Consider the following 124,606-nt stretch of genomic DNA (forward strand, 5'->3'; position numbering starts at 1 on the left):
GAGGATGTTTCTTAGAAATTTCTTAAAGGTAGCTGGTACCTGTTATTTGCTGAAAATAACAGTCTACTGTCTGCACGGAGTCTGAACAGAGATCAGACATCGCACACGTAAAACACAGATGCAGGTCCCATCCCTATGTTTACACACTGATGAGTTATGTTAAAACATTGAATAAAGGTTGCACACTACTAAATCCCACATCCTCCAATCTGCAAACCAGACCTCACCAATCTGCCGATCTGAGTTGGTACCAGGCCTGTGAGAGTGCATGCACCAAGGTTCTCTGATGATGCACTAGAGGCCTTGGTGCAAGAGATGGACAGAAGGAGGGACATCCTATATCCGCAGGGTTCGGGGGGGGGCGGGTGCAAGAGGCCCTCCAGATATATATCCAAAAGGCAGTGGGAGGCAGCGGGGGACGAAGTCAATGCCAGGCCCACAGCATCATGAACATGGATGCAGTGCAGGAAGAAGTTCAATGCTTTGACATGAGTGGTCAAGGTGAGTGAGGTCAACTGTCAAGTGGTGTCTCCCACCAACTGCACCACGCACTACACCCCCCATCACCCACATACCAATAAACTCTTTCCATCAGCACTCAACTCTTCCAATCAGATGCTTCCTCTCACCCTTACACATTGCCACTGTTGCAAGCCACCCACCCACAACTCACAGGCCACACACACTGGCAGCTATTCAACCATGATAGGCACATCACCCAGACACACGTCGCGCTTTCTTGCAGGAGAATGTGGTGCATATCAGCAAGTGGCAGTGGCATTTAGTCCCTCGAGCCTGTTCCACCATTCAATGTGATCATGGTGGACCTGTGACCTAACTCCATAGACCCACCTTAGCCCCATATCCCTTAATACCCTTGGCTCACGGAAATCTATCAATCTCAGGTTTAACATTCACAAGTGAGCTAGCATCAACTGCCGTCTGTAGAAGAGTGTTCCAAACGTCTCCCACCCTTTGCGTGCAAAAGCATTTCTGAACTTCACTCCTGTACGTCCTGGCTCTAAATGTTAGGCTATGTCCCCGTGTCCCAGTATTGAAGTCCAGGAGACCTCCAAAAACAGTTACAAATGTCTCCGCAGCCAGAAGCAATAATCCAGCCACTAACCTGTAAATCCTGCATGGTCCCTTTAAATAGCGCTGGTGGGGGGCCCTCCAGGTGCTCCTGGACATGTTCAGATGGTCGGGGTTAAGACTGTGCGTTGAGTTGAGCGTTAAGCCCCAAAATGGTGTCTATCACTTTAAATCAGTGTCGCACACTGATTAAAGCCATTTTCTCCCGACTTTACATGATTCCAGCGTTAACTCCTTTACAAAGATGGCATCCAACGCATGTCACATGAGTGGTAAAGTCCACACTCTCGACCCACACCCCCCTGGGGAGAGCAGTGAGTGGTAAAGTCCACACTCTCCCCCCACACACCCCCCCTGCGGAGAGCAGTGAGTGGTAAAGTCCACACTCTCAACCCACACACCCCCCTGGGGAGAGCAGTGAGTGGTAAAGTCCACACTCTCCCCCCACACACCCCTGGGGAGAGCAGTGAGTGGTAAAGTCCACACTCTCGACCCACACACACCCCTGGGGAGAGCAGTGAGTGGTAAAGTCCACACTCTCTCCCCACACACCCCTGGGGAGAGCAGTGAGTGGTAAAGTCCACACTCTCTCCCCACACACCCCTGGGGAGAGCAGTCAGTGGTAAAGTCCACACTCTCCCCCCACACACCCCTGGGGAGAGCAGTGAGTGGTAAAGTCCACACTCTCGACACACACACACCCCTGGGGAGAGCAGTGAGTGGTAAAGTCCACACTCTCTCCCCACACACCCCCCCCTGGGGAGAGCAGTGAGTGGTAAAGTCCACACTCCCTCCCCACACACCCCCCTGGGGAGAGCAGTGAGTGGTAAAGTCCACACTCTCTCCCCACACACCCCCCTGGGGAGAGCAGTGAGTGGTAAAGTCCACACTCTCCCCCCACACACACCCCTGGGGAGAGCAGTGAGTGGTAAAGTCCACACTCTCTCCCCACACACACCCCTGGGGAGAGCAGTGAGTGGTAAAGTCCACACTCTCTCCCCACACACACCCCTGGGGAGAGCAGTGAGTGGTAAAGTCCACACTCTCCCCCCACACACACCCCTGGGGAGAGCAGTGAATGGTAAAGTCCACACTCTCTCCCCACACACCCCCCTGGGGAGAGCAGTGAGTGGTAAAGTCCACACTCTTTCCCCACACCCCCCCCCTGGGGAGAGCAGTGAGTGGTAAAGTCCACACTCTCCCCCCACACACCCCCCCTGGGGAGAGCAGTGAGTGGTAAAGTCCACACTCTCCCCCCACACACCCCCCCTGGGGAGAGCAGTGAGTGGTAAAGTCCACACTCTCCCCCCACACACACCCCTGTGGAGAGCAGTGAGTGGTAAAGTCCACACTCTCCCCACACACCCCCCTGTGGAGAGCAGTGAGTGGTAAAGTCCACACTCTCCCCACACACACCCCTGGGGAGAGCAGTGAGTGGTAAAGTCCACACTCTTCCCCCCCCCCCCCCCCACACACCCCTGGGGAGAGCAGTGAGTGGTAAAGTCCATACTCTTTCCCCACACACACCCCTGGGGAGAGCAGTGAGTGGTAAAGTCCACACTCTCCCCCCACACACACCCCTGGGGAGAGCAGTGAGTGGTAAAGTCCACACTCTCCCCCCACACACCCCTGGGGAGAGCAGTGAGTGGTAAAGTCCACACTCTCCCCACACACCCCCCTGGGGAGAGCAGTGAGTGGTAAAGTCCACACTCTCCCCCCACACACCCCCCTGGAGTGAAATACATTGATGTTATCGAAAGCTGACCGACCAGGGGAGACCTCACAGTGTTGGAGACGGAAAGTATTGGTTGAACTCGTGCTTTATGAGATCAAGCACAAAGCTGGCCTGATTTGAATGATTCACTTGTGTTTATTAAATAATTATCATGTGCCTGTTGCAGGCAGTAACTGTTCAGGGTCAGCCAATGGGGAATAGTCTTGTTTCAGCAATAACCCATTGAAATTGCATTCCAGCCTCCATATGAATGATAATCCGTTTTGCGTTAGCTGTTCAATATAACTCTTCGCATTGATACTGCAAAAATAATAATGAAATGTCCATACATCATTATACTAAACTCTAGTGGAAGTTATGCAAATATTATGCAAACCATTTTAAAATTAACATATGATTCGAAATTAGCTTATGAAATCGATGTGAAATCTCCAGCAAAAAGCGAACCTGCAAACAAATTCTCTTTAATTCAAACATTAATGGGCCGGATTTTGCTGTGAGCAGCGAGCGAATGGCACCAGGTGTAGGTTAGACTTGCCCATAGACCCTCTCTGGGGTTTTACACAGCAAGTTACTGGGAATGGAACATCAAACGATGTGACCCCCCTCAGCAGGGCATCTGGAACCTGTGTGTACAGGGCGAGAAACTGGATATCTCCGTAATCAATCAGATTGAAGAATTGGTAATGAGAGCACAGAGACTGAACCAGGAAGTGTCAGAATGGTGAATTCAATGTCAAATCAGGTCCAGTAAGAGAAATAAAGAGAGGGAAGAAAAGATTGGATTAAGAGACAGAAAGAAAAGAGACAGAAAGAAAACCTAAAAATTTTTTAATTATTTCTTTTATCTCCAACATGAATTAAAAGCTGAGGGAATGAGAGTGTTCACTTCGAACAGTCAGTTTTCAGTGCCTGAGAGGTTTTTTTAGCAGTAATTAAGACTTAACATATTCTTAAAAGGGGACAAGCCCGAACTTTTTTTGTGACGAGTTTGGTCCGTATCTATGACATCAGGACAGTAACTTCACACCGTTCAATGTATTTCAATGGGGAGCCAATCGGTGAGGTGCCCTCGTCACACAGCTTACGGAGGGGGCAGCACATCACAGACAGCAACTTCTGGATTTCCCCATTTAACTGAGCCTGTGGGCTCGCCGGGAGTTACTGTTCAATTTACACATGAATAACGGTGAGCACTGTTCGTCTCATCCTTACTTAGAATCAGAGAATCGTAGAAAGGTTACAGACAGAAGGAGGCCATTTGGCGCATCAAATGCGCGCCATTTCTCTGCGCGAACAATCCAGCGAGTCTCACTCCCCCGCCCTATCCCCGTAGCACTGCATTTTTTTTTTGTTTCAAATACTTATCCAGTTCCCTTTTGAAGGCCATGATTGAATCTGCCTCCACCACCCCCACGGGCAGTGCATTCCAGATCCTAATCAATCGCTGTGTAAAAAAGATTTTCCTCATGTCACCTTTAATTTTTTGCCAATCACCTTAAATCTATGTCCCCTGGTCCTTGAACCTTCTGCCAATGGGAACAGTTTGTCTCTATCTACTTTTTCTAGACCCTTCATGATTTTGAATACCTCTATCAAATCTCCTTAAAACCGTCTTTATTCAAAAGGAGAACAACCCCAGCTTCTCCAGTCTATCCACGTAACTAAAGTCCCTCATGCCTGGAATCATTCTCGTAAATCTCTTCTCTCTAAGGCCTTCACATTTTTCCTAAAGTGCAGTGCCCGGAACTGGACACAATACTCCAGTTGTGGCCGAACCAGTGTTTTATAAAGGTTCATCATGACTTTCTTGCTTTTGTACTCTATGCCTCTATTTATAAAACCCAGGATCCCATATGCTTTTTTAATCACTTTCTCATCCTGCCCTGCCACCTTTAACATAAGAACATAGGAACAGAATAGGCCATTCGGCCCCTCGTGCCTGCTCCACCATTTGATAAGATCATGGCTGATCTGTGATCTAACTCCTGCCTTTGGCCCATTTCCCTTAATACCTTTGGTTGCCAAAAAGCTATCTAGCTCAGATTTAAATTTAGCAATTGAGCTAGTATCAATTGCCGTTTGCTGAAGAGAGTTCCAAACTTCTACAACCCTTTGTGTGTAGAAATGTTTTCTAATCTTGCTCCTGAAAGGTCTGCCTCTAATTTTTAGATTGTGCCCCCTACTCCTAGAATCCCCAACCAGCGGAAATAGTTTCTCTCTATCCACTCTATCCGTTCCCCTTAATATCTTATAAACTTCGATCAGATCACCCCTTAACCTTCGAGACTCCAGAGAATACAACCCCAATTTGTGTAATCTCTCCTCGTAACTTAACCCTTGAAGTCTGGGTATCATTCTAGTAAACTTACACTGCACTCCCTCCAAGGCCAATATGTCCTTCCGAAGGTGCGGTGCCCAGAACTGCTCACAGTACTCCAGGTGCGGTCCAACAATTTGTGCACATATACCCCCAGATCTCACTGTTCCTGTACCCCTTTTGCAGTTGTGCCCTCCACTTTATATTGCCCATATATTTACACCACAAAATCCAGTCCATTGCTTCAGCTCGATGAAAAAGTTCTGGCATTACAATACATTTTCCAAGGGACACATGTACAATTCTTGGGCAGTAGTGACCAGGGTCACTGCCAAAACCAGCTTACCGCTCGTTCTCTCCCGTTCTTCGAAAGCTGAATCTGTTTCAGCAACTGGAACCTCTGCTCCATCAGCAAGGTCGGCCCAGACGAGAAGGCTGAAATATCATTGTCAAGCTGGGAATTTAGAAAAAAAAGGGGCAATTCCCCAAAGAGTAAATGTCGAACCTCCTGTGTGACGGCCTTAGTGTCTTAAATATACTGATGGGGAAGGAAATTATGAGGAGAGGTTGCATAAACTTTGTTTGTATTCCCTTGAGTTTCGAAGGTTGACAGGTGATCTAATCTGATGATTGCAGGATTTGATAGGGTAGATAGAGAGAAACTATTTCCTCTGGTGGGGGGAGTCCAGAACAAGGGGGCATAATCTTAAAATGAGAGCCAGGCCGTTCAGGGGTGATGTCAGGAAGCACTTCTTTACACAAATGAGTATGGAAATCAGGAACTCTTTCTCCCAAAAAGGCTGTGGATGCTGGGGATAATTTGGAAACTTCAAGATCAATCGAGTTTTGTGGGGTAAGGATATCAACAGATATGGAGCAAATGCGGGTAAATGGAGTTAAGATACTGATCAGCCACAATCTAGTTGAATGGAGGAACAGGCTCAAGGGGCTGAATGGTCTACTCCTGCTTAACATAAGAATGTAAGAAATAGGAGCAAGGGTAGGCCTTATGGCCCCTCGAGCCCGCTCTACCATTCAATAAGATCATGGCTGATCCTCATCCTCAACTCCACTTTCCTGCCCGATTCCCATATCCCTTGATTTCTCCAGAGTCCAAAAATCTATCGATCTCAGCCTTGAATATATTCAATGACTCAACATCCACAGCCCTCCTGGGGTAGAGAATTCCAAAGGTTGACAACCCTCTCAGTGAAGAATTTCCTCCTCGTCTCAGTCTTAAATGGCCAACCCCTTATCTTGAGACTATGCCCCCTAATTCTAGACTCTCAACATCTACCCTGTCAAGCCCTCTCGGAATCTTATATGTTTCATAGTGATCAACTCTCATTCTTCTAAACTCCAGCGAGTATAAGCCCATTCTATACAACTTCTCCTCACAGGACATCGTTCTCATCCCAGGAATCAATCGAGTGAACTTTCATTGCACTGCCTCCAAGGCACATATAGCCTTCCTTAGATAAGGAGACTAAAACTATACACAGCAATCCTGGCAAGGTCTCACCAAAGCCCTATACAATTGTATAAAGATTTTCTTACTCTTGTACTCCAACATGGCACGTGGGAACAACACCACCTGCACGTTCCCCTCCAAGTCACACAGCATCCCGACTTGGAAATATATTGCCGTTCCTTCATCGTCACTGGGTCAAAATCCTGGAACTCCCTTCCTAACAGCACTGTGGGAGAACCTTCACCACACGGACTGCAGCGGTTCAAAAAGGCGGCTCACCACCACCTTCTCAAGGGCAATTATGGATGGGCAATAAATGCTGGCCTTGCCAGCTATGCCCACATCCTATGAACGAATAAAGAAAAACCATACAATAAAGGCCAACATAACATTTGACTTCCTAATTGCTTACTATACCTGCCTGCTAACTTTCTGTGTTTCGTGCACAAGGACACCCAAATCCCACTGAACACCAACATTTCTTAGTCTCTCACCTTTTAAAAAATATCCTGTTTTTCTATTCTTCCTACCAAAGTGAAGAATCTTACTTTTCCCCACATTATACTCCATCTGCCACCTTCTTGCCCACTTGCTTACCCTGTCTATATCCCTTTTTAGACTTTTTGGGTTCGATTTTAAACGTAACTTGTGGGTGTGTTGATGGCGGGGGGTCTGCAAAAATTGCAGAAATGCAGAGCAGGTTCAGAAGCCGACTCCAACCCGCCGACTTCCGAGTTCCCCACAGATGCACCTGTCTGCACTCGGGCGTCCCGAATCTGGAAGTCCCGCTGGTAATTAAAGCCGGTTGTAATGATAGTTAAACAACCAAATGTGCCTCTCTGAGGTACTTATGGCACTTTACTTGTGATATATTAGGTAGTTAGTGCTATTTTTAAACTTACCTAGGCGGTTTTCCCATTGCTTCTCGTTCACACCTGGTGAAACCAGTGCCGGATCAGGCAAAAAGAAACAAAATAAATTAAAGAACAAACCACTGCACAAAGTTAAAACACAAAATCAACCTAACTTCTCACCTTGCTCCGATGTCCGAAGTCTCCCTCTCTGATCTCCCCATCTTTCGCCCACTTCCCCCTGATCTCCCCTGCTTTACCCCCCCCATGTACACCCGATCTCAACCCCCGATATTCCACTCTCCTCCCCGTCTTCCGCTCTCCCCCATCTTCCCCTCCCTCGATCTTCCCCTCTCTCCCCCGATCTTCCCCTCTCTCCCCCGATCTTCCCCTCTCCCCCGATCTTCCCCTCTCTCTCCCCCGATCTTCCCCTCTCTCTCCCCCGATCTTCCCCTCTCTCCCCCGATCTTCCCATCCTCCCAATCTTCCCCTCTCTCCCCCGATCTTCCCCTCTCTCTCCCCCGATCTTCCCCTCTCTCTCCCCCGATCTTCCCCTCTCTCTCCCCCGATCTTCCCCTCTCTCCCCCGATCTTCCCCTCTCTCTCCCCCGATCTTCCCCTCTCTCCCCCGATCTTCCCCTCTCTCTCCCCCGATCTTCCCCTCTCCCCCGATCTTCCCCTCTCTCTCCCCCGATCTTCCCCTCTCTCTCCCCCGATCTTCCCCTCTCTCTCCCCCGATCTTCCCCTCTCTCCCCCGATCTTCCCCTCTCTCCCCCGATCTTCCCCTCTCTCCCCCGATCTTCCCCTCTCTCCCCCGATCTTCCCCTCTCTCTCCCCCGATCTTCCTCTCTCTCCCCCGATCTTCCCCTCTCTCTCCCGATCTTCCCCTCTCTCTCCCCCGATCTTCCCCTCTCTCTCCCCCGATCTTCCCCTCTCCCCCGATCTTCCCCTCTCTCTCCCCCGATCTTCCCCTCTCTCTCCCCCGATCTTCCCCTCTCTCTCCCCCGATCTTCCCCTCTCTCCCTCGATCTTCCCCTCTCTCTCCCCCGATCTTCCCCTCTCTCTCCCCCGATCTTCCCCTCTCTCTCCCCCGATCTTCCCCTCTCTCCCCCGATCTTCCTCTCTCTCCCCCGATCTTCCCCTCTCTCCCCCGATCTTCCCCTCTCCCCCGATCTTCCCCTCTCTCCCCCGATCTTCCCCTCTCTCTCCCCCGATCTTCCCCTCTCTCCCCCGATCTTCCCCTCTCTCCCCCGATCTTCCCCTCTCCCCCGATCTTCCCCTCTCTCCCCCGATCTTCCCCTCTCTCCCCCGATCTTCCCCTCTCTCCCCCGATCTTCCTCTCTCTCCCCCGATCTTCCCCCTCTCCCCCGATCTTCCTCTCTCTCCCCCGATCTTCCCCTCTCTCCCCCGATCTTCCCCTCTCTCCCCCGATCTTCCCCTCTCCCCCGATCTTCCCCTCTCTCCCCCGATCTTCCCATCCTCCCAATCTTCTTCTCTCTACCCCGATCTTCCCCTCTCTCCTCCCGATCTTCTTCTCTCTCCCCTGATCTTCCCCTCTCTCCCCGATCTTCCCCTCTCCTCACCCCCAATTTTCCCCTCTCCCCCGATCTTCTCCTCTCGCCCCACCGATCTTCCACTCTCCACGCCCCCCCGATCTTCCCCTCTCTCCCCCACCCCCAATCTTCCACTCTCCACGCCCCCCCGATCTTCCCCACTCTCCCCACCCCCCATCTTCCATTCCACCGCAGGCTGATGTCTCGCTCTCTCTCTTTCTCTCACACTCCCCACCCACCCCCCCTCGCATTGCAGCTCCTGTCGGCAGCCAGCCTGTCAATCAGGGGCTGCCCAGCGCGAAACCTGGAAAGAACTTTAATCACCACCAATTACATTGCAATCACATCGGAAACGGTAAGTTTTGTTTATTCGGGTTCACCACACGGACCTCACTACCTCCCCCACCCCCCGCCAACCTGTCAACATTTCAAAATTAACCCCTTTATGTCCTCCTTCCAGCTTACTTTGACAGTTCTGAATTAAAGGGCCACCCACGCTACAATCAATGCAATCAACAAACAATCAGAAACTTCCCCATCCGCCCAGCTGGAACGAAAATACTTACAGAAGGCTTAAAAATACCAGCCTGACACTACTTTTTAAAGTGCAGAGACTTATAATGACGGCAAAACAACAAACAATTAATTTTTTTAAATGTGGGATGCTTGATTATTCCTATTTTCATATTTTTTCAACATTAAAGAAATTTATTAAAAAATACAAATTTTATTCTTATTAACTTTTAATTTCTGCATGTTTCAGTACATTACAAATAATTTCCTTGTCTTTTTATAATATGGTATGTTATTATGTTATTATTTTATTTAGACTAACGTAGAGAATGCCACTTTAAATGAATGAGGATCACTTGCCTGATTGTGGGCGGGGCTTCCATTCCCACAGTCTTTGCATCTGCACATGGTCTGAACTGATCACAGAGCGCTCATGGCCTGTGTTGTTCATGGAGCGCTCATGGCCTGTGTTGTTCATGGAGCGCTCATGGCCTGTGTTGTTCATGGAGCGCTCATGGCCTGTGTTGTTCATGGAGCGCTCATGGCCTGTGTTGTTCATGGAGCGCTCATGGCCTGTGTTGTTCATGGAGCGCTCATGGCCTGTGTTGTTCATGGAGCGCTCATGGCCTGTGTTGTTCATGGAGCGCTCATGGCCTGTGTTGTTCATGGAGCGCTCATGGTCTGAACTGATCACGGAGCGCTCATGGCCTGTGTTGTTCATGGAGCGCTCATGGTCTGAACTGATCACAGAGCGCACATGGTCTGCACTGATCACAGAGCGCTCATGGTCTGCACTGATCACAGAGCGCTCATGGTCTGAACTGATCACAGAGCGCTCATGGCCTGTGTTGTTCATGGAGCGCTCATGGCCTGTGTTGTTCATGGAGCGCTCATGGCCTGTGTTGTTCATGGAGCGCTCATGGCCTGTGTTGTTCATGGAGCGCACATGGTCTGCACTGATCACGGAGCGCTCATGGCCTGCACTGATCACGGAGCGCTCATGGTCTGTGCTGATCACAGAGCGCTCATGGTCTGCACTGATCACGGAGCACACTACTGGAGAAGATTTCAAAATGGAGCAAGTGGACGTGGTGGGCCACGCAGTGAGTACACAGAAAGCTGACACACCAGGGGAGGCCTCACTGTGTTGGGCATGGACTAAATTGCACTGAAGCGTTTACAAAGCAGAAATCTGACAGACCAGGGGAGTGAAATACATGTGGGTTTGTAAACACAGACTGGACTCTTCACACAGTCCGATGTTAGGAGAATCGTTCACATATCAGTGACTCCCTGGCCTCACAAGCTGCCAAGTGAGCCACTGTACTGCCCATGGGTTGCTCCTGCTCCTCCTCCTCCTCCGCCTCCTCCTTCTCCTCCTCCTCAATGTGGGTGGCAGATGCGGATGCGGTCTCCTCAAGCGGCACCCCTCCCAAGTTGTGCAAGGCGCAACACACGACTATAATGCATCCCACTCTGTCTGATGCGTATTGAAGCGCTCCCCCAGAATGATCAAGGCACCTAAATCGCATCTTGAGCAGCCCTATAACATGCTCAATTGTAGACCTGGTAGCGATGTGGCTGTCGTTATATCGACACTGTTGCTCGGTGATGGGGTTCCTCAGAGGTGTCGTGAGCCACATGTGTAGGAGGTATCCCTTGTCCCCGAGGAGCCAGCCCTTGCGGTTGTTCGGTGCGTGGAAGAGGGGCGGGATGTTGGACTCCTGGAGGATGAAGGAATCGTCACAGCTGCCAGGGAATCTGGTGCACAAATGAAAGAATCTCTTGCGGTGGTCATAAACGAGCTGAGTGTTGATGGAGTGATAGCCCTTCCTGTTGATGAACAGTCCTGGCTCATGTGGAGGTGCTCGTATTGCTATATGGGTGCAATCGATTACACCCTGCACCCATGGGAAGCCAGCCACAGAGTGGAATCCCACTGCCCTCTCCGTCTGGTTGAGGTCGTCCATGGGGAAGTTGACGTAGTGCGAGGTCCTGCGAAACAAGCCGTCGGTGACCTGCCTTATGCACTTGTGTGCAGACGACTGAGAGACCCTGGCGATGTGCCTGGTGGCACCCTGGAATGATCGGGAATAGAAGAAGTTGAGGGTAATTATGACTTTGACAGCGACAGGAAAGGAGATGCTGCTTGCCAGCGAGGAGCAGCTCGGCATGAAGGAGGCTGCAGATGTCTGCGACTACCTGGTGATTGACTCAGCCTCTTCCTGCACTGCTCCTCAGAGAGGTCCAGGAAGCTGAGCCTCGGTCTGTAGACCCTGTGGCGATGGTAGTGCCTCCTGCGACATCGCTCTCTCTGTTGTTGCCCTCCCTGCTCTTGTGCAGGTGCCTGTGGTGCAGTACTGTGTGTGGAGCTCCACGGGGCGGAGGTGGATGTCGTGCCTGGCGAGGTTGGTGATGTTGCTCGGCCTCGGATGAAGTGATGAATGCAGCCATGGCACCCCCATCCTGACGGTATGAGTTTGAGGGGGTCCGCAAAGTAGGTAAATATGTTTGCACAGCAGAGTTTTGGGTGAAAAGTAAGAATTTTGAGTGAAAACACAAAGATCTTGCAGCCAAAACTTTGTCTGAAGTGACAGAGTGTCCTGCTGCAATAAATGACGTTTTCTCCCCATGTGTCAAATTATCTTTTGCATCTCCCACTGGCTGCTGGCTGAAACACGTCTGCTCCAACAGGGAGTGTTTCCCACAGCACGGGAGGCAAGCTGAGGATCCTTTTAAATTGCACCCCTGCCAAAATGCCTGGTCAATCAAGTAGTTCAACTACCTCAACTATCAGAGAAACTTTGCAAATTATCATTCCGCCGGCTTTAATTGCGGTTGGGACTCCCGCAATCGGGAGCTGCGCGTGGACCTGGACACGTCACTGGGGAACCCGGGAGTCAGCAGGTTGGAGCAGGGCTCTGAACCCGCTCGGGACTTTTGCGATTTTCGGAGCCCCCCCACATTCCCAAAGCACCCGGCTCCGTCATCCGAAAATCTGCCCTATAGACAGAGAGACCGAGAGACAGACAGAGTGAGAGAGAGACAGAGAGTGTTACAGACAGTGAGTGAGAGAGAGCTAGAGAGAGAAAGTGACAGACAGAAAATGAGAGAGAGACAGTGAGAGAAAGACAGAGAGAGAGAAAGACAGAGACAGAGAGAGAGACAGAGACAGAGAGTGTGATAGACAGAGAGTGAGAGAGAGCTAGAGAGAGAAAGTGACAGACAGAAAATGAGAGAGAGACAGAGAGAGAAAGTGACAGAGCATGAGAGAGAGACAGTGAGAGAGAGAGAGAGAGACAGAGAGAGAGAGACAGAGAGAGACAGAGACAGAGGGCTCGAATTTAGCAGGCCTGCGGGTTCCCAGCGGGTGGTCCTCCGGGAGCGTCGAAAACGCGAACGGCGAAATTAGTGGGTTGCCCACGCGATCGTAGGAGGCAATCCACTAATAGGATCCAATTACCTGCTCCTCCGGGGTCCACGGCGCTGGCCTGCGCGTCGATCGGGCTGCGCATGCGCAGTACGATCTGTCAGCTGGAGGCTCTCTAGTTAAAGGGGCAGTCCTCCACTGACAGATGCTGCAACCAATGGGACAAATTGCAGCATGGAGCAGCCCAGGGGGAAGGCTGCTCCCAGTTTAAAGATGCCTCACCCCAGGTATCATCAGATGGGGTGAGGAGGAGGGGGAGGACAAAGATGTTCCCCTCGGCTGGCGGGAGGAAGCGGCCTGCCTCTGCCACCAAGAAGGCCTGGCTCGAGGTGGCAGAGGGGGTCACCTGCGCCACCAACATATGGCAAACCTGCATACAGTGCAGGAGGCGCTGCAATGACCGCAGTAGGTCAGTCGCAGTGAGAACACGAAGTCTTTCCCCTACACTCCGTCTGCCACAACACTGCCCCCACCCCAAATCTCCTTCGGCACCGCCAACACTATTCTGTCACATCACCCTTCATGCCCACTCACACCCCATCCTCATCTTACCTCCACCTACTCACCTCGCCAGTACTCATCCTGCCACTAACACGCGACCCAATCCTCATACAATCTCATGGCTCCATCCCATACTCACCCTCTCGTGCATCTCCCTCACGGCCAGCCTCACTCAACCTGCCACCACCTGTGCTGCAGCCACAGGGCATGCATCACATATGTGCAGTAGGCAGGGTAAGGCAAACGTCTCGTCAGCATGAAGGGGGTGCACAAGGGTGTCTGAGGGTTTGTCATGGGTGTTACCCATATTGAATTTCAGAGCCACAAACAGCACACGTTATATTGACACCACCACTGCCATGTCTCCGCGAATCCTGTCCATTGTGTCCAATAATGCCCGCTCCTGGGTATCACTATGAGGACCCACCACTGATGCCACCCATCGTGTTACTGCAGAGTAGGTGCAGGTGTATTTGCAGGGCTCGTCCGCGCAGACGACTGAGAGACATCGGCGGTGTAGCCGGCTGCACCCTGGAAGGATGCGGAGGAGAAGGTGTGGAGGACAGTGGTGACTTTGCCAGCGACAGGTAAGCAGTTGCTGCTGGGGCCAGGCAGGAGCAGCTCGGCATGAAAGAGGCTGCAGATCTCCACGACTACATGTCGAGCGAATCTGCGCCTCCGTGTGCACTGCTGCTCGGAGAGGTCCGGGGAGCTGCGCCTCGGTCTGTGGACCCTGTGGCGAGGGTAGTGCCCTCTGCGACGCGTCTCTCTCTGCGGTAGCCCTCCCTCCTGCTGTGCAGGTGGGCGTGCAACCACACCGTGTTGGGGGGATCCACGTCTCTGCGGCGGACGGCGTGGACTGCGAGGCTGCTGGGGCTGGTCATGCTCTTCGTCCTCCGAGGGTGTCCACACACCACCCAACTGGCAGGTGTTGGTCTGAGGGGTTGTGCAGGGTAGGTGTGTGGTTCCTCGGACTGGGGCTGCGGTTTCGTGTCGGTCTGTCCTGTGGCTTGGCGGGGGTTGGTGGAGGGCAGGGGTTGCCCTATGTGACGCGGTGGCCTCCTGCGTGGGTGAGGGCGCTCCCCCGTGGAGCGCACCTTGGCACCTGCCACAGGCTGCTGGCTGCAACACGCCTGGTTTGAAGGGTCCTGTTTCCCCCAGTGTGGGAAACTGACTGCTTTGAACCTAAAATCCCACACTTCCTCTTTTGACAGCTGCTTCAGCTCATTAACTGACCACAACGAGCAAGTTAAGTACTCTCAAGTGGAACCCCGCTGGCTTTAATTGCCTGCGGGATTCCCACCAGCGGGGCTTTCGCGCGCAGCCCCGCACGTCAGCGCGGTACCCGGAAGTGGCCGGGATTTCGTCCGAATCCGGTCACGTGATCGGAGATCGGGATTTTCGGGCCCCCCCCCCCCCCCCCCCCCCCCCCGGAAACCCGCAGATAACCCGACCCTAAAATCGAGCCCCGAGAGTGTGATGGACAGAGAGGGCTCGATTTCAGGAGCGTGTTTCCGGCGGGTTCCCAGCGGGGCGGCCCCGAAAATCCCGATATCCAGTCACGTGACCGGATCGCGACAAAATCCTGGCGTGCGGGGCTGCGTGCGCAAGCAATTAAAGCAAGCGGGGTTCCACTTGAGAGTACTTACCTTGCTCGTTGTGGTCAGTTAATGAGCTGAAGCAGCTGTCAAAAGAGGAAGTGTGGGATTTTAGGTTCAAAGCACTGAGTTTCCCACACTGGGGGAAACAGTCTCGCTCCAACCAGGCGTGTTGCAGCCAGCAGCCTGTGGCAGGTGCCAAGGTGCGCTCCACGGGGGAGAGCCCTCACCCACGCAGGAGGCCACCGCGTCACATAGGGCAACCCCTGCCCCCCACCACCCCCCGGCCAAGCCAGAGGACAGACCGACACGAAACCGCAGCCCCAGTCCGAGGAACCACACACCTACCCTGCACAACCCCTCAGACCAACACCTGCCAGATGGGTGGTGTGTGGACACCCTCGGAGGACGAAGAGCATGACCAGCCCCAGCAGCCTCGCAGTCCACGCCGTCCGCCGCAGAGACGTGGAGCCCCCCAACACGGGGTTGTTGCACGCCCACCTGCACAGCAGGAGGGAGGGCTACCGCAGAGAGAGACGCATCGCAGAGGGCACTACCCTCGCCACAGGGTCCACAGACCGAGGCGCAGCTCCCCGGACCTCTCCGAGCAGCAGTGCACACGGAGGCGCAGATTCGCTCGACATGTAGTCGTGGAGATCTGCAGCCTCTTTCATGCCGAGCTGCTCCTGGCTGGCCCCAGCACCATCTGCTTACCTGTCGCTGCCAAAGTCACCACTGTCCTCCACACCTTCTCCTCCGCATCCTTCCAGGGTGCAGCCGGCTACACCGCCGATGTCTCTCAGTCGTCTGCGCGGAAGAGCCCTGCAAGTACACCTGCACCTACTCTGCAGTAACACGATGGGTGGCATCAGTGGTGGGTACTCATAGTGATACCCAGGAGCGGGCATTATTGGTCACAACAGACAGTATTCGCGGAGACATGGCAGTGGTGGTGCCAATATAATGTGTGCTGTTTGTTGCTCTGAAATTCAATATAGGCACCACCCATGGCAAACCCTCCGACACCCTTGTGCACCCCCTTCATGCTCACGAAACATTTGCCTTACGCTGCCTACTGCACATATGTGATGCATGCCCTGTGGCTGCAGCACAGGTGGTGGCAGGTTGAGTGAGGCTGGCCGTGAGGGAGATGCACGAGAGGGTGAGTATGGGATAGAGCCATGAGACTATATGAGGATTGGGTCACGTTTTAGTGGCAGGATGAGTACTGGCGAGGTGAGTAGGTGGAGGTAAGATGAGGATGGGGTTTGAGTGGGTATGAGGGGTGATGTGACAGAGTAGTGTTGGCGGTGCTGAAGGAGATGTGGGGTTGGGCCAGTGTTATGGCAGATGGAGTGTAGGGGAAAGACTTTGTGTTCTCACTGTGGCTGACCTACTGCGGTCATTGGAGCGCCTCCTGCACTGTATGCAGGTGGGTGATATGTTGGTTGCGCAGGTGACCCCCTCTGCCACCTCGAGCCAGGCCTTTTTGGTGGCAGAGGCAGGCCGCTTCCTCCCGCCCGCCGGGTGGAAGATCTCTGTCCTCCCCCTCCTCCTCACCCCATCTGATGATACCTGGGGTGAGGCATCATTAAACTGGGAGCAGCCTTCCCCCTGGGCTGCTCCATGCTGTAATTTGTTCCATTGGTTGCAGCATCTGTCAGTGGAGGACTGCCCCTTTATCTAGAGAGCCTGCAGCTGACAGATCGTACTGCGCATGCGCAGCCAGCCCGACACGCAGACCAGCAGCGTGGACCCCGGAGGAGCAGGTAATTGGTTCCTGGGGCCTGATTTTAGCAGGCCTGCGGGTTTCCGGCGGGTTGGGTTTCGGGTGCGTGGCCTCCGCGCCCGGTGAAATTAGTGGGTTGCCCGCGCGATCGTAGCAGGCAATCCACTAATTGGAATCAATTATCTGCTCCTCCGGGGTCCGCGGCGCTGGTCTGCGCGTCGGGCGGGCTGCGCATGCGCAGTACGATCTGTCAGCTGGAGGCTCTCTAGTTAAAGGGGCAGTCCTCCACTGACAGATGCTGCAACCAATGGAACAAATTACAGCATGGAGCAGCCCAGGGGGAAGGCTGCTCGCAGTTTAAAGATGCCTCACCCCAGGTATCATCAGATGGGGTGAGGAGGAGGGGGAGGACAGAGATCTTCCATCCGGCGGGCGGGAGGAAGCGGCCTGCCTCTGCCACCAAGAAGGCCTGGCTCGAGGTGGCAGAGGGGGTCACCTGCACCACCAACATATCGCCCACCTGCACACAGTGCAGGAGGCGCTCCAATGACCGTAGTAGGTCAGCCAAAGTGAGAACACGTAGTCTTTCCCCTACACTCTGTCTGCCACATCACTGCCCCCACCACACATCTCCTTCTGCACTGCCAACACTACTCTGTCACATCACTCCTCACACCCACTCAAACCTCATCCTCATCTTACCTGCACTTACTCACCTCGCCAGTACTCATCCCGCCACTACCACTCAACCCAATCCTCATACAATCTCATGGCTCTATCTCATACTCACCCTCTCGTGCATCTCCCTCACGCCCAGCCTCACTCAACCTGCCACCACCTGTGCTGCAGCCACAGGGCATGCATCGCATATGTGCAGTAGGCAGCGTAAGGCAAACGTGTCGTGAGCATGAAGGGGATGCACAAGGGTGTCTGAGGGTTTGTCATGGGTGTTACCTATATTTAATTTCAGAGCAACAAACATCACATATTATATTGGCACCACTACTGCCATGTCTTCGCGAATACTGTCTGTTGTGTCCAATAATGCCCGCTCCTGGGTATCACTATGAGGACCCACCACTGATGCCACCCATCGTGTTACTGCAGAGTAGGTGCAGGTGTATTTGCAGGGCTCTTCCGCGTAGACGACTGAGAGACATCGGCGGTGTAGCCGGCTGCACCCTGGAAGGATGCGGAGGAGAAGGTGTGGAGGGCAGTGGTGACTTTGGCAGCGACAGGTAAGCAGATGGTGCTGGGGCCAGCCAGGAGCAGCTCGGCATGAAAGAGCCTGCAGATCTCCACGACTACATGTCGAGCGAATCTGCGCCTCCGTGTGCACTGCTGCTCGGAGAGGTCCGGGGAGCTGCGCCTCGGTCTGTGGACCCTGTGGCGAGGGTAGTGCCCTCTGCGATGCGTCTCTCTCTGAGGTTGCCCTCCCTCCTGCTGTACAGGTGGATGTGTCACAGCACTGTGTTGTGGAGCTCCACGTGTCAGAGGTGGACGGCGTGGATGGCGAGGCTGGTGATGCTGTTCGCCCTCCGAGGGGGTCATGACTGCAGCTACGACGGCCCCCATCCGCAATATGTACATCTGAGGGTGTCCGCAAGGTAGGTACATGTCTCCGGACCCCGGGGTAAGTGTGCAGGTTGGTGATTTTGACCGTCAGGAGTGGGGTGGTGGAGGCCACACTTTGTCCCAAGTGACAGAGCGGCCTCCTGCAATGGGTGAGGGTCTCCCCCCGCCCCACCTGTCAAATGGACCTTTGCAGCTGCCACAGGCTGACGGCTGCAACAAGTCCAGTTCAACGGGGACTGTTTCCCCCAGTGTGTGAAACAGCCCCATGTTTCTCCAAAATCACACACAGTCCCTTAATCAGGTCAGTTAATGACCTGAACAAGCAAAATAAATAAGCTCAAGTGGCATCCCGCTGGCTTTAATTGCCTGCGGCATTCCCACCAGCGGGGGCCAGGCACGCACCACCGCACGTCATCGGGGAACCCGGAAGTGGGCGGGATCGTGGCGCGATCCGGTCACGTGCCTGGATATCGGGATTTTCGGGGCCCTCCCGCTGGAAACCCGCAGGAAACCCGACGGTAAAATCGAGCCCACAGTGTCATAAACCCTTAACATTTTAACCAACTCCTAAAATACCGTCTGTAAAATGAGAACGGATTCAACACATGCAAATCACAAGGAACTTTTTAAACTTTGGACTGTCACTCGGTAACCATGTTAGGATTTCCTTCAGTCTGAAAAAGAATCTTTTCGGTTGATTAATGGCGTTTGTAACAATTTTCATCTTTTTACAGAGTTTAATGAGTTTTGTGTAATTAATACTGTTTTGTAAAAGTTAATTCGCTGAAGAGGAATCGAAAGCTGCGCTGAAAGCCTTTGTCGACCGCAAATACGGTCTCTTCTGAGTTGATCCCATAATAACTTGCAAGCAACAGTTTCTGGAGTGCAGTGATTATCCTGATCACTTAACATGCGAAATAGTACCCAGTTCGAAGCTGAGGCGGGAACACTTTCTTGTGGAATCTTGTGCTATGGGGAATGCTAACTGAAGAATTGGGTTTCGTTTTCATGGCAGTTGGATCTTTTCTCTTAAAACAGCAATTATGATGTTAATTGAAACATACTTGTGACAGCCTCAATTTCAGCGGGGTCACATTGCCGGGAATTCAAAGTGGGGTTCGCCCGGCAAAGTAGCATACAACTTTCCCATACGTAGGGACATACGGAGCGTCCAAAGCTAGAGCTCCCTGCACGACAAAGGAAATAGACGTTGTAGTAAAATAGAGAAAGGAGGTTTATGACAAATGTCAGGTAAAGATAACAGTCGAAAATCAGGCAGATTGTAGGGGGAAATTGAAAACGGATACGAGCAGGGCAAAGAGAAAGTATGAGAAAATATTAATGGGTAACACAAAAGGGAACCCAAAAATCTTTTACAAATTTATAAAAAGTAAAAGGATAGTTAAAGGAAGGGTGGGGCCGACTCGGGACAGAAAAGGCAATCTTCTTGTGGAGGCAAAGGGCATGACTGGGATACTTAATTAATATTTGCATCTCTCTTCAAAAAAGATAGACGTTGATGTCGCAGTAGAGGAGGGCGGGAGTCGAGATATTGGATCGGATAAAAACAGACAGAAAGGAGGTGCTAAATAAGTTGACATCATTCAAAGTTAACAAGTCACCCTTTCCAGATGGATACATACTAGGTTGCTGAGGGAATCAAGGATGGGGATAGCAGGAGCTCTGACCACAATCTTTCAATCCTCCTTGGATATGGGAGTGTTGTCAGGGGACTGGGCGATTGCAAATGTTACACCCCTGTTCAAAAGAGGGGAGAGGGATAAACCGAGTAATTACAGGCCAATCAGGGAAAAGGCTATTTTAGACAACGTATTGTGTAATGAGACATGTTAATTAATAATCAAACAGTAAATGATCTTCTGGGGAAGAATGACCAAAATATGTTTAAATTTCACCTTGAGTTTGAAAGTCACGTACTTAAGTCCGACACTAGAGTCCTAAACTTGAATGAAGCCAATTACATAGATAAGAGCGGCGAGTTGGTTAAGGTAAATTGGGAAAATAAATTAACCTGTATGACAGTTGAAAAGCAATGGCAAACATTTAAATAAATATTTCAATATTCTCAACAATTTACATTCCATTGAGAAATAAAACTCCATGGGAAAAGTGATTCGCCTGTGACTAATTAAGGAAGTTAAGAATATATTAGATTAAAAGAAGAGGTCTACAATGTTGCCAAGAAGAGTGGGAAGCCTGAAGTTTGGGAAAGGTTCAAAAACTAGCAAAGGACGAACAAAAAAAATGAGAAAAGGGAGAAAATAGAATATGAAAATAAACTGGAAGGAAACATACAATTGGATTTTAAGAGCTTCCACAAGTATGTAAAAAGAAAGAGAGCAGCAAATGTAAACGTTGGTCACGTGGTGGCTGTCACAGGATAAATTATAATGGGGAATCAGGAAATGACAGATGTGTTAAACAGATATTTTGTATCTGTCTTCACAGTAGAAGAAAAAAGCATACCAGAAATAGTGGGGGACCAAGAGGCTAATGACAGTGAGGAACTTAAAGTAATTATTATCAGTAGAGAAAAAGTACTTGAGGAACTAACGGGACTAAAAGCCAATAAATCCCCTGGACCCGATGGCCTACATCCGAGGGTTCTAAAAGATGTGGCTGCAGAGGCAATGGATGCATCAGTTATGACCTTCCAAAATTCCCAAGATTCTAGAACGGTCCCAGCGGATTGGAAGGTAACAAATGTGACCCCGCGATTTAAGAAAGGACGGAGAGAGAAAATAGGGAACTACAGGCCAGTTAACCTGATATCAGTCGTGGGAAGATGCTGGAATCCATTATTAAGGAAGCGGTAACAGGACACTTAGAAAAACATAATATGACTAGACAGAGTCAACGTGGCTTTAAGAAGGGGAAACCGTGTTTAACAAATGTATTAGACTTTTAATGAGGTTACTAGCAGGGTAGATACAGGGGAACCAGTGGTTGTAGTATATAAGGATTTCCAAAAGGCATTTGATAAGGTGCTACATAAAAGGTTGTAACACAAGATAAGGGCTCATGGGGTTTGGGGATAACCTATTAGCAAGGATATAGGATTGGTTAAAGGACAGAAAATAGAGAGTAGGGATAAACGGGTCATTTTCAGGTTGGCAGGCTGTAACTAGTGTGGTGCCACAAGGATCAGTGCTTGGGCCTCAGCTATTTACAATCTATAATGACTTGTATGAAGGGACCGAGTGTAATGTATCCAAATATGCTGGTGATACAAAGCTAGGTGGGAAAGTAAGCATGAAGGAGGACACAAAGAGTCTGCAAAGGGATAGAGACAGGTTAAGTGAATTGGCAAGAAGGTGTCAGATGGATTAAAATGTTGGGAAATGGGAGGTTATTCATTTTGGTAGGAAGAATAGAAAAACAGAATTTTGTTTTAAATGGTGAGAAGCTATTATATGTTGGTGTCAAGAAAGACTTAGATGTCCTGGTAAAAGAAACACAAAACGTTAGCATGCATGTACAGCAGGCAATTAGGAAAGCAAATGGCATGTTGTCCTTTACTGCAAGTTGTTTGGAGGACAAGAGTAAGGAAGTCTTACTGCAATTGTATAGGGCGTTGGTGAGACCTTAACTGGAGTACTGCGTAGAGTTTTGGTCTCCTTACCTAAGGAAGGACACACTTGCCTTAGAGGCGATGCAATGAAGGTCCACTAGATTAATTCCTGGGACAAGAGGGTTTTCTTATGAGGAAAGGTTGACTAGAAACACAGAAACATAGAAAGTAGACGCAGGAGTAGGCCATTCGGCACTCCGAGCATGCTACACCATTTAATATGATCATGGTTGATCCTCCATCTCAATATCATATTCCCGCACTCTCCCAATACCCATTGATGCCTTTTGTGTCTGGAAATCTAACTAGCTCCTTCTTAAATATGTTCTGTGGTAGGGAATTCCACAGGTTCACCACCCTTTGAGTGAATAAATTTCTCCTCATCTCAGTCCTAAGTGTCCTACCCCGTATCCTGAGACTGTGACCACTCGTTCTGGACCCTCCAGCCAGGGGAAACATCCTCCTTGCATCCAGTCTGTCTCGCCTTGTCAGAACTTTATATGTTTCAATTAGATCACCTCTCATTCTTCAAAACTCGAGTGAAACAGGCCGAGTCGAACCAATCTCTCCTCATATGACAGTCCTGCCATCCCAGGGATCAGTCTGGTGAACCCTCGCTGCACTCCCTCTATGGCAAGTTTATCCTTTCTTAGGTAAGGAGACCAAAACTGCACACAATACTCCAGCTGTGGCCTCACCAATGCCCTGTATAACTGCAGTAAGACATCCTTGCTCCTGTACACAAATCCTCTTGCAATGAAGGCCAACATATCATTTGCCTTCCTAACTGCTTGCTGCACCTGCATGTTTGCTTTCAGTAACTGGTGTACAAGGACACCCAGGTCCCTTTGTGCATCAACATTTCCCAATCTATCACCATTTAAATAATACTCTGCCTTTCTGTTTTTCCCTCCGAAGGGGATAATTTCACATTTATCCATATTATACTGCATTTGTCATGTATTTACCCACTCACTCAACTTGTCTAAATCGCCTTAAAGCCTCTTTGCATCCTCCACACAACTCAAGATTCCATCTAGTTTTGTGTCGTCAGGAAACTTGGAAATATTACATTTGGTTCCCTTATCCAAATCATTGATATATATTGTGAATAGCTAGGGCCCAAGCATTGATCCCTGCGGTACCCGATAGTCACTGCCTGCCACCCCGAGAAGGACCCATTTCTTCCTACTCTCTGTTTCCTGTCTGCCAGCCAGTATTCAATCTATGCCAGTATATTACCACCAATCCCATGTGCTTTAATTTTACACACTAACCTCATATGTGGGACTTTATCAAAGGCCATCTGAAATTCCAAATGCACCACATCCACTGGTTCTCCCTTATCTATTCTACCATTTACATCCTCAAAAATCCCCAATAGGTTTGTCAAACATAATTTCTCTTTCATAAATCCATGGTGGCTTTGACTAATCCCGTTGATATTTTCCAAGTGTCCTGTTATCACATCCTTTATAATGGACGCTAGCATTTTCTCTTCTACTGATGTTAGTCTAACCGGTCTGTAGTTCCCTGTTTTGTCTCTCCCTCCATTTTCAAATAGTGGGGTTACATTTGCCACCCTCCATTCTTCAGGAACTGTTCCATAATCTATAGAATTTTGGAACATGACAACCAATGCATCCATTATTTCCATGGCTACCTCTTTTAGTACTCTGGGATGCAGATTATCAGGTCCTGGGGATTTATTGGATTTCAGTCCCATTAATTACTCCAGCACTATTTTTTTAGTAATATTAATTTCCTTCAATTCCTTCTTCTCACTAGTCCCTTGATTCCTTAGCATTTCTGAGAAGTTATTTGTGTCCTCTTCCGTGAAGACAGAAACAAAGTATTTGTTTAATTGTTCTGCCATTTCCCTGTTCCCCACTATAAATTCCCCCGTTTCTGACTGTAAGGGACCTACATTTGTCTTCACTAATCCTTTTCTTTTTACATACTTGTAGGAGGTTTTACAGTCCACTTTTATGTTCCTTGCAAGTTAACTCTCATACTCTATTTGTCCCCTCTTAATCAATCTCTTGGTCCCATTTGCTGATTTCTAAACTGCTCCCAATCCTCAGGCTTGCTACTTATTTTGATAACATGACATGACTCATCTTTGGATATAACACTATCCTTAATTTCTTTTGTTTGCCATGTTTGGGCCGCATTTTCGTTTGTGTTTTTTTGCGCCAGAAAGGAATGTATAATTGTTGCAATTCACGTATTTGTTCCTTAAATGTTAGCCATTGCCTATCCACCGTCATGTCTTTTACTGAAGCTTCCAAATCTATCATAGCCAACTCACTCCTCATAACTTTGTAGTTTCCTTTGTTTAGATTTATGACCCTAGTTTCGGAGTGGACTGCTTCACATTCCATCTTAATGAAGAATTCTAGCATGTCATCGTTACTCTTCCCTAAAGGACCAAGAAAAACAAGATTATTAATTCACCCCTTCTCATTGCACAATACCCAATCTAGGATAGCCTGTTCCCTGGTTGGTTCCTCAACGCACTGGTCTAAAAAAACATCTCGTAAGTATTCGAGGAATTCATCCTCCACAGTATTATTGCTAATTTGGTTTGGCCAGTCTACATGCAGATCAAAGTCACCGATGATTACTGTAGTACCCTTGTTACATGGATCTCTAATTTCCTGTTTGATCCCATCCCCTACATTATCACTACTGTTTGGAGTCCTATACACAACTCCTACCAGTGTTTTCTGCCCCTTGGTGCTTCTTAACTCCACCCAGACTGATTCTACATCTTGATTTTCTGAGCCATTATCCTTTCTCACTAATGCTTTGAGTTCATCCTTTATTAACAACGCCACCCCACCACTTTTTCCTTTTTGCCTGTCCTTCCTAAATATCAATTAACCTTGGATACTCAGTTCCCAGCCTTGGTCACCCTGTGGCGATGTCTCTGTTATTGCTATTATATCATATCCATTTACATCTATTTGAGCTGTTAATTCGTCTAACTTATTACAAACGCTTCGTGCTTTCAGATACAATGCCTTTAGATTTATCTTTTTAACATTTTTAGACATCATAATATTTTGTGTACTATGATCCTATTTGTCTTATGACCATTTTTTCTGACTCGGACCCTATTTTTTGTCTTTTGTTGGTACCCTCTGTCCCTTCCTGACACAATCGGGTTTTCCTTACCCCAATCACTTTCCAGCGCTGCTTCTTTGTCTTTTCTAGACTTCCCTCCATCGGGACCCTCCCCTCTCCCGCTTATTTAGTTTAAAGCCCTATCGACCTCCCTCGTTATTCGATTCGCTAGAACTCTGATCCCAGCATGGTTCAGGTGTAGTCCGTCCCAACTGTTGTTAGTACTAGTGCCATTGCCCCACGAATCGAAACCCAGTTCTCCAAAACAATCTTTAAGCCACGCATTCATCTTCCTGATCCTATTGACCCTGTGCCAATTTGCTCGTGGCTCAGGTAATAATCCAGAGATCATCACCTTTGTGTTTCTGCTTTTTAATTTAGTCCTGAGCTGCTCAAGCTCTCTTAGCAGAACCTTATTCTTAGTCCTACCTATGTCGTTGGTACATACGTGGACCACGACAACTGGATCCTTCCCCTTTCACTTCAATTTCTTCTCCAGCCCGGAGGAGATGTCCTTAACCTTGGCACCGGGTGGGCAACATAACCTTCGGGACTCTGGCTGCAGTGAACAGTGTCTATCCCCCTAACTATACTGTCGCCAACTACAACCACCTTCCTTTTCACTCCCCCGAATTGAACGGCTTCGTGTTCCACGGTGCCGTGGTCAGTTTGCTTGTCCTCCCCGCAGTCGCCGCACTTGTCCACAAGGGTTGCAAGAACCTCAAATCTATTGGACTAGCGCAGGGACTGAGGCTCCTTCAATACTAACTGCTGGATCCCCGTACCTGCCTCACTCGCAGTCAAACCTTCCTGTCCCTGACCACGTGTCAATTTTGAAGTATTTAATCTAAGGGGTATGGTTGTGTCCTGAAGCAAAATGTCCAGGTAGCTTTCTCCCTCCCTGATATCTCGCAATGTCCACAGCTCGAACTCCAGCTCCTCAACTCGGAGCCGAAGTTCCTCGAGCTGCAGACAGGGCTGTCGTCGCCCTGGACAAAATGTCCACAAGCTCTGACATATTGCAGCAGCAACACATTTCCTGTTCTCCCATTATTGTATTTAATTAATTTAGTGTTAATCAAATTATTTACCTTGTTTAATTTTAGATTAATTAAATTAAGTTTAATTGTTAAAATTTAGTTATATGCTCCATGTTAACTTAAATCTTAGCCCACAGTCACTACCAATCACTTACCTGTCTCACCTGTGAGTCACACTGCAGTGTTCTCTTGTTGCAGGTCTGCTGCTTTTATCCCCGCTCTCGATCTTCTGCTGCTCAGGTCCGCCGCCGCTCTGCAGAACAAGTTAGGAAAATCAAGGCAAATCAGCATCTCCATCCACCACTTCACCGAACTCCCACACTTACCAACCTCTGAAGCTGTTCACCCTGTGCTGGTTGCACTCACAAGCCCCTGTATTTCTACTGTTTTTGACTCAGATGAGTCAGCCCTGCTCTGCTACTGATTCAGGAACCAGTTTAATCTAGCTAACCAATTAACTAACTACAGCAGCTCTGCAGTAGGAGAGCTTGCTTGTTTGTCTCTGCTTAAGCCTGACAGATACTTAAAAAATTAACGTTTAAAATTGAACTTTAACAGTTCATTCACACTAGATTTTAAAAGCGATTCACTCTTAAACTCCCACACTTACCAAACTCTCAAGCTGTTCGCTCTGTGTCTGCTACACTCACAGAATGGGTCTATATTCTCTGGAATTTAGAAGAATGAGAGATGATCTCATTGAAACTTATAAGGTTCTGAGGGGGCTTGACAGGGTAGATGCTGAAAGGTTGTTTCCCCTGGTTGGAGAGTCCAGAACTAGCCGGCATAGTCGCAAGAAAAGGGGTCGGCCATTTAAGACTGCGATGAGAAGGAATTTCACCAATCAAAGGTTTGTGAATCTTTGGAATTCTCTACTCAAGAGGGCAGTGGATGTTGAGTCGTTGAGTCTATTGAAGGCTGCGTTGGATAGATTTTTGGACTCTAGAGGAACCAAGGAATAAGGCGATCGGTCAAGAAAGTGGAGTTAAGGTTGAAGATCAGCCATGATATGATTGAATGACGGAGCTGGCTCGAGGGGTCGTATGGCCTACTCCTGCTCCTATTTTTTATGTTCTTATGTTATGATCGATCAATCTAACTTCGATGCTGGGAAAACTGCGAGAGACCATTTTCAAGGACAAAATTAATTCTAACTTTGAGAAGCATGGGTTAATAAGGGAAGCCAGCACGGATTTGTTTAAGGTAAATCGTATCTGACTAACCTGATTGAGTTATTTGACGAAGTAATAGTCAGGGTGGAATGAGATAGTGCAATAGATCTCCTCCAACTATATATTGGGAAGACTGAAGCGAATGGTTTTCAACCCTACGACAAACTCCGTTCCAGAGCCAGTGACTTCATCCCTCTCCCCGGCCACTGTCTGAAGTTAATCCAGACCGTTCGTAACCTTGGTGCCTTATTTAACCCTGAGATGAGCTTGTGACAACATACCCGCTCCATAACCAAGGCAGTCTACATCCACCTTCATAACATCGCCTGTCCATGCCCCTGCCTCAGCTTATCTGCTGCTGAAACCCTCATCCATGCCTTTTTTACCTCCAGACTCGAATATTCCAATGCTTTCCTGGCCTTTCTCCCATCTTCCACCCTCCATAAACTTGAGCTCATCTAAGTCTCTGCTGCCCATATCCTAATTGGTGAGCAAGATAGCAGCAGACTTCAGGAAAACATAGACAGACGGGTGAAACGGGCAGACACATAGCAAGTGCAACTTAATGCCGATAAGTGTGAAATAACTCAATTTGGGAGGAACAACATGGAGAGGCAGTTTGAACTAAATGGTACTGTTTTGAGGGGGAGCAAGAGCAGAGGGACCTGGGGATGCATATTCACAAATCTTTGAAGGTGGCAGGACAATTTGATAATATGGTTCATTAAGTATACGGGACACTCAGCTTTGGTCTGGAAAGGGTCGTTTCTGAGAGGATGTTACCCATGGCTGGAGAGCCAAGAACTAGGCGACATAGTCTCAGGATATGGGGTCGGGCATTTAAGGCTGAAATGAGGAGGAATTTCTTCACTCAGAGGGTCGTGAATATTTGGAATTCTCTACCCCATTGTGCTTCGGATGCTGAGTCGTTGAGAATATTCAAGACTGAGATCGATAGATTTTTGGACACTAAGTGAATCAAGGGATAAGGGGATCGGGCGTGAAAGTGGAGTTGAGGTCGAAGATCAGCCATTATCTTATTGAATGGTGGAGCAGGCTCGAGGGGCCGTATGCCCTACTCATGTTCCTATTTCTTATGTTTCTTAAATAGGGACGTTGAATACAAAAACAAGGAAGTCATACTAATACTTTAGAAATCACTGGTTAGGCCTCAGCTGGAATATTGTGAATAATTCTGGACATCACACTTTAGGAAGGGTGTCAAGGCCTTGGAGATGGATCAGAGGAGGTTTACCAGGATGATATCAGGGATGAGGAACTTCAGTTATGTGGAGCGATTGGAGAAGCTGGGATTGCTCTCCTTAGTGCAGAGAAGGTTAACAAGGGACCTAATAGAAGTATTCACATCTGTGAGGGGTTTTGATGGAGCAAGTAAGGAGAAACTGTTTCCTCTGGTAAGTGGGTCAGAACCAGAGGTCATAAAATTAAAATAATTGACAAACGAACGAGAGGGGAAATTAGGAGTTTTTTCACACTAAGGGTTGTTAAGATCTGGAACGCACTTCATGAAAGTGTGTTGGTATCAGACTCGATAGAAACTTTCCAAAGGCAATTGAACATGTACTTAAAAAGAAATAACCTGCAGGGCTACGGAGAACAAGCTGGGGAGTGGGGCTAATTTGGACAGATCCTTCATAGAGACAGCACATATGGTTCTATGATTCTACACATCGACAAAATTCTCTCATCTCTATTTGACATCATCAGGATATATCTGTTATTCTTTATGCTTCTGGACTTCTGAAGTGCCGAGTAGATGATTCAACTCGGCCTCCTCCCGATATCCCCACCATCACAGAAGCCAGTCTTCAGCCAATTCGATTAATTCCACGTGATATCATGAAGCGGCTGAGTGCAGTGGATACAACAAAGGCTACAGGCCCCGACAACATCCAGGCTTTAGTTCTGAACACTTGCGCTCCAGAACTAGCCGCTCCTTTAGCCAAATTATTCCAGTACAGTAACAACACTGATATTTAGCAAACAATGTGGAAAACTGCCCAGGTATGTCCTGTCCACAAAAAGCAGGACAAATCCAATTTGGCCAATTACCGCCCCAGCAGTCTGCTCTCAATCATCAGCAAAGTAATGGAAGGTGTCATCGACAGTGCTATCAGGCGGCATTTACTCACCAATAACCTGCTCACCTATGTTCAGTTTGGGTTCTGCCAAGACCACTCGGCTGCAGACCGCATTACAGCCTTGGTCGAAACATGGACAAAAGAGCTGAATTCCAGAAGTGAGGTGAGAGTGAATGCCCTTAACATCAAGGCAGCATTTGACCGAGTGGAGTGTGGCACCAAGGAGCCCTCGTAAATTGAAGTCAATGGGAATCAGGGGGGAAACTTTCCAGTGGCTGGAGTTATACCAAGCACAAAGGAAGATGGTAGTGGTTGTTGGAGGCCAATCATCTCAGCCGCAGGACATTGCTGCAGGATTTCCTCAGGACAGTGTCCGAGGCCCAACCATCTTCAGCTGCTTCATCAATGACCTACCCTCCATCATAAGGTCAGAAATCGGGAAGTTCGCGGACGATTGCACAGTGTACAGTTCCATTCACAGCCCCTCAGATAATGACGTAGTCCGTGCCCGAATGCAGCAAGACCTGGACAACATCCAGGCTTGGGCTGATAAGTGGCAAGTAACATTTGCGCCAGGCAAGTGCCAGGCAATGACCATCTCCAACAATACACAGTCTAACCACATCCCTTTGACATTCAACGGCATTATCATTGCCTACTCCCGCATCATCAACATCTGGGGATCACCATTGACCAGAAACTTAACTCGACCAGCCAAATAAATACTGTGGTTACAAGAGCAGGTCTGAAGCTGGGTATTCTGTGGCAAGCGACTCACCTCCTGACTCCCCAAAGTCTTTCCACCCTACAAGTAACAAGTCAGGAGTTTGATGGAATACTTTCCACTTGCCTGGATGAGTGCAGCTCCTACAACACACAAGAAGCTCGACACCATCCAGGACAAAGCAGCCCGCTTGATTGGCGCCCCATTCACCACCCTAAACATTCACCCCCTTCACCAACGGCGCACCATGGCTGCAGTGTGTACCAAATACAGGATTCACTGCAGCAACTCGCCAAGGCTTCTTCGACAGCACCTCCCAAACCTGCGACCTCTACCACATAGAAGGACAAGAGCAGCAGGCACATGGGAACAACACCACCTGCACGTTCCCCTCCAAGTCACACTTCATCCTGACTTGTAAATATATCGCTGTTCCTTCATCGTGACTGGGTCAAAATTTTGGAACTCCCTACCGAACAGCATTGTGGGAGAACCTTCACCACACGGACTGCAGTGGTTCAAGATGGTGGTTCATCACCACCTTCTCAAGGGCAATTATGAATGGGTAATAAATGCTAGCCTTGCTTGTGACGCCCACATCCCGTGAACAAATAAAAAGTGTCTTGGAAACGTGTCAAAAGTTTCCTGTAATTATTAAGGGAGGATGGTATCAATATGAATATCAGATATATAATTGGATGCTTCATTGGGTATCATGGGGATCAGATGCACCGCTCATTCCATTTATTTGTCCAGCAGCAAACAGAAATCATTCTCTTCAACTGTTCTCGCCCGAAGGAAAAGGAAACAACATAAACTGATTCGCCCTTTGTTCTGCCTTGTTCTGTTGGTTTTCACCCACTCACCGAGAAAATGACGGAGAGACTGAAAGGTTAGAACGGCTGTTTCATTTTATAATTCATTACCATTTGTACTTATTGTAAGAGATGGTTCCATCCCAACTACCCATGTCTAATATTCTTATTGACACTAAGATGTGCTTTAAAAGAGTTTCTACTATTTGCACATTGCGGACAAAAGTTGAACATCGAAAACTGTTCTGAAACCAGCTTCGCTTCGCACCCTTGAGTGGGAGGTGGGTTGCTGGTTATAAATAAAGAAGTTCTTACAATCAGCCCCCAAGACCAGAATCCACAAAATGTGTTCCGGATACATTCTGCGTGTCAGCAGTATGGAGGAGCACTTCTGCGCTGCAATTCTGGAATCCGTTCCTTGTTGGCTCCTGAACTCAGACAAATAACGCCGTGGGATTTTTTTTTACTTCAATTCACAAATTAGTAAGTATCACTACGGAAAGTAAGACAAACGAAAGTCTCTCTGGGAGTCGAACTCGGGATCTAAATCCTATTTATTAAACAAGTTATTTGTTTAACTAAGCCACGGTGCCAAATCTCGCCAGCTCTCTCGTTGATATCTATCGGTTGCCTTAGAGCAGATCAGGTTAGTTTGATGAATGTGAGGCCACTTTTTACTCATCAATTTCTCTTGCCTATTTCCCTATGGTTTCCAGAGACTGCCTGTGTATCTCGCTGTGTTTATCTCTGTGTCCATCTGAATGTAAACGTGTGTTTGTGTTTGGTTCTTACATGAAATAAATGAGGGGATCATGCAATTCACCCTTTGACACTGAGGAACTAATCAGCCAAATTTTATTGTGATGCAGCAAAGAAAAGATGCCATCTTGAATGATGTAGCCTCAGTGACGTCCAAAAAGAAACTCTGACCACAACATATTTCGAAAACAACGCCTTTTAAGTTGATGTCAGGCATGCTATTATCGAACCTCGAGGTTTAGGCACTGCACTGATGACCTTCATTAATCTATGGGCTGTTCAGACACTTCGTGTGACACAAGACCTTTCTAATCACTACCAGCTCCTGGAGACGGAGACATCCGTCAGAAGCAGCATTCAACGCTCGGGCCGATATCGCGCTCGGATTCATGGCCTGCTCTCAGCGGACGGCAGCAAACCCAATGCTTAATATACAAAGCAATACGAACAGTGTCTGGAAACAGTTCACCGTTCAGTGAGCAGATTTTGGTGAGAACTGCAAACAGGATCCATGGAATTTATAAACTCGGCCCGTGTACATGACTGCGCTTTTGCTTTATAAAATATGGGAGTATATATATATATATATGAGTGCGAGGTTTCCATATGAAGTGTGGGTGTGTATGAATCAGTGTGAAGTTTATATTGAAGACTGGGTGTGTATGTGATGTTTATAGGAACATAGGAACAGAAGTAGGTGATTCAGCCCCTCGAGTCTGTTTCGCCATTTTATTGGACCGTGGCTGATCTGTGTCTTCACTCATTCTACCCGTCTTGGTTCCCTAACCCTTAATAAACTCGCCTAACAAAAATCTATCAATCTCAGTTTTAACATTTTCAATTAACTTCGCCTCTACAGCTTTTTTTGCGGAAAAAGTTCCAAATTTCCAATAGCCTTTGTATAAAGAAGTGTTTCCTGGCAACAGCTCTGAAAGGCCTAGCTCTAATTTAAAGGTTATGCCTCCTTGTTCCAGAAAATCCCACGAGAATAAATAGTTTCTCTCCATCTACCTATCAACTCCTTTAATCATCTTGAACACGTCCATCAGATCACCCTTTAATGTTCTATATTTAAGGGAATACAAGACTTGTATAAGGAGCTTGTCCTCAAAATTTAACCCTTATAGCCCCGGTATCATTCCAGTGAATCTGCACTGCACCCCCGCCCCGCAAGGCCAGTATGTCCTTCCTGATTTGCGGTGTCCAGAACTGAATGCAGTACTCCAGTTGCAGTCTAACCTGAGTTTTATATAACACCCCTTTGTATTTCAACCCCCTTGAGATTCCATTCGCCTTTTCAATTATCTTGTGTACCTGTGTACTAGATTTTAATGATTTATGTACTTTGATCCCTACATCTCTCTGCTGCTACACAGTTCCAAGCTACTCACCAGTTAGAAAATATTCTGATATATATATATATATATGTATATTAGGTCCAAAGTGAATGTCCTCACATTTCTCCACGTTGAACGCCATCTGCCACAGTTTGTCCACGCAATTATTTATCAATATCCTTTTGCACATTTCAGCTCCAATCTACATTATTTACGTTCCCACCTAATTTGGCGTCGTCAGCAAACTTGGATGTATATCTCTCCATTCCTTCATCGAAGTCATTTATAAATAAAGTGAAAAGCTGCAGCCCCCATAGAAATCCCTGGTAGACACCCCTAGTCACATCTTGCCAATTTGAATACATAATCATAATACCTAATCTCTATCTCCTACTTCTTAACCAAATCCCTATCCGTGTCAATAGGTTGCCTCCAATTCCATGTGCTCTCATTTTTTATTAACATTCTGTTGTGTGGAACCTTGCCGAATGCCCTCTAGAATTCCATATAAATAACATCAACAGACGTTCCCTTATCCACCACGTTGCTTACATCGTCAAAAGATTTAATTAGGTTCGTTAGACGTGACTTACACTTTAAAAAGCCATGCTTGCTATATCTGATCAGTTCATGTTCGTCGAAGGGCTCAGTAACCCTGTCCCTAATAACAGGTTCTTTGAACTTCCCCACAACAGACGCAACACAATTAGACCTATAATTTCCTAGTTTATCTCTCCCGCCCTTCTGAAATAATGGCTTGCAATTTTCCAATCCAAGAGGACATTTTCTGAATCAAGCGAGATGTGGACGATCATGGCTAAAGCATCTACAATTACCTCATCTATTACTTTTATTACCTTGGGGTGGGGACCATCACGTCCTGGAGATTTGTCTGTCTTTAGTCTCCTTATTTTCTTGATTGCCATTTTTTTTACACAGAGTCATTGGCAGCATGAGGCTGAAACGCCATACACACCTGGCACGATCCTGGTACACTGTGAAACCGCAAACAGAACTGGCAGGATCCTGATACAGTCTGAACGGCCATACACACCAAGCAGGATCCTAATACACTGAGAAATAAGTGGCTACCTTGCCATTGACGCTTCCACAACCTGAGAAAAAAAAAAAATATTATATATTTCTTAATTATGGAGCCCCTTACTTGCCAATTTGCTCCCTAGCAGAAACATTTTTGTAATTTCCAAAGCTGCAGTATCTGAATCTCATATATTAAAATGTAACAATGGGGTGTAATTATTGGCAAAACAATTGAAAAGAACTCCGAATGTTTTCAGTTCTAATATTACACTGATCGATGATATGCCAGGGTTGTTAAAGAAAAGTATACATCCAGTTTCCGTATGTGTATAACCACTTAAAAACTCTTCGCATTTTATAAAACACAATACAACAGGAGAATGTTTAGGGACAGGAAAAGCCCATCTATCCCAAATAAGCCTGTCCCTGTTCCAGAGGACGCCACCTACTACTCCTCTCAGTGTATCTACAGAAACACATTCAAATTATCTTTTCACCCCACTTACACTGCCCCTTTAGTGTCCTTCCCTGGTACCCCCTGCTACATCAGAATATTCAGGCGGTGAAGGATTGGATACTGAAACCAAGTCGTCTGTTGTTCACAAGCTTTTATTTACTGAGATGCACATCGCACACCATGCTTTACAAAAAGCTCTCCCCTTCCTAAGCTTGCTCCCTTATAAATAATTCTAAGAAATTTCCTGATTGATACGTGCTCCTGAACCCAATAACATAATTTGGCACAAATCGCATGTCAATAATTAACACTTCCGCTCTATTATTCTGAATTCCCTTCTTGATCCCGACATCCCCATTTCAGTTTTCTCCGTTATTAATTAATTGGGGTCACTCAAGTGTCTTTCCTGCATTAATTTTGTGAACTCCGTTCAGATATTTCAATAATTGAGACTCTTCCCCAAATAAAACAAATCCAACTCCGATGCGCTTTCCTCAGCCTTAATTCCTGACATGTAATCACTGTTCTCATCTCCCTCTGTGTCAAATTATTCATCCTGTTCAGTCGACTAGACACAATACCCCAGGTAACCTGTTCAATGCCTGTTACAATAACAGTGGAAATTCTGTCCATTCAGAGTCTGTCCCCCTCCCAGTGCGCACAACACCCCAGATAACCTGCCCTGGGCCTGATACAATAACATTCACAGTCTGTCCCTCTCCCGTTGCACACAATACCCCAGATAACCTGCCCTAGGCCTGATAGAGTAATAGTGGAACTTCTGTCCATTCACAGTCTGTCTCTCTCCCATTGCACACATTACCCCAGATAACCTGCCCTAGGCCTGATAGATTAACAGTGGAACTTCTGTCCATTCACAGTCTGTCCCGCTCCCACTGATACCCAACACTCTATTTGCCATTTCTGCAGCAGGTAAGCACCACTGACGGTTTCAAAGATCGATCCACTAGAACCTCTACTGCTGTATAACCAGAATCATGGGTGGATTTGTAAAGAAAGGTCTACAATACAAGGCAGGGCTGATAGCTATAACCATCAGAGGGAAAATATCACCTCCATAGATGTCTCCATGTACAATAAATATTGGAATCAAGTGAGGATTTGAAACTTTTCACAGCCATTGGTTACCTTCAAGCGAGGTTTCCATTAACGTTGTTTTCATTTCCTACACTCTCCTCTAATGAACCTGTTAATGAAGTCTTGCAACATTTTACCAAATAGTACAATGATATTGAGAAGTTGTTTTATCTCAATACAGCTGACATTGAAAACCACTTTTTTCTACTCTAATTGAAGATGTTCAACAGAAACACAAGGAAACATTCCGGGAACAAACTGAAACATTGATTTCCCAGCTGGTTGATCGATTCGTTGAGCTAACGGTCATTTCTATTGTTCGACGTTGGACACTTGTGGAACATGAAATGTTGGCAAGAGGCCGTGGCCATGAAAAGTGGAGAGAAAGACCATCACCCAACTATATTCCTATTATATTTATAGTATTCTGTAAAACCATGGCCGAGAGATTGAAAGCCCCCATAATGTGTTACTGAAGATCGGTGAGATGGCCTTCACATGAGTCTCCGAGTAGAATATTGTGTTTAGAAATAAAGATTTGAGTACAAGTATAATCTGCAACCTTCCCAGTTCCTGTCTAGGTTCATGATGGAACTTTTGGAGAGAGATCATTCTGCCCAGACCGTGGTGTACACATTCCCGCACGTCACCATCCAAGAGTTTGCAGCTGGCCTCCCACAATTCCTGACTCCAGATCCAGGTGACAACCGGAAACGCCTCAGTGAAGCCCACAGCAAGGAAGATAGGCGGTTTGAGATATTTCTCCATTTTGTTGCTGGTCTCTCCTCTCCACACAGTCAGCTCGGCACCTGAAGGAGATTCTGGGTCCATTTCTTCATCAAACCACCTGACGAGTTACTGACTTGTTGAAGGAGATGGTTGAAGGCAGATTGGAAATACAGGGAGTTTTACTGGTAAAAGGGACCTCCTGAACACATTTCACTACCTGTTTGAGTCTCAGAATAAAGCACTAACACGGGCCACAGTAGGAGCTGTGGAAAAAAATGTATTTGGAGACTGGAACCCACACAAAGCATTAAGACTGACCCCAATTGGCTGTGCAGTGCTGGCTCATGTCATCGAATTCTGCGATATAATATAACAGCTCGATCTACAGAGCTGCGACATTCTGTGTGAAAGGCTCCAGTGACTGGCACCCGCACTATACAAATGCCGGGTGTGAGGTAACTGTTTATTTATCTATAACTGTTAGGCAAATTATAGAACAGACTTGGATTGTGTTGTTGCTCAGTAATGAAAGAAAACAAACATTTCAGTTAAACCAGAAAGAAGCAGATTTTACACAACTGTGACAAAGGATAACAGGATCGGAGTATCTAAAATAGATCCTCTGAACAAGTAGGGATTTGACAATCATTATCGGATCAGTAAATACAGGTCACTGAAAGAGTCTGATAATTTAATTGCAATAAATGACATTTATTGCTGTTTTTCTCACTGCCCAAGATACGTCCACTGAAGAGGCTCCTTCTCACTGTTTCTTGCACGTCGGCCGACACTAACTACAGCAGTCTGTATGTCAGAGCATCCCACCCTCTTGCTGAGGTTTAGGGGCAAGCCTCAGCCACCGGACTGTCAACGTGTGTAGGAGAGGGAAGCAGAAACAACAAACATTCAGTAACAAAGAGCAAAATACAGCTTGCGAGTCCACGTCGGTTTCTATGCAAGAGCAATCCAGCCAGTCCCACTCCCCCACCCTTTCCCCGAAGCTCTGCAATTGTTTTTACCTCCAAGTACTTATCCAGTTCCCCTTTGAAGGCCATGATTTAATCTGCCTCCACCACCCCCTCGGGCAGTGCATTCCAGATCCTAAACACTCGCTGTGTAAAAAAGTGTTTCCTCATGTCACCTTTGGTTCATCTTCCTCATGTCACCTTTAGTATCAGTAATACTGTTATTAATAAACACTGTACATTATTAGTATGAGTAATAGTGTTAATAAACACTGCACATTATTATTATCAGTAATAATGCTATTAATGTGTTATTAATTAACACTGCACATTATTATTAGTATCAGTGACAGTGTTATTAATAAACACAGGTGGTTTATCCTGATTCCTGTTATTTCTCTCTCTGTCTCGTTATATGTCTCGCTCTCGCTTTCACTCTCAGTGATCCCCAGGCTGAATTATTACGGTCGCACAGAATCTTTTGCAGAGGATCTCGCCTCCGCTCTGAATACCATTGACGGTTCTGTTCTTGGATAAAAATAATCAGGGAGATTCAGGATTGAAACTGCTGTCTGCAGCTCTGAGGAACCCGGACTGTAAAATACAGAAACTGCAGTAAGTACCAGACTGTGTGAGATTGTGTTTTTAATAACTGGATGCCTAACACTACATTATTATTAGCATCAGTAATATTGTTATGAACAAACACTGTACATTATTAGTGTCAATGTTACTAAAAGTAAAGTAGTGTTTATTAATATCAGTAATACTGTTATTAATGAACACTGGGGATTTACCCTGATTCCTGTTATTTCTCTCTCCATGGTCCCCAGACTGGATCGTGTGGGTTTCACAGATTCTTGTACTAATTGATCTCGTCTCTGGCCTCAGGACAAACCGGTCACTGACGTTTCTGTCCCTGAGATTAAACTCCTTCACAGACCGACCTGTCCCCGCTCTCCGCTCCCTCATACTGACCCGCGAGAGTCTGGAGTGGATCGGGTGAGTATTTGTGTTAATGCATAATGTAATGAATAAAATATCAATGGGATTCAGTCCCTTTTATGGTGATACTTGTCTGTAATTATGATTGAAATATTAGCTCGAGTCTCCCTGTCACTTATACTGATGTGCATTCGGATTATTTCCTGTTTAATCTTTAATCTGTTTCAGGCTGTCGAGGGATCAAACGGCAGGAGACACCTGGAATCGCTGTGGCAATCCAGACCCGGATTGAGAGCGGAATTTGATCATTTCAGTTTATAAACATTATTGGTCTCATTGTCTGGACATTTTTAGCTGATTCCCGGTCCCTCCCCTTTAACCGGCCCCGCTCCAGGTTTAAATCCTAACGGCCCTTTAACGGTTTCCGGCTCGAGCTGAGCAAGCGCCGTCTCCCATTGTGACGTCAGAGGCCCAGCGACAGGGTCACGAGGATCAGTCACCCGGTCCCCCAGCGCTGATTCCGCCGGTGACCTGGGACTGGATGGTCCCCAATGGGGAACTGGGTAAACGCACAGACAGTGAGGTCCCAGGGTGGGGCTCAGTGTGGGCTGCAGTGGGAATCTGGGTAAAATCACAGACAGTGAGGTCCCAGGGTGGGGCTCAGTCTGGGCTGCAGTGGGAATCTGGGTAAAATCACAGACAGTAAGGTCCCAGGGTGGGGCTCAGTGTGGGCTGCAGTGGGAATCTGGGTAAAATCACAGACAGTAAGGTCCCAGGGTGGGGCTCAGTCTGGGCTGCAGTGGGAATCTGGGTAAAATCACAGACAGTGAGGTCCCAGGGTGGGGCTCAGTCTGGGCTGCAGTGGGAATCTGGGTAAACGCACAGACAGTGAGGTCCCAGGGTGGGGCTCAGTCTGGGCTGCAGTGGGACTCTGGGTAAACGCACAGACAGTAAGGTCCCAGGGTGGGGCTCAGTCTGGGCTGCAGTGGGAATCTGGGTAAAATCACAGACAGTGAGGTCCCAGGGTGGGGCTCAGTCTGGGCTGCAGTGGGACTCTGGGTAAACGCACAGACAGTAAGGTCCCAGGGTGGGGCTCAGTCTGGGCTGCAGTGGGAATCTGGGTAAAATCACAGACAGTGAGGTCCCAGGGTGGGGCTCAGTCTGGGCTGCAGTGGGACTCTGGGTAAACGCACAGACAGTAAGGTCCCAGGGTGGGGCTCAGTCTGGGCTGCAGTGGGAATCTGGGTAAACGCACAGACAGTAAGGTCCCAGGGTGGGGCTCAGTCTGGGCTGCAGTGGGAATCTGGGTAAAATCACAGACAGTAAGGTCCCAGGGTGGGGCTCAGTCTGGGCTGCAGTGGGAATCTGGGTAAAATCACAGACAGTAAGGTCCCAGGGTGGGGCTCAGTCTGGGCTGCAGTGGGAATCTGGGTAAACGCACAGACAGTAAGGTCCCAGGGTGGGGCTCAGTCTGGGCTGCATGGGAATCTGGGTAAACGCACAGACAGTAAGGTCCCAGGGTGGGGCTCAGTCTGGGCTGCAGTGGGAATCTGGGTAAACGCACAGACAGTAAGGTCCCAGGGTGGGGCTCAGTCTGGGCTGCAGTGGGACTCTGGGTAAAATCACAGACAGTGAGGTCCCAGGGTGGGGCTCAGTCTGGGCTGCAGTGGGAATCTGGGTAAAATCACAGACAGTGAGGTCCCAGGGTGGGGCTCAGTCTGGGCTGCAGTGGGAATCTGGGTAAAATCACAGACAGTAAGGTCCCAGGGTGGGGCTCAGTCTGGGCTGCAGTGGGACTCTGGGTAAACGCACAGACAGTGAGGTCCCAGGGTGGGGCTCAGTCTGGGCTGCAGTGGGACTCTGGGTAAACGCACAGACAGTAAGGTCCCAGGGTGGGGCTCAGTCTGGGCTGCAGTGGGAATCTGGGTAAACGCACAGACAGTGAGGTCCCAGGGTGGGGCTCAGTCTGGGCTGCAGTGGGAATCTGGGGAAACGCACAGACAGGAAGGTCCCAGGGTGGGGCTCAGTCTGGGCTGCAGTGGGAATCTGGGTAAACGCACAGACAGTGAGGTCCCAGGGTGGGGCTCAGTCTGGGCTGCAGTGGGAATCTGGGTAAACGCACAGACAGGAAGGTCCCAGGGTGGGGCTCAGTCTGGGCTGCAGTTGGAATCTGGGTAAACGCACAGACAGTGAGGTCCCAGGGTGGGGCTCAGTCTGGGCTGCAGTGGGAATCTGGGTAAACGCACAGACAGGAAGGTCCCAGGGTGGGGCTCAGTCTGGGCTGCAGTGGGACTCTGGGTAAAATCACAGACAGTAAGGTCCCAGGGTGGGGCTCAGTCTGGGCTGCAATGGAAACTGGGTAAATTATCAATACTTTCCTGCCTTCCCAAAATGAGAAAACAATCGTTGCTGAAACAATTTCTTTGGTACAGATTCCTGTCATTTACACACTGAAGGGTGAATTTTTAAACAGCTGGAACTACACAAGGGGACTGGAGAGAGTGAAATTGAAGAACTTGTAATGATAAATTCACCCACCCGCTCATAAAGTAAAACATTGTGAAAGTTTATTCAACCAGTGGAAATTATACTGCAGCAAGTGGGCAGGACCCATGTCAGGCCCTCCAGTCTGAACTACTCTGGGCCTAAAAAATAAGCAGAAGATGGTCTAAATACACAGCTGGTTCGTCAGCATTTGAGCGGAAAGAAGATAGTTTGATATTTCTGGTCATGTTGCTTATGATGTAACTTTTTGTGATGAGACTATTTTTCAGGTCCTGACAGATCTGCTGTATATTTATATTATTTTCTGTTTTATTTTAAGTTCACCATCATAAGCAGTTTTTCTCCCCTCTCCACTCTGGGATAACAAAATACCAAAACTTCTCACTGTCTTCATCATACGTCAAAAATCAAGAGATGGGACCCAATAATCCATTGTACTGAGCAATGGTCAGATTAGAACAACAAACACATACAAGGAATATGAACCGATCTACAGACTGACCGATCGAGGGGGCGGGAGACTCGACTATGGTTTAATGCCAAATATCACAACACAGACATGTCATAATAATCACTATACACGAAGCAATAATATATATATAGTGGGTTGAACAAGTAATCGGAAGAAGAAAAGAAAATACTTGCATTTTCTAACACCTTTCATGTACTTTTGAGCTGAGTAACTGTGGTAATGTAGGCACACCAGGCAACCAATTCTCTCTCATATCCCAACAAATTGCAATGAGATATCAGGCCATTTAATGGACTCGATTCCAACTATCACGATACGGTAGTGTAGTGATTATATTACTGGACTGATAATCCAGAAACGGTGTTAATAACCCAGCGAACTTGAGTTCAAATGGCAGTTTGAGAATTCTAATTCAGTTGAAAAGAAATTGGATCTTTTAAAAAGTGATATTACAGACCATTAAACTGTCCCAGTTTCATTTAAAAACAGGTTTATCAATGATTTTTGGGAAGGAAACCAGCCGTCTTTACCCGGTCTGACCTATATATGCCTCCAATCCCTCAGCAATGTGTTCGACTGTTAGGTTACCTGCTCTCAGAAGTGCCCGAGTGAGCCATTCAGTTGTATGAAACAGCGACGTCAACCGTTGAAGAAGGCCCACCAGCAACTTCTCAGGGTAATTGAAGTGAGCAATTAATGTGGCCTTACCAGCGACGCCCACAGCTCAAGAATGAACAAACAAAAACTTAACACTCGGGCGTCGAACTGGTGTTTCTGATGATTGAAATGAAAATCGAACAACTTCTGTGAATCCGCTGATTTCTACCGCCAGTTTCACACCCGAGCAGAAAGTTGGGGGATAAATGTTCATTGGAACATCGGGGGACTCTCCTACTCTTCACGCCTTAGTGCTGTCGGATCTGTTCCGTCCACTGAAACAGATAGAGGGGGCCCTGGTTCAACATCTCATCGGGAAAAGCAACAGTCAATGGAAAAGGAAATCGGACCGAGCACAAAACAGGGCTGCCTAATCGCTATCGCCCGTTTTGCTCCAACGTCCGAGGCGAAATTATTCTGTGATCTGTTCAGGAGACAGGCGAGCTAATGCTGTGAAAATGTCAGATATCTAAATAGTTAATCTTGGGGGAGGGGACTGTGTCAGATTTTTGGGGGAGGGGACTGTGTCTGATTTTTGGAGGAGGGGACTGTGTCTGATTTTTGTGGGAGGGGACTGTGTCAGATTTTTGGGGGAGGAGACTGTGTCTGATTTTTGGAGGAGGGGACTGTGTCTGATTTTTGGGGGAGGGGACTGTGTCTGATTTTTGAGGGAGGGGACCGTGTCTGATTTTTGGGGGGAGGGGACTGTGTCTGATTTTGGGGGAGGGGACTGTGTCAGATTTTTGGGGGGAGGGGACTGTGTCTGATTTTGGGGGAGGGGACTGTGTCTGATTTTTGGAGGAGGGGACTGTGTCTGATTTTTGGGGGAGGGGACTGTGTCAGATTTTTGGGGGGAGGGGACTGTGTCTGATTTTTGGGGGAGGGGACTGTGTCTGATTTTTGGGGGAGGGGACTGTGTCTGATTTTTGGAGGAGGGGACTGTGTCTGATTTTTGGAGGAGGGGACTGTGTCTGATTTTTGGGGGAGGGGACTGTGTCTGATTTTTTGGGGAGGGGACTGTGTCTGATTTTTGGAGGAGGGGACTGTGTCTGATTTTTGGAGGAGGGGACTGTGTCTGCTTTTTGGGGGAGGGGACTGTGTCAGATTTTTGGGGGAGGGGACTGTGTCTGATTTTTGGGGGAGGGGACTGTGTCAGATTTTTGGAGGAGGGGACTGTGTCAGATTTTTGGGGGAGGGGACTGTGTCTGATTTTTGGGGGAGGGGACTGTGTCAGATTTTTGGGGGGAGGGGACTGTGTCAGATTTTTGGGGGAGGGGACTGTGTCTGATTTTTGGGGGAGGGGACTGTGTCTGATTTTTGGAGGAGGGGACTGTGTCAGATTTTTGGGGGAGGGGACTGTGTCTGATTTTTGGGGGAGGGGACTGTGTCAGATTTTTGGGGGAGGGGACTGTGTCTGATTTTTGGGGGAGGGGACTGTGTCTGATTTTTGGAGGAGGGGACTGTGTCTGATTGTGGGGGGAGGGGACTGTGTCAGATTGTGGGGGGAGGGGACTGTGTCAGATTGTGGGGGGAGGGGACTGTGTCTGATTTTTGGGGGAGGGGACTGTGTCTGATTTTTGGAGGAGGGGACTGTGTCTCATTTTTGGGGGAGGGGACTGTGTCTGATTGTGGGGGGAGGGGACTGTGTCAGATTGTGGGGGGAGGGGACTGTGTCTGATTTTTGGGGGAGGGGACTGTGTCTGATTTTTGGAGGAGGGGACTGTGTCTGATTTTTGGAGGAGGGGACTGTGTCTGATTTTTGGGGGAGGGGACTGTGTCTGATTTTTGGAGGAGGGGACTGTGTCTCATTTTTGGGGGAGGGGACTGTGTCTGATTTTTTGGGGAGGGGACTGTGTCTGATTTTTGGAGGAGGGGACTGTGTCTGATTTTTGGGGGAGGGGACTGTGTCAGATTTTTGGGGGAGGGGACTGTGTCTGATTTTTGGGGGAGGGGACTGTGTCTGATTTTTGGGGGAGGGGACTGTGTCAGATTTTTGGGGGAGGGGACTGTGTCTGATTTTTGGAGGAGGGGACTGTGTCTGATTTTTGGAGGAGGGGACTGTGTCTGATTTTTGGGGGAGGAGACTGTGTCTGATTTTTGGGGGAGGGGACTGTGTCTGATTTTTGGGGGAGGGGACTGTGTCAGATTTTTGGGGGGAGGGACTGTGTCTGATTTTTGGAGGAGGGGACTGTGTCAGATTGTGGGGGGAGGGGACTGTGTCTGATTTTTGGGGGAGGGGACTGCGTCTGATTTTTGGGGGGAGGGGACTGTGTCTGATTTTTGGGGGGAGGGGACTGTGTCTGATTTTTGGAGGAGGGGACTGTGTCAGATTTTTGGAGGAGGGGACTGTGTCTGATTTTTGGAGGAGGGGACTGTGTCTGATTTTTGGAGGAGGGGACTGTGTCTGATTTTTGGGGGAGGGGACTGTGTCTGATTTTTGGAGGAGGGGACTGTGTCTGATTTTTGGGGGAGGGGACTGTGTCTGATTTTTGGGGGAGGGGACTGTGTCTGATTTTTGGAGGAGGGGACTGTGTCTGATTTTTGGGGGAGGGGACTGTGTCAGATTTTTGGGGGAGGGGACTGTGTCTGATTTTTGGGGGAGGGGACTGTGTCTGATTTTTGGGGGAGGGGACTGTGTCTGATTTTTGGAGGAGGGGACTGTGTCAGATTTTTGGGGGAGGGGACTGTGTCTGATTTTTGGAGGAGGGGACTGTGTCTGATTTTTGGGGGAGGGGACTGTGTCTGATTTTTGGAGGAGGGGACTGTGTCTGATTTTTGGGGGAGGGGACTGTGTCTGATTTTTGGGGGAGGGGACTGTGTCTGATTTTTGGGGGGAGGAGACTGTGTCAGATTGTGGGGGGAGGGGACTGTGTCTGATTTTTGGGGGAGGGGACTGTGTCTGATTTTTGGGGGGAGGGGACTGTGTCTGATTTTTGGGGGAGGGGACTGTGTCTGATTTTTGGGGGGAGGGGACTGTGTCAGATTTTTTGGGGGAGGGGACTGTGTCTGATTTTTGGGGGAGGGGACTGTGTCTGATTTTTGGGGGGAGGGGACTGTGTCTGATTTTTGGGGGGAGGGGACTGTGTCAGATTTTTGGGGGAGGGGACTGTGTCTGATTTTTGGGGGAGGGGACTGTGTCTGATTTTTGGGGGAGGGGACTGTGTCTGATTTTTGGAGGAGGGGACTGTGTCTGATTTTTGGGGGAGGGGACTGTGTCTGATTTTTGGAGGAGGGGACTGTGTCTGATTTTTGGGAGGAGGGGACTGTGTCTGATTTTTGGGGGAGGGGACTGTGTCTGATTTTTGGGGGAGGGGACTGTGTCTGATTTTTGGGGGAGGGGACTGTGTCTGATTTTTGGGGGAGGAGACTGTGTCAGATTTTGGGGGAGGAGACTGTGTCTGATTTTTGGGGGAGGGGACTGTGTCTGATTTTTGCGGGAGGGGACTGTGTCTGATTTTTGGGGGGAGGGGACTGTGTCTGATTTTTGGGGGAGGGGACTGTGTCTGATTTTTGGAGGAGGGGACTGTGTCAGATTTTGGGGGGAGGGGACTGTGTCAGATTGTGGGGGGAGGGGACTGTGTCTGATTTTTGGAGGAGGGGACTGTGTCTGATTTTTGGAGGAGGGGACTGTGTCTGATTTTTGGAGGAGGGGACTGTGTCTGATTTTTGGAGGAGGGGACTGTGTCTGATTTTTGGAGGAGGGGACTGTGTCTGATTTTTGGAGGAGGGGACTGTGTCTGATTTTTGGGGGAGGGGACTGTGTCTGATTTTTGGAGGAGGGGAATGTGTCTGATTTTTGGAGGAGGGGACTGTGTCTGATTTTTGGAGGAGGGGACTGTGTCTGATTTTTGGGGGAGGGGACTGTGTCTGATTTTTGGGGGAGGGGACTGTGTCAGATTGTGGGGGGAGGGGACTGTGTCAGATTTTGGGGGAGGGGACTGTGTCAGATTTTGGGGGAGGAGACTGTGTCAGATTGTGGGGGGAGGGGACTGTGTCTGATTTTTGGGGGGAGGGGACTGTGTCTGATTTTTGGAGGAGGGGACTGTGTCTGATTTTTGGGGGAGGGGACTGTGTCAGATTGTGGGGGGAGGGGACTGTGTCTGATTTTTGGAGGAGGGGACTGTGTCTGATTTTTGGAGGAGGGGACTGTGTCTGATTTTTGGGGGAGGGGACTGTGTCAGATTTTTGGGGAGGGGACTGTGTCTGATTTTTGGGGGAGGGGACTGTGTCTGATTTTGGGGGAGGGGACTGCGTCTGATTTTTGGAGGAGGGGACTGTGTCAGATTTTTGGAGGAGGGGACTGTTTCTGATTGTGGGGGGAGGGGACTGTGTCTGATTTTTGGAGGAGGGGACTGTGTCTGATTTTTGGAGGAGGGGACTGTGTCTGATTTTTGGGGGAGGGGACTGTGTCTGATTTTTGGAGGAGGGGACTGTGTCTGATTTTTGGAGGAGGGGACTGTGTCTGATTTTTGGAGGAGGGGACTGTGTCTGATTTTTGGGGGAGGGGACTGTGTCAGATTGTGGGGGGAGGGGACTGTGTCTGATCCTATTCATTCAATTCGGTGGGATCTGATAATATGCGTTTAATTCGCTCGGATCTGATCCCATGCCTTTGATTCGATGTGATTTGATCCCATTCAATTAATTCTCTGGGATATGATCCCATGCCTTTAATTAACTGGAATCTGATCCCATTCATTTAATTTGCTGAGATCTGATTCCAACCATCTAATTGGCTGCGATCTCATCCCATGCTTTTAATTCGCTGGGATCTGATCCCATGTTTTTAACTCACTGGGTTTTGATCCCATTCCATAATTTTCTGCGATCTGATCACATTCCTTTAATTCTCTGGAATCTGATCCCATTCCTTTAATTCACTGGGATCTGATCCTATGCATTTAATCCATTGGCCACAGAAAGTTACGGCATAGAAGGACGTCATTCGGCCCATTGCGTCCGTGCCGGCAGAAAAAGAGCTATCCAGCTTAATCCCACTTTCCAGCACATGGTCCGTAGCCCTGTAGGTTACGGCATTTCAAGTGTGCATCCAATTACTTTGCCAATGATTTGAGGGTTTCTGCCTCCACCACTCTTTCAGGCAGTGAGTTCCAGACCTCCACCACCCTCTGGGTAAAAAAAAAATTCTCCTCAGCTGCCGTCTAATCCGCAGACCAATTACTTTAAAGCTATGCCCCCTGATCACTGACCCCTCTACTAAGGGAAAAAGGTCCTCCCTATCCACTCTATCTAGTCCCATCATAATTTTACATACCTAAATTAAATCTCCCAATTAGCCTCCTTTGTTCCAAAGAAAACAGCCCCAGCCTATCCAATCTTTTCTCATAGCTAAAATTCTCAAGCCCTGGCAACATCCTCGTAAATCTTCTCTGTGGCCTCTCTAGTGCAATCACATATTTCCTGTAATATAGTGACGAGAACTGTACGCAGTACTCAAGCTGTGGACTAACCAATGTTTTATACATTTCTAGCATAACCTCCCTGCTCTAATATTCTATGCCACGGCTAATAAAGGGAAGTATTCCGTATGCCTTTTTAACCAGCTTATCGACTTGTCCTGCTACTTTCAGGATCTGTGGACATGCACTCCAAGGTCCCTTTTGTTTCTCAATATCCTACCATTTATTGTGTACTCCCTTACCTTGTTTGACCTCCCCAAATGCATTACCTCACACTTCCCTGGATTGAATTCTATTTGCCACTTTTCTGCCCACCTGACCAGTCCATCGATATCGTCTTGCAGACTATAGCTTTCCTCCTCACTACCAAACTCACAGCCAATTTTTATATCGTCTGCAAACTTCTTGATCAAGCCCCCCACATTCAAGTCCAAATCATTAATATATACCACAAAAAGCAAGGGACCTCGTACTGAGCCTTGTGGTAACCCACTGGAAACAGCCTTCCAATCACGAAAAAAACCATCAACCATTACCCTTTGTTCTTACCACTGAGCCAATTCTGGAGCAACTAGCCCCTTTCCCTTGGATTCCATGGGCTTTTACTTTGTTAACCAGTCTGCCATGTGGGACCTTGTCAAAAGCCTTGCAAAAATCCATGTACACTACATCGTATATGTTACCCTGATCAACCCTCCTTGTTAAGTGCACAAAAAATTGAATCAAATTATTTAGACACAAACTTCCCTTAACAAATCCATGCTGAATGTCCTTGATTAACCTGTGCCTTTCTCAATGACGATTATGCTGTCCCTCAGAATCGATTCCAATTATTTGCCCACCATCGAGGTTACACTCACTGGTTTTTAATTACTCGGTCTTTCTGTTTCTCGCTTTTTAAACAACCGTACAACATTAGCATTCCTGCAATCCTCTGGCCGAGCCAGTGAGGATTGGAAAGTGATAGTCAAAGCCTCCGTTATTTCCTCCCTTGCTTCTCTTAACAGCCTGAAATGCATTCCATCCGGGCCTGGCGGTTTATCTACTTTCATAAATGCTAAACCCCTTAATACTTCCTCTCTCACTATGTTAATCCCATCCATTATTTCACACTCATTCTTAATTTCAATCTCTGCATCATTCCCTGTTTTTGTGAAGAAACATGCAAAGTATTAATTGAGAACCATACCCATATCTTCCATCTCCACACATATGTTAACTTTTCGATCTCTAATAGACCTTATAGGGTCTTCAAAAGACTTGGTGTTCTCCCGTGGACTCCTCAAGTCAGACTGGCAGCATTCAAAACCGGAGTGCCTGAGAAGCACGGTTTGTGAGGCCAGGAAAGGTTTAACGAGAATCACGTTCTGCTGTAATTTTCTACAGCATTCTGGAGATCAGGCAATCCTGAACAACATAATCGAGAAACAAAAGAATGAGAGACTATCCCAGTCTCCACCCTGACTGCCTGAGGTCCTTTAGCAGATTGGTGATTGTCCAGTAATGTGAGCAAGTTGATTGATTTGTTAACTCCCCAACTCCTGATGATATTCTGGACTACCTACGTGTGGATCATCCACTTGTCAGGGTGGATTACAAGTTAGCTGAGTGTGCCGACTGTTTTATTGTCCATCCCGACCAAAATTGGCACCAAGAATATCAACCCATGCTTCAAGCACCAATGGGAAGTAACGTGTCATGTTGACAGAGGTATCGGGTCTGGGCCCCTCCCTGTTTGTAGGCGCTCCGGACTACTGTCAAATTGTGTGTCTGGAGGCGCAGTGACTTACGCCGCATCAAGTCTGAAGGTATATAATGTCTTATTGTAGCATTCAAACCTTGAGCCTGTTGAAATGCCAAGTGAACTCATCCATATCGATTGGCCTAGAAGTCCATTGATCCTGAATGTAGCCTCCCACCCATATCGAAGCTGAACAGCCTGATGGCTGCAGCACCAATACCTGGAGAACACTGTGATCTCAGGACCAGCAGCTCTAGTTCAGATGCTGTGACAAAGGAGGCCTGTGGAAACTTAATTGATGGAGCAAGGCTTAACTGGTGAAATATCCCCAACAGTTCGTCCTTCTGGAGGAAGAAGATGACTATGACTATCACTCACTCGCTCTCAGTGTGGATGGTCGAAGATACTGATCTCAACTGCCAGTTTGCCCATTAGTAGCTGGTTGCTTTGATGGCCAAACCAAACTACATTATGAAAACATGAAGGCTCAAGGAGCTAATGCATTGGATGCTCACTAATTCTGGTCTCCGAGGCCCAAGTGTCCCGAGTGATCCATTTCCACATGGAAGTAGTAGAAATGGCTCATCCATCCACATCTGTGGTGGGCTATCAAAGGCAGGAATCACTGCTTGGAGAGGGAGAGCTGGAGAGGGCCTTGAAGGTTACTTGTTGCGTGCTCCCTGCTTTCCAGGTCCTAATCTGGAAAGACGGGCTAACATGACACAAAGACATTGCAGTCCGGCGAAAGCTTTGAAAAGACTGCTGTCCCTGAAAGGGCCTGTAGATGGGGTGGGCTCAGCTGCAAAGTGAGACAGTGTCTCCTTGCATGCCAATCCGGGAATGCCTGAAAGTTCTGCTGGAGATGCTTGTACCCTGAAGCAGCTCCTCCACTCGCTCGCCACAGAAGCCCTCAGCATCTAAGGGCATCTGCAGTGGTTGTTGCTGCAGTTACTGAAGGAACTCCAAGATGCGCAGCCAAGCTAAGTGGTGATACAAGATCCACTGGACGATAGACCCTGCTCCTTTATTAATGGCAGCCACACAACCTGCTGCTGCAGTGATGCTCTCTGAAAGTGGTCCTCACTCTGTGGCAGGGATTGCTCCCTCAATTCACCTGTGAGGCATTATCCTGCAATAAGTAAAGCTGGCCACTATGGATTTGGTGGTGGAGAACACGAATATGCGTCAAACACTGAAGGAAGCTCCGCCAAACCCACATGTCCCACTATTTGGATTGTGGTGGGTGGAACAGGACCAGTTTCCTGAGCGATGACTTTCCCTCTGATGCTTTCACGACTGAAGTTCAGCAGTTGGATCAGTGAACTGAAAAGTGTGAAGCAGGTTGGCGGAGGCACTATAGACGCTGTCTACATTGGCCACAACCGGAGGGTGCTGATCAAGACCGACCAAACGGCCCTGGAGTTTGGTAGATCGCATCCAGCAAAGGTCGATGGCTGAGACCTTTGCAAGACCCCAATAAAGACTCAATTCTCCAGGTGCAGGGACTTCCAGAACCTCCAGTTTCAGACTCTGCGTCACACATGTGTTGAATACATGAATAAGCCTCAGTGACTGGAGGTTGTGGTCGGACTCAGGCTCCCAACTGGACTTCCGAAGGTGGGAAGCCGCCAAGCAGCTTCTGTGGGCTGAACCGACAGAGAAGGTTCATAACGGGATGCAACCAACAGAGTACCCTTTGTCGTCCAGTACTTCCCCGGAGCGGAGAAACCACGCCATGTTCTCCGCAGCCTTCAACATGTCATCAATGACGACGAACACCTCGCTATGGCCATCCCCACACCTCCAATACTCGCCTTCAAACAGCCACCCAACCTCAAACAGACCATCGTTCGCAGCAAATTACCTAGCTTTCAAGAGAACAGCGTCCACGACACCACACAACCCTGCCACGGTAACCTCTGCAAGACATGCCAGATCATCGACACAGATACCACCATCACACGAGAGGACACCACCCACCAGGTGCATGGTTCATACTCCTGTGACTCGGCCAACGTTGTCGACCTCATACGTTTCAGGAAAGGATGACCCAGAGCATGGTACATTGGCGAGACCATGCAGACGCTGCGACAACGGATGAACGGACACCGCGCAACAATCGCCAAACAGGAGGGTTCCCTCCCAGTCGGGGAACACTTCAGCAGTCATGGACATTCATCCACCGACCTTCGGGCAAGCGTACTCCAAGGCGGCCTTCGAGACACACGACAACGCAAAATCGTCGAGCAGAAATTGATAGCCAAGTTCCGCACCCATGAGGACGGCCTCAACCGGGATCTTGGGTTCATGTCACGCGACACGTTACCCCACCAGCGAACAAATGTTATCTGTTTTTAATATAACGGGTCAGTTGCTGTCTTTTCTATGTTTCTACCTCTCTATCTCTGTTTATTTTTTATTTTTTTTTTGGTGATTTGTATATTCTGAGACCTTGCAGGTAACAACTGTCTGTCTGCACACTGATTGCCTTGGCAACGGGCAGTTGAAAAAACTGTCTGTAATCATCAAGCAATGTTCTGTGAATTATAAATGCGATTTCATTTCGAGGATTTCATTTCGTTCACCTGAGGAAGGAGGAAGCCTCCGAAAGCTTGCGAATTTAAAATAAAATTGTTGGACTATAACTTGGTGTTGTAAAATTGTTTACATTTCTTTAAAATGTGTTGACACTGATCAAAGTTTGTGGGAAGATTTTTTTTGCCATTTCTCCCAAGATTCAGAAAAGACCTGTTGCTTGTCACTTTAATTGTCGCCAACCTTTAACTGTAGCTCACAGTGTCAGAACAGTAACTGTTCTCATTAGCCATTTATGTCTCTCCTGGCACGACATCTCCTTAACAACACCAACTAATCACAGCACCTCTTTCTTCAAATTGAATTCCAGTGTAAAAAATGAGCGTTTTCAAAGCTAAGGAAGATGTGCAAGATTGGAAGGAGTGTGCGACTGGAGATAATGGGCCTGAGGCAGTGAGAACATCTCTTGAACATTATCAGTACCTGAAAGGAGGGAGATGAGATCTTTGAGTTTATTTCTCCTGGCATCAGCAAAACCCATCGTCCCTCAATGCCCAACATCTTTCATCCATTTCGAGTGCATGCCGACCCGAACTTGGTGCTGTCATTGTCTGAACAAGTGTTTCATGTTCTTCGATGACCGTCGCAGACACGATGGGCCGAATGGCCTCCTTCTGTGCCCTGAATGTTCTGTGTTTCTCTGTGCGAAAAGAAAATGCCATTTTGGCCGAGCAGCTTGTTTGGGGAGAAAGGGACGTGAAATGCAGAGACAAATAGGAAAAAGAGGCTTGGACTGATGGCCTGCAAGATCGTGCCATGTGCTTCCCTGGTGGTCTCGTGGTTAGGATTCAGCGCTTTCACAGCCGTGGCACGGGTTCGATTCCCGGTCAGGGAACGTTATTTGCAAAGTGCTGTTTGTTCTGATGCCAGTGATTGCTCCTGATCGCTATCAGTTTTACACTGCTGTGGTTGCAACAAGGGGCTGCCCATCATTCCTTTATCTCACAACCCATTAGAGTGACACACAATGTACTTTCTTGCCTTCTGTAAAATGCCAGTATTTATTTTTAAAGAGTCGTGACGCTGATCAAAGTTTGTGGGAAGGTTTTTGTTGCCATTTCCAGCAGATTTGGAAAAGATCTGCTGCCTGACACTCTAATTGTCGCCAACCTTTAACTATAGCTCACAGTGTCAGAACAGTCACTGTTTTTTAGACTTTTATGTCTCTTCTGCCACTACATCTCCTTAACAACACCAGCTGATCACAGCACCGCTTTCTTCAAAATGAGGCCCAGTGTAAAAAAAAATGCACGGTTTCAAAGCGAAGGGAGGTGTGCAAAATTGGAAGGAGTGTGCGACTGGATATAATGGGCCTGAGGCAGTGAGAACATCTCTTGAGCATAAAGACATTCAGTATCTGAAAGAAGCAGGCTGCTGAGCTCTTTCAGTTTATTTATCCTGGCATCTGCAAAACCCATCGTCTCTCAAAGTCCATCATCTTTCATCCATTTTGTGTGCATGCCTACCCGAACTTGGTGCTGTCATTGTCTGAACCAGTGTTTTATGTTGTTCGATGACCGTCACAAACACGATGGGCCGAATGGCCTCCCACTGTGCCGTGAATGTTCCATGTTCCAATGTGCTAAAAGAAAATGCCATTTTGGGCGAGCAGCTTTTTTTTGGATCGAAAGAGACCTGAATTTCAAAGGGACAATTAGGAAAGAAAAGGTTGGACTCCTCTCTCGCCTGCATCAGCCGTAGCTTCCCTGGTGGTCGAGTGGTTAGGATTCGGCGCTCTCACCGCCGCGGCCCGGGTTCGATTCCCGGTCAGGGAAGATTGCTTTCTTGGTGCTCGTCGTTCTGGTGCCAACGAATGTCCCATCACTGAGCCCAATGCTTGCTCCTGATCAACATTAGCTTTTTCGCCAACATAAATGCTAATCGAGCAGCGGGCAGCCGATCATTCTTTAATCTAACAAGCCATTAGAGCGACATACAATGCACTTTCATGCCTTCTGTAAAATGCCTACATTTCTTTAAAATGTGTTGACGCTGATCAAAGTTTGTGGGCAGATTTTTGTTGCCATTTCTCCCAAGATTCGGAAAAGACCTGTTGCTTGTCACTTTAATTGTCGCCAACCTTTAACTGTAGCTCACAGTGTCAGAACAGTAACTGTTCTCATTAGCCATTTATGTCTCTCCTGGCACGACATCTCCTTAACAACAGCAACTAATCACAGCACCTCTTTCTTCAAATTGAATTCCAGTGTAAAAAATGAGCGTTTTCAAAGCTAAGGAAGATGTGCAAGATTGGAAGGAGTGTGCGACTGGAGATAATGGGCCTGAGGCAGTGAGAACATCTCTTGAACATTATCAGTACCTGAAAAGAGGGAGATGAGATCTTTGAGTTTATTTCTCCTGGCATCAGCAAAACCCATCGTCCCTCAATGCCCAACATCTTTCATCCATTTCGAGTGCATGCCGACCCGAACTTGGTGCTGTCATTGTCTGAACAAGTGTTTCATGTTCTTCGATGACCGTCGCAGACACGATGGGCCGAATGGCCTCCTTCTGTGCCCTGAATGTTCTGTGTTTCTATGTACGAAAAGAAAATGCCATTTTGGCCGAGCAGCTTGTTTGGGGAGAAAGGGACGTGAAATGCAGAGACAAATAGGAAAAAGAGGCTTGGACTGATGGCCTGCAAGATCGTGCCATGTGCTTCCCTGGTGGTCTAGTGGTTAGGATTCGGCGCTTTCACCGCCGTGGCCCGGGTTCGATTCCCGGTCAGGGAACGTTATTTGCAAAGTGCTGTTTGTTCTGATGCCAGTGATTGCTCCTGATCGCTATCAGTTTTACACTGCTGTGGTTGCAACAAGGGGCTGCCCATCATTCCTTTATCTCACAACCCATTAGAGTGACACACAATGTACTTTCTTGCCTTCTGTAAAATGCCAGTATTTATTTTTAAAGAGTCGTGACGCTGATCAAAGTTTGTGGGAAGGTTTTTGTTGCCATTTCTAACAGATTTGGAAAAGATCTGCTGCCTGACACTCTAATTGTCGCCAACCTTTAACCATAGCTCACAGTGTCAGAACAGTCACTGTTTTTTAGACTTTTATGTCTCTTCTGCCACTACATCTCCTTAACAACACCAGCTGATCACAGCACCGCTTTCTTCAAAATGAGGCCCAGTGTAAAAAAAAATGCACGGTTTCAAAGCGAAGGGAGGTGTGCAAAATTGGAAGGAGTGTGCGACTGGATATAATGGGCCTGAGGCAGTGAGAACATCTCTTGAGCATAAAGACATTCAGAATCTGAAAGAAGCAGGCTGCTGAGCTCTTTCAGTTTATTTATCCTGGCATCTGCAAAACCCATCGTCTCTCAAAGTCCATCATCTTTCATCCATTTTGTGTGCATGCCTACCCGAACTTGGTGCTGTCATTGTCTGAACCAGTGTTTTATGTTGTTCGATGACCGTCACAAACACGATGGGCCGAATGGCCTCCCACTGTGCCATGAATGTTCGATGTTCCAATGTGCTAAAAGAAAATGCCATTTTGGGCGAGCAGCTTTTTTTTGGATCGAAAGAGACCTGAATTTCAAAGGGACAATTAGGAAAGAAAAGGTTGGACTCCTCTCTCGCATGCATCAGCCGTAGCTTCCCTGGTGGTCTAGTGGTTAGGATTCGGCGCTCTCACCGCCGCGGCCCGGGTTCGATTCCCGGTCAGGGAAGATTGCTTTCTTGGTGCTCGTCGTTCTGGTGCCAACGAATGTCCCATCACTGAGCCCAATGCTTGCTCCTGAACAACATTAGCTTTTTCGCCAACATAAATGCTAATCGAGCAGCGGGCAGCCGATCATTCTTTAATCTAACAAGCCATCAGAGCGACATACAATGCACTTTCATGCCTTCTGTAAAATGCCTACATTTCTTTAAAATGTGTTGACGCTGATCAAAGTTTGTGGGAAGATTTTTGTTGCCATTTCTCCCAAGATTCGGAAAAGACCTGTTGCTTGTCACTTTAATTGTCGCCAACCTTTAACTGTAGCTCACAGTGTCAGAACAGTAACTGTTCTCATTAGCCATTTATGTCTCTCCTGGCACGACATCTCCTTAACAACAGCAACTAATCACAGCACCTCTTTCTTCAAATTGAATTCCAGTGTAAAAAATGAGCGTTTTCAAAGCTAAGGAAGATGTGCAAGATTGGAAGGAGTGTGCGACTGGATATAATGGGCCTGAGGCAGTGAGAACATCTCTTGAGCATAAAGACATTCAGTATCTGAAAGAAGCAGGCTGATGAGCTCTTTCAGTTTATTTATCCTGGCATCTGCAAAACCCATCGTCTCTCAAAGTCCATCATCTTTCATCCATTTTGTGTGCATGCCTATCCGAACTTGGTGCTGTCATTGTCTGAACCAGTGTTTTATGTTGTTCGATGACCGTCACAAACACGATGGGCCGAATGGCCTCCCACTGTGCCGTGAATGTTCTGTGTTTCTATGTACGAAAAGAAAATGCCATTTTGGCCGAGCAGCTTGTTTGGGGAGAAAGGGACGTGAAATGCAGAGACAAATAGGAAAAAGAGGCTTGGACTGATGGCCTGCAAGATCGTGCCATGTGCTTCCCTGGTGGTCTAGTGGTTAGGATTCGGCGCTTTCACCGCCGCGGCCCGGGTTCGATTCCTGGTCAGGGAACGTTATTTGCAAAGTGCTGTTCGTTCTGATGCCAGTGATTGCTCCTGATCGCTATCAGTTTTACACTGCTGTGGTTGCAACAAGGGGCTGCCCATCATTCCTTTATCTCACAACCCATTAGAGTGACACACAATGTACTTTCTTGCCTTCTGTAAAATGCCAGTATTTATTTTTAAAGAGTCGTGACGCTGATCAAAGTTTGTGGGAAGGTTTTTGTTGCCATTTCTAACAGATTTGGAAAAGATCTGCTGCCTGACACTCTAATTGTCGCCAACCTTTAACCATAGCTCACAGTGTCAGCACAGTCACTGTTTTTTTAGACTTTTATGTCTCTTCTGCCACTACATCTCCTTAACAACACCAACTAATCACAGCACCTCTTTCTTCAAATTGAATTCCAGTGTAAAAAATGAGCGTTTTCAAAGCTAAGGAAGATGTGCAAGATTGGAAGGAGTGTGCGACTGGAGATAATGGGCCTGAGGCAGTGAGAACATCTCTTGAACATTATCAGTACCTGAAAGGAGGGAGATGAGATCTTTGAGTTTATTTCTCCTGGCATCAGCAAAACCCATCGTCCCTCAATGCCCAACATCTTTCATCCATTTCGAGTGCATGCCGACCCGAACTTGGTGCTGTCATTGTCTGAACAAGTGTTTCATGTTCTTCGATGACCGTCGCAGACACGATGGGCCGAATGGCCTCCTTCTGTGCCCTGAATGTTCTGTGTTTCTATGTACGAAAAGAAAATGCCATTTTGGCCGAGCAGCTTGTTTGGGGAGAAAGGGACGTGAAATGCAGAGACAAATAGGAAAAAGAGGCTTGGACTGATGGCCTGCAAGATCGTGCCATGTGCTTCCCTGGTGGTCTAGTGGTTAGGATTCGGCGCTTTCACCGCCGCGGCCCGGGTTCGATTCCCGGTCAGGGAACGTTATTTGCAAAGTGCTGTTCGTTCTGATGCCAGTGATTGCTCCTGATCGCTATCAGTTTTACACTGCTGTGGTTGCAACAAGGGGCTGCCCATCATTCCTTTATCTCACAACCCATTAGAGTGACACACAATGTACTTTCTTGCCTTCTGTAAAATGCCAGTATTTATTTTTAAAGAGTCGTGATGCTGATCAAAGTTTGTGGGAAGGTTTTTGTTGCCATTTCCAGCAGATTTGGAAAAGATCTGCTGCCTGACACTCTAATTGTCGCCAACCTTTAACTATAGCTCACAGTGTCAGCACAGTCACTGTTTTTTTAGACTTTTATGTCTCTTCTGCCACTACATCTCCTTAACAACACCAGCTGATCACAGCACCGCTTTCTTCAAAATGAGGCCCAGTGTAAAAAAAAATGCACGGTTTCAAAGCGAAGGGAGGTGTGCAAGATTGGAAGGAGTGTGCGACTGGATATAATGGGCCTGAGGCAGTGAGAACATCTCTTGAGCATAAAGACATTCAGTATCTGAAAGAAGCAGGCTGATGAGCTCTTTCAGTTTATTTATCCTGGCATCTGCAAAACCCATCGTCTCTCAAAGTCCATCATCTTTCATCCATTTTGTGTGCATGCCTACCCGAACTTGGTGCTGTCATTGTCTGAACCAGTGTTTTATGTTGTTCGATGACCGTCACAAACACGATGGGCCGAATGGCCTCCCACTGTGCCGTGAATGTTCTATGTTCCAATGTACTAAAAGAAAATGCCATTTTGGGCGAGCAGCTTTTTTTTGGATCGAAAGAGACCTGAATTTCAAAGGGACAATTAGGAAAGAAAAGGTTGGACTCCTCTCTCGCATGCATCAGCCGTAGCTTCCATGGTGGTCTAGTGGTTAGGATTCGGCGCTCTCACCGCCGCGGCCTGGGTTCAATTCCCGGTCAGGGAAGATTGCTTTCTTGGTGCTCGTCGTTCTGGTGCCAACGAATGTCCCATCACTGAGCCCAATGCTTGCTCCTGATCAACATTAGCTTTTTCGCCAACATAAATGCTAATCGAGCAGCGGGCAGCCGATCATTCTTTAATCTAACAAGCCATCAGAGCGACATACAATGCACTTTCATGCCTTCTGTAAAATGCCTACATTTCTTTAAAATGTGTTGACGCTGATCAAAGTTTGTGGGAAGATTTTTGTTGCCATTTCTCCCAAGATTCGGAAAAGACCTGTTGCTTGTCACTTTAATTGTCGCCAACCTTTAACTGTAGCTCACAGTGTCAGAACAGTAACTGTTCTCATTAGCCATTTATGTCTCTCCTGGCACGACATCTCCTTAACAACAGCAACTAATCACAGCACCTCTTTCTTCAAATTGAATTCCAGTGTAAAAAATGAGCGTTTTCAAAGCTAAGGAAGATGTGCAAGATTGGAAGGAGTGTGCGACTGGAGATAATGGGCCTGAGGCAGTGAGAACATCTCTTGAACATTATCAGTACCTGAAAGGAGGGAGATGAGATCTTTGAGTTTATTTCTCCTGGCATCAGCAAAACCCAACGTCCCTCAATGCCCAACATCTTTCATCCATTTCGAGTGCATGCCGACCCGAACTTGGTGCTGTCATTGTCTGAACAAGTGTTTCATGTTCTTCGATGACCGTCGCAGACACGATGGGCCGAATGGCCTCCTTCTGTGCCCTGAATGTTCTGTGTTTCTATGTACGAAAAGAAAATGCCATTTTGGCCGAGCAGCTTGTTTGGGGAGAAAGGGACGTGAAATGCAGAGACAAATAGGAAAAAGAGGCTTGGACTGATGGCCTGCAAGATCGCGCCATGTGCTTCCCTGGTGGTCGAGTGGTTAGGATTCGGCGCTTTCACCGCCGCGGCCCGGGTTCGATTCCTGGTCAGGGAACGTTATTTGCAAAGTGCTGTTCGTTCTGATGCCAGTGATTGCTCCTGATCGCTATCAGTTTTACACTGCTGTGGTTGCAACAAGGGGCTGCCCATCATTCCTTTATCTCACAACCCATTAGAGTGACACACAATGTACTTTCTTGCCTTCTGTAAAATGCCAGTATTTATTTTTAAAGAGTCGTGACGCTGATCAAAGTTTGTGGGAAGGTTTTTGTTGCCATTTCTAACAGATTTGGAAAAGATCTGCTGCCTGACACTCGAATTGTCGCCAACCTTTAACTATAGCTCACAGTGTCAGCACAGTCACTGTTTTTTTAGACTTTTATGTCTCTTCTGCCACTACATCTCCTTAACAACACCAGCTGATCACAGCACCGCTTTCTTCAAAATGAGGCCCAGTGTAAAAAAAAATGCACGGTTTCAAAGCGAAGGGAGGTGTGCAAGATTGGAAGGAGTGTGCGACTGGATATAATGGGCCTGAGGCAGTGAGAACATCTCTTGAGCATAAAGACATTCAGTATCTGAAAGAAGCAGGCTGATGAGCTCTTTCAGTTTATTTATCCTGGCATCTGCAAAACCCATCGTCTCTCAAAGTCCATCATCTTTCATCCATTTTGTGTGCATGCCAACCCGAACTTGGTGCTATCATTGTCTGAACCAGTGTTTTATGTTGTTCGATGACCGTCACAAACACGATGGGCCGAATGGCCTCCCACTGTGCCGTGAATGTTCTCTGTTCCAATGTGCTAAAAGAAAATGCCATTTTGGGCGAGCAGCTTTTTTTTGGATCGAAAGAGACCTGAATTTCAAAGGGACAATTAGGAAAGAAAAGGTTGGACTCCTCTCTCGCATGCATCAGCCGTAGCTTCCCTGGTGGTCTAGTGGTTAGGATTCGGCGCTCTCACCGCCGCGGCCCGGGTTCGATTCCCGGTCAGGGAAGATTGCTTTCTTGGTGCTCGTTGTTCTGGTGCCAACGAATTTCCCATCACTGAGCCCAATGCTTGCTCCTGATCAACATTAGCTTTTTCGCCAACATAAATGCTAATCGAGCAGCGGGCAGCCGATCATTCTTTAATCTAACAAGCCATTAGAGCGACATACAATGCACTTTCATGCCTTCTGTAAAAAGCCTACATTTCTTTAAAATGTGTTGACGCTGATCAAAGTTTGTGGGAAGATTTTTGTTGCCATTTCTCCGAAGATTCGGAAAAGACCTGTTGCTTGTCACTTTAATTGTCGCCAACCTTTAACTGTAGCTCACAGTGTCAGAACAGTAACTGTTCTCATTAGCCATTTATGTCTCTCCTGGCACGACATCTCCTTAACAACACCAACTAATCACAGCACCTCTTTCTTCAAATTGAATTCCAGTGTAAAAAATGAGCGTTTTCAAAGCTAAGGAAGATGTGCAAGATTGGAAGGAGTGTGCGACTGGAGATAATGGGCCTGAGGCAGTGAGAACATCTCTTGAACATTATCAGTACCTGAAAGGAGGGAGATGAGATCTTTGAGTTTATTTCTCCTGGCATCAGCAAAACCCAACGTCCCTCAATGCCCAACATCTTTCATCCATTTCGAGTGCATGCCGACCCGAACTTGGTGCTGTCATTGTCTGAACAAGTGTTTCATGTTCTTCGATGACCGTCGCAGACACGATGGGCCGAATGGCCTCCTTCTGTGCCCTGAATGTTCTGTGTTTCTATGTACGAAAAGAAAATGCCATTTTGGCCGAGCAGCTTGTTTGGGGAGAAAGGGACGTGAAATGCAGAGACAAATAGGAAAAAGAGGCTTGGACTGATGGCCTGCAAGATCGCGCCATGTGCTTCCCTGGTGGTCGAGTGGTTAGGATTCGGCGCTTTCACCGCCGCGGCCCGGGTTCGATTCCCGGTCAGGGAACGTTATTTGCAAAGTGCTGTTCGTTCTGATGCCAGTGATTGCTCCTGATCGCTATCAGTTTTACACTGCTGTGGTTGCAACAAGGGGCTGCCCATCATTCCTTTATCTCACAACCCATTAGAGTGACACACAATGTACTTTCTTGCCTTCTGTAAAATGCCAGTATTTATTTTTAAAGAGTCGTGACGCTGATCAAAGTTTGTGGAAAGGTTTTTGTTGCCATTTCTAACAGATTTGGAAAAGATCTGCTGCCTGACACTCGAATTGTCGCCAACCTTTAACTATAGCTCACAGTGTCAGCACAGTCACTGTTTTTTTAGACTTTTATGTCTCTTCTGCCACTACATCTCCTTAACAACACCAGCTGATCACAGCACCGCTTTCTTCAAAATGAGGCCCAGTGTAAAAAAAAATGCACGGTTTCAAAGCGAAGGGAGGTGTGCAAGATCGGAAGGAGTGTGCGACTGGATATAATGGGCCTGAGGCAGTGAGAACATCTCTTGAGCATAAAGACATTCAGTATCTGAAAGAAGCAGGCTGATGAGCTCTTTCAGTTTATTTATCCTGGCATCTGCAAAACCCATCGTCTCTCAAAGTCCATCATCTTTCATCCATTTTGTGTGCATGCCAACCCGAACTTGGTGCTGTCATTGTCTGAACCAGTGTTTTATGTTGTTCGATGACCGTCACAAACACGATGGGCCGAATGGCCTCCCACTGTGCCGTGAATGTTCTCTGTTCCAATGTGCTAAAAGAAAATGCCATTTTGGGCGAGCAGCTTTTTTTTGGATCGAAAGAGACCTGAATTTCAAAGGGACAATTAGGAAAGAAAAGGTTGGACTCCTCTCTCGCATGCATCAGCCGTAGCTTCCCTGGTGGTCTAGTGGTTAGGATTCGGCGCTCTCACCGCCGCGGCCCGGGTTCGATTCCCGGTCAGGGAAGATTGCTTTCTTGGTGCTCGTTGTTCTGGTGCCAACGAATTTCCCATCACTAAGCCCAATGCTTGCTCCTGATCAACATTAGCTTTTTCGCCAACATAAATGCTAATCGAGCAGCGGGCAGCCGATCATTCTTTAATCTAACAAGCCATTAGAGCGACATACAATGCACTTTCATGCCTTCTGTAAAAAGCCTACATTTCTTTAAAATGTGTTGACGCTGATCAAAGTTTGTGGGAAGATTTTTGTTGCCATTTCTCCGAAGATTCGGAAAAGACCTGTTGCTTGTCACTTTAATTGTCGCCAACCTTTAACTGTAGCTCACAGTATCAGAACAGTAACTGTTCTCATTAGCCATTTATGTCTCTCCTGGCACGACATCTCCTTAACAACACCAACTAATCACAGCACCTCTTTCTTCAAATTGAATTCCAGTGTAAAAAATGAGCGTTTTCAAAGCTAAGGAAGATGTGCAAGATTGGAAGGAGTGTGCGACTGGAGATAATGGGCCTGAGGCAGTGAGAACATCTCTTGAACATTATCAGTACCTGAAAGGAGGGAGATGAGATCTTTGAGTTTATTTCTCCTGGCATCAGCAAAACCCAACGTCCCTCAATGCCCAACATCTTTCATCCATTTCGAGTGCATGCCGACCTGAACTTGGTGCTGTCATTGTCTGAACAAGTGTTTCATGTTCTTCGATGACCGTCGCAGACACGATGGGTCGAATGGCCTCCTTCTGTGCCCTGAATGTTCTGTGTTTCTGTGTACGAAAAGAAAATGCCATTTTGGCCGAGCAGCTTGTTTGGGGAGAAAGGGACGTGAAATGCAGAGACAAATAGGAAAAAGAGGCTTGGACTGATGGCCTGCAAGATCGTGCCATGTGCTTCCCTGGTGGTTTCGTGGTGAGGATTCGGCGCTTTCACCGCCGCGGCCCGGGTTCGATTCCCGGTCAGGGAACGTTATTTGCAAAGTGCTGTTCGTTCTGATGCCAGTGATTGCTCCTGATCGCTATCAGTTTTACACTGCTGTGGTTGCAACAAGGGGCTGCCCATCATTCCTTTATCTCACAACCCATTAGAGTGACACACAATGTACTTTCTTGCCTTCTGTAAAATGCCAGTATTTATTTTTAAAGAGTCGTGACGCTGATCAAAGTTTGTGGGAAGGTTTTTGTTGCCATTTCCAGCAGATTTGGAAAAGATCTGCTGCCTGACACTCTAATTGTCGCCAACCTTAAACTATAGCTCACAGTGTCAGCACAGTCACTGTTTTTTTAGACTTTTATGTCTCTTCTGCCACTACATCTCCTTAACAACACCAGCTGATCACAGCACCGCTTTCTTCAAAATGAGGCCCAGTGTAAAAAAAAATGCACGGTTTCAAAGCGAAGGGAGGTGTGCAAAATTGGAAGGAGTGTGCGACTGGATATAATGGGCCTGAGGCAGTGAGAACATCTCTTGAGCATAAAGACATTCAGTATCTGAAAGAAGCAGGCTGATGAGCTCTTTCAGTTTATTTATCCTGGCATCTGCAAAACCCATCGTCTCTCAAAGTCCATCATCTTTCATCCATTTTGTGTGCATGCCTCCCCGAACTTGGTGCTGTCATTGTCTGAACCAGTGTTTTATGTTGTTCGATGACCGTCACAAACACGATGGGCCGAATGGCCTCCCACTGTGCCGTGAATGTTCTATGTTCCAATGTGCTAAAAGAAAATGCCATTTTGGGCGAGCAGCTTTTTTTTGGATCGAAAGAGACCTGAATTTCAAAGGGACAATTAGGAAAGAAAAGGTTGGACTCCTCTCTCGCATGCATCAGCCGTAGCTTCCCTGGTGGTCTAGTGGTTAGGATTCGGTGCTCTCACCGCCGCGGCCCGGGTTCGATTCCCGGTCAGGGAAGATTGCTTTCTTGGTGCTCGTCGTTCTGGTGCCAACGAATGTCCCATCACTGAGCCCAATGCTTGCTCCTGATCAACATTAGCTTTTTCGCCAACATGAATGCTAATCGAGCAGCGGGCAGCCGATCATTCTTTAATCTAACAAGCCATTAGAGCGACATACAATGCACTTTCATGCCTTCTGTAAAATGCCTACATTTCTTTAAAATGTGTTGACGCTGATCAAAGTTTGTGGGAAGATTTTTGTTGCCATTTCTCCCAAGATTCGGAAAAGACCTGTTGCTTGTCACTTTAATTGTCGCCAACCTTTAACTGTAGCTCACAGTGTCAGAACAGTAACTGTTCTCATTAGCCATTTATGTCTCTCCTGGCACGACATCTCCTTAACAACACCAACTAATCACAGCACCTCTTTCTTCAAATTGAATTCCAGTGTAAAAAATGAGCGTTTTCAAAGCTAAGGAAGATGTGCAAGATTGGAAGGAGTGTGCGACTGGAGATAATGGGCCTGAGGCAGTGAGAACATCTCTTGAACATTATCAGTACCTGAAAGGAGGGAGATGAGATCTTTGAGTTTATTTCTCCTGGCATCAGCAAAACCCATCGTCCCTCAATGCCCAACATCTTTCATCCATTTCGAGTGCATGCCGACCCGAACTTGGTGCTGTCATTGTCTGAACAAGTGTTTCATGTTCTTCGATGACCGTCGCAGACACGATGGGTCGAATGGCCTCCTTCTGTGCCCTGAATGTTCTGTGTTTCTATGTACGAAAAGAAAATGCCATTTTGGCCGAGCAGCTTGTTTGGGGAGAAAGGGACGTGAAATGCAGAGACAAATAGGAAAAAGAGGCTTGGACTGATGGCCTGCAAGATTGTTCTATGTGCTTCCCTGGTGGTCTAGTGGTTAGGATTTGGCGCTTTCACCGCCGCTGCCCGGGTTCGATTCCCGGTCAGGGAACGTTATTTGCAAAGTGCTGTTTGTTCTGATGCCAGTGATTGCTCCTGATCGCTATCAGTTTTACACTGCTGTGGTTGCAACAAGGAGCTGCCCATCATTCCTTTATCTCACAACCCATTAGAGTGACACACAATGTACTTTCTTGCCTTCTGTAAAATGCCAGTATTTATTTTAAAGAGTCGTGACGCTGATCAAAGTTTGTGGGAAGGTTTTTGTTGCCATTTCTAACAGATTTGGAAAAGATCTGCTGCCTGACACTCTAATTGTCGCCAACCTTTAACTATAGCTCACAGTGTCAGCACAGTCACTGTTTTTTTAGACTTTTATGTCTCTTCTGCCACTACATCTCCTTAACAACACCAGCTGATCACAGCACCGCTTTCTTCAAAATGAGGCCCAGTGTAAAAAAAAATGCACGGTTTCAAAGCGAAGGGAGGTGTGCAAGATTGGAAGGAGTGTGCGACTGGATATAATGGGCCTGAGGCAGTGAGAACATCTCTTGAGCATAAACACATTCAGTATCTGTAAGAAGCAGGCTGATGAGCTCTTTCAGTTTATTTATCCTGGCATCTGCAAAACCCATCGTCTCTCAAAGTCCATCATCTTTCATCCATTTTGTGTGCATGCCTACCCGAACTTGGTGCTGTCATTGTCTGAACCAGTGTTTTATGTTGTTCGATGACCGTCACAAACACGATGGGCCGAATGGCCTCCCACTGTGCCGTGAATGTTCTATGTTCCAATGTGCTAAAAGAAAATGCCATTTTGGGCGAGCAGCTTTTTTTTGGATCGAAAGAGACCTGAATTTCAAAGGGACAATTAGGAAAGAAAAGGTTGGACTCCTCTCTCGCATGCATCAGCCGTAGCTATCCTGGTGGTCTAGTGGTTAGGATTTGGCACTCTCACCGCCGCGGCCCGGGTTCTGTTCCCGGTCAGGGAAGATTGCTTTCTTGGTGCTCGTCGTTCTGGTGCCAACGAATGTCCCATCACTGAGCCCAATGCTTGCTCCTGATCAACATTAGCTTTTTCGCCAACATAAAAGGGAAGTTAGATTATGAAAAGAAATTAGCAAAAAATATAAAAACAGATAGCAAGAGTTTCTATAGTTTTTCAAAAGAAAAAGGGTGGCTAAGGCAAACATTGGTCCCTTAGAGGATGAGACCGGGAAATTAATGGTGGGAAACATGGAGATGGCAAAAATGCTGAACAAATATTTTGTTTCAGTCTTTACAGTAGAGGACACTAAGAATATCCCAACACTGGACAAACAGGGGACTCTCGGGGGGGAGGAGCTAAATACGATTAAAATCACTCAAGAGATGGTACTCAGTAAAATAATGGGACTCAAGGCGGATAAATCCTCTGGACCTGATGGCTTCCATCCTCGGGTCTTGAGGGAAGTGGCAGTAGGGATTGTGGATGCTTTGGTGATAGTTTTCCAAAATTCCCTGGACTCAGGAGAGGTCCCGGCAGATTGGAAAACTGCTAATGTAACACCGTTATTTAAAAAGGGTGGTAGGCAGAAGGCTGGAAATTATAGGCCAGTTAGCTTAACATCTGTGGTGGGTAAAATTTTGGAGTCTATTATTAAGGAGACAGTAACGGAACATTTAGATAAGCATAATTTAATTGGACAAAGTCAGCATGGCTTTATGAAGGGGAAGTCATGTCTGACAAATTTGCTTGAGTTCTTCGAGGATATAATGTACAGGGTGGATAAAGGGGAACCAGTGGACGTAGTGTATTTAGACTTCCAGAAGGCATTCGACAAGGTGCCACATAAAAGATTATTACTTAAGATAAAAAATCACGGGATTGGGGGTAATATTCTGGCATGGGTGGAGGATTGGTTATCAAACAGGAAGCAGAGAGTTGGGATAAATGGTTCATTTTCGGACTGGCAACCAGTAACCAGTGGTGTTCCACAGGGGTCGGTGCTGGGTCCCCAACTCTTTACAATCTATATTAATGATTTGGAGGAGGGGACCGAGTGCAACATATCAAAATTTGCAGATGATACAAAGATGGGAGGGAAAGTAGAGAGTGAGGAGGACATAAAAAACCTGCAAGGGGATATAGACAGGCTGGGTGAGTGGGCGGAGATTTGGCAGATGCAATATAATATTGGAAAATGTGAGGTTATGCACTTTGGCAGGAAAAATCAGAGAGCAAGTTATTTTCTTAATGGCGAGAGACTGGAAAGTACTGCAGTAAAAAGGGATCTGGGGGTCCTAGTGCAAGAAAATCAAAAAGTTGGTATGCAGGGGCAGCAGGTGATCAAGAAAGCCAACGGAATGTTGGCTTTTATTGCTAGGGGGATAGAATATAAAAACAAGGAGGTATTGCTGCAGTTATATAAGGTATTGGTGAGACCGCACCTGGAATACTGCATACAGTTTTGGTCTCCATACTTAAGAAAAGACATACTTGCTCTCGAGGCAGTACAAAGAAGGTTCACTCGGTTAATCCCGGGGATGAGGGGGCGGACATATGAGGAGAGGTTGAGTAGATTGGGACTCTACTCATTGGAGTTCAGAAGAATGAGAGGCGATCTTATTGAAACATATAAGATTGTGAAGGGTCTTGATCGGGTGGATGCAGTAAGGATGTTCCCAAAGATGGGTGAAACTAGAACTAGGGGGCATAATCTTAGAATAAGGGGCTGCTCTTTCAAAACTGAGATGAGGAGAAACTTCTTCACTCAGAGGGTGGTAGGTCTGTGGAATTTGCTGCCCCAGGAAGCTGTGGAAGCTACATCATGAGATAAATTTAAAACAGAAATAGACAGTTTCCTAGAAGTAAAGGGAATTAGGGGTTATGGGGAGCGGGCAGGAAATTGGACATGAAGCTGAGTTCGGATCGGTCAATGCCCTGTGGGTGGCGGAGAGGGCCCAGGGGCTATGTGGCCGGGTCCTGCTCCGACTTCTTGTGTTCTTAAGATTTGTGGTTGGGATCAGATCAGCCATGATCTTATTGAATGGCGGAGCAGGCTCGAGGGGCCGATTGGCCGACTCCTGCTCCAATTTCTTATGTTCTTATGTTCTTATAAATGCTAATCGAGCAGCGGGCAGCCGATCATTCTTTAATCTAACAAGCCATTAGAGCGACATACAATGCACTTTCATGCCTTCTGTAAAATGCCTTCATTTCTTTAAAATGTGTTGACGCTGATCAAAGTTTGTGGGAAGATTTTTTTTGCCATTTCTCCCAAGATTCGGAAAAGACCTGTTGCTTGTCACTTTAATTGTCGCCAACCTTTAACTGTAGCTCACAGTGTCAGAACAGTAACTGTTCTCATTAGCCATTTATGTCTCTCCTGGCACGACATCTCCTTAACAACACCAACTAATCACAGCACCTCTTTCTTCAAATTGAATTCCAGTGTAAAAAATGAGCGTTTTCAAAGCTAAGGAAGATGTGCAAGATTGGAAGGAGTGTGCGACTGGAGATAATGGGCCTGAGGCAGTGAGAACATCTCTTGAACATTATCAGTACCTGAAAGGAGGGAGATGAGATCTTTGAGTTTATTTCTCCTGGCATCAGCAAAACCCATCGTCCCTCAATGCCCAACATCTTTCATCCATTTCGAGTGCATGCCGACCCGAACTTGGTGCTGTCATTGTCTGAACAAGTGTTTCATGTTCTTCGATGACCGTCGCAGACACGATGGGCCGAATGGCCTCCTTCTGTGCCCTGAATGTTCTGTGTTTCTATGTACGAAAAGAAAATGCCATTTTGGCCGAGCAGCTTGTTTGGGGAGAAAGGGACGTGAAATGCAGAGACAAATAGGAAAAAGAGGCTTGGACTGATGGCCTGCAAGATCGTGCCATGTGCTTCCCTGGTGGTCTAGTGGTTAGGATTCGGCGCTTTCACCGCCGCGGCCCGGGTTCGATTCCCGGTCAGGGAACGTTATTTGCAAAGTGCTGTTCGTTCTGATGCCAGTGATTGCTCCTGATCGCTATCAGTTTTACACTGCTGTGGTTGCAACAAGGGGCTGCCCATCATTCCTTTATCTCACAACCCATTAGAGTGACACACAATGTACTTTCTTGCCTTCTGTAAAATGCCAGTATTTATTTTTAAAGAGTCGTGACGCTGATCAAAGTTTGTGGGAAGGTTTTTGTTGCCATTTCCAGCAGATTTGGAAAAGATCTGCTGCCTGACACTCTAATTGTCGCCAACCTTTAACTATAGCTCACAGTGTCAGAACAGTCACTGTTTTTTTAGACTTTTATGTCTCTTCTGCCACTACATCTCCTTAACAACACCAGCTGATCACAGCACCGCTTTCTTCAAAATGAGGCCCAGTGTAAAAAAAAATGCACGGTTTCAAAGCGAAGGGAGGTGTGCAAGATTGGAAGGAGTGTGCGACTGGATATAATGGGCCTGAGGCAGTGAGAACATCTCTTGAGCATAAAGACATTCAGTATCTGAAAGAAGCAGGCTGATGAGCTCTTTCAGTTTATTTATCCTGGCATCTGCAAAACCCATCGTCTCTCAAAGTCCATCATCTTTCATCCATTTTGTGTGCATGCCTACCTGAACTTGGTGCTGTCATTGTCTGAACCAGTGTTTTATGTTGTTCGATGACCGTCACAAACACGATGGGCCGAATGGCCTCCCACTGTGCCGTGAATGTTCTATGTTCCAATGTGCTAAAAGAAAATGCCATTTTGGGCGAGCAGCTTTTTTTTGGATCGAAAGAGACCTGAATTTCAAAGGGACAATTAGGAAAGAAAAGGTTGGACTCCTCTCTCGCATGCATCAGCGGTAGCTTCCCTGGTGGTCTAGTGGTTAGGATTCGGCGCTCTCACCGCCGCGGCCCGGGTTCGATTCCCGGTCAGGGAAGATTGCTTTCTTGGTGCTCGTCGTTCTGGTGCCAACGAATGTCCCATCACTGAGCCCAATGCTTGCTCCTGATCAACATGAGCTTTTTCGCCAACATAAATGCTAATCGAGCAGCGGGCAGCCGATCATTCTTTAATCTAACAAGCCATTAGAGCGACATACAATGCACTTTCATGCCTTCTGTAAAATGCCTACATTTCTTTAAAATGTGTTGACGCTGATCAAAGTTTGTGGGAAGATTTTTTTTGCCATTTCTCCCAAGATTCGGAAAAGACCTGTTGCTTGTCACTTTAATTGTCGCCAACCTTTAACTGTAGCTCACAGTGTCAGAACAGTAACTGTTCTCATTAGCCATTTATGTCTCTCCTGGCACGACATCTCCTTAACAACACCAACTAATCACAGCACCTCTTTCTTCAAATTGAATTCCAGTGTAAAAAATGAGCGTTTTCAAAGCTAAGGAAGATGTGCAAGATTGGAAGGAGTGTGCGACTGGAGATAATGGGCCTGAGGCAGTGAGAACATCTCTTGAACATTATCAGTACCTGAAAGGAGGGAGATGAGATCTTTGAGTTTATTTCTCCTGGCATCAGCAAAACCCATCGTCCCTCAATGCCCAACATCTTTCATCCATTTCGAGTGCATGCCGACCCGAACTTGGTGCTGTCATTGTCTGAACAAGTGTTTCATGTTCTTCGATGACCGTCGCAGACACGATGGGCCGAATGGCCTCCTTCTGTGCCCTGAATGTTCTGTGTTTCTGTGTACGAAAAGAAAATGCCATTTTGGCCGAGCAGCTTGTTTGGGGAGAAAGGGACGTGAAATGCAGAGACAAATAGGAAAAAGAAGCTTGGACTGATGGCCTGCAAGATCGTGCCATGTGCTTCCCTGGTGGTCTAGTGGTTAGGATTTGGCGCTTTCACCGCCGCGGCCCGGGTTCGATTCCCGGTCAGAGAAAATTATTTGCAAAGTGCTGTTTGTTCTGATGCCAGTGATTGCTCCTGATCGCTATCAGTTTTACACTGCTGTGGTTGCAACAAGGGGCTGCCCATCATTCCTTTATCTCACAACCCATTAGAGTGACACACAATGTACTTTCTTGCCTTCTGTAAAATGCCAGTATTTATTTTTAAAGAGTCGTGACGCTGATCAAAGTTTGTGGGAAGGTTTTTGTTGCCATTTCTAACAGATTTGGAAAAGATCTGCTGCCTGACACTCTAATTGTCGCCAACCTTTAACTATAGCTCACATTGTCAGCACAGTCACTGTTTTTTTAGACTTTTATGTCTCTTCTGCCACTACATCTCCTTAACAACACCAGCTGATCACAGCACCGCTTTCTTCAAAATGAGGCCCAGTGTAAAAAAAAATGCACGGTTTCAAAGCGAAGGGAGGTGTGCAAGATTGGAAGGAGTGTGCGACTGGATATAATGGGCCTGAGGCAATGAGAACATCTCTTGAGCATAAAGACATTCAGTATCTGAAAGAAGCAGGCTGATGAGCTCTTTCAGTTTATTTATCCTGGCATCTGCAAAAGCCATCGTCTCTCAAAGTCCATCATGTTTCATCCATTTTGTGTGCATGCCTACCCGAACTTGGTGCTGTCATTGTCTGAACCAGTGTTTTATGTTGTTCGATGACCGTCACAAACACGATGGGCCGAATGGCCTCCCACTGTGCCGTGAATGTTCTATGTTCCAATGTGCTAAAAGAAAATGCCATTTTGGGCGAGCAGCTTTTTTTTGGATCGAAAGAGACCTGAATTTCAAAGGGACAATTAGGAAAGAAAAGGTTGGACTCCTCTCTCGCATGCATCAGCCGTAGCTTCCCTGGTGGTCTAGTGGTTAGGATTCGGCGCTCTCACTGCCGCGGCCCGGGTTCGATTGCCGGTCAGGGAAGATTGCTTTCTTGGTGCTCGTCGTTCTGGTGCCAACGAATGTCCCATCACTGAGCCCAATGCTTGCTCCTGATCAACATGAGCTTTTTCGCCAACATTAATGCTAATCGAGCAGCGGGCAGCCGATCATTCTTTAATCTAACAAGCCATTAGAGCGACATACAATGCACTTTCATGCCTTCTGTAAAATGCCTACATTTCTTTAAAATGTGTTGACGCTGATCAAAGTTTGTGGGCAGATTTTTGTTGCCATTTCTCCCAAGATTCGGAAAAGACCTGTTGCTTGTCACTTTAATTGTCGCCAACCTTTAACTGTAGCTCACAGTGTCAGAACAGTAACTGTTCTCATTAGCCATTTATGTCTCTCCTGGCACGACATCTCCTTAACAACACCAACTAATCACAGCACCTCTTTCTTCAAATTGAATTCCAGTGTAAAAAATGAGCGTTTTCAAAGCTAAGGAAGATGTGCAAGATTGGAAGGAGTGTGCGACTGGAGATAATGGGCCTGAGGCAGTGAGAACATCTCTTGAACATTATCAGTACCTGAAAGGAGGGAGATGAGATCTTTGAGTTTATTTCTCCTGGCATCAGCAAAACCCATCGTCCCTCAATGCCCAACATCTTTCATCCATTTCGAGTGCATGCCGACCCGAACTTGGTGCTGTCATTGTCTGAACAAGTGTTTCATGTTCTTCGATGACCGTCGCAGACACGATGGGCCGAATGGCCTCCTTCTGTGCCCTGAATGTTCTGTGTTTCTATGTACGAAAAGAAAATGCCATTTTGGCCGAGCAGCTTGTTTGGGGAGAAAGGGACATGAAATGCAGAGACAAATAGGAAAAAGAGGCTTGGACTGATGGCCTGCAAGATAGTGCCATGTGCTTCCCTGGTGGTCTAGTGGTTAGGATTCGGCGCTTTCACCGCCGCGGCCCGGGTTCGATTCCCGGTCAGGAAACGTTATTTGCAAAGTGCTGTTCGTTCTGATGCCAGTGATTGCTCCTGATAGCTATCAGTTTTACACTGCTGTGGTTGCAACAAGGGGCTGCCCATCATTCCTTTATCTCACAACCCATTAGAGTGACACACAATGTACTTTCTTGCCTTCTGTAAAATGCCAGTATTTATTTTTAAAGAGTCGTGACGCTGATCAAAGTTTGTGGGAAGGTTTTTGTTGCCATTTCTAACAGATTTGGAAAAGATCTGCTGCCTGACACTCTAATTGTCGCCAACCTTTAACTATAGCTCACAGTGTCAGCACAGTCACTGTTTTTTTAGACTTTTATGTCTCTTCTGCCACTACATCTCCTTAACAACACCAGCTGATCACAGCACCGCTTTCTTCAAAATGAGGCCCAGTGTAAAAAAAAATGCACGGTTTCAAAGCGAAGGGAGGTGTGCAAGATTGGAAGGAGTGTGCGACTGGATATAATGGGCCTGAGGCAGTGAGAACATCTCTTGAGCATAAAGACATTCAGTATCTGAAAGAAGCAGGCTGATGAGCTCTTTCAGTTTATTTATCCTGGCATCTGCAAAACCCATCGTCTCTCAAAGTCCATCATCTTTCATCCATTTTGTGTGCATGCCTACCCGAACTTGGTGCTGTCATTGTCTGAACCAGTGTTTTATGTTGTTCGATGACCGTCACAAACACGATGGGCCGAATGGCCTCCCACTGTGCCGTGAATGTTCTATGTTCCAATGTGCTAAAAGAAAATGCCATTTTGGGCGAGCAGCTTTTTTTTGGATCGAAAGAGACCTGAATTTCAAAGGGACAATTAGGAAAGAAAAGGTTGGACTCCTCTCTCGCATGCATCAGCCGTAGCTTCCCTGGTGGTCTAGTGGTTAGGATTCGGCGCTCTCACCGCCGCGGCCCGGGTTCGATTCCCGGTCAGGGCAGATTGCTTTCTTGGTGCTCGTCGTTCTGGTGCCAACGAATGTCCCATCACTGAGCCCAATGCTTGCTCCTGATCAACATTTGCTTTTTCGCCAACATAAATGCTAATCGAGCAGCGGGCAGCCGATCATTCTTTAATCTAACAAGCCATTAGAGCGACATACAATGCACTTTCATGCCTTCTGTAAAATGCCTACATTTCTTTAAAATGTGTTGACGCTGATCAAAGTTTGTGGGCAGATTTTTGTTGCCATTTCTCCCAAGATTCGGAAAAGACCTGTTGCTTGTCACTTTAATTGTCGCCAACCTTTAACTGTAGCTCACAGTGTCAGAACAGTAACTGTTCTCATTAGCCATTTATGTCTCTCCTGGCACGACATCTCCTTAACAACACCAACTAATCACAGCACCTCTTTCTTCAAATTGAATTCCAGTGTAAAAAATGAGCGTTTTCAAAGCTAAGGAAGATGTGCAAGATTGGAAGGAGTGTGCGACTGGAGATAATGGGCCTGAGGCAGTGAGAACATCTCTTGAACATTATCAGTACCTGAAAGGAGGGAGATGAGATCTTTGAGTTTATTTCTCCTGGCATCAGCAAAACCCATCGTCCCTCAATGCCCAACATCTTTCATCCATTTCGAGTGCATGCCGACCCGAACTTGGTGCTGTCATTGTCTGAACAAGTGTTTCATGTTCTTCGATGACCGTCGCAGACACGATGGGCCGAATGGCCTCCTTCTGTGCCCTGAATGTTCTGTGTTTCTCTGTGCGAAAAGAAAATGCCATTTTGGCCGAGCAGCTTGTTTGGGGAGAAAGGGACGTGAAATGCAGAGACAAATAGGAAAAAGAAGCTTGGACTGATGGCCTGCAAGATCGTGCCATGTGCTTCCCTGGTGGTCTAGTGGTTAGGATTTGGCGCTTTCACCGCCGCGGCCCGGGTTCGATTCCCGGTCAGAGAAAATTATTTGCAAAGTGCTGTTTGTTCTGATGCCAGTGATTGCTCCTGATCGCTATCAGTTTTACACTGCTGTGGTTGCAACAAGGGGCTGCCCATCATTCCTTTATCTCACAACCCATTAGAGTGACACACAATGTACTTTCTTGCCTTCTGTAAAATGCCAGTATTTATTTTTAAAGAGTCGTGACGCTGATCAAAGTTTGTGGGAAGGTTTTTGTTGCCATTTCTAACAGATTTGGAAAAGATCTGCTGCCTGACACTCTAATTGTCGCCAACCTTTAACTATAGCTCACATTGTCAGCACAGTCACTGTTTTTTTAGACTTTTATGTCTCTTCTGCCACTACATCTCCTTAACAACACCAGCTGATCACAGCACCGCTTTCTTCAAAATGAGGCCCAGTGTAAAAAAAAATGCACGGTTTCAAAGCGAAGGGAGGTGTGCAAGATTGGAAGGAGTGTGCGACTGGATATAATGGGCCTGAGGCAATGAGAACATCTCTTGAGCATAAAGACATTCAGTATCTGAAAGAAGCAGGCTGATGAGCTCTTTCAGTTTATTTATCCTGGCATCTGCAAAACCCATCGTCTCTCAAAGTCCATCATCTTTCATCCATTTTGTGTGCATGCCTACCCGAACTTGGTGCTGTCATTGTCTGAACCAGTGTTTTATGTTGTTCGATGACCGTCACAAACACGATGGGCCGAATGGCCTCCCACTGTGCCGTGAATGTTCTATGTTCCAATGTGCTAAAAGAAAATGCCATTTTGGGCGAGCAGCTTTTTTTTGGATCGAAAGAGACCTGAATTTCAAAGGGACAATTAGGAAAGAAAAGGTTGGACTCCTCTCTCGCATGCATCAGCCGTAGCTTCCCTGGTGGTCTAGTGGTTAGGATTCGGCGCTCTCACTGCCGCGGCCCGGGTTCGATTGCCGGTCAGGGAAGATTGCTTTCTTGGTGCTCGTCGTTCTGGTGCCAACGAATGTCCCATCACTGAGCCCAATGCTTGCTCCTGATCAACATGAGCTTTTTCGCCAACATAAATGCTAATCGAGCAGCGGGCAGCCGATCATTCTTTAATCTAACAAGCCATTAGAGCGACATACAATGCACTTTCATGCCTTCTGTAAAATGCCTACATTTCTTTAAAATGTGTTGACGCTGATCAAAGTTTGTGGGCAGATTTTTGTTGCCATTTCTCCCAAGATTCGGAAAAGACCTGTTGCTTGTCACTTTAATTGTCGCCAACCTTTAACTGTAGCTCACAGTGTCAGAACAGTAACTGTTCTCATTAGCCATTTATGTCTCTCCTGGCACGACATCTCCTTAACAACACCAACTAATCACAGCACCTCTTTCTTCAAATTGAATTCCAGTGTAAAAAATGAGCGTTTTCAAAGCTAAGGAAGATGTGCAAGATTGGAAGGAGTGTGCGACTGGAGATAATGGGCCTGAGGCAGTGAGAACATCTCTTGAACATTATCAGTACCTGAAAGGAGGGAGATGAGATCTTTGAGTTTATTTCTCCTGGCATCAGCAAAACCCATCGTCCCTCAATGCCCAACATCTTTCATCCATTTCGAGTGCATGCCGACCCGAACTTGGTGCTGTCATTGTCTGAACAAGTGTTTCATGTTCTTCGATGACCGTCGCAGACACGATGGGCCGAATGGCCTCCTTCTGTGCCCTGAATGTTCTGTGTTTCTATGTACGAAAAGAAAATGCCATTTTGGCCGAGCAGCTTGTTTGGGGAGAAAGGGACATGAAATGCAGAGACAAATAGGAAAAAGAGGCTTGGACTGATGGCCTGCAAGATAGTGCCATGTGCTTCCCTGGTGGTCTAGTGGTTAGGATTCGGCGCTTTCACCGCCGCGGCCCGGGTTCGATTCCCGGTCAGGAAACGTTATTTGCAAAGTGCTGTTCGTTCTGATGCCAGTGATTGCTCCTGATAGCTATCAGTTTTACACTGCTGTGGTTGCAACAAGGGGCTGCCCATCATTCCTTTATCTCACAACCCATTAGAGTGACACACAATGTACTTTCTTGCCTTCTGTAAAATGCCAGTATTTATTTTTAAAGAGTCGTGACGCTGATCAAAGTTTGTGGGAAGGTTTTTGTTGCCATTTCTAACAGATTTGGAAAAGATCTGCTGCCTGACACTCTAATTGTCGCCAACCTTTAACTATAGCTCACAGTGTCAGCACAGTCACTGTTTTTTTAGACTTTTATGTCTCTTCTGCCACTACATCTCCTTAACAACACCAGCTGATCACAGCACCGCTTTCTTCAAAATGAGGCCCAGTGTAAAAAAAAATGCACGGTTTCAAAGCGAAGGGAGGTGTGCAAGATTGGAAGGAGTGTGCGACTGGATATAATGGGCCTGAGGCAGTGAGAACATCTCTTGAGCATAAAGACATTCAGTATCTGAAAGAAGCAGGCTGATGAGCTCTTTCAGTTTATTTATCCTGGCATCTGCAAAACCCATCGTCTCTCAAAGTCCATCATCTTTCATCCATTTTGTGTGCATGCCTACCCGAACTTGGTGCTGTCATTGTCTGAACCAGTGTTTTATGTTGTTCGATGACCGTCACAAACACGATGGGCCGAATGGCCTCCCACTGTGCCGTGAATGTTCTATGTTCCAATGTGCTAAAAGAAAATGCCATTTTGGGCGAGCAGCTTTTTTTTGGATCGAAAGAGACCTGAATTTCAAAGGGACAATTAGGAAAGAAAAGGTTGGACTCCTCTCTCGCATGCATCAGCCGTAGCTTCCCTGGTGGTCTAGTGGTTAGGATTCGGCGCTCTCACCGCCGCGGCCCGGGTTCGATTCCCGGTCAGGGCAGATTGCTTTCTTGGTGCTCGTCGTTCTGGTGCCAACGAATGTCCCATCACTGAGCCCAATGCTTGCTCCTGATCAACATTTGCTTTTTCGCCAACATAAATGCTAATCGAGCAGCGGGCAGCCGATCATTCTTTAATCTAACAAGCCATTAGAGCGACATACAATGCACTTTCATGCCTTCTGTAAAATGCCTACATTTCTTTAAAATGTGTTGACGCTGATCAAAGTTTGTGGGCAGATTTTTGTTGCCATTTCTCCCAAGATTCGGAAAAGACCTGTTGCTTGTCACTTTAATTGTCGCCAACCTTTAACTGTAGCTCACAGTGTCAGAACAGTAACTGTTCTCATTAGCCATTTATGTCTCTCCTGGCACGACATCTCCTTAACAACACCAACTAATCACAGCACCTCTTTCTTCAAATTGAATTCCAGTGTAAAAAATGAGCGTTTTCAAAGCTAAGGAAGATGTGCAAGATTGGAAGGAGTGTGCGACTGGAGATAATGGGCCTGAGGCAGTGAGAACATCTCTTGAACATTATCAGTACCTGAAAGGAGGGAGATGAGATCTTTGAGTTTATTTCTCCTGGCATCAGCAAAACCCATCGTCCCTCAATGCCCAACATCTTTCATCCATTTCGAGTGCATGCCGACCCGAACTTGGTGCTGTCATTGTCTGAACAAGTGTTTCATGTTCTTCGATGACCGTCGCAGACACGATGGGCCGAATGGCCTCCTTCTATGCCCTGAATGTTCTGTGTTTCTATGTACGAAAAGAAAATGCCATTTTGGCCGAGCAGCTTGTTTGGGGAGAAAGGGACGTGAAATGCAGAGACAAATAGGAAAAAGAGGCTTGGACTGATGGCCTGCAAGATAGTGCCATGTGCTTCCCTGGTGGTCTAGTGGTTAGGATTCGGAGCTTTCACCGCCGCGGCCCGGGTTCGATTCCCGGTCAGGGAACGTTATTTCCAAAGTGCTGTTTGTTCTGATGCCAGTGATTGCTCCTGATCGCCATCAGTTTCACACTGCTGTGGTTGCAACAAGGGGCTGCCCATCATTCCTTTATCTCACAACCCATTAGAGTGACACACAATGTACTTTCTTGCCTTCTGTAAAATGCCAGTATTTATTTTTAAAGAGTCGTGACGCTGATCAAAGTTTGTGGGAAGGTTTTTGTTGCCATTTCCAACAGATTTGGAAAAGATCTGCTGCCTGACACTCTAATTGTCGCCAACCTTTAACTATAGCTCACAGTGTCAGCACAGTCACTGTTTTTTTAGACTTTTATGTCTCTTCTGCCACTACATCTCCTTAACAACACCAGCTGATCACAGCACCGCTTTCTTCAAAATGAGGCCCAGTGTAAAAAAAAATGCACGGTTTCAAAGCGAAGGGAGGTGTGCAAGATTGGAAGGAGTGTGCGACTGGATATAATGGGCCTGAGGCAGTGAGAACATCTCTTGAGCATAAAGACATTCAGTATCTGAAAGAAGCAGGCTGATGAGCTCTTTCAGTTTATTTATCCTGGCATCTGCAAAACCCATCGTCTCTCAAAGTCCATCATCTTTCATCCATTTTGTGTGCATGCCTACCCGAACTTGGTGCTGTCATTGTCTGAACCAGTGTTTTATGTTGTTCGATGACCGTCACAAACACGATGGGCCGAATGGCCTCCCACTGTGCCGTGAATGTTCTATGTTCCAATGTGCTAAAAGAAAATGCCATTTTGGGCGAGCAGCATTTTTTTGGATCGAAAGAGACCTGAATTTCAAAGGGACAATTAGGAAAGAAAAGGTTGGACTCCTCTCTCGCATGCATCAGCCGTAGCTTCCCTGGTGGTCTAGTGGTTAGGATTCGGCGCTCTCACCGCCGCGGCCCGGGTTAGATTCCCGGTCAGGGAAGATTGCTTTCTTGGTGCTCGTCGTTCTGGTGCCAACGAATGTCCCATCACTGAGCCCAATGCTTGCTCCTGATCAACATTAGCTTTTTCGCCAACATAAATGCTAATCGAGCAGCGGGCAGCCGATCATTCTTTAATCTGACAAGCCATTAGAGCGACATACAATGCACTTTCATGCCTTCTGTAAAATGCCTACATTTCTTTAAAATGTGTTGACGCTGATCAAAGTTTGTGGGCAGATTTTTGTTGCCATTTCTCCCAAGATTCGGAAAAGACCTGTTGCTTGTCACTTTAATTGTCGCCAACCTTTAACTGTAGCTCACAGTGTCAGAACAGTAACTGTTCTCATTAGCCATTTATGTCTCTCCTGGCACGACATCTCCTTAACAACACCAACTAATCACAGCACCTCTTTCTTCAAATTGAATTCCAGTGTAAAAAATGAGCGTTTTCAAAGCTAAGGAAGATGTGCAAGATTGGAAGGAGTGTGCGACTGGAGATAATGGGCCTGAGGAAGTGAGAACATCTCTTGAACATTATCAGTACCTGAAAGGAGGGAGATGAGATCTTTGAGTTTATTTCTCCTGGCATCAGCAAAACCCATCGTCCCTCAATGCCCAACATCTTTCATCCATTTCGAGTGCATGCCGACCCGAACTTGGTGCTGTCATTGTCTGAACAAGTGTTTCATGTTCTTCGATGACCGTCGCAGACACGATGGGCCGAATGGCCTCCTTCTGTGCCCTGAATGTTCTGTGTTTCTATGTACGAAAAGAAAATGCCATTTTGGCCGAGCAGCTTGTTTGGGGAGAAAGGGACGTGAAATGCAGAGACAAATAGGAAAAAGAGGCTTGGACTGATGGCCTGCAAGATCGTGCCATGTGCTTCCCTGGTGGTCTAGTGGTTAGGATTCGGCGCTTTCACGGCCGCGGCCCGGGTTCGATTCCCGGTCAGGGAACGTTATTTGCAAAGTGCTGTTCGTTCTGATGCCAGTGATTGCTCCTGATCGCTATCAGTTTTACACTGCTGTGGTTGCAACAAGGGGCTGCCCATCATTCCTTTATCTCACAACCCATTAGAGTGACACACAATGTACTTTCTTGCCTTCTGTAAAATGCCAGTATTTATTTTTAAAGAGTCGTGACGCTGATCAAAGTTTGTGGGAAGGTTTTTGTTGCCATTTCTAACAGATTTGGAAAAGATCTGCTGCCTGACACTCTAATTGTCGCCAACCTTTAACTATAGCTCACAGTGTCAGCACAGTCACTGTTTTTTTAGACTTTTATGTCTCTTCTGCCACTACATCTCCTTAACAACACCAGCTGATCACAGCACCGCTTTCTTCAAAATGAGGCCCAGTGTAAAAAAAAATGCACGGTTTCAAAGCGAAGGGAGGTGTGCAAGATTGGAAGGAGTGTGCGACTGGATATAATGGGCCTGAGGCAGTGAGAACATCTCTTGAGCATAAAGACATTCAGTATCTGAAAGAAGCAGGCTGATGAGCTCTTTCAGTTTATTTATCCTGGCATCTGCAAAACCCATCGTCTCTCAAAGTCCATCATCTTTCATCCATTTTGTGTGCATGCCTACCCGAACTTGGTGCTGTCATTGTCTGAACCAGTGTTTTATGTTGTTCGATGACCGTCACAAACACGATGGGCCGAATGGCCTCCCACTGTGCCGTGAATGTTCTATGTTCCAATGTGCTAAAAGAAAATGCCATTTTGGGCGAGCAGCTTTTTTTTGGATCGAAAGAGACCTGAATTTCAAAGGGACAATTAGGAAAGAAAAGGTTGGACTCCTCTCTCGCATGCATTAGCCGTAGCTTCCCTGGTGGTCTAGTGGTTAGGATTCGGAGCTCTCACTGCCGCGGCCCGGGTTTGATTCCCGGTCAGGGAAGATTGCTTTCTTGGTGCTCGTCGTTCTGGTGCCAACGAATGTCCCATCACTGAGCCCAATACTTGCTCCTGATCAACATTAGCTTTTTCGCCAACATAAATGCTAATCGAGCAGCGGGCAGCCGATCATTCTTTAATCTAACAAGCCATTCGAGCGACACACAATGCACTTTGATGCCTTCTGTAAAATGCCTATTTTTCTTTAAAAAGTGTTGACGCTGATCAAAGTTTGTGGGAAGATTTTCTGTCTGAAGATGCTGTCAACATTGGGTCATTGGGAGTCTCATGGTCGCGTGTAACGCAAATTAAACCACCTGGAACACAAAAGGGGGAAATGAGAAAAAATCAGGAGTGAGACACATTATTCCATCGTAAAAATTATTTTGTTTTCACTGTCTCTGTAAAAAGACTGTCTGAATGGTATTGTCTCTTTAAAAGCCTTTGTCAATATTTCGATGCTGTTGGCTGTCGCTCCGTTTCCTTCCCTCAAGTTTAAAGGATCTACTGCTGTCTCTGTGATAACAATCTGATGAAATCTAGTGAAATGGACTATAGCATTGTTGCACAGTGTTAAAGTCAGAGTAGACGACTTCGAAAAAAAAATCTGGGTTTAGTTGTATTCGGAACTTTGAGCATGTTTAGCAGACATGAAATCTTTATAAGAGAAGAATGGAATGTTGCTCTTCTTCATTTGGCAAAGTTTTTTTTTTAAGTTAACTTGAAAGCTGTGAACGGCTGTGTGGCACAGGTTGGTGATGCCTGTGTCCGTCTTCTTCCTGCTAAGAAGTTGACGGCTTCCACAAAAAATTGTGTATCTTTTTTTTTTGGTTTCTAGTATGTGCTTGACTCTGCTTGAACCTTGTCAACAATCAGAAGAAGGAGAAAATGTTGAAGTGAACGATGAAAACGTTGTTACTCTTACAGATGAGCGCTAATAAAGAATCCCTGGTAGTGAATCGAGCCACAATCCAATGCGATTGAGAGAAATGGCATCGTGGTTATACTCTCTTGTCTGTGGTATGTTTTTGCTCATGGTTGGTTTACAATGGTACTGAATAAAACTCTCACCTATGAAACGTTTGCCTTTGTCCAACCGAGCCTTGTTATCCATCGGGCTGAATGGGTGGAAGAAGTAAATGATCACTGTCGTATCTCTGGGACTGCTTTTACCGATGTGACCCGAGATGAGTCTTTGTGTTGGTATAATTGCTCGGTGAAATGCTTTGAGAATCAATGAATCAGTTTTGGACGGCAGAGTTAAGGTCCTTACAACAATGGAATGCGGGGACAATATTATATTTCTGTTATGTTTGCGCCAGGGTGCTTACGGTGTAAATTAAATAACAACTTTGTACGTGTATTAAGAAAGAGGATTGCGCGTCGCAGCTGCAGCCTTTTATGTGATGCAGTGACGAATGTATGGGACACGATGATTGTTTACAATAAAAAGTCCGTTCTCAGATAGTTCACAAAAGGGGCTCGGCCTCCGTGTGGAGTGATATCAATGGTCTGGGGTAATGATGGAACCATCCTCAGTCACTTTCTCACTGCGTGGTGGCATGGTAATGAAACCTCTTACACGTAAAACTTTTCAACCAACAATAGAATATTGCCATGAACATCTGTGTAAATACTTCACATACGTACACAGGCAATATTGGGAGGTTGCACGTAACACTTCCACTCTCCTGACATTTTTGTGTGGGAGAGCAGGCAATATGATATCGTTTCCTATAAGGGTGAACCATTTATCCTATCCTAATGTGATTTGTCGCAGAAGTATAATAAATGTTCACGGTCCTTGTCCAGTGTCCAAATTAGAGTAAAACATGACCGTCTAGATACCCAAGCGGCCTGAGTAACACTGGGAGCGGCGTCCCTTAATGCTGAGTAATGAGGTCCTCGTGAACAAATTACAAGCGTTGTAAGATGTACAAGCAGTGGCCCACTCCATGAAAGGTGAGCTCGGGGCTGAATCAGCCATGGCTCAGGAGCTTGTAAATATGGTAATTACTGAATCATAAGATTTATGGGATAAAATTAAGAGCAATTACTTCGGATCCTTTAAAGATATCTTGGGCTGTGGTCTGTCTCGATATTCAAGCTGTCATGGATGGCTAGAAAATGTCACTACAACAGACCATAGGCACTCAATTACCCTACTGGGCTGGAGTCAACTTTCTAGTCATCTTAGCCAGTTTGCTAATGGTAACCTGCGCTCCTGGGCCCTACTGTCCGGACTGTGTACTGAAATGGTTTGCCAATAGTTCTGGTGAATCCCACAGGATGTTAATGCTATACTCTTATGTTGACGTGAGACTAATTATAGGGGGGCTCCGATACGTTTGTAAAGACCGAGAAGACTGGGGATCCACCTTTGATACCGCAACAGGCAGCTATCTGCACTATCATGTAACCAGTTGCCTGGATAATAAGTTTGGATGGATAAGCTTTCCACCCACTCAGCCGATTAGAGAGAACGTAACTCGGGTGATTGTAACCCATGTGTGGAAACTTGTGAGCCTATGTTATATAGTGCTAGACATGGACTGTTATGTTTTAGAACTAAATGTAATATTGTGACTATTGATATGATCGATTGTCAGACTATATATATGTATTGTATTGTGTACACGGTACTCGATCGATATCAATGTATGACGGTTCCTTGTTGAATGCTCCACAATGGTATATTGTAAGACTGTGGGACAGTTTAACTATTCGATTAGTAATATGGAGGTGGGACTAAATATCAAGAAAAGTAGACAATTAATAGGTAATGAGCATGTGAAGATGGAACTGAACAAGTTGAAATATAGTGATTGGAGGTTAGATTTGGGAACTGAAGACGATATGGATCAGATAAAGGTGATCCAAACGAGAACAGAGCGTGAGTTTAAGCACTCATGGTGGGAGTCGTTACGAGGGTGGGAGCCGTTAAGAGGGTGGGAGCCTTTACTGGGTCGCATTGTTACTAGGCTGGGAGTCTTTGCTAGGGTGGGAGCTGTTACTAGGGTGGGAGATATTACAAGGGTGGGAGTCGTTTCTACGTGGGAGCAGTAACTAGCGTGGTCACCATCAGCCACTGGAAATTTCGAATATTGCATTGCACCCCATAGTTTGCATTGTGACCTCTCAGATTCTGTTACTGATCATCATGTTAACACTTTGCAGTTGGGCGAAGAAGATAATGTCATTGACCCAACTGTCAGAAGAGCAACTGAAGCCTGTAATGTACACACAGTCCACCTCACCATACACAGTCCATCTCATCATACACAGTCCACCTCACTATATGATGCATAAGAAGAAATAAAAAGTGGTGAATATGTTGGAAATGTTGGAGAGTTAATGGTTAATAATCGAAATAACCTGTATAACTACAAATGGTTATGAAAGCAACAGGCTTTATAAGATAAACAGGAAACTAGAAGGGAATTGGGAGAAGAGGCGATGGACTTCTTCAAGTGTCTGATAACAATCTACAAAGGGGTGTTGCAAAGAGATAGTGTTTGGGATTGCATCGACCATGAGTGATTATTGTACAACTTAGTGATTAGTGTAATAAACATCGGTAGAGGGATCAATTAACCATGGTATAGAGTGGTGGTTTAGGTAAATAAGCTGTCAATAAACTGTTCTTGAAAGGTTCCGAGGACAGTTTGTCAGGAAGTCTTGCTTATGGAATGTACTCAACTAAGACTGTTTATTTAATAAGTTGTTCTTGAAAGAATCCAAGAACAGATCAGTCATGAAGTCTTATCTGTGAGGTATACCTTTGAAGTCAGAAAACTGAAATGTATAAGAAGGGTGGATAGTTCCAGAGTTAGTTGGGAGAGCTCGAAAGAGAGAGGGATCCGGAGCTATTCCTGTATACGGTATAAATTGACCACCTGCACTGTAAAGGATTACAGTCTGTTCTGTATATTCCACCATCAAGTGTCTTGTACTTACTCGAAGCATGTGGTGGTGAAACTTAGGAGGAAGAAGGTCAACAGCCCGCAAGGATCTATCCTTGACACCCTCCGATTTCTCCGCTACATGCAGCATCAGATACACACATGTACTCTAACCATACCCAGCTCTACCTCACCTACCTACCTCTCTCGATCCTTCCACTGCCTGTGATTTGTCACGCTGCTTGTCCGAAATTCAGTAATGAATTTTCCTCCAATTAAATATTGGGAAGACCGAAACCATTGTCTTTGGCCCCACCACAAACTCCATTCCATAGCCACCGACTCGATCCACCTGCTGAGCCACTGTCTCAAGCTGAACCAAACTTTTCACAACGTCGGAGTCCTATTTGACTCTGTGCTGAGCTTTTGACCATATAGTCTCTCCTCACCAAGTCGGTCTATTTCCACCTCTGTAACATCGCCCGTCTACACCCTGCCCATCTCCCGTTGAAACCCTCATCGATGCTTTTGTTACCTCTAGACTTGACTATTCCAATGCTCTCCTGGCCGACCTCCAGTATCCCACCCTCCATAAACTTGAGCTCATCCAAAACCCTGCTGTCCATATCCAAACTCACACCAAGGCCCGTTCACCATTCACCCCTATGCTTGTTGACATACATTAGCTCCCATTCCGACAATGGCTCGATTTAAAATTAACATTCTTTCTTTCAAATCCCCCTCTATCTCTGTAACCTCCTCCAGCCCTATAACCCTCTCTGCATACCTTCAATTACTGCCTTTTGCGCATCCCCGATTTTAATCGCTCCACCAATCGCGGCAGTTCCTTCAAATACCTAGGCCCGAAGCTCTGGAATTCACTCTCTAAATCTCTCAGCCTCTCTACCTCTCACTCATCCGTTAAGACGCCCCTTAAAACGTAACTTTTTTTGACCAAGTTTTAGGTCACCTGCCCTAATATCTCATTTTGTGGATCGGTACCAAATTTTATCTGATAACGCTCCTGTGAAGCACCTTGGGGTGTTTTCTTTAGTTAAAGGCGCTATGTATGCAAGTTGTTGTTAATTGTAAGGTCTCCCACCATTTAAAGAAGTAAGGATATGGTAGTGAGCTTGATAACTGCGAAGCATCTATTGCTGCACCGTGTCCATCACCAACCCAGATGAACCCTCTCGAGAGGATGTATAAAGTGCGGCTAAGGATATATCACGGGGTGAAGCACCAAGCACCAGCGAGCAGGAGGAGCTGGAAATAGTTCTATATTTCTCCCCTGGGGAGGCCGAGAAACAACTGTCCTTGGCTGAGGGTCCCAGTCTTCAAGAGAATTAAGACTTGCTCGCACAGACCTAATGTGCAGGCCGTGGAGACATTCATCTCCCACATTCTGGAGATGGCCGATTAGTTGGAGAAGTTCAAGAGCCGCATTTGTAAGACAACGCATGAGGTATGTAAGGCCAGGCAGATCACTCTGGACAATGTGACAGTCCAGGTGAATCCAGCAGCAGCAAGGAATCTGGTGGAGATTCTAAGGGAGTTCGTTACTTCTGAATGGCAGCTATTACGGCTTCCATAGATTAATTGTGTGATGCCTTTAACAACATCATATCTCAGGGCTTTCACAACTTCATTGTAACAATTTGGTCTGTCTCACGCTGACCTTCAGCGCAACCGAGCCCATTCCCAGTACCAATGACATGCAAGAAATGGTTGCTGATTTCAGTGTTTCTGATGACATGGTTAATGAGGTTGTTTCATTCCAGTTTGTGGTTATGGACTGAACCCAGTAGGCATGGCAAGTACAAGTGAGATGAGAGCAGAAGCAGGCCCTGCGAGCACATCAACATTCTATCTCGTAGAAGCTGCGGCACAGAAGCAGGCCATTCGGCCCAACAGGTCCAGCCAGTTTTTACGCTCCTCCCTCCCTACTTCACCTCACCGTATAGAATATCCTCCTATTCCTTTCTCCCTCGTGTGCTTATCTAACTTCCTCTTGAATGCATCTATGCTAGTCGCCTCAACTACTCCTTGTGGGAGCACATTGCACATTCTAACCACTCTCTCGATAAAGAAGTTTCTCCTGAATTCCTTAGAAAACATAAACATAGAAAACATAGAAAATAGGAGCAGGAGTAGGACATTCGTCCCTTCGAGCCTGCTCCGCCATTCAATATGATCATGGCTGATCCTTTATCTCATGTCCAAGTCTCATTGCTGTTACGGTATTGAACCTGACACAGAATGGCTGACGGGAAGATAGTTTGCGTTAGATTGATAACAGTCATAAATTAAAATGTTATATTCCTTATACTCAAGTTGACCAGGCTTAAACAATGTTTTGGTGCAGGAATTAAGTGTTCGACTATCCGAGATGTGGAAAGATATGGGCTGCTTGACAGGTGTTCAATGATTTCAGTCTGGAGTCAATCGGCTGAGTGCCCCGGATCAGGTCGGAGGCTGGTGGCTGCACCCTGTGGATTATCAGGGATGAAATGTAACTTCGGCGGGGCGGAATTATAGGCCGCAGTGCATCGGCCGCTCGTTTTGCACCCCATGACTTCAATGGAAAGGAGAATTAAGTGGGATGTATAATGGGCGGCCCATCCATTACCGTCTGTGTTGTGCCCTGGTCGAAGTTGAATTTTACCCTCCTTGTTTCTGAGTTGCTTTCACCAGGGTTTTCTTTCTTTGCACGTTTAGAATCTGCTTCTTTAGAAACTAAAGGTCTGACACAACTGGTGGAGTGGCGGGATGGGGAAATCTCGGGCCCACAGACTCCAGTCGGTTTAAATTAGTGGGTAGAAAATAAAGCGCTGCGGCCTTGTGTTTGAGAGCTCGGCTCTCCCCGAGAGTGGCGCTCATCGCTGGGAGCGCCCATTCGTGGAATCAGCCTTGACATCAACAGCACTTGCAGAATGAAATCTTTCCATCACAAACTGTTCTCTGGCAGACTGTACACACAATCGCAGAGTATCCCATCGCACACTACTTCCCCAGATGACTTACAAAATTCAATGCTCTCTGAAAAAAAACTGGGGTTGAAATTGGTCTCCGGCAGTAGTGCAAAATGAGCGAAAGCGCAAAATGAGCGACAGTGTAAAATGAGCGATAGAGCACCAGCAGCCCGTTTTATTGTTGGTCCGATTTTCCAAACAATTGATTTCAATGTTAAAGGAAATCGGGCGGATTGTAGAAGGGGCTGCTGATTCGTTGCCGAACGTTTTACACTACGGCCGGTTATCAATTTATGCCCTATGGTTCACAAAGCTTTCCATAGCTCATATCTGGGTCTGTTGTCGACTCATTGGGGTAGATTGGGACTTTGTGCGGTCGTGTAAAACGGGTGACAGGGAATCCGCAGCAGGTTTTACATCTCAATGAAATAAAAATTGGAGAGATGTAAAAGGGACTGTCAATTCATTCTCACCCCTTTTACACGATCACAATGTGTCACAATCTAGCCCATTGATGGTGATCGAGTGCTATGATTAATCACCAACTTAATTATCTTTGTATCGGACTAGCTGGACCTTGCTCATCTTTTGTCCAGCGATTATTATGTGTTTAATTCCCCCCTTCCGGGGTGATATTTACGGTTAATTCTCTATTTTTCGCAAGTCCCCTACACATTTTTATTCCACATCTGCTCCCTGAGGTGATTTTTATATTTAGGTCCTTGTTTCTTCCCAATATTTGCCCCTATCTTCATGTTTTCCCTCTCTCCCTGCTATCATGATTTTGCTGCTAAATCTGTATTCCTACTTCCGGATCCGATCTCTGTGTTTTTCCTTGTGTCTCTGCCAGAAGTCATTTTTAGATTGAAATCTTTGCTGATTCTTGGCATCAGATCCTTCCACTAATTTATTCGCTCTCTTCTTCCTGAGGTGATTTCCATGTTTAATCTCTGTTCATTCCTAATTTCATTCCCTCTCTGCAGGTTATTCCCAGTCTCTCTCCTGACGTGCCTGTGATCAGTTTAAGGCCCTCTTCGCAGCTTATTCCCAGTCTCACTGCTGAAGTGTTCGTGAACAGTTACAGGCCATTCTCTGTTTGTAATTTCATTTTTTCCCTTCCTTTGGTGATTTATGTCTTTAATTTTATGTCGTTCCCAAATTTCAGACCGTTTCTCCATGTTTACACTCTCTCCTTCCTGAGCAGATTTAGTTTATATTTAAATCTCTATATCCATGTGTATAATATAGTAAAAAAAGAATATGAATACAAAAGTCAGTATTAATGTATTATGAGAATGTATTATTTTAATAGAGGCTACACTTGTTTTAGATTAGGTCGTTAGGATTCTGCCGGGGTAGGCAAAGTAAGGATGAAGGTGTCAGTTTAATGAAATTTAATGAAGAATCAAAGGCTTTGTGTAAAAATCATAGCTGGTTTGGAGACAACATATCTTATGTTTCAACCGTTACTATTCTATTAAAGTGTGATGATTATAACCGTGCAAAATTGTTTCATCTTCGTCATGAACAAAACACACATTCCAGTCAAAACTTGTTATGGTGAGAGCCACGGAGAGGGGTCATTTGCTGTTCCTGTTAAATCAATGTTGCACTATAATTAAAGATACAAACTGAGTGAGAATGGCACTATCTGGTGTTTAAGACAAAGACAGTGGTGCAGTGAGTGAATTAAACACTAAAACGTGAACTTCTGCAAATAAAATCGATTAACATTTGGTTATTTCGACATAATGCTTACAGAGATGGAGAGACCAGACATTCGGAGGGAAGGTCAAATTAGCCATTTTGTGTAGAGAATGCAATTCCAGCTTCTAGTAAATAAATCAAAGTAAAATTGAACTCAACGTTAAAGTAGTTCGGATCTAGGTTTGCGTTCTCCATTATTGATATTTCAATTTAATCTGATGCAATAACAGTATTTGTAACAGTAGCATTGCAGAAGAGAGCTGCGGGACCCTGTCCAGTTTAGTAACACTGCAGAGGGGGTAAGAGTACATTGTGATTTATTATAGAATCCAACAGGTCTCTGGGAAAGTTACACATGGTACAGATGTTGGAGCAAAAAGTGCAAAGTGATTTTACATTTTAATTTGGGGCAATGTCTTTTTATCTCCACAAGATTTAATTTTATGGAGTCTTTTTTCTAAAGAAACTTCAGGCACAAACCAGGGTTTTATAAAAAAAAACCAATCATTTATTATTAATACACTAGAAAATTGACATTAGATTTTAAACAAAATATTGGGTTGGTGCCCGATTTAGAATTGCTTTAACAACAGCAAAACAACACATTCTGAATTCTCAAAATGCATAACAGTTTGGAAATCAAATGTTTATCTTAGACTAACCCCATAAGGAAAGTCATATCCTTATAGTTGGCTCAAGATTGCCGGAAAGATTCCAGGTATTTTGATGGATACCGTTGTAGGGTCGCATGGCTTTCTCTTGCAACCAGTTCATCTGATTCACAGGCAGTCTCTAAACCTGCATGGAGGCATCAAACTGGGAGGCAGGGAGCAGCCTTGAAGATTGAAGTGTGGTGGCGCTGCCAGGAAGCGAAGGGCGAGATTGGAGCAGTCCTGGTGGATCTCTGTCTCTTCCCACTCAACTTCTGCCAGCTTTCAAAGACCTTTTTAACACAGAACCACACCTCTGGGGCGGTGGCTTTTCCACAACAGGTTGCTACAAATACAACCCACGATTGATTGACACTTCACTTGTTTTGTCTCAGCGGCCACAACGTAACCACATTAAGCAGGCAGGTGTTCAAACGACCTCTAGCCCTTCTGGAATCGTTCTTGATGCTCTGGCGATCCATCCTCTGTTGTGTGATCTTTTACAATGTGTCCTTAACACTCCTTTTAACAGTCCTTTCACTTTTTAAGAATCCTTTTTGTTCAGACATACTGGAGCCGATTTAATATCAGGCTTTCGTTTATCAGGTGAATTTTTACTACAAAAATGCTCTGGGGAAACTCCTGCAATAAGTAATGGTCAGGGTCAGTTGAACAAGACTGGGTGACTTTATTTTGCAGCCTCGAGGCATCACCTTTAGAACTCTCAACATTATATAAACAAGAGCATTACCCCGGAACAAACATGAACTGTCTGGCCTGCTTCATCTGCTGCTGTTCTGCTAGTCAGCACTCTCACACACTCCAGGCTGATTACACAGTGTGTTTGGTTATTGCATGCTTTCTGTGTTCTATTCTCATTCCTGTTTCTACCCTTCTGTCAATATATATGGTTGTCCATCTTTTATTGTGTTTGTTCTCTGTGTAATATCGTTGATCCTTTTTTTATTTTCTGTTTGTTTTTCTATCTTGTTATTTCTACTTCTATTTAATTTCCATCTCTCTGCCGCTGTTTATGTCTCAACCTTTTCTATCTGTTACTCTTGGCTTTTTTTCTACTCATCTCCCTCTCTCTGTTTCTATGTCGCTGCCTGTCTTCTCTCTCTGCCTTCTCTGCAGGCAGAGAGAACGGAGCACGGGATCAGAGATAAAAGGAGGAGCGAGAGAGGAGAGAGAAAGCGGAAGGCGGGATCAGCGATAAGAGGAGCGAGAGAGGAGAGGGAGATGAGCGCGTGTTCAGCGATAAAAGGAGGAGCGAGAGAGCGGAGCGCCGGATCATGGATAATACAAGAGAAGGGACGGAGAGCGGAGCACCGGCGGGAAGAGAGGTAAAAAAAAAACACCTGAAGTGAATTCAGCACAAGGGAAGGAGCTGATTGGTGAGTAGCTGGTGAGTATTTTTTCTGGTGAGTTTTCTTTAAAGTTTTTTCGTTTTTTTAAGTTTAGTTAATAATATAATAAATCGAGTCATACAGGGCACCTCAGACCAGTTGAATGCACGGCCTGTGCCATGTGGGAACTCCAGGAAACTTTCCCTCTCCTGGAGTGCAGGAAGTGTCATCAACTGCAGGAGCTTGAGCTCCGGTTTTCGGAGCTTGAGCAGCGGCTGGTGCTACTGCAGTGCAGCCGCGAGGCTGAAAGTTTCATGGATAGCACGTTTCAGAAGGTGGTTACCCCACAGTTTAAGAGAGTGCAGGCAGAGAGGGACTAGGTGACCGCCTGACAGAGAAGGAGGACGAGGCAGGTAGAGCAGGTCTCCACTGAGGGCATCTCACTCTCTAGCCAGTATTCAAATGTAAATACTGGTGGGGGAGAGGGTTCCTCTGGGGAGTGCAGCCAGATCCAAGTCCACAGCACCATGGGTGGCTCAGCTGTAAGGGGAGGAAGAGCATGGTCAGGAGAGCGATAGTGATAGGGGATTCTATAGTTAGTGGGACAGATAGGCGTTTCTGCGGCTGCAGACATGATTCCGGGATGGTATATTGCCTCCCTTGTGCCAGGGTCAAAGATGTTATCGAGCAGATGCAGTACATTCTGAAGGGGGAGGGTGAACAGCCAGAGGTCATGGCCCATATTGGTACCAATGACATAGATAGAAAGGGGGATGAGGTCCTGTAGACAGATTTTAAGGAGTTAGGAAAGAGATTAATAAGCAGGACCTCAAAGGAAGTAATCTCTTGATTACTCCCAGTGCCATGCACTATCGGTTGTAGAAATAGGAGGATAAAGCAGATGAACGCGTGGCTGGAGAGATGGGGAAGGAGGGGGGGCTTTAGATTCCTGGGGCATTGGGTTCACTTCAGGGGGAGGTGAGACCTGTACAAGTCGGACAGGTTGCACCTCAACAGGGCCGGGACCAATATCCTTGTGGTGTGGTTTGCTCGTGATGTTGGGGAGGGTTCAAATGAGCTTGGCAGGGGGATGGGAACCTGAGCATAGATTCAGAAGGGCGAGAAGCAGAGCTGGAAATGGAAGGCAGAAAATTAGTTTTAAAGGCAGAGGAAACAAAGGTTAGATACTAGACAACAAAAGTATTTGGCCATGCTTAATGGTATATACCTCAATGCAAGGATTATAGTGAATATAAGGCAGATGAGCTAAAGGCACAGATAGATACGTGGAAGTACGATATCTTAGCTAGTACAGAAGCATGGCTTAAACAGGGGCAGGAATAGCAGCTCAACCTTCCTGGTTACAGAGTTTTCAGACGAGATGGAGAGGGAGATAAAGAAATAGGGGGAGTTGCAATATTGGTTACAAAAAAACAATTATGGCTGTGAGGAGGAATTATATGTTAAAAGGATCATCAAATTAGGCCACATGGGTTGAGCTGGAGAACAAAAAAGGGGCAGCCACACTGCTGGAAGTGTACTATAGACCACCAAACATTCAGAGGGAGATAGCAGAGCAAATATGTAAGCAAATTTCTGAGAAGTGCTAAAACAATAGAGCAATAATAGTAGGGGATGTCAACTACCCTAATATTAACTGGGATCGAATCGGTGCTAAAGGTATAGAGAGCACAGAATTCTTAAAGTGCATTCAGGAAAACTTTTTTAGCCAGTACGAAGCAAGCCCAACAAGTAGGGGCAGTTCTGGACTTAGTTTTGGGGAATGAAGCTGGGCACGTGGAAGGAGTATCAGTGGGAGAGCATTTTGCTGGTAGTGATCATAATTCAGTTAGATTTAGTATAGTTATGGAAAAGGACAGAAATAGAACAGGATTACTGTTCTAAATTGGGGAAAGGCCAATTTTACTAAGCTGAGAAGTGATTTAGCAAAAGTGGACAGAAACAGCTACTTGAAGGTAAATCAGTGTCAGAGCAGTGGGAGGCATTCAAGAGGGAGATTCAAGGGGTTCAGAGGAAACATGTTCCCACAAAGAAAAAGGGCGGGACTGCCAAATCTAAAGCCCCGTGAATGACAAGAAGCATACAGGATAAGATAAGTCAAAAAGTGAATCTTATGTCAGACAGCGAGATCTCAATACTGCAGAAAGCCAAGACAAGTATAGAACGTGCAGGGGTGATATTAAAAAGGAAATTAGGAAAGCAAAGTTGGGGGGGGCATTAAGAAATCCTGCAACTAAAATTAAGGAATACCCAAAAATGTTTGAAAATACATAAAGAGTAAAAAGATAACTAAAGAAAGTACAGTTAACCTATGTGTGGAGTCTGAAGATGTGTGTATGTTATTTAATGAATACATTGCGTCTTTCTTCAGAAAAGAGAGGGACGATGCAGAGAATGTAGTTAAGGAGGAGGATTATGAAATATTGAATGAGGTAAAGATGTTTAGCATCTATGAAAGTCGATAAATCGCCAGACACAGAGGAAATATATCCCCAGCTGCTAAGAGAAGCAAGGGAGAAAATAACAGAGGCTCTAAAATCATATTCCAATCTCCCATGGACACAGGCATGGTGCCGGAGGATTGGAGGACTGCTAACATCGTACCGTTGTTTAAAAAGGGAGAAAGTGATAGACCGAGTAATTATATTCCAGTCAGTCTAACCTCGATGGTGGGCAAATTATTGGAATCGATTCTGAAGGACAGCATAAATCGTCATTTAAAAAGGAACGAGTTAATCAAGGATAGTCAGCATGGATTTGTTAAGGGAAGGTCATGTCTGACTAATTTGATTGATTTGTTTGAGCAGGTAATAAGAAGGGGCCATGAGGGTAACGCATTTGAGGTAGTGTACATGGATTTACCAAGGCTTTTGACAAGGTCCCACATGGCAGACTGGTCAAAAAAGTAAAAGCCTGTGGGATGAAAGGGAAAGTGGCTAATTGGATCCAAAATTGTCGCAGTGGCAGGAAGCAAAGTGTAATGGTTGACAAGTGTTTTTGTGACTGGAAGGCTGTTCCCTGTGATACAAGGTCCCTTGCTTTTTGTGGTATATTTTAATGATTTGGACTTGAATGAGAAGTTTGAGAAGGCTTGATCAAGAAGTTTGCAGATGATACAAAAATTGGCTGTGTAGTTGATAGTGAAGAGTAAAGCTGCAGACTGCAGGAAGATATCAATGGACCGGACAGGTGGGCAGAGAAAATGGAATTCAATCCAAGGAAGTGTGAGTTAATGCATTTGGAGAGGGCAAATAAGACAAAGCAGTACACAGTAAATGGGAGGATAATTCGAGGTGTAGAGGATCAAAAGCGACCTTGGAGTGCACGTCCACAGATCCATGAAGGTAGCAGGACTGGTAGATAAAGTGGTTAAAAAGGCATAAGGGATACCTTCCTTACTAGCCGAGGCATACAATATAAGAGCAGGGAGGTTATGACAGAACTGTATAAAATACTGGTTAGGCCACAGCTTGAGTACTGCGTACACTTCTGGTCACCACATTACAGGAAAAACGTGATTGCACGAGAGAGGGTACAGAGGAGATTTACGAGGATGCTGCCAGGGCTAGAGAATTTTAGTTATGAGAAAAAATTGGATAGGATGGGGTTGTTTTCTTTGGAACAAAGGAGGTTGAGGGGTGATGTTAAGGTATGTAAAATTATAACAGGACTAGATAAAGTGAAGAGAGATGACCTATTTCGCTTAGCAGAGGTGCCAGTGAACATGGGGCATAGATTTAAAGTGATTGTAAGGGGATTAGAGGGGAGCTGAGGAGAATTTTTTTCACCCAGAGGGTGGTGGGGGTCTGGAAATCACTGCCTGAAAGGGTGGCAGAGGCAGAAACCCTCAAGTCATTTAAAAAGTACTTGGATGTGCGCTCAAAGTTCTGTAGCCTACAGGGCTGTGGACCAAGTGCTGGAAAGTGGGATTAAACAGGACAGCTGTTTTTCGGCCGGCACGGACACGACAGGCCGAATGGCCTCCTTCTCTGCGGTAACTTTCTATGATTCTGCCTTTTTTACATCTGCCTCCCTGTGCCCCTCTCTCTCTCTCTCTCTCTTTCTCCCTCCTGATTTCATCCGTCTTTTTGTCTTTCCACCTCTGTCTGCAATCTGTTTCACTCCGTATGTGGGAAAGTTTACTGAAACACATTACAACCAATGTCAATCAGAGTCCGGGTATGTTTACTGACGCACATTACAACCTGTATCACTCAGTATCCAGGTATGCTTACGGACACACATGACACCGTGTATCACTCAGTATACCGCTTTGTTTACTGACACACATTACAATCTGAGTCACTCAGTACCTGTGTATGCATACTGACACACATTACAATCTGTGTCACTCAGTATCCGGGTATGTTTACTGACACACATTACAACCTGTGTCACTCAGTATCCGGGTATGTTTACTGACACACATTACAATCTGTGTCACTCAGTATCCGGGTATGTTTACTGACACACATTACAATCTGTGTCACTCAGTATCCGGGTATGTTTACTGACACACATTACAACCTGTGTCAGTCAGTATCCAGGTATGTTTACTGACACACATTACAACCTGTGTCACTCAGTATGTGGGTACACTCAGTATGTGGGTATTTTCCACAACATTCACCTGAGGAAGGAGGAAGCCTCCGAAAGCTTGTGAATTTCAAATAAAATTGTTGGACTATAACTTGTTGTTGTAAAATTGTTGACAATATGTGGGTATATTGAGAGAAACACATTACAATCTGTGTCACTCAGTATCCAGGTATGTTTACTGACACACATTACAATCTGAGTCACTCAGTATCCGGGTATGTTTACTGATGCACATTAGAATCTGAGTCACTCAGTACCTGTGTATGCATACTGACACACATTACAATCTGTGTCACTCAGTATCCGGGTATGTTTACTGACACACATTACAATCTGTGTCACTCAGTATCCGGGTATGTTTACTGACACACATTACAATCTGAGTAACTCAGTATCTGTGTATGCATACTGACACAAATTACAATCTGTGTCACTCAGTATCCGGGTATGTTTACTGACGCACATTACAACCTGTGTCACTCAGTATCCGGGTATGTTTACTGACACTCATTACAACCTGTGTCACTCAGTATCCGGGTATGTTTACTGAAACACATTACAATCTGTGTCACTCAGTATCCGGGTATGTTTACTGACACTCATGACAACCTGTGTCACTCAGTATCCGGGTATGTTTACTGAAACACATTACAATCTGTGTCACTCAGTATCCGGGTATGTTTACTGACGCACATTACAACCTGTGTCACTCAGTATCCGGGTATGTTTACTGAAACACATTACAACCTGTGTCACTCAGTATGTGGGTATGTTTACTGAAACACTTGATACAATCTGTGTCACTCAGAATCTGGGTATGTTTTCTGAAACACATTACAATCTGTGTTACTCAGTATCCGGGTATGTTTACTGACACACATTACAATCTGCGTCACTCAGTATGTGGGGATGTTTACTGACACACATTACAATCTGTGTTACTCAGTATCCGGGTATGTTTACTGACACACATTACAATCTGCGTCACTCAGTATGTGGGGATGTTTACTGACACACATTACAATCTGTGTTACTCAGTATGTGGGGATGTTCAGAGAAACACATTACTATCTCTGTCAATCAGAATCTGCGTTTGTTTAGTGAAACACATTACAATCTGTTTCACTCAGTATCTGGGTATGTTTACTGACACACATTACAATCTGTGTCACTCAGTATCCGAGAAATCACAGCCTTGGATATGGGGTGAAATACACTGAAGTGTTTATAAAAAGTCACGGAACACAATTTGTGCGTAGAATTCTTCTTTGTTTTCTCGGCAGTGATGGGTTGTGAAGGAAGAGACGGGCCCGAGCTCCCTCTGATGGGTTGTGAAGGAAGAGACGGGCCCGAGCTCCCTCTGCTGGGTTGTGAAGGGAGAGACGGGCCCGAGCTCCCTCTGATGGGTTGTGAAGGAAGAGACGGGCCCGAGCTCCCTCTGATGGGTTGTGAAGGGAGAGACGGGCCCGAGCTCCCTCTGATGGGTTGTGAAGGAAGAGACGGGCCCGAGCTCCCTCTGATGGGCTGTGAAGGGAGAGACGGGCCCGAGCTCCCTCTGCTGGGTTGTGAAGGGAGAGACGGGCCCGAGCTCCCTCTGCTGGGTTGTGAAGGGAGAGACGGGCCCGAGCTCCCTCTGCTGGGTTGTGAAGGGAGAGACGGGCCCGAGCTCCCTCTGATGGGTTGTGAAGGGGGAGACGGCCCGAGCTCCCTCTGATGGGTTGTGAAGGGAGAGACGGGCCCGAGCTCCCACTGATGGGTTGTGAAGGGAGAGGTGGGCCCGAGCTCCCTCTGATGGGTTGTGAAGGGAGAGACGGGCCCGAGCTCCCTCCGATGGGCTGTGAAGGGAGAGACGGGCCCGAGCTCCCTCTGATGGGTTGTGAAGGGGGAGACGGCCCGAGCTCCCTCTGATGGGTTGTGAAGGGGGAGACGGGCCCGAGCTCCCTCTGATGGGTTGTGAAGGGAGAGACGGGCCCGAGCTCCCACTGATGGGTTGTGAAGGGAGAGACGGGCCCGAGCTCCCACTGATGGGTTGTGAAGGGAGAGACGGGCCCGAGCTCCCTCTGATGGGTTATGAAGGGGGAGACGGGCCCGAGCTCCCTCTGATGGGTTGTGAAGGGGGAGACGGGCCCGAGCTCCCTCTGATGGGTTGTGAAGGGAGAGGTGGGCCCGAGCTCCCTCTGATGGGTTGTGAAGGGAGAGACGGGCCCGAGCTCCCTCTGATGGGTTGTGAAGGGGGAGACGGGCCCGAGCTCCCTCTGATGGGTTGTGAAGGGAGAGACGGGCCCGAGCTCCCTCTGATGGGTTGTGAGGGGAGAGACGGGCCCGAGCTCCCTCTGATGGGTTGTGAAGGGAGAGACGGGCCCGAGCTCCCTCTGATGGGTTGTGAAGGGAGAGACGGGCCCGAGCTCCCTCTGATGGGTTGTGAAGGGAGAGACGGCCTGAGCTCCCTCTGATGGGTTGTGAAGGGAGAGACGGCCTGAGCTCCCTCTGATGGGTTGTGAAGGGAGAGGTGGGCCCGAGCTCCCTCTGATGGGCTGTGAAGGGAGAGGTGGGCCCGAGCTCCCTCTGATGGGTTGTGAAGGGGGAGACGGGCCCGAGCTCCCTCTGATGGGTTGTGAAGGGAGAGACGGGCCCGAGCTCCCTCTGATGGGTTGTGAAGGGAGAGGTGGGCCCGAGCTCCCTCTGATGGGTTGTGAAGGGAGAGACGGGCCCGAGCTCCCTCTGATGGGTTGTGAAGGGAGAGACGGACCTGAGCTCCCTCTGATGGGTTGTGAAGGGGGAGACGGCCCGAGCTCCCTCTGATGGGTTGTGAAGGGGGAGACGGGCCCGAGCTCCCTCTGATGGGTTGTGAAGGGGGAGGTGGGCCTGAGCTCCCACTGATGGGTTGTGAAGGTGGAGACGGCCCGAGCTCCCTCAGATCCGCACTGACCCCGAGCTGCGGGTGAAATGAAATAAAGTTCAACCTGCAGCAGTGAGCGGTTGGAGAGAGATCAGAGTCCGGAATCAAGGAGGACATTTATGATACTGTCCTTGAATATAATTTATATCAAATACTCCTTGAATTCTCTGCCTGGGGAATTCATAACTGGGAATCGCCTGTGAAATCAGCCTAAATATTAAAATAGGAACCGCCCAACGAGGGGCTCGATCCCATGAACCTGAGAACAGTTCACTTCGCACAGGTTGGAGACTGAGACTGTGTCTTTCCAGTTCAGAGTGGGGCTCATTCCCACCCCAGGTGAGATCAGATAATCATAGAAATGTTACAGCACAGAAGGAGGCCATGATTGAATCTCCTTCACCACCCCCTCGGTCAGTGCATTCCAGATCCTAACCACTCGCTGTGTAAAAAAGTTTTTCCTCATGTCGCCTTTGGTTCTTTTGCCAATCACCTTAAATCTATATCCTCTGTTTCTTGACCCTTCCGCCAATGGGAACAGTTTCTCTCTATCTACTCTGTCTCGACCCTTCATGATTTTGAATACCTCGATCAAATCTCCTCGCAACTGTCTCTGTTCCGAGGAGAACAACCCCAGCTTCTTCAGTCTAACCATGTAACTAAAGTCCCTCATCCCTGGAATCATTCTAGTAAATCTTTTCTGCACCCTCTCTAAGGCCTTCACATATTTCCTAAAGTGCGGTGCCCAGAACTGGACACAATACTCCAGTTGTGGCCGAACCAGTGTTTTATAAAGGTTCTCCATAGCTTCCTTGCTTTTGTACTCCAGCCTTCTATTTATAAAGCCCAGGATCCCCTATGCTTTTGTAACTGCTTTCTCAACCTGCCCTGCCACCTTCAATGATTTGTGCACATATACCCCCAGATCTCTCTGTTCCTGAACCCCTTTTAGAATTGTGCCCTCTTGTTTATATTGCCTTTCCTCATTCTTCCTACCGAAATGCATCACCTCGCATTTTTCTGCATTAAATATCATCTGCCATGTGTCCGCCCAGTCCACCAGCCTGTCTATTGCCTCTTGAAGTCTATCACCATCATCCTCAATGTTCACTGCACTTCCAAGTTTTGTTTCACTCCCAAATTTGGAAATTATGTCCTGTACACCCAAGTCCAAGTCATTCATATATATCAAGAAAAGCAGGGGTCCCAGTACTGACCCCTGTGGAACCCCACTGCACACCTCCCTCCAGTCCGAAAAACAACCGTTCACCATTACTCTCTCTTTCTTGTTCCTTAGCCAATTCTTTATCCATGTTGCTACTGCACCTTTTATTCCACGGTCTTCAATCTTGACGACAAGCCTATTATGCGGCACTTTATTGAACACCTTTTGGAAGTCCATAAACATCACATCAACTGCATTGCCCTCATCTACCCTCTCTGTTACCTCATCAAAAAACGTTATCAATTTGATTTAACATGATTTGCCTTTATCAAATCCATGCTGGCTTTCCCTAATCAATCTACACTTGTCCAAGTGACTGTTAATTCTGTCCCGGAATATCATTTCTAAAAGTCTCCCCTCCAATGAGGTTAAACTGACTGGCCTATAGTTGCTGGGTTTATCCTTACACCCTTTTTTGAACAAGGGTGTAACGTTTGCAATTCTCCAGTCCTCTGGCACCACCCCTGTATCTGAGGATGTTTGGAAGATTATGGCCAGTACCTCCGCAATTTCCACCCTTACTCCCCTCAACAACCTAGGGTGCTTCCCATCCGGACCGGGTGACTTATCTACTTTAAATACACCTAGCCTTTCTACGACCTCTTCTTTATCAACTTGTAGCCCATCCAGTATCTTAACTACATCTTCATTTACTGAGACTCTGGTAGCTTCTTCTTCCTTGGTAAAGACAGATGCAAAGTACTCATTTAGCACCTCGGCCATGCCCTCTGCCTTAATGAGTAGGTCTCCTTTTTGGTCGCTAGTCATTCCCGACCCTCCTCTTACTGCCCATTTACTGTTTACATGCCTATAGAAGACTTTTGGATTCCCTTTTATGTTGGCCGCCAGTCTATTCTCACACTCTCTCTTTTCTCCTCTTATTTCCTTTTTCACTTCCTCTCTGAACTTTCTATATTCAGCCTGGTTCTCACTTGTGTTATCAACCTGACATCTGTCATATGCTCTTTTTTCTGCTTTGTCTTACTCTCTATCTCTTTTATTATCCAGGGAGCTCTGGCTTTAGTTGCCCTACCTTTCTCCCTCATGGGAATGTGCCTAGACTGTACCCGAATCATCTCCTCTTTAAATGCTGCCCATTGTTCAATTACAGTTTACCTGCCAATCTTTGATTCCAATTTACCCGGGCCAGATCTGTTCTCATTCCACTGAAATTGGCCCTCCTCCAATTGAGTATTTTTACTTCAGAGTGGTCCGTGTCCTTTTCCATAGCTATTCTAAACCTTATGATACTATGATCGCTGCTCCCTAAATGCTCCCCCACTGACACTTGCTCCACTTGGCCCACCTCATTCCTGAATAACACAGCACAGGCCGAGGATCGAGCCTGGGCCTTTCCTGCTCTGTGTGGGGCTCAATATGTAAATGAACCTGCTCTCTCCTCACATCAGTGCTGCCAGACTGTGGGTCTCATAGTTTCTGTTCTTCCAAACATTCATTAAAATAGTATACTGGGCTTTGGGCTTTCTATCCTTGTAATATTTGGTTAAATATATGTTATGTTATAAACATTGTTTGGTTTAACTGAATCTGTTTGTTCAGTGAGTGTAATTAATGTCAGTCTCCGTGGGCCCTAATTGTGTCACTGGAGTGTTTCTCTCTGCTATTAATAAGCGACTTCTTTCAACGTGTTATCCCATAGTGTCAGTGGGAGCATCACCCCCGGCACTAACAGGGATCAGCGACGCCACAGAGAGGGAAAGAATAGATCAGAATCTGAGAACAATAGATTGGAATATTTCAACAATGGATCGGAATCCGGGAACAACAGATTGGAATATTTCAACAATGGATCGGAATCCGGGAACAACAGATTGGAATATTTCAACAATGGATCGGAATCTGGGAACAATAGATTGGAACAGCCCATTATGGACTTTTCAATTTGTGTATCTACTCTATGATTCACTGGCATTCGAGGAGCGGGCACTTTATGTGATTCTTGGTCTACAAGTAATTTACTATCCTCCCCTCGCTGCTGTTGGTGTCTCTGGTAAGTCTCGATATCCAGCTATTAATCCTATAACCAATGATTCACTTATGACTGTTCTTGTAGTACCCTGTCCCACACTCGCTGCAGTTCGATTTGATGACAAGTCTCCATATCCAGCTGTTAATTATATAAACCATATCTTACTGTATTGCTCTTCTAGTCATTTACTGACCAACACTCGCTGCTGTCGATGTCACTGGTAAGTCTCGATATCCAGCTGTTAATTCTATGAACCATGTTTCACTGCATTACTGTTCTTTTTTCCCCTGTCCCATACTCACTGCCATTGTTGTTCCAGGTAATTCACTATATCCAGTTATTAATTCTATAAACCAGGTTTCACTGTATCACTGTTATTTTTGTCCCCTGCCCTGCATTTGCTGCTGTACGATTTGATGGTAAGTTTTTATAACCAGCTCAAAAATTAAAGGGGGCACTCGGGAAGGGAGATATATTGATGGGTGGAACAGGGATGGGAGATATATTTAAGGGGATTTTCTGGGTGTGAGATTTAATTCACAATGGATCCCTGAGAGTGAGGCTGTATTTCAGGGATTCTGAATGTATGCATGTTTCACAGGGTCCTTGGGGTGTGTCAGTATTTGAATGGGGTCCAGGCATGGCACTAATATACAAGGGATCCAGTAATGGTACTAATATACAAGGGGTCCAGAGACAGTGATAATATACAGCAGATTCAGAGATGGTACTAATATACAGGGGATACTGAAACGGTGCTAATGTTCAGGGGATCCAGAGGCGGTGTTAATATACAGGGGGTGCAGAGATGGTGCTAATATTTACAAAGGGAAGCTATGAACAATTGCAGGGGATCGAGAGACAGTGCTAATATTTACAGAGAGATCCAGAGACACTACTAATAACTACAAAGGATCCATAGACGGTGCGAATGTACTGGGGATCCAGAGACGGTGCTAATATTTACAGGGGATCCAGAAATGGTATTAATAATAACAGAGGATAAAGAGATGGAAATAATACATACTGGGTATCCAGAGACAGTACTAATATTTACTGGGTATCCAGAGACAGTACTAATATTTACTGGGGATCCAGAGACAGTACTAATATTTACTGGGGATCCAGAGACAGTACTAATATTTACTGGGGATCCAGAGGCGGTACTAATACTGACAGGGGATACAGAGACGTTACTAATATTTACAGTGGATGTAGAGACATTATTAATATGTACAGGGGATGTCGAGAAGGTACAAATATTTTCAGGGGATCCAGAGATTGTTCCAATATTGACAGGCCATCCAGTGAGGGTACGAATATTTACAAGGGATCTGGAGATGGAACTGATAGTTACAGGTGAAGTAGAGACGTTACAAATAAATATCGCGGATGTAGAGATGGTACAAATATTTACACAGGATCCAGCGATGGAATTAATATTTACAGGAGATGTAGAAAATGCATTGGTATTTACAGGGGATCCAGGGATTGTACTATTATTCACACATTGATATTGAGATGGTAATAATATTTACAGAGGGATCCAGAAACCGTACTAATGTTTAAAGGTGGTCCAGAGATGGTACTAATATTTACAGGGGAGGTATAGACATAATTAATATTTACAGGTGATGTAGGGAAGCTACTAATAACTACATGGGATCCAGGAACGGTACTAATATTACAGGGGATCCAGGGTCAGTAGAACGTTTATAGTGGATCCAGAGACTGTACTAGTAGTTACAGGGGACCCAGGGATGGTACTAATATTCAGAGGGATCTCGAGAGCTCATAATAATTACATGTGGTCCAGAGATGCTACTAATATTTGCAGGGGCTCCAGTGATGGTACTCATATTTATATGTGGTTCAGAGACGGTACAAATATTTACAGGACGGTACAAGTATATACAGATTCTCTCAATCCACTGTAAATCGTGATAATATTTACAGTGGATTTAGAGAATCTACTAATATTTACAGGGGTGTAGAGACGTTATTACTATTTACAGGGGCTGTGGAGAAGATACTAATATTTACAAGGGATCTGGAGACACTGCTAATATTTACAGTGGGTCGAGAGACGGTAATAATATTTATAGGTTATCTAGAGACTCTACTAATATTTACAGGGGAAACAGAGACAGTACTAATTCTTACAGGGGACAAAAAAATGTTAGTATCATTCAGAGTGGAATGCAGAGACAGTAATAATATTTACTGAGGAATGCAAAGACATTACTAGTATTTGCAGGAAACCCAGAGATGGTATTAATCTTTACAGGGGATTCAGAGACGGTGCTAATATTTACAGGGAATCCAGATATGATACTAACATGAAACAAAAATGGTACTAATATTCACAGTGGGATCCGGAGATGGTGTTAATGTTTACAGGGAATCAAGAGATGGTACTGAAATTTATAGGGGGTCCAGAGATGGTGCTAATATTGCTAATAATGGTGCACAGGATCCAGATGCATTACTAATATTTACAGGGGATCCAGAGAGGGTACCAATATTTACAGGGGATCCAGAGACAGTACTAATATTTACAGGGGATCCAGAGATGCTACTAATATTTACAGGAGATCCAGAGATGGTCCTAATATTGATAAAGAAGAGGTACTTGAAAGGCTAGCTGTACTTAAAGTAGATAAGTCACCCAGTCCGGATGGGATGCATCCTAGGTTGCTGAGGGGAGTAAGGGTGGAAATTGCGGAGGTACTGGCCATAATCTTCCAAACATCCTTAGATACGGGGGTGGTGCCAGAGGATTGGAGAATTGCAAATATTACACCCTTGTTCAAAAAAGTGTGTAAGGATAAACCCAGCAACTATAGACCAGTCAGTTTAACCTCAGTTGTGGGGAAACTTTTAGAAACGATAATCCAGGACAGGATTAACAGCCACTTGGATGAGTGTGGATTGATTATGGAAAGCCAGCATGGATTTGTTAAAGGCAAATCGTGTTTAACTAACCTGATAGAGTTTTTTGATGAGGTAACAGAGAGGGTAGAAGAGGGCAATACAGTTGATGTGGTGTATATAGACTTTCAAAAGACGTTTGATAAAGTGCCGCACGGTAAGCTTATCATAAAGATTGCGGCCCATGGAATAAAGGGGGCAGTCGCAAGATGGATACAGAATTGGGTAAGAGGCAGGAAACAGAGAGTAGTGGTGAACGGTTGTTTTTTGGACTGGAGGGAGGTGTACAGTGATGTTCCCCAGGGGTCGGTGCTGGGACCACTGCTTTTCTTGATATGTATTAATGACTTGGACTTGGGTGTACAGGGCACAATTTCAAAATTTGCAGATGACACAAAACTTGGAAGGGTAGTAAACAGTGAGGAGGATAGTGATAGACTTCAAGAGGACATAGACAGGCTGGTGGCATGGGTGGACACATGGCAGATGAAATTTAACGCAGAAAAATGCAAAGTGATACACTTTGGCAGGAAGAATGAGGAGAGGCAATATAAACTAGAGGGCACAACTCTAAAAGGGGCACAGGAACAGAGAGGTCTGGGGGTATATGTGCATAAATCGTTGAAGATGGCAGGGCAGGTTGAGAAAGCGGTTAAAAAAGCATACGGGATCCTGGGCTTTATAAATAGAGGCATAGAGTACAAAAGTATGGAAGTCATGATGAACCTTTATAAAACACTGGTTCGGCCACAACTGGAGTATTGTGTCCAGTTCTGGACACCGCACTTTAGGAAGGATGTGAAGGCCTTAGAGAGGGTGCAGAAGAGATTTACCAGAATGATTTCAGGGATGAGTGACTTTAGTTACGTGGATCGACTGGAGAAGCTGGGGTTGTTCTCCTTGGAAGAGAGAAGGTTGCGAGGAGATTTGATAGAGGTATTCAAAATCATGAACAGAGTAGTTAGAGAGAAACTGTTCCCATTGGCGGAAGGGTCAAGAACCAGAGGAGATAGATTTACGGTGATTGGCAAAAGAACCAAAGGTGACATGAGGAAAAACTTCTTTACACAGCGAGTGGTTAGGATCTGGAATGCACTGCCCGAGGCAGTTTCAATTGTGGCTTTCAAAAGGGAACTGGATAAGTACTTGAAAGGAAAAGAAATTGAAGGACTACGGGGATAGGGCAGGGGATGGAACTAGCTGGATTGTTCTTGCATAGAGCCGGTGTGCACTCGATGGGCTGAATGGCCTCCTTCCGTGCTGTAACCTTTCTTTGATTCTACAGGGGATCCAGAGATGATTCTAATTTTTACAGGGGACCCAGTGAAAATAATAATATTTACAGGGGATCCAGAGATGATACTAATTTTTACAGGGGATCCAGAGACAGTACTAATATTTACAATGGGATCTGGAGACAGCACTAATATTTACAGTTGATCCAGAGATGGTACTAATATTCATTGCAGGATCCATATGCAGTAATAATACTTACAGCGGATCCAGGCACAGTACTAATATATACTGGGGATCCAATATTTATAGCAGTTCTAGAGTTGGTACTCATATTTACAGAGTGATACAGAGACGGTAATAATTTTTACAGAAGATCCAGAAACAGTGCTAATATTTACAGGCTATCCAGAGACAGTACTAATATTTACAGGAATCCAGAGAAGTTACTAATATTCACAGACGAGAAAGAAATGGTAACAAAAATCACAGGGGGATCCACTGGCAGGAGTAATATTTACATGGGATCCGGAGATGGTGCTAAAATTTACTGGGGATCCAGAGATGGTACTAGTATTCACTGGTGATCCAGAGACAGATACAGATGCAGTCCTATTATTTACAGTGAATCCAGATTTGGTACTAACATTTACAGGTGATCCAGAGACTGTACTAAGATTTACAGGGAATCCACAGATGGTACTAATGTTTACACTGTATCCAGAGACACTACTACTATTTAAAGAAGGATCCAGAAATGGTAATAATATTTTCAGAGGATCCAGAGACGTCACTAATATTTAGATGGGATGTAGACACGTTATTAATGATTACAGAGGATGTAGAGAAGGTACTAATATTTACAAGGGATCAAGGGAAGGTAATAATACCTACAGAGCATCCCGTACACTACTAATATTTACAGGGGATCAAGGGACAGGACTAATATTTACAGGATCTCCAGAGACAGTACTAATATTTACATGGGATACAGATACAGTGCTAATATTCGCAGGGTGAACCAGAGACTGTAATAATGTTTACCGAAGGATCCAGAGATGGTATTAATATTTATAGGTTATCCAGAGAATTTACCAATAGTTACAGGGGCTCCAGAGATGGTATTAATATTTACAGGGGCTCCAGAGATGGTATTAATAATTACAGGGGCTCCACAGATGGTATTAATATTTACAGGGGCTCCAGAGATGGTATTAATATTTACAGAGGATCCAGAGATGGTATTAATATTTACAGAGGATCCAGAGATGGTATTAATATTTACAGGGGCTCCAGAGATGGTATTAATATTTACAGAGGATCCAGAGATGGTATTAATATTTACAGAGGATCCAGAGATGGTATTAATATTTACAGAGGATCCAGAGATGGTATTAATATTTACAGGGGCTCCAGAGATGGTATTAATATTTACAGAGGATCCAGAGGCAGTATTAATATTTACAGGGGCTCCAGAGATGGTATTAATATTTGCAGAGGATCCAGAGGCGGTATTAATATTTACAGGGGCTCCAGAGGAGGTATTAATATTTACAGGGGATCCAGAGATGGTATTAATATTTGCAGAGGATCCAGAGGCGGTATTAATATTTACAGGGGCTCCAGAGATGGTATTAATATTTACAGAGGATCCAGACACAGTATTAATATTTACAGGGGATCCAGAGGCGTTACTAATATTTACAGAATATCCAGAGACGGTATTGATACTTATAGGGGCTCCAGAGACTGTGCTAATATTTACACAGTGTCCCTGCCTGATGTATAATTCCCCTGTTTGTTTCCCTTTCTTACAGTTAACTTACTGGCGATTGTGACCCTGTCTCGGGGAAAGTGCGGTCTCTCCAAATGTGTCACTCGCTACCTGGTGGCGATGGCAGCGGGGGATTTAATGGTCATTATCTTCGATCTGATACTCAGACAGATTCCGATTGCTTATGCGAGTCACTTTCGTTTCCTGTACTCCATCCCCTTGTGTAATATCCACGCCGTCCTGCTTTTCGCAGCCACAGACTGTTCTGTCTGGTTCACCGTCACTTTCACCTTTGATCGATTTGTGGCCATTTGTTGTGAGAAGCTGAAAACTAAATATTGCACCGAGAGAACGGCGGCTGTGGTTCTGGGAACAGTGATTTTGCTGAGCTGTTTGAAGAACATTTCCTGGTACTTTATGCTCACGGGTGGGTATCAACTTCACAATACGCCCTGGTTTTGTTTGGTAACAATCAGTGTTCTGGAATCACGTGTGTGGGGAGTGATCGAACTCCTGCAGTATATCCTCACCCCGGGGGTCCCATTTGTTCTGATTCTGTTGCTCAATGCTTTCACCGTCAGATTCATTTTAGTGGCCAGCAGAGCCCGCAGGAGACTCCGGGGTCACAGCAGTGGGGAGAGTCCCAGAGACCCAGAGATGGAGAGCAGAAGGAAATCCATCATTTTACTGTTTCTTATCTCGGGGAATTTCATACTGTTATGGGCATTGTTATTAGTGTATTCTATATGGAACCGAATGTTTTATTTGGGGTTTGAGTCTGTATTTCTATCTCAGTTGATACTAGAACTGGGATACATGCTCCAGCTCCTGAGTTGCTGCACAAACACTTTTATTTATGCCGTGACCCAAACGAAATTCAGAGAGCAGTTGAAGAATGTGGTGAAATATCCCTTCATTGCAAGTGTTCAAATCATTAAATCATGAGAGGATCTGAAGACTTTCTCAGAGCAGAGTCAGTTTTGTATCATACGGTGTCTGATTCTCTCTCCACCAGACACTGTGTATTCTGCAATCACTGAAACCTTTATAACTTGAGGCTATTTATCAACTCATTTCAGAGCGTGTCTCAAAGTTCATGGGGGAAAAATTGGATAGGGGCCGTTTTCGGGCGTTGGTAGCGTGATGTGCTATTACCCCCGCCCGATGACTCCTGCACAGGCAGGTCACAAGTTTCAGCCCACCAGAGGACTGACCTGCAATCAGGATTCCATTCCAGGCCTTGCAGGTGGAATCAATGCAATTCGCACTTTCCACCACCAGGGGAGCTCAATCCCTTAAAGGGAGGATGTTTCTTAGAAATTTCTTAAAGGTAGCTGGTACCTGTTATTTGCTGAAAATAACAGTCTACTGTCTGCACGGAGTCTGAACAGAGATCAGACATCGCACACGTAAAACACAGATGCAGGTCCCATCCCTATGTTTACACACTGATGAGTTATGTTAAAACATTGAATAAAGGTTGCACACTACTAAATCCCACACCCTCCAATCTGCAAACCAGACCTCACCAATCTGCCGATCTGAGTTGGTACCAGGCCTGTGAGAGTGCATGCACCAAGGTTCTCTGATGATGCACTAGAGGCCTTGGTGCAAGAGGTGGACAGAAGGAGGGACATCCTATATCCGCAGGGTTCGGGGGGGGCGGGTGCAAGAGGCCCTCCAGATATATATCCAAAAGGCAGTGGGAGGCAGCGGGGGACGAAGTCAATGCCAGGCCCACAGCATCATGAACATGGATGCAGTGCAGGAAGAAGTTCAATGCTTTGACATGAGTGGTCAAGGTGAGTGAGGTCAACTGTCAAGTGGAGTCTCCCACCAACTGCACCACACACTACACCCCCATCACCCACATACCAATAAACTCTTTCCATCAGCACTCAACTCTTCCAATCAGATGCTTCCTCTCACCCTTACACATTGCCACTGTTGCAAGCCACCCACCCACAACTCACAGGCCACACACACTGGCAGCTATTCAACCATGATAGGCACATCACCCAGACACACGTCGCGCTTTCTTGCAGGAGAATGTGGTGCATATCAGCAAGTGGCAGTGGCATTTAGTCCCTCGAGCCTGTTCCACCATTCAATGTGATCATGGTGGACCTGTGACCTAACTCCATAGACCCACCTTAGCCCCATATCCCTTAATACCCTTGGCTCACGGAAATCTATCAATCTCAGGTTTAACATTCACAAGTGAGCTAGCATCAACTGCCGTCTGTAGAAGAACGTTCCAAACGTCTCCCACCCTTTGCGTGCAAAAGCATTTCTGAACTTCACTCCTGTACGTCCTGGCTCTAAATGTTAGGCTATGTCCCCGTGTCCCAGTATTGAAGTCCAGGAGACCTCCAAAAACAGTTACAAATGTCTCCGCAGCCAGAAGCAATAATCCAGCCACTAACCTGTAAATCCTGCATGGTCCCTTTAAATAGCGCTGGTGGGGGGCCCTCCAGGTGCTCCTGGACATGTTCAGATGGTCGGGGTTAAGACTGTGCGTTGAGTTGAGCGTTAAGCCCCAAAATGGTGTCTATCACTTTAAATCAGTGTCGCACACTGATTAAAGCCATTTTCTCCCGACTTTACATGATTCCAGCGTTAACTCCTTTACAAAGATGGCATCCAACGCATGTCACATGAGTGGTAAAGTCCACACTCTCGACCCACACCCCCCTGGGGAGAGCAGTGAGTGGTAAAGTCCACACTCTCCCCCCACACACCCCCCCTGGGGAGAGCAGTGAGTGGTAAAGTCCACACTCTCGACCCACACACCCCCCTGGGGAGAGCAGTGAGTGGTAAAGTCCACACTCTCCCCCCACACACCCCTGGGGAGAGCAGTGAGTGGTAAAGTCCACACTCTCGACCCACACACACCCCTGGGGAGAGCAGTGAGTGGTAAAGTCCACACTCTCTTCCCACACACCCCTGGGGAGAGCAGTGAGTGGTAAAGTCCACACTCTCTCCCCACACACCCCTGGGGAGAGCAGTCAGTGGTAAAGTCCACACTCTCCCCCCACACACCCCTGGGGAGAGCAGTGAGTGGTAAAGTCCACACTCTCGACCCACACACCCCCCTGGGGAGAGCAGTGAGTGGTAAAGTCCACACTCTCTCCCCACACCCCCCCCCCCTGGGGAGAGCAGTGAGTGGTAAAGTCCACACTCCCTCCCCACACACCCCCCTGGGGAGAGCAGTGAGTGGTAAAGTCCACACTCTCTCCCCACACACCCCCCTGGGGAGAGCAGTGAGTGGTAAAGTCCACACTCTCCCCCCACACACACCCCTGGGGAGAGCAGTGAGTGGTAAAGTCCACACTCTCTCCCCACACACACCCCTGGGGAGAGCAGTGAGTGGTAAAGTCCACACTCTCCCCCCACACCCCCCCCCCTGGGGAGAGCAGTGAGTGGTAAAGTCCACACTCTCCCCCCCCACACCCCCCCTGGGGAGAGCAGTGAGTGGTAAAGTCCATACTCTCCCCACACACACCCCTGGGGAGAGCAGTGAGTGGTAAAGTCCACACTCTCTCCCCACACACACCCCTGGGGAGAGCAGTGAGTGGTAAAGTCCACACTCTCCCCCCACACACACCCCTGGGGAGAGCAGTGAATGGTAAAGTCCACACTCTCTCCCCACACACCCCCCTGGGGAGAGCAGTGAGTGGTAAAGTCCACACTCTCCCCCCACACACCCCCCCTGGGGAGAGCAGTGAGTGGTAAAGTCCACACTCTCCCCCCACACACCCCCCCTGGGCAGAGCAGTGAGTGGTAAAGTCCACACTCTCTCCCCACACACACCCCTGGGGAGAGCAGTGAGTGGTAAAGTCCACACTCTCTCCACACACACCCCTGGGGAGAGCAGTGAGTGATAAAGTCCACACTCTCTCCCCACACACCCCTGGGGAGAGCAGTGAGTGGTAAAGTCCACACTCTCCCCCCACACACCCCCCCTGGTGAGAGCAGTGAGTGGTAAAGTCCACACTCTCCCCCCACACACCCCCCCTGGGGAGAGCAGTGAGTGGTAAAGTCCACACTCTCTCCCCACACACCCCTGGGGAGAGCAGTGAGTGGTAAAGTCCACACTCTCGACCCACACACCCCTGGGGAGAGCAGTGAGTGGTAAAGTCCACACTCTCGACCCACACACCCCTGGGGAGAGCAGTGAGTGGTAAAGTCCACACTCTCCCCCCACCCCCACCTGGGGAGAGCAGTGAGTGGTAAAGTCCACACTCTCCCCCCACACACACCCCTGGGGAGAGCAGTGAGTGGTAAAGTCCACACTCTCCCCCCACACACCCCCCTGGGGAGAGCAGTGAGTGGTAAAGTCCACACTCTCTCCACACACACCCCTGGGGAGAGCAGTGAGTGATAAAATCCACACTCTCTCCCCACACACCCCTGGGGAGAGCAGTGAGTGGTAAAGTCCACACTCTCCCCCCACACCCCCCCCCTGGTGAGAGCAGTGAGTGGTAAAGTCCACACTCTCCCCCCACACACCCCCCCTGGGGAGAGCAGTGAGTGGTAAAGTCCACACTCTCCCCCCACACACACCCCTGGGGAGAGCAGTGAGTGGTAAAGTCCACACTCTCTCCCCACACACACCCCTGGGGAGAGCAGTGAGTGGTAAAGTCCATACTCTCCCCACACACACCCCTGGGGAGAGCAGTGAGTGGTAAAGTCCACACTCTCTCCCCACACACACCCCTGGGGAGAGCAGTGAGTGGTAAAGTCCACACTCTCCCCCCACACACACCCCTGGGGAGAGCAGTGAATGGTAAAGTCCACACTCTCTCCCCACACACCCCCCTGGGGAGAGCAGTGAGTGGTAAAGTCCACACTCTCTCCACACACACCCCTGGGGAGAGCAGTGAGTGATAAAGTCCACACTCTCTCCCCACACACCCCTGGGGAGAGCAGTGAGTGGTAAAGTCCACACTCTCCCCCCACACACCCCCCCTGGTGAGAGCAGTGAGTGGTAAAGTCCACACTCTCCCCCCACACACCCCCCTGGGGAGAGCAGTGAGTGGTAAAGTCCACACTCTCTCCCCCCACAAACCCCTGGGGAGAGCAGTGAGTGGTAAAGTCCACACTCTCGACCCACACACACCCCTGGGGAGAGCAGTGAGTGGTAAAGTCCACACTCTCTCCCCACACACACCCCTGGGGAGAGCAGTGAGTGGTAAAGTCCACACTCTCTCCCCACACACCCCTGGGGAGAGCAGTGAGTGGTAAAGTCCACACTCTCGACCCACACACCCCTGGGGAGAGCAGTGAGTGGTAAAGTCCACACTCTCGACCCACACACCCCTGGGGAGAGCAGTGAGTGGTAAAGTCCACACTCTCCCCCACCCCCCACTGGGGAGAGCAGTGAGTGGTAAAGTCCACACTCTCCCCCCACACACCCCCCTGGGGAGAGCAGTGAGTGGTAAAGTCCACACTCTCTCCCCCCACAAACCCCTGGGGAGAGCAGTGAGTGGTAAAGTCCACACTCTCGACCCACACACACCCCTGGGGAGAGCAGTGAGTGGTAAAGTCCACACTCTCTCCCCACACACACCCCTGGGGAGAGCAGTGAGTGGTAAAGTCCACACTCTCTCCCCACACACCCCTGGGGAGAGCAGTGAGTGGTAAAGTCCACACTCTCGACCCACACACCCCTGGGGAGAGCAGTGAGTGGTAAAGTCCACACTCTCGACCCACACACCCCTGGGGAGAGCAGTGAGTGGTAAAGTCCACACTCTCCCCCCACCCCCCCCTGGGGAGAGCAGTGAGTGGTAAAGTCCACACTCTCCCCCCACACACCCCCCTGGGGAGAGCAGTGAGTGGTAAAGTCCACACTCTCTCCACACACACCCCTGGGGAGAGCAGTGAGTGATAAAATCCACACTCTCTCCCCACACACCCCTGGGGAGAGCAGTGAGTGGTAAAGTCCACACTCTCCCCCCACACCCCCCCCCTGGTGAGAGCAGTGAGTGGTAAAGTCCACACTCTCCCCCCACACACCCCCCCTGGGGAGAGCAGTATGTGGTAAAGTCCACACTCTCTCCCCCCACAAACCCCTGGGGAGAGCAGTGAGTGGTAAAGTCCACACTCTCGACCCACACACACCCCTGGGGAGAGCAGTGAGTGGTAAAGTCCACACTCTCTCCCCACACACACCCCTGGGGAGAGCAGTGAGTGGTAAAGTCCACACTCTCTCCCCACACACCCCTGGGGAGAGCAGTGAGTGGTAAAGTCCACACTCTCGACCCACACACCCCTGGGGAGAGCAGTGAGTGGTAAAGTCCACACTCTCCCCCCACCCCCCCCTGGGGAGAGCAGTGAGTGGTAAAGTCCACACTCTCCCCCCACACACACCCCTGGGGAGAGCAGTGAGTGGTAAAGTCCACACTCTCCCCCCACACACCCCCCTGGGGAGAGCAGTGAGTGGTAAAGACCACACTCTCACCCACACACCCCCCTGGGGAGAGCAGTGAGTGGTAAAGTCCACACTCTCCCCACACACACCCCTGGGGAGAGCAGTGAGTGGTAAAGTCCACACTCTCTCCCCACACCCCCCCTGGGGAGAGCAGTGAGTGGTAAAGTCCACACTCTCCCCACACACACCCCTGGGGAGAGCAGTGAGTGGTAAAGTCCACACTCTCTCCCCACACACACCCCTGGGGAGAGCAGTGAGTGGTAAAGTCCACACTCTCCCCACACACACCCCTGGGGAGAGCAGTGAGTGGTAAAGTCCACACTCTCTCCCCACACCCCCCCTGGGGAGAGCAGTGAGTGGTAAAGTCCACACTCTCTCCCCACACACGCCCCTGGGGAGAGCAGTGAGTGGTAAAGTCCACACTCTCCCCCCACACACACCCCTGGGGAGAGCAGTGAGTGGTAAAGTCCACACTCTCCCCACACACACCCCTGGGGAGAGCAGTGAGTGGTAAAGTCCACACTCTCCCCCCACACACCCCCCTGGGGAGAGCAGTGAGTGGTAAAGGCCACACTCTCCCCCCACACACCCCCCCTGGGGACAGCAGTGAGTGGTAAAGTCCACACTCTCCCCACACACGCCCCTGGGGAGAGCATTGAGTGGTAAAGTCCACACTCTCCCCCCACACCCCCCCGCTGCGGAGAGCAGTGAGTGGTAAAGTCCACACTCTCCCACCACACACCCCCCCTGGGGAGAGCAGTGAGTGGTAAAGTCCACACTCTCCCCCCACACACCCTCCCTGGGGAGAGCAGTGAGTGGTAAAGTCCACACTCTCCCCACACACACCCCTGGGGAGAGCAGTGAGTGGTAAAGTCCACAATCTCCCCACACACACCCCTGGGGAGAGCAGTGAGTGGTAAAGTCCACACTTTCCCCACAGACACCCCCCCTGGGGAGAGCAGTGAGTGGTAAAGTCCACACTCTCTCCCCACACACCCCTGGGGTGAGCAGTGAGTGGTAAAGTCCACACTCTCCCCCCACACCCCCCCCTGGGGAGAGCAGTGAGTGGTAAAGTCCACACTCTCCCCACACACACACCCCTGTGGAGAGCAGTGAGTGGTAAAGTCCATACTCTTTCCCCACACACACCCCTGGGGAGAGCAGTGAGTGGTAAAGTCCACACTCTCTCCCCACACACACCCCTGGGGAGAGCAGTGAGTGGTAAAGTCCAAACTCTCCCCCACACACACCCCTGGGGAGAGCAGTGAGTGGTAAAGTCCACACTCTCCCCACAGAAACCCCCCCTGGGGAGAGCAGTGAGTGGTAAAGTCCACACTCTCTCCCCACACACCCCTGGGGTGAGCAGTGAGTGGTAAAGTCCACACTCTCCCCCCACACACCCCTGGGGAGAGCAGTGAGTGGTAAAGTCCACACTCTCCACCCACACACACCCCTGGGGAGAGCAGTGAGTGGTAAAGTCCACACTCTCTCCCCACACACCCCCCCTGGGGAGAGCCGTGAGTGGTAAAGTCCACACTCTCCCCACACACACCCCTGGGGAGAGCAGTGAGTGGTAAAGTCCACACTCTCTCCCCACACCCCCCCTGGGGAGAGCAGTGAGTGGTAAAGTCCACACTCTCCCCCCACACCCCCCCCCCTGGGGAGAGCAGTGAGTGGTAAGGTCCACACTCTCCCCCCACACACCACCCCCTGGGGAGAGCAGTGAGTGGTAAAGTCCACACTCTCTCCCCCCACAAACCCCTGGGGAGAGCAGTGAGTGGTAAAGTCCACACTCTCTCCCCACACACACCCCTGGGGAGAGCAGTGAGTGGTAAAGTCCACACGCTCTCCCCACACACACCCCTGGGGAGAGCAGTGAGTGGTAAAGTCCACACTCTCTCCCCACACACACCCCTGGGGAGAGCAGTGAGTGGTAAAGTCCACACTCTCTCCCCACACACACCCCTGGGGAGAGCAGTGAGTGGTAAAGTCCACACTCTCTCCACACACACCCCTGGGGAGAGCAGTGAGTGGTAAAGTCCACACTCTCTCCCCATACACCCCTGGGGAGAGCAGTGAATGGTAAAGTCCACACTCTCCCCCCACACACCCCCCCTGGTGAGAGCAGTGAGTGGTAAAGTCCACACTCTCCCCCCACACCACCCCCCTGGGGAGAGCAGTGAGTGGTAAAGTCCACACTCTCTCCCCCCACAAACCCCTGGGGAGAGCAGTGAGTGGTAAAGTCCACACTCTCCCCACACACACCCCCCCTGGTGAGAGCAGTGAGTGGTAAAGTCCACACTCTCGACCCACACACACCCCTGGGGAGAGCAGTGAGTGGTAAAGTCCACACTCTCGACCCACACACCCCTGGGGATAGCAGTGAGTGGTAAAGTCCACACTCTCGACCCACACACACCCCTGGAGAGAGCAGTGAGTGGTAAAGTCCACACTCTCCCCCCACACACACCCCTGGGGAGAGCAGTGAGTGGTAAATTCCACACTCTCCCCCCACCCCCCCCTGGGGAGAGCAGTGAGTGGTAAAGTCCACACTCTCCCCCCACACACACCCCTGGGGAGAGCAGTGAGTGGTAAAGTCCACACTCTCCCCCCACACACACCCCTGGGGAGAGCAGTGAGTGGTAAAGTCCACACTCTACCCCCACACACCCCCCTGGGGAGAGCAGTGAGTGGTAAAGTCCACACTCTCCCCACACACACCCCTGGGGAGAGCAGTGAGTGGTAAAGTCCACACTCTCCCCACACACACCCCTGGGGAGAGCAGTGAGTGGTAAAGTCCACACTCTCTCCCCACACACACCCCTGGGGAGAGCAGTGAGTGGTAAAGTCCACACTCTCTCCCCACACACGCCCCTGGGGAGAGCAGTGAGTGGTAAAGTCCACACTCTCCCCACACACACCCCCCTGGGGAGAGCAGTGAGTGGTAAAGTCCACACTCTCCCCCACACACCCCTGGGGAGAGCAGTGAGTGGTAAAGTCCACACTCTCCCCCCACACACACCCCTGGGGAGAGCAGTGAGTGGTAAAGTCCACACTCTCCCCCCACACACCCCCCTGGGGAGAGCAGTGAGTGGCAAAGTCCACACTCTCTCCCCACACACCCCTGGGGTGAGCAGTGAGTGGTAAAGTCCACACTCTCCCCCCACACACACCCCTGGGGAGAGCAGTGAGTGGTAAAGTCCACACTCTCTCCCCACACACCCACCCTGGGGAGAGCAGTGAGTGGTAAAGTCCACACTCTCCCCACACACACCCCTGGGGAGAGCAGTGAGTGGTAAAGTCCACACTCTCTCCCCACACCCCCCCCCCTGGGGAGAGCAGTGAGTGGTAAAGTCCACACTCTCCCCCCACACACCCCCCCTGGGGAGAGCAGTGAGTGGTAAAGTCCACACTCTCCCCCCACACCCCCCCCCCCCCGGGGAGAGCAGTGAGTGGTAAAGTCAACACTCTCTCCCCACACACACCCCTGGGGAGAGCAGTGAGTGGTAAAGACCACACTCTCTCCACACACACCCCTGGGGAGAGCAGTGAGTGGTAAAGTCCACACTCTCTCCCCACACACCCCTGGGGAGAGCAGTGAGTGGTAAAGTCCACACTCTCCCCCCACACACCCCCCCTGGTGAGAGCAGTGAGTGGTAAAGTCCACACTCTCCCCCCACACCCCCCCCCCCTGGGGAGAGCAGTGAGTGGTAAAGTCCACACTCTCTCCCCCCACAAAACCCCTGGGGAGAGCAGTGAGTGGTAAAGTCCACACTCTCCCCACACACACCCCCCTGGGGAGAGCAGTGAGTGGTAAAGTCCACACTCTCGACCCACACACACCCCTGGGGAGAGCAGTGAGTGGTAAAGTCCACACTCTCTCCCCACACACACCCCTGGGGAGTGCAGTGAGTGGTAAAGTCCACACTCTCTCCCCACACACACCCCTGGGGAGAGCAGTGAGTGGTAAAGTCCACACTCTCGACCCACACCCCCCCCTGGGGAGAGCAGTGAGTGGTAAAGTCCACACTCTCCCCACACACCCCTGGGGAGAGCAGTGAGTGGTAAAGTCCACACTATCCCCCCACCCCCCCCTGGGGAGAGCAGTGAGTGGTAAAGTCCACACTCTCCCCCCACACACACCCCTGGGGAGAGCAGTGAGTGGTAAAGTCCACACTCTCCCCCCACACACACCCCTGGGGAGAGCAGTGAGTGGTAAAGTCCACACTCTCCCCCCACACCCCCCCCCTGGGGAGAGCAGTGAGTGGTAAAGTCCACACTCTCCCCACACACACCCCTGGGGAGAGCAGTGAGCGGTAAAGTCCACACTCTCCCCACACACACCCCTGGGGAGAGCAGTGAGTGGTAAAGTCCACACTCTCTCCCCACACACACCCCTGGGGAGAGCAGTGAGTGGTGAAGTCCATACTCTCCCCCCACACCCCCCCCCTGGGGAGAGCAGTGAGTGGTAAAGTCCACACTCTCCCCCCACACACCCCCCCTGGGGAGAGCAGTGAGTGGTAAAGTCCACACTCTCCCCACACACGCCCCTGGGGAGAGCAGTGAGTGGTAAAGTCCACACTCTCCCCACACCCCCCCCCCTGGGGAGAGCAGTGAGTGGTAAAGTCCACACTCTCCCACCACACACCCCCCCTGGGGAGAGCAGTGAGTGGTAAAGTCCACACTCTCTCCCCACACACCCCTGGGGTGAGCAGTGAGTGGTAAAGTCCACACTCTCCCCACACACACCCCTGGGGAGAGCAGTGAGTGGTAAAGTCCACACTCTCCCCCCACACCCCCCCCCCCCCCTGGGGAGAGCAGTGAGTGGTAAAGTCCACACTCTCCCCACTCACCCCCCCTGGGGAGAGCAGTGAGTGGTAAAGTCCACACTCTCCCCACACACACCCCTGGGGAGAGCAGTGAGTGGTAAAGTCCACACTCTCCCCACACACACCCCTGGGGAGAGCAGTGAGTGGTAAAGTCCACACTCTCCCCACACACACCCCTGGGGAGAGCAGTGAGTGGTAAAGTCCACACTCTCTCCCCACACACACCCCTGGGGAGAGCAGTGAGTGGTAAAGTCCACACTCTCCCCCCACACACCCCTGGGGAGAGCAGTGAGTGGGAAAGTCCATACTCTCCCCACACACACCCCTGGGGAGAGCAGTGAGTGGTAAAGTCCACACTCTCCCCACACACACCCCTGGGGAGAGCAGTGAGTGGTAAAGTCCACACTCTCCCCACACCCCCCCCCCCTGGGGAGAGCAGTGAGTGGTAAAGTCCATACTCTCCCCCCACACACACCCCTGGGGAGAACAGTGAGTGGTAAAGTCCCTACTCTTTCCCCACACACCCCTGGGGAGAGCAGTGAGTGGTAAAGTCCACACTCTCCCCACACACACCCCTGGGGAGAGCAGTGAGTGGTAAAGTCCACACTCTCCCCACACACACCCCTGGGGAGAGCAGTGAGTGGTAAAGTCCACACTCTCCCCACACACACCCCTGGGGAGAGCAGTGAGTGGTAAAGTCCACACTCTCTCCACACACACCCCTGGGGAGAGCAGTGAGTGGTAAAGTCCACACTCTCTCCCCATACACCCCTGGGGAGAGCAGTGAATGGTAAAGTCCACACTCTCCCCCCACACACCCCCCCCTGGTGAGAGCAGTGAGTGGTAAAGTCCACACTCTCCCCCCACACCACCCCCCTGGGGAGAGCAGTGAGTGGTAAAGTCCACACTCTCTCCCCCCACAAACCCCTGGGGAGAGCAGTGAGTGGTAAAGTCCACACTCTCCCCACACACACCCCCCCTGGTGAGAGCAGTGAGTGGTAAAGTCCACACTCTCGACCCACACACACCCCTGGGGAGAGCAGTGAGTGGTAAAGTCCACACTCTCGACCCACACACCCCTGGGGAGAGCAGTGAGTGGTAAAGTCCACACTCTCGACCCACACACACCCCTGGGGAGAGCAGTGAGTGGTAAAGTCCACACTCTCGACCCACACACACCCCTGGGGAGAGCAGTGAGTGGTAAAGTCCACACTCTCTCCCCCCACACACCCCCCTGGGGAGAGCAGTGTGTGGTAAAGTCCACACTCTCTCCCCCACACACCCCTGGGGAGAGCAGTGAGTGGTAAAGTCCACACTCTCCCCACACACCCCCCTGGGGAGAGCAGTGAGTGGTAAAGTCCACACTCTCCCCCCACACACACCCCTGGGGAGAGCAGTGAGTGGTAAAGTCCACACTCTCTCCCCACACACCCCTGGGGAGAGCAGTGAGTGGTAAAGTCCACACTCTCCCCCCACACACCCCCCCTGGTGAGAGCAGTGAGTGGTAAAGTCCACACTCTCCCCCCACACCACCCCCCTGGGGAGAGCAGTGAGTGGTAAAGTCCACACTCTCTCCCCCCACAAACCCCTGGGGAGAGCAGTGAGTGGTAAAGTCCACACTCTCCCCACACACACCCCTGGGGAGAGCAGTGAGTGGTAAAGTCCACACTCTCGACCCACACACACCCCTGGGGAGAGCAGTGAGTGGTAAAGTCCACACTCTCTCCCCCCACACACCCCCCTGGGGAGAGCAGTGAGTGGTAAAGTCCACACTCTCCCCCCACACACACCCCTGGGGAGAGCAGTGAGTGGTAAATTCCACAATCTCCCCCCACCCCCCCCTGGGGAGAGCAGTGAGTGGTAAAGTCCACACTCTCCCCCCACACACACCCCTGGGGAGAGCAGTGAGTGGTAAAGTCCACACTCTCCCCCCACACACACCCCTGGGGAGAGCAGTGAGTGGTAAAGTCCACACTCTACCCCCACACACCCCCCTGGGGAGAGCAGTGAGTGGTAAAGTCCACACTCTCCCCACACACACCCCTGGGGAGAGCAGTGAGTGGTAAAGTCCACACTCTCCCCACACACACCCCTGGGGAGAGCAGTGAGTGGTAAAGTCCACACTCTCTCCCCACACACACCCCTGGGGAGAGCAGTGAGTGGTAAAGTCCACACTCTCCCCCACACACCCCTGGGGAGAGCAGTGAGTGGTAAAGTCCACACTCTCCCCCCACACACACCCCTGGGGAGAGCAGTGAGTGGTAAAGTCCACACTCTCCCCCCACACACCCCCCTGGGGAGAGCAGTGAGTGGTAAAGTCCACACTCTCTCCCCACACACCCCTGGGGTGAGCAGTGAGTGGTAAAGTCCACACTCTCCCCCCACACACACCCCTGGGGAGAGCAGTGAGTGGTAAAGTCCACACTCTCTCCCCACACCCCCCCCTGGGGAGAGCAGTGAGTGGTAAAGTCCACACTCTCCCCCCACACACCCCCCCTGGGGAGAGCAGTGAGTGGTAAAGTCCACACTCTCCCCCCACACCCCCCCCCCCCGCCCTGGGGAGAGCAGTGAGTGGTAAAGTCCACACTCTCTCCCCACACACACCCCTGGGGAGAGCAGTGAGTGGTAAAGACCACACTCTCTCCACACACATCCCTGGGGAGAGCAGTGAGTGGTAAAGTCCACACTCTCTCCTCACACACCCCTGGGGAGAGCAGTGAGTGGTAAAGTCCACACTCTCCCCCACACCCCCCCCCCTGGGGAGAGCAGTGAGTGGTAAAGTCCACACTCTCTCCCCCCACAAACCCCTGGGGAGAGCAGTGAGTGGTAAAGTCCACACTCTCGACCCACACACACCCCTGGGGAGAGCAGTGAGTGGTAAAGTCCACACTCTCCCCCACACACACCCCTGGGGAGAGCAGTGAGTGGTAAAGTCCACACTCTCCCCCCACACACCCCCCTGGGAGAGCAGTGAGTGGTAAAGTCCACACTCTCTCCCCACACACCCCCCCCTGGGGAGAGCAGTGAGTGGTAAAGTCCACACTCTCTCCCCACACACGCCCCTGGGGAGAGCAGTGAGTGGTAAAGTCCACACTCTCTCCCCACACACACCCCTGGGGAGTGCAGTGAGTGGTAAAGTCCACACTCTCTCCCACACACACCCCTGGGGAGAGCAGTGAGTGGTAAAGTCCACACTCTCGACCCACACTCCCCTGGGGAGAGCAGTGAGTGGTAAAGTCCACACTCTCCCCCCACCCCCCCCCTGGGGAGAGCAGTGAGTGGTAAAGTCCACACTCTCCCCCACACACACCCCTGGGGAGAGCAGTGAGTGGTAAAGTCCACACTCTCCCCCCACACACACCCCTGGGGAGAGCAGTGAGTGGTAAAGTCCACACTCTCCCCCCACACCCCCCCCTGGGGAGAGCAGTGAGTGGTAAAGTCCACACTCTCCCCACACACACCCCTGGGGAGAGCAGTGAGTGGTAAAGTCCACACTCTCCCCACACACACCCCTGGGGAGAGCAGTGAGTGGTAAAGTCCACACTCTCTCCCCACACACACCCCTGGGGAGAGCAGTGAGTGGTAAAGTCCATACTCTCCCCCCACACACCCCCCCCCCCTGGGGAGAGCAGTGAGTGGTAAAGTCCACACTCTCCCCCCACACACCCCCCCTGGGGAGAGCAGTGAGTGGTAAAGTCCACACTCTCCCCACACACGCCCCTGGGGAGAGCAGTGAGTGGTAAAGTCCACACTCTCCCCCACACCCCCCCCTGGGAGAGCAGTGAGTGGTAAAGTCCACACTCTCCCACCACACACCCCCCTGGGGAGAGCAGTGAGTGGTAAAGTCCACACTCTCCACACAGACACCCCCCCTGGGGAGAGCAGTGAGTGGTAAAGTCCACACTCTCTCCCCACACACCCCTGGGGTGAGCAGTGAGTGGTAAAGTCCACACTCTCTCCCCACACACACCCCTGGGGAGAGCAGTGAGTGGTAAAGTCCACAGTCTCCCCACACACACCCCTGGGGTGAGCAGTGAGTGGTAAAGTCCACACTCTCTCCCCACACACACCCCTGCGGAGAGCAGTGAGTGGTAAAGTCCAAACTCTCCCCCACACACACCCCTGGGGAGAGCAGTGAGTGGTAAAGTCCACACTCTCCCCACAGACACCCCCCCTGGGGAGAGCAGTGAGTGGTAAAGTCCACACTCTCTCCCCACACACCCCTGGGGTGAGCAGTGAGTGGTAAAGTCCACACTCTCTCTCCCCACACACCCCTGGGGTGAGCAGTGAGTGGTAAAGTCCACACTCTCCCCACAGACACCCCCCCTGGGGAGAGCAGTGAGTGGTAAAGTCCACACTCTCCCCCACACCCCCCCCTGGGGAGAGCAGTGAGTGGTAAAGTCCACACTCTCTCTCCCCACACACCCCTGGGGTGAGCAGTGAGTGGTAAAGTCCACACTCTCCCCACACACACCCCTGGGGAGAGCAGTGAGTGGTAAAGTCCACACTCTCCCCCCACACCCCCCCCTGGGGAGAGCAGTGAGTGGTAAAGTCCACACTCTCCCCACTCACCCCCCCTGGGGAGAGCAGTGAGTGTAAAGTCCACACTCCCCACACACACCCCTGGGAGAGCAGTGAGTGGTAAAGTCCACACTCTCCCCACACACACCCCTGGGAGAGCAGTGAGTGGTAAAGTCCACACTCTCCCCACACACACCCCTGGGGAGAGCAGTGAGTGGTAAAGTCCACACTCTCTCCCCACACACACCCCTGGGGAGAGCAGTGAGTGGTAAAGTCCACACTCTCCCCCACACACCCCCCTGGGGAGAGCAGTGAGTGGTAAAGTCCACACTCTCCCCACACACACCCCTGGGGAGAGCAGTGAGTGGTAAAGTCCACACTCTCTCCCCACACACACCCCTGGGGAGAGCAGTGAGTGGTAAAGTCCACACTCTCCCCCCCACACACCCCCCCTGGGGAGAGCAGTGAGTGGTAAAGACCACACTCTCCCACACACACCCCTGGGGAGAGCAGTGAGTGGA

At 47.9% G+C, this 124,606-nt stretch overlaps 1 protein-coding gene and 27 non-coding genes across 28 annotated transcripts; all 28 read left to right on the forward strand.

Annotated features, from left to right (window-relative positions):
- Positions 1–53,365: 53,365 nt before the first annotated feature.
- On the forward strand, positions 53,366–53,437 carry trnae-cuc (transfer RNA glutamic acid (anticodon CUC)). The gene has a single exon. It is a non-coding gene; the product is annotated as a tRNA-Glu (tRNA).
- An 885-nt stretch (positions 53,438–54,322) lies between these two features.
- Positions 54,323–54,394, forward strand: trnae-uuc (transfer RNA glutamic acid (anticodon UUC)). Its single transcript has one exon. It is a non-coding gene; the product is annotated as a tRNA-Glu (tRNA).
- Positions 54,395–55,262: 868 nt separating this feature from the next.
- trnae-cuc (transfer RNA glutamic acid (anticodon CUC)) lies at positions 55,263–55,334 on the forward strand. Its single transcript has one exon. It is a non-coding gene; the product is annotated as a tRNA-Glu (tRNA).
- Positions 55,335–56,228: 894 nt separating this feature from the next.
- trnae-uuc (transfer RNA glutamic acid (anticodon UUC)) lies at positions 56,229–56,300 on the forward strand. Its single transcript has one exon. It is a non-coding gene; the product is annotated as a tRNA-Glu (tRNA).
- Positions 56,301–57,154: 854 nt separating this feature from the next.
- trnae-uuc (transfer RNA glutamic acid (anticodon UUC)) lies at positions 57,155–57,226 on the forward strand. The gene has a single exon. It is a non-coding gene; the product is annotated as a tRNA-Glu (tRNA).
- An 869-nt stretch (positions 57,227–58,095) lies between these two features.
- On the forward strand, positions 58,096–58,167 carry trnae-cuc (transfer RNA glutamic acid (anticodon CUC)). The gene has a single exon. It is a non-coding gene; the product is annotated as a tRNA-Glu (tRNA).
- Positions 58,168–59,052: 885 nt separating this feature from the next.
- On the forward strand, positions 59,053–59,124 carry trnae-uuc (transfer RNA glutamic acid (anticodon UUC)). The gene has a single exon. It is a non-coding gene; the product is annotated as a tRNA-Glu (tRNA).
- An 869-nt stretch (positions 59,125–59,993) lies between these two features.
- On the forward strand, positions 59,994–60,065 carry trnae-cuc (transfer RNA glutamic acid (anticodon CUC)). The gene has a single exon. It is a non-coding gene; the product is annotated as a tRNA-Glu (tRNA).
- Positions 60,066–60,950: 885 nt separating this feature from the next.
- On the forward strand, positions 60,951–61,022 carry trnae-uuc (transfer RNA glutamic acid (anticodon UUC)). Its single transcript has one exon. It is a non-coding gene; the product is annotated as a tRNA-Glu (tRNA).
- Positions 61,023–61,891: 869 nt separating this feature from the next.
- Positions 61,892–61,963, forward strand: trnae-cuc (transfer RNA glutamic acid (anticodon CUC)). The gene has a single exon. It is a non-coding gene; the product is annotated as a tRNA-Glu (tRNA).
- Positions 61,964–62,848: 885 nt separating this feature from the next.
- trnae-uuc (transfer RNA glutamic acid (anticodon UUC)) lies at positions 62,849–62,920 on the forward strand. The gene has a single exon. It is a non-coding gene; the product is annotated as a tRNA-Glu (tRNA).
- Positions 62,921–63,789: 869 nt separating this feature from the next.
- trnae-cuc (transfer RNA glutamic acid (anticodon CUC)) lies at positions 63,790–63,861 on the forward strand. The gene has a single exon. It is a non-coding gene; the product is annotated as a tRNA-Glu (tRNA).
- An 885-nt stretch (positions 63,862–64,746) lies between these two features.
- trnae-uuc (transfer RNA glutamic acid (anticodon UUC)) lies at positions 64,747–64,818 on the forward strand. The gene has a single exon. It is a non-coding gene; the product is annotated as a tRNA-Glu (tRNA).
- A 3,835-nt stretch (positions 64,819–68,653) lies between these two features.
- Positions 68,654–68,725, forward strand: trnae-uuc (transfer RNA glutamic acid (anticodon UUC)). Its single transcript has one exon. It is a non-coding gene; the product is annotated as a tRNA-Glu (tRNA).
- An 869-nt stretch (positions 68,726–69,594) lies between these two features.
- Positions 69,595–69,666, forward strand: trnae-cuc (transfer RNA glutamic acid (anticodon CUC)). The gene has a single exon. It is a non-coding gene; the product is annotated as a tRNA-Glu (tRNA).
- An 885-nt stretch (positions 69,667–70,551) lies between these two features.
- trnae-uuc (transfer RNA glutamic acid (anticodon UUC)) lies at positions 70,552–70,623 on the forward strand. Its single transcript has one exon. It is a non-coding gene; the product is annotated as a tRNA-Glu (tRNA).
- An 869-nt stretch (positions 70,624–71,492) lies between these two features.
- On the forward strand, positions 71,493–71,564 carry trnae-cuc (transfer RNA glutamic acid (anticodon CUC)). The gene has a single exon. It is a non-coding gene; the product is annotated as a tRNA-Glu (tRNA).
- An 885-nt stretch (positions 71,565–72,449) lies between these two features.
- Positions 72,450–72,521, forward strand: trnae-uuc (transfer RNA glutamic acid (anticodon UUC)). The gene has a single exon. It is a non-coding gene; the product is annotated as a tRNA-Glu (tRNA).
- Positions 72,522–73,390: 869 nt separating this feature from the next.
- Positions 73,391–73,462, forward strand: trnae-cuc (transfer RNA glutamic acid (anticodon CUC)). Its single transcript has one exon. It is a non-coding gene; the product is annotated as a tRNA-Glu (tRNA).
- Positions 73,463–74,347: 885 nt separating this feature from the next.
- On the forward strand, positions 74,348–74,419 carry trnae-uuc (transfer RNA glutamic acid (anticodon UUC)). Its single transcript has one exon. It is a non-coding gene; the product is annotated as a tRNA-Glu (tRNA).
- An 869-nt stretch (positions 74,420–75,288) lies between these two features.
- On the forward strand, positions 75,289–75,360 carry trnae-cuc (transfer RNA glutamic acid (anticodon CUC)). Its single transcript has one exon. It is a non-coding gene; the product is annotated as a tRNA-Glu (tRNA).
- An 885-nt stretch (positions 75,361–76,245) lies between these two features.
- trnae-uuc (transfer RNA glutamic acid (anticodon UUC)) lies at positions 76,246–76,317 on the forward strand. Its single transcript has one exon. It is a non-coding gene; the product is annotated as a tRNA-Glu (tRNA).
- An 869-nt stretch (positions 76,318–77,186) lies between these two features.
- Positions 77,187–77,258, forward strand: trnae-cuc (transfer RNA glutamic acid (anticodon CUC)). The gene has a single exon. It is a non-coding gene; the product is annotated as a tRNA-Glu (tRNA).
- An 885-nt stretch (positions 77,259–78,143) lies between these two features.
- Positions 78,144–78,215, forward strand: trnae-uuc (transfer RNA glutamic acid (anticodon UUC)). The gene has a single exon. It is a non-coding gene; the product is annotated as a tRNA-Glu (tRNA).
- An 869-nt stretch (positions 78,216–79,084) lies between these two features.
- trnae-cuc (transfer RNA glutamic acid (anticodon CUC)) lies at positions 79,085–79,156 on the forward strand. Its single transcript has one exon. It is a non-coding gene; the product is annotated as a tRNA-Glu (tRNA).
- An 885-nt stretch (positions 79,157–80,041) lies between these two features.
- On the forward strand, positions 80,042–80,113 carry trnae-uuc (transfer RNA glutamic acid (anticodon UUC)). The gene has a single exon. It is a non-coding gene; the product is annotated as a tRNA-Glu (tRNA).
- An 869-nt stretch (positions 80,114–80,982) lies between these two features.
- On the forward strand, positions 80,983–81,054 carry trnae-cuc (transfer RNA glutamic acid (anticodon CUC)). The gene has a single exon. It is a non-coding gene; the product is annotated as a tRNA-Glu (tRNA).
- Positions 81,055–102,102: 21,048 nt separating this feature from the next.
- Positions 102,103–109,247, forward strand: LOC137332850 (probable G-protein coupled receptor 139). Its single transcript, XM_067996807.1, has 2 exons — positions 102,103–102,385; positions 108,346–109,247. The coding sequence occupies exons 1-2, from the start codon at positions 102,139–102,141 to the stop codon at positions 109,245–109,247; spliced, it is 1,149 nt and encodes a 382-aa protein (XP_067852908.1). The 5' UTR covers positions 102,103–102,138.
- The last annotated feature ends 15,359 nt before the right edge of the window (positions 109,248–124,606 follow it).

This window comes from Heptranchias perlo, chromosome 2, assembly GCF_035084215.1.
Source record: "Heptranchias perlo isolate sHepPer1 chromosome 2, sHepPer1.hap1, whole genome shotgun sequence".
NCBI classification, from domain to species: domain Eukaryota; kingdom Metazoa; phylum Chordata; class Chondrichthyes; order Hexanchiformes; family Hexanchidae; genus Heptranchias; species Heptranchias perlo.

Coding starts and splice junctions, on each gene's coding strand:
- LOC137332850 (XM_067996807.1), top strand. CDS start 102,139: ATGGATCGGAATCCGGGAACAACAGATTGGAATATTTCAACAATGGAT. Junction 102,386..108,345: donor CGCTGCTGTTGGTGTCTCTG/GTAAGTCTCGAT, acceptor CCTTTCTTACAG/TTAACTTACTGGCGATTGTG.